We start from the raw sequence: 139,408 nt of genomic DNA, 5'->3' as shown, positions 1-139,408 counted from the left end.
GTCGCCTCGGCATGGCCAGCAGCCCGGAATATCTCGCCACCCGAGGCCAGCACGTCGCCACGACACGGCCAGCGGCCCGGAACATCTCACCAGCCGGGACCGGCACATCGCCACGGCAGGGCCAGTGGACCGGAACATCTGACCAACCGGGGCCGGCACCTCGCCACGGCACGGCCAGCGGCCCGGTATATCTCAGCCCCCTGGGGCGACACGTTGACACGGCACGGCCAGCGGCCCGGAATATCTCACCACCCGGGGCCGGCATGTCGCCACGGCATGGCCAGCGGACCGGAACATCTCACCACCTGGGGCCGGCACGTCGCCACGGCACGGCCAGCGGCCCGGAACATCTCACCACCCTGCGCCGGCACGTCGCCACGGCACGGCCAGCGGACCAGAACATCTCACTACCCGGGACCGGCACGTCGCCACGGCACGGCCAGCGGACAAGAACATCTCACCACCCGGGGCCGGCACGTCGCCACGGCACGGCCAGCGGACCGGAACATCTCACCACCAGGGGCTGGGCGTCGCCACGGCACGGCCAGCGGACCGGACCATCTCACCAGCCGGGGCCGGCACGTCGCCACGGCACGGCCAGCAGACCAGTACATGTCACCACCCGGGGCCGGCACGTCGCCATGGCACGGCCAGCGGAACGGAACATCTCACCACCCGGGGCCGGCACGTCGCCACGGCACGGCCAGCGGCCCGGAACATCTCACCGGCCGGGGCCGGCACGTCGCAACGGCACGGCCAGCGGCCCGGAACATCTCACCCCCCTGGCTGTCACGTCGCCACGCCACAGCCAGCGGCCCGGAACATCTCACCGCCTGGGACCGGCACGTCGCCACGGCACGGCCAGCGGCCCCGAATATCTCAGTAAACTGCGCCGGCACGTCGCCACGCCACGGCCAGCGGACAAGAACATCTCACCAGCCGGGTCCGGCACGTCGCCACGGCACGGCCAGCGAACCGGAACATCTCACCACCTGGGGCCGGCACGTCGCCACGGCAAGGCCAGCAGACCGGAACATCTCACCACCCGGGACCGGCACGTCGCCACGGCACGGCCAGCGGACCGGAACATCCACCACCCGGGGCCAGCACGTCGCCACGGCACGGCCAGCGTCCCGGAACATCTCGCCACCCGGGGCCGGCACGTCGACACGGCACAGCCAGCGTCCCGGAACATCTCACCAACCGGGATCGGCACGTCGCCAAGGCACGGCCAGCGGACCGGAACATCTCACCACCCGGGATCGGCACGTCGCCACGGCACGGCCGGCGGATCGGAACATCTCACCACCCTGGGCCGGCATGTCGCCACGGCACGGCCGGCGGACTGGAACATCTGACCACCTGGGGCCAGCACGTCGCCATGGCACGGCCAGCGGACCGGAACATCTCACCACCCGGGGCCGGCACGTCGCCACGGCACGGCCAGCGGCCTGGAACATCTCACCGCCCAAGGCCGGCACGTCGCCACGGCACGGCCAGCGGCCCGGAACATCTCACAACCCTGCGCCGGCACGTCGCCACGGCACGGCCAGCGGACCGGAACATCTCACTACCCGGGACCGGCACGTCGCCACGGCACGGCCAGCGGCCCGGAACATCTCACCACCCGGGGCCGGCACGTCGCCACGGCACGGCCAGCGGACCGGAGCGTCTCACCACCCTGGGGCGACAAGTCGCCACGGTACGGCCAGCGGCCCGGAACATCTCACCACCCGGGACCGGCACGTCGCCACGGCACGGGCAGCGGCCCGGAACATCTCACCACCCTGCGCCGGCACGTCGCCACGGCACGGCCAGCGGCCTGGAACATCTCACCGCCCGGGGCCGGCACGTCGACACGGCACGGCCGGCGGCCCGGAACATCTCACCACCCTGCGCCGGCACGTCGCCACGGCACGGCCGGCGGCCCAGAACATCTCACCACCCTGCGCCGGCACGTCGCCACGGCACGGCCAGCGGACCAGAACATATCACCACCCGGGGCCGGCACGTTGCCACGGCACGGCCATCGGACCGGAAGATCTCACCACCCGGGGCCTGCACGTCGCCACGTCAAGGCCAGCGGCCCGGAATATCTCAGCCCCCTCGTGCGACACGTCGCCACGGCACGTCCAGCGGACTGGAACATCTGACCACCCGGGACCGGCACATCGCCATGGCACGGCCAGCGGCCCGGAATATCTCAGCCCCCTGGGGCGAGACGTTGACACGGCACGGCCAGCGGCCCGGAAGATCTCACCACCTGGGGCCGGCACGTCGCGACGGCACGGCCAGCGAACCGGAACATCTCACCACCCGGGGCCGGCACGTCTCCACGGCAACGCCAGTGGCCCGGAATATCTCACCACCCGGGACCGGCACGTCGCCACGGCACGGCCAGCGGCCCGGAACATCTCGCCACCCGGGGCCGGAACGTCGCCACGGCACGGCCAGCGGACCAGTACATGTCACCACCCGGGGTTGGCACGTCGCCACGGCACGGCCAGCGGACCGGAACATCTCACCACCCGGGGCCGGCACGTCGCCACGGCACGGCCAGCGGCCCGGAACATCTCACCGCCCGGGGCCGGCACGTCGCCACGGCACGGCCGGCGGATCGGCACATCTCACCACCCTGGGCCGGCATGTCGCCACGGCACGGCCGGCGGACTGGAACATCTGACCACCTGGGGCCAGCACGTCGCCATGGCACGGCCAGCGGACCGGAACATCTCACCACCCGGGGCCGGCACGTCGCCACGGCACGGCCAGCGGCCTGGAACATCTCACCGCCCAAGGCCGGCACGTCGCCACGGCACGGCCAGCGGCCCGGAACATCTCACAACCCTGCGCCGGCACGTCGCCACGGCACGGCCAGCGGACCGGAACATCTCACTACCCGGGACCGGCACGTCGCCACGGCACGGCCAGCGGCCCGGAACATCTCACCACCCGGGGCCGGCACGTCGCCACGGCACGGCCAGCGGACCGGAGCGTCTCACCACCCTGGGGCGACAAGTCGCCACGGTACGGCCAGCGGCCCGGAACATCTCACCACCCGGGACCGGCACGTCGCCACGGCACGGGCAGCGGCCCGGAACATCTCACCACCCTGCGCCGGCACGTCGCCACGGCACGGCCAGCGGCCTGGAACATCTCACCGCCCGGGGCCGGCACGTCGACACGGCACGGCCGGCGGCCCGGAACATCTCACCACCCTGCGCCGGCACGTCGCCACGGCACGGCCGGCGGCCCAGAACATCTCACCACCCTGCGCCGGCACGTCGCCACGGCACGGCCAGCGGACCAGAACATATCACCACCCGGGGCCGGCACGTTGCCACGGCACGGCCATCGGACCGGAAGATCTCACTACCCGGGGCCTGCACGTCGCCACGTCAAGGCCAGCGGCCCGGAATATCTCAGCCCCCTCGTGCGACACGTCGCCACGGCACGTCCAGCGGACTGGAACATCTGACCACCCGGGACCGGCACATCGCCATGGCACGGCCAGCGGCCCGGAATATCTCAGCCCCCTGGGGCGAGACGTTGACACGGCACGGCCAGCGGCCCGGAAGATCTTACCACCTGGGGCCGGCACGTCGCGACGGCACGGCCAGCGAACCGGAACATCTCACCACCCGGGGCCGGCACGTCTCCACGGCAACGCCAGTGGCCCGGAATATCTCACCACCCGGGACCGGCACGTCGCCACGGCACGGCCAGCGGCCCGGAACATCTCGCCACCCGGGGCCGGAACGTCGCCACGGCACGGCCAGCGGACCAGTACATGTCACCACCCGGGGTTGGCACGTCGCCACGGCACGGCCAGCGGACCGGAACATCTCACCACCCGGGGCCGGCACGTCGCCACGGCACGGCCAGCGGCCCGGAACATCTCACCGCCCGGGGCCGGCACGTCGCCACGGCACGGCCAGCGGCCCGGAACATCTCACCGCCTGGGACCGGCACGTTGCGACGGCACGGCCAGCGGCCCCGAACATATCAGTATAACTGCGCCGGCACGTCGCCACGGCACGGCCAGCGGACCGGAATATCTCACCAGCCGGGTCCGGCACGTCGCCACGGCACGGCCAGCGAACCGGAACATCTCACCACCTGGGGCCGACACGTCGCCACGTCACGGCCAGCGTCCCAGAACATCTCGCCACCCGAGGCCAGCACGTCGCCACGACATGGCCAGCGGCACGGAACATCTCACCACCCGGGACCGGCCCGTCTCCACGGCACGGCCAGCGGCCCGGAACATCTCAACACCTGGGACCGGCACGTCGCCACGGCACGGCCAGCGGCCTTAAACATCTCAACCCCCTGGCCCGTCACGTCGCCACAGCACGGCCAGCGGCCCGGAACATCTCACCACCCGGGACCGGCACGTCGCCAAGGCACGGCCAGCGGCCCGGAACATCTCACCACCCGGGACCGGCACGTCGCCACGGCACGGCCAGCGGAAAATAACATCTCACCCCCCTGGGCCGGCACGTCGCCACGTCACGGCCGGCGAACCGGAACATCTCACCACCCGGGGCCGGCATGTTGCCACGGCAAGGCCAGCGGCCCAGAACATCTCACCACCCGGGACCGGCACGTCACCACGGCATGGCCAGCCGACCGGAAAATCTCAGCACCCGGGGCCGGCACGTCGCCACGGCACGGCAAGCGGATCGGAATATCTCGCCACCCGGGGCCGGCACGTCGCCACGGCACGGCCAGCGGCCCGGAACATCTCACCGCCCGGGACCGGTACGTCGCCACGGCACGGCCAGCGGACCGGAACATCTCACTACCCGGAACCGGCACGTCGCCTCGGCACGGCCAGCGGCCCGGAACATCTCACCACCCGCGGCAGGCACGTCGCCACGGCACGGCCGGCGAAACGGAACATCTCAACACCCGGGGCCGGCACGTCGCCACGGCACGGCCAGCGAACCGGAACATCTCACCACCCTGGCCCGTCATGTCGCCACGGCACGGCCAGCGGCCCGGAACATCTCACCACCCGGGACCGGCACGTCGCCACGGCACGGCCAGCGGCCCGGAACATCTCACCACCCGGGGCCGGCACGTCGCCACGTCAACGCCAGCGGCCCGGAACATCTCACCACCGGGGCCGGCACGTCGCCACGGCAGGGCCAGAGGACCGGAACATCTCACCAGCCGGGGCCGGCACGTCGCCACGGCAGGGCCAGAGGACCGGAACATCTCACCAGCCGGGGCCGGCACGTCGCCACGGCACGGCCAGCGGACCGGAACATGTCACCACCCGGGGCCGAAACTTCGCCACGGCACGGCCAGCGGACCGGAACATCTCAGCACCCGGGGCCGGCACGTCGCCATGGCACGGCCAGCGGCCCGTAACATCTCACCGTCCGGGACCGGCACGTCGCCACGGCACGGCCAGCGGCCCGGAACATCTCACAATCCTGCGCCGGCACGTCGCCACGGCACGGCCAGCGGACCGGAACATCTCACCCCCCTGGGCCAGCACGTCGCCACGGCATGGCCAGCGGACAGGAACATCTCACCACCCGAGGCCGGCACGACGCCACGGCACGGCCAGCGGCCCGGAACATCTCACCACCCGGGGCCGGTACGTCGCCACGGCACGGCAAGCAGACCGGAACATCTCACCACCCGGGGCCGGCACGACGCCACGGCACGGCCAGCGGCCCGGAACATCTCACCACCCGGGACCGGCACGTCGCCACGGCACGGCCAGCGTCCCGGAACATCTCAACACCCTCGTTGGCACATCGCCATGGCACGGCCAGCGGACCGGAACATCTCACCCCCCTGGGCCGGCACGTCGCCACGGCACGGCCAGCGGACAGGAACATCTCACCCCCCTGGGCCGGCACGTCACCACGGCACGGCCAGCGGCCCCGAACATCTCACCACCCGGGACCGGCACGTCGCCACGGCACGGCCAGCGGCCCGGAATATCTCACCAGCCGCGACCGGCACGTCGCCACGGCACGGCCAGCGGACCGGAACATCTCACCCCCCTGGGCCGGCACGTCGCCACAGCACGGCCAGCGGACCGGAACATCTCAGCACCCGGGGCCGGCACGTCGCCACGGCACGGCCAGCGGACCGGAGCATCTCACCACCCCAGGCCGGCACGTCGCCACGGCACGGCCAGTGGCGCGGAACATCTCACCACCCGGGGCCGGCACGTCGCCACCGCACGGCCAGCAGACCGGAACATTTCAGCCCCCTGCGGCGACACATCGCCACGACACGGCCAGCGGACCGGAACATCCCACCTCCCGGGGCCAGCACGTCGCCACGGCACGGCCAGCGGCCCGGAACTTCTCACCACCCGGGGCCGGCACGTCGCCACGGCACGGCCAGCGGACCGGAACATCTCACCACCCGGGGCCGGCACGTCGCCACGGCACGGCCAGCGGACCGGAACATCTCACCAGCCGGGGCCGGCACGTCGCCACGGCACGGCCAGCGGACCGGAACATCTCACCCCCCGGGGCCGGCACGTCGCCACGGCACGGCCAGCGGACCGGAACATCTCACCACCCGGGGCCGGCACGTCGCCACGGCATGGCCAGCAGACCGGAATATCTCACCACCCGGGGCCGGCACGTCGCCACGGCACGGCCAGCGGACCGGAACATCTCACCACCCGGGGCCACCACATCCCCATGATACGGCCGCCAGCCCTGGTCACCTTCCCCCCCCCCCCCCAAGCCACTGTGTACCAATGACAGGTCCACCACCCCAGGCTACCACGTCCCCGGCCATATCCCTACAGCCTGGCTACAGAGCCGTGACGGCTTCACCACCACCCTGGGGCAGCAGCACCCTATGGATGGGGACAACACCCCCAGGTGACCCTGGCTGGAGGCCCCAAGGCGGTCCCTGTCCCTGTCCCCAACCCCAGTAGAGGGAGGGGGTGCAGCGCAGCCCCCCAAGCCGGCTCTGAGCCAGCTCTGTCCACCTGGGGACAGACAACTGATGGCAAATCTGCAAAGGGCCACATTTGTGATAGCAGGAGGGGGACAAGGGACACAGCTTGGAGGTGACAGCAGTGGCTGCAGTGGCAGCGGGGACTGCAGTGGCTGCGGCTGCGGCGGCGGCTCTGCTCGACGCCAGCCGCTTTTGTTCCTCTGCAAAGGTTGAGCAAACAGCAGCTCTCACAGAATCGATGCGCAGCCGAGCCCCCGGCTGTTTGCTCTGGCAGTGTGACGTGGGGAGGTGAGTGGGCGATGCCGGGGGGCCCTGATCGATGCTGCAGGGCACAGGTTCAGCCTGGGGGGTGGATGTTCCCCCCCTCCCTGCCTGCTGCTCACTGGGGAGCTCATTAAGGGGATTTGGGAAAGGGTGAGCGCAGCCAGGCCAGGCCAGGGGCTTTTGTAGGGCTCAGCGCTGCTCTGTGCCTCAGTTTCCCATCCCAACACTGTGGCAGGGCGGGACCTGCTCTGCAGCTGCGCCACAGATGCTGCCCGTAGGACCACGCATCGCTGGGGGGGACATGGTGTCTTGGGGACACTGTGCCCGGGTGGCACCCTGGCACCTGCTGCCCAGCCCCTGCTGAGCAACAGTAATTAGGACTCAGAGCCTGAAATAACTAACAAACCCGATGTTGGCCCACACGGACGAGCTTAGGGAGGGAGCTGGTGTTGGCAAGCTGTCCCTGATGATTTTGGGTGCTGTCCTGCAAAATCATGCCGTGTCCTCAGGGTGGGGCCCAGGAGGGGCTGTGGGAGGGAGACACCCAGCTGTGGGCAGTGAGGGCAGGGCTGGGCCCTCAGCCCCTGGCCGGGGTGGGCAGGACCCCCCAGGGCAATGGGAGCCTGGGCTGCACAGGCTGGGGCATTGCTGGGAAGGCGGCCAGGTCCGCTGAGCTCCCACCTGGGGCTTCCCCTGCTGGTTCCCACTGCCTTGATGGCATCCACCCATCATTCCATCCATCCATCCTTCCATCCATCCATCCATCCATCCATCCATCCATCCATCCTTCCATCCATCCTTCCATCCATCCATCCATCCATCCATCCATCCTTCCATCCATCCATCCATCCATCCTTCCATCCATCCATCCATCCATCCATCCATTCCTGCATCCAGTAGCCCCCCCCGGCAGGACCCGGTGGCCCCTCCTGTGCAGGCTGTGCCCCGCTCTCAAGGGAGGACACCAGCCCCTCCAGCCACACAGCCTCCAGCCCCGCGTCCCCTCCATCCCTGAGACAGGGCACCACGGCCGCCTCGCCAGGAGGCAGATCATTAAAAGGAGGCATTCCCAAGGAGTTTTCCAGGCTGTTTGTGCCCGGGGAGAGGTGGCGCCAGCACAGGTCAGCGCGGCCCCATGGACCCATCCTGAGGTGGAGATGGTCCCGGCAGGAGCCAACACCTGCCTCTTGGTGCCAGGCTGGGGAGAAAAGGGGTCAAACCCTCCAGGGCTGGAGGTGCCTCTGGCCAGGGCTGGGCTGGGAGGTGTCCGGTGCCCCGCTTGCTGTGATGAGTGTGTCAGGGCTCAGCGGGGTGGCAGGGACGTGCCACTCAACACCCAGCCCAGGAGATGAGGGACACCTGGGGACAGGGCTGCAGGACAGAGGCAAGGGCGAGGCGGGTCCCAGCACCCGCCACGACAGGGGCAGATGGTGCTCCTGGTTGGCTGCCTGCCCACTGGCTGGTTGGCTGGCTGGCTCTTTGGGTAGCTGGCTGGTGGCCAGATGGCTAGCTGGCTGGTTGGACGCATGGATAGCTCATTGGCCAGTCGGCCAGTTGCCTGCCTGGCTAGCCACATAGCTAGATGGCTAGTTGGATGCTTGGGCAGCTCCTCGGCCAGTTGCCTGCCTGGCTAGCTGCACAGCTAGATGGCTGGTTGGCTGGCTGGCAGGTAGATGACTGGTCAGCTGCTTGGCTGACTGGCTGGCCAACCAGCTGGCTGGCTGGTTGGTAGAAGGCTAGGTGGTGGGTTGACTGACTGGCTGGCTGGTTGGTTGGCTAGCTGGCCAGCTGTCTGGTTGATTGCCTGGCTGGCTTGTTAGCTAGATGGCTGGCTGGCTGGCCAGTTGACCAACAGGCTGTTTGGCTAGCTGGTTGATTGGCTGGCCAGTTGACCAGTTGGCTGGTGGAGGGCCAGTTGACCCAGGGGGGTTGCTGGCTGGCCAGCAGCAGGCTGATTGGCTAGCTGGCCAGCTGGGTTAGACCTGGCCTCGGGGACAGGGACATGCCAGCACCCCCAGCCCAACGGCAGGCACCATCCCTTGCCCAGTGAGGGGAGCCCAGCTGCAGGCAGGGGGACAAGGTGGAGGCGGCACATCCCCCCCGTCCCTGTCCCCATCACGCTGCCTCTCATTACGGACACGGCAGGGCCGCCACCCTCCCGCAGTGCAGCAATTAAGGGCTGCCAACACGGCTACTTAATTACAGCTGGGCTGATGGGGTGGGCTGGTGAGTGATGGGAAGTGGCTGCTCGCCTGGCAGCCGGGTCCAGCCATGGGGCCACTGGACAGAGGGGACAGGCTCGGGGACGTGGGGTGGGGATTAGCGGGCACTTGGGCTGCTGGGACCTGCGGGGCTGTCCCCAGGGCGCCCCACGGCTGGCAGGGATGGCGTGTGACACAGCTGGGGGATGCGCAGTGACACTGGGTGACAACCCACGGGATGTGCAGGGGGTGGCACTGGGGTGTACCCTGTGCAGTGACAGTGTGTGACACCCCAGGCCATGCCGTGACAATAACACCCGGTGACACCCCGTGGGCCACGCGGCGACAGCGACACCCCGTGGGCCATGCAGTGACACAGCGCTGTGTGACATCCCGTGCACCAGGCACTGATGGTGACTCTGTGTGACAACCCACGGGAGCTGCAGTGACACTGTGTGGCACCCAGCGGCCCCGCGGTGACAATGACACCCTGTGCACTGCGCGGTGACAGTGACACCGTGTGACACCCCAGGGAGCAACAGTGACACTGTGTGATACCGCAGGGCTGTGCAGCAGCACCAGGTGACACGAATGGGACTGTGCAGCCATGATGACACGGTGTGACACCCCAGGGGCCGTGCAGTGACAGTGACACCGTGCCACACCCCAGGGACCGTGCAGGGACAGGAACACCTGTGACACCAGGGGCCATGCAGGTCCCTGCTGGGGGTCCCTCCCTCGTGGGTATTGGGGCCCCCACCCAGCCCATACCTGGGGACAATCCCCACTGCGGATGTCACCCTGTGCCTGCGGAGGGAGGACCTGCCAGGTCCAGGACACCTGCACCCCCCCACCTGCCCGGTGGGTGCCCCGTGATGGGTGCTGGGGAGGGGGTGCACCAGGAAAGGGGTGCTCTGGGGAGGGGGTGCCCAGGAGAAGGTGTACACTGAGGAGGGGGTGCTCCAGGGAAGGGGTGCACAGGAAAAGGGGTGCACTGGAGAAGAGGGTGCTCTGGGGTGGGGGGGTGCTCCGGGAAGGGGGTGCACCAGAAAAGGGGTGCTCCAGGGAGGGGGTGCACTGGGGAGAGGGTGCACCAGGAGGGAGTGCTCTGTGGAAGGGGGGCTCCAGGAAGGGGGTGCACCGGTGAAGGGGTTATTCTGGGGAGGGGGGGCACCAGGAAAGGGGGGCTCTGAGGAAGGGTGTGCTTCAAGGAAGGAGGTGCTCTGGGAAGGGGGTGCTGCAGGGTCGGGGTGCAGCAGGACAGGGTGCTCCAGGAGTGGGGTGCTCCATGGAAGGGGTGTTCCAGGGAGGGGCTTCACTGGGGAAGGGATGCCCTAGGGAAGGGGTGCTCCAGGAACGGGGTGCGCAGGAGAAAGGGTGCGCTGGGGAGGGGATGCACAGGAGAGGAGCAGCCGTCTGTCACGAGCCCCCAGCAGCCGCAGCGGAATTGATCCGGCCGCCAATTTGCAGCAGTTAAATATTTGGGTTGCGCGCGGCCGGGCCGGCTCCTGCTCAAACAGCCCTCGGTGAGAGGAGACGGATGGGCCACGGCGAGCCGCTGCTCCAGACACGGCCCGATCGATGGCGGGAGGCGCAGCGAGAAGGGGCGGCCTCAGCACATGGGGCTGGGGGGATGCAGCGGCGATAGGGGATGCGGCACAGAGCCCTCGGGCCTCCGCTGGCACCCGCGGGCCACTTGGAGCCCATGTGGCGGCAGCATCCGTGTCACAAGTGCAGGGGTCTCAGCCAGGGGGTCCCTGCTGGGGCCGGACAGGCGCTGCCCTTCAGGCCCCCTCCACGGCCATCGATTGAGCTATCGAGGCCACCCAGCAGCCTGCGGAGCAGAGCCATCAGGCACCGGCCGGGTACAGCTGCGGGCTGAGCCAGGTGGCCACCGGCATGGACACAGCGGGTCCTGCCAGCGGGTCCCCAAGGGGGGTTGGCTGGGGACTGCCCGGGAGCGGGACCCAGGCAGGTCTGCAGGTGCCATGGCCAGGTACCAGGGGGCACCCACGGGAGGCACTTGGTGGCCAAGCACCAGGCTGAGGAGCCTTTCCCGGGTGGGTGCCAACACCCAGGCACGCAGCCCACCCATGGGCTCACCCCCAGCTCAGCCCAGGACACTGGGCACCCCCAAACCAGGCACCCCAAGGCCACACCGGCCCCACGGCCAGAGCTGTGGGGAGCCCTGCGCCTCGCCACCCCCCTGAAATCACTCACCCCCCGGGCCCTGCTAAACTCGTTAGTGGCCGGCAAACGTCAGCAGGGCAGGAGCAAAGCGCCAAACGTGATTACAGCGCCCGTCTCACTTTCTCCTTCCCCCCCCCGGCCTCATCGCAGCCCCATTTATCGCGGTGGCGAGCCAGGAGGGAGGAAGGCAATCAGCGCTTATCTCGGGCTGAGGCTGTCCTGCTCCAGCCCTGATTTATGGCTGGCTGCGAGGGGCTCCCGGCACCACCACCGCAATTAAGGGAGCATTAAAAAGCAGGGGAGGGAACCGGCAGAGGGCCGACACTCTGGCCTCCAGCCTCAGCTGGGACTCGGTCCCAAAAAACCTGCTATTTCTGTCCCTCTGGTACATACCTCTGCAGGCAGGCAGCTTGCTGGGAGAATTACGGCAGGGGTAAAAGTGCACTTGGAAGAGTTACTCTAGAAACCACATCCAAACGGGGTTTGAAAACACTTGTGCTGTCACAGGGCCTGTACAGATATAAGATCCACAGTTCAAGGTATAAATATTTAACAAGCTTGGGTTTGAACTGTACACAAGTGTAGAGAGTCCAGCCTGTTCCTGCAGATGTTACAGGCAGGAGCCAGAACCAGTTTTTCCCCAAATACACCATTTGTTGGTGTATTTGGTCTGTGCCAACTAAATCAAGCAGGGGGGAAAGCTGAAACATGAGCCACAGAGGCTAGTCAGGCTGGAAAACTCCAGTTATTCCTGCTGTGAGGAACGGTGCCCTGGGAGATGTAACCCAGAGCCATGAGGAAGTGGCTTTTAAAGACTGAGGTGCCCAAATTTTCCCTGTATCTTGACTCCTTCGGTTTCTGGGCACAGCACAAGTCAGTCGCCTCAAGCCACCCACCCAGCGTGCCACGGGCCAAAAGGCATCCTCCAGCGCCATGCTACACACCCAGTCCTGCTCCTTGCTCCCATCCTTGACTCTGACGGGGCCTGGCACACTGACAGACTGGTGTTTGGCTTGAGGGGGCTGCAATGAGAAAAAAAAATAATCATAAAATACATCGCTAGCCTGGTGGGGAAAAACCCGCGAGCACAACTGCCACCATGCCCCAGCCCCCGGGCCCTTTGGCTGGTACCGGCTGTGCTGACAGTCCCTGCCGGGCTGGGCCCTGGCTGAGTAACGGCGCTTTCCTGGCGGTCCCGAGCCCAGGCCCGGCCGTGGCCACCCCGCGGCCTCCCCAAACCCGGCGGGTCCCCGTAGCTCCTGCCCAGGGCCTGGGACACGGTCAGGCCGGGCGGGTCAGGCCGGGCCACGCCGGGCGGCGGACCAGGGCCGGGCGGCGGACCAGGGCCGGGCAGGCCCCGGAGGGACCCCCCGCACCGGGCCGGGCCTGGCCGCCGCCCGCGGGGTGCGAGGGCCGGAGCGGGTCCCCTCACGGGGCCCTCACCCACTCACCCGCCGACCGGCTTCAGCGCGGCGCAGGGTCCCGCGCGCCTATTGGCTGGTGGGAAGACGGGTCCCTCTCCCAGCCAACCGGCGCCGCCCTCCTTGGGCTCGCCCCGCCCCCTCGGGCAGGAAGCGGGTGGAGGCGCCGACACCGCGGTCCTGCAGGGGAACGGGCGACGGGGGAGACGGGCCGCGGCTCTCCGGCGCGGCGGGTGGCCCCGCGCGGCTGCCGCGGTGCGGCCGAGCCCTCCGGCCCCCGGAGCCCCGCCCCGGGGCGCCCCCAGAGCCCGACGGGAACTGTAGTCCCGGCCGCGGCGCGGCCCGGCCCCCGCCTGCCCGCGCAGACTACCGGTCCCGGCATGCCCCGCGGCCCGCCGCCCAATCGCGGCGCGCTTTGGTGCGGGGGCGCGGCAGGCGCCGAGGCCCCGTTTCAAGATGGCGGACGACAGTGAGACAGCAGTGAGGCGGCCACCGGCGAGGCCTCCGCGGCCGCCGGCGGAGGAGAACGACCACGAGCACTGCAGCGACTGCGAGAACGAGGCGGAGCGCGGCTCCAGCCGGGGGTGAGCGGCGGCCGGGGCGGCCCGTCGCGGCGGCGGCCGGGCCCATTGAGGAGGGCAGCGGCCGGGAAGTGAGCGGTGCCCCGCCCCGCGTGCGCGCTGATTGGCCGGCAGGCGGCGCCCCGCGCGACGATTGGTCGAGCCGGCCGTCAGTCTGCCGGGGGGCGGTCCGCTGGCTGCCTTTCTCGGCAGTTGTGGGAGCGTGTCCTGGAGCGGAGCGGGGTCGGGCCCGTCCGTGGCGCGGATGGGGAGCGGCCTCCGCGGTGTGTGCGGGGCCGCCAGAAAGGGGCCGCCAGGGCCTTTCCCCCCCCCCCGAAATGAGCCCGATCCGCAGCTTTTATTGTCCCCGTGTTACGCTGTGTCTCCCCGCGTTCCCCCCGTGCTCCAGCGCCAGCCCCGTCCTTGTGCCATCTCCGGCACCGCGGTGGCGTCCGGGGCGGTGGCTCGGTTGGGCGCCTTACCCTGCTCCCCAGAGCCTGTGGCCTCCGGTGGCCGTCCCTGCGCCCTGGGAGAAGCCCGGGGTTCCTCACACCCGTCCCGTTGTTTCCCTAAACACGGCCCCGGGTTTGGTGAAGCTCAGCTGGCGCTGTCTTGTGGTTTGAGGAGAGTGGCGTCCAGAGGTGTGAGATGCTGAAATGGCCACAGTTGTGCTGGGAGCGAGCGCACGCGGGGAGGCAGGTCCCTGTCTAGGTGGGGAAGCTCTGAAGTCCCTAACGTAGTACCCGCGTTACTCACGGCCTTAATTAATAAGGCGCAGAGCTGCCTCGCCATGCCTGTGGGTTGCAGGAGAGGCTTTGTCCTCGTTCCCGCTGGCTTTGCATGCAGTAGGGCACGTCAGCGTGTGGCTCGTGCCACGTCGTGTCTTTCCAGAGGTTTCCAGCAGTTTTGCACCTTGTGCTTCACACACCGGAGCCTCGCTGGGCTCCTCTTCCCCCTCACCCTGCATTCCCAGCCCTGCAAGGCTGTTGGCTTGAAGAGCTTTTCTCCGTCCGTCGGCAGCTCTCTGTAGGCAATCCCGCCTGTCCAGTAATTGAAGTGAATAAAAGGTCATGCAAGAAATATCACAGAGGGTTTTTTTATGACAGCACAGATGCCTGTTTATATTTTATTTGCCTCCTGGGTGTGGCACCGTGTCTCACTTTAATAGGTTTAGCCGTGCTTGGGGAGATTTTTCTTTTCTTTCCCTCTGACATGATTAGGTTTGTGGAAAGCAGAGCAAAGCAGACGGGAGATGTGGTGCTTAATCACCGTTATTTCCCAGCCCATGGGTTCAGCCTGCCCTTTGCCAGGAAAAGGTGTGTCCTTGAGGCCTCTTCAGATCCTAGTGCGGGCATTGCATCTCCTGCAACCCTGAGGAGCTAAAAGTCACCTGCCCTGACTAGGGCGAGCGTTGAAGTGCAACAGGATAACCAGGCAACCTGGGAAATGACCAGGAACAAATATACTTAGAGAGTTCAGATCACTTGGGAAATAACATTAAAAGTGTGGAAGATGGGCACAGCGATAATGAGCACAAACCAGGGAGGGTTTGGGGCTCTCTGGCAAACCTCCTGCACCACCCCCCGCAAACCTAGTGGGGGATCAAACTAGGAGAGAAAAGACCCAGCAGTAGGAAAAGTGGTGGTTTTTTTTCCTGATGCGCATCGGTTCCCTTGATTTTGTACCGTCACCTTACACTGGGATGTGGGAGTGTTTCTGGTTACCCCAGCAGAACTGTCCCCCAAAATTAGGCAGGGGAAGTGCTTTGAGCGGCCAGGGTTTGCAGAGATACATCTGGTGTTTCCCAGCCTCCAGGGGGGCTGAGCTGGTGGAGGACAGTCAGTCTGAGCGGGCCTCACCTTGAACAAGCCCATCTGGTTTATTTAGGTACTTCCAAAAGTCTGTTTTTGAGATTGCTCAGGTTATGGGTATTTCTAGTGTTGGTTCCTTTCCATCGCACTCGAGGAGCTGTCCGGTAGCGGGGCAGGGGGATTGCAGCAATAGGTAATGGCCGCGACGGACAACGATGCCTTTCCCGGGAGAAGAGAAAAGCATTTTCCTTCGTCAGAAAACGGACCATTGTGATCCTGAGGGTAATTGGAAGATGTTTCGAATAGCACAGCCAACGCGCCCTCTTCCACCCTCTTTATCTCTCAAAGCAGCTCGGGCTGGAAAGGAGATAGGGGAGGAAAAATGCATAAAGCATTTAGCTGGGAAGGCTGCGGGCTGTCGGGCAGGAGCTGGCCTGGCGGTTAACCCTTCCTGTGGGGTGAAACCGGCTTCAGCCCTTGCAGCTTCATGGGTCGCATCGACTCTGCTAGCTGGGATTTCGGTCTTTTAGCCTTGATCTTTTGCCACCTGGCACCTACTTCTTCACCTAGCACGTCCTCATGCGCGGCGGCGACAGCACAGGCATGTGGGCCGACCTCTGCAAGAACGGCCAGGTAAGGGCTGGCCATCCCAGCTACCAGCCCCCCCGCGGGGACGGGAGATGTCACTGCCCCCCCAGCACCGGAGAAGGGCGCTGGGTGCTTCCTCAGGGTGCCCCGTCCTTTTCCCAGCCCCAGGGATGCACCCCCTGGGTGCTCCATCCTTCTCCTGGCCCCAGAGGTGAACCCTCAGTATGCCACATCCTTCTCCCAGTGCTGATGATGAGCTCTGGGTGCTTCCCCCGGGGAGCCCCGTCCTTTTCCCAGCCCCAGGGATGCACCCCAGGATGCCACATCCTTCTCCAGTGGCAGTGATGGGCGCTGGGTGCATCCCCAGGGTGCCCTGTCCTGCTCCCAGCTCCAGAGATGCATCCACGGCATGGCCCATCCTTCTGCCAGCCCTGGAGATTTGCCCCCAAGAGGCTCTGTGTTTTTCCCAGTAGCGATGATGGGCCCTGAGTGTGTTCCTGGGGTGCCCCATCCAACTCCCAGCCCCAAAGATGCACCCCAGGGGTGCCCCATCCTTTCTCCAGTAGCAGTTTTGGGCTCTGGGTGCACCCCCGGGGTGCCCCATCCTGCTCCCATGCCCAGAGATGCTCCCCCGGGTACCCCGTCCCTCTCCCAGCACTGGGGGCACACGCTGCCACCACAGCCAGGCTGCCCTGCCATGTCCCCAAGGGTCCCCTTGGTCCTTTCCTTGGCCCCACAGACGTGCCCTGTCATGCCTCTGGGGTGCCTTGGGGTGTCCCCACAGTGTCCCCAGGGTGTCCTGCCCTCCCCGGCGGGGACAAGGCTCCTCCACGGGGGACAGTCCCTGGAGGGGGCAGCTTCTGCCCCAATTGTGGGGTGCAGCCCCCCCGGCCCAGAGCCAGTCCTGCTGCCGCTGGGTGAGGAGACATGTCCTCATCCCGTCCGGGCTGCGAGGGGACACCATGGGGGGACACCCCGAGGCTGGCTCCGTCCCTGTCCCCCGCCCCACTCCGGCATCCCCCCCAGACCCCGTCCATCTGAAAATCCTCCCAATCCCGAGACCCTCCATCCCCGCTGTTTTTGGGTGATGTCCATAGCGCTGCCCCTTTCTCACACTGTGTCCCCCCCAGCCATGACCTGAGGCCCAAGACGTGGTCGTGACCCCCAAAACGTCACCTGAGCTCAGTTCCCTTGGGTGTCACCACAACCGGCATCCTCACCGGGATTCATCCCACCCCGCTCCCACTTCCCGTCTTCTCCCAGCATCCAGCCCTGTGGTGCATCCTTATCCTGAGGATGTACGACACCAAATGAACCCAAACTTGCGTTATCAACCCCCAAAAACAGCTGGGGGGGGGCGGGAATTGGGAGTCCTGTCACGGCCACAGCACTTCACCCCTCGGCTCTTAAAACCCCTGAGCTGGGAGGGCAGCAGAGGCAGAAGCCGCTCAGCTTTTTTTCTCCATCCAAACAGTTTAATTTTATTTTTTTTTTTGTGTGTGTCCCCCCCACTCCAGTCCCAAATTTTGGAGGGTCCTGGCGACGCTTGGCACCCCTGGCTCTTTCTCCCAAGCAGCATCTGTGTAACTCCAGACTGAGCATCCCCAAAAAACCACTTCAACCCCTTATTCCTCCACAAAAGTATTTTTGGGGACCCCCCCCAAACCTTCCTGCCTTCTCCTGCCCTCCACTGAGCTCTGACCCCCCCAGCCTGGTGGGGGATTGATGCACCCGGACGCTCCTGGATGAATTTCCAGAAGCTACGGAGCCCCTCGACAAGAGGAACTGCACTTGGTCGGGCACGCGATGCAGCTTAATTAACTGGTTGTTAATTACTAACGAGGTATCGCCGCTCCAATATTTATAAAGAAGCGGCTCGGGAGGCAGGGGAGCGTTTCAGCGGGCTGGCTCCAGCGGGAGAGTTTCAAAAAGGTACCCCAAAAATACCCCCAAAAATGAGAAAATTGGGTTAATTAGGGATTTGTTACCAAAAATGCTCCATCCCTGGCAAAGCTGGGGGGTCGGGGGTTGCCGGGGTGTTTCCTGGTAGACAGGGGTCGATGCCAGCCTCCTCCTAGGGAATTATAACTCGGGGGTGTCCGTCTGACCCCCCCACTTTCCTCTGGGCGCTGCTGGTTCTGGGCACAGCCCCTCACCCTGCATCGGGGCTGGAGTTAATGAGAGCCAGGGGAGCCCCGGCGCTGGGAGGGAGCTGCTCCTGGTGGTTAATTAGCATTAATTATTCTTATTTGTATTAGCCCATAGACAGGCGAGTGGGGCAGCGGGGTGGGGGCGGGTGCTGGACGGTTGGACGGACGGACGGACGGGGTCGGAACGGGGCGGTTCTGGGGTCCCCGTGGTGGGGGTGACTGTGGCCCCGGCTGCCTCGTGTAGCCAAAGGCCTGGGGAGGGGCACAGCCCCGGGGGGGTCCCTGTGGTTGGGGGCCTGGGGACAGTCCCCAGGGGGGACCCCCTTGCTTTGGGGGGATTCTGGGGGCACCCAGTGTTGTGCCTGGGGGCCCAGGGGGCCACCTGCTACTGCCCCCAAGGGTGCTGGGGGGCACCCACCGCCATGCCCAGAGGGGTCCGAAGGGGGGCACCCACTGCTGCGCCTGGGGGTGCTGGGAGGGCACCCGGCATATGTCTGGGGGTGCTGGGGGGCGCCCGCCACTACACTTGGGGGTGCTGGGGAGCGCCCACAGCCACACATTGGGGTCCTGGGCCACGGTGGCCGTGGCACGTGGGGCACATGGTGTCCCCGAGGCACCGAGCGTCACCGCGAGCAGCTCAGCCCCGCTGCCCCCCGTCCCCCTGCCAGCCCAGGGCCCTGGGGCGCAGCCGGCCACGTCGGGGACCATCCCAGTGACCCCAGGGCTGGTGACACCCCCCAGCAGTGTCACCGGGGTCAGTGACAGCGGCTGCAGCAGAGCCAGCTGCGGGGGCTGGGGGCCATGTCCCCCCCATGGTTCCCACCCCCCGGGGCTGCGCCAGGCTGTGGCACGGAGAAACTGAGGCACAGAGCAGCACGAGGGGGATGAGACCATCCGAGGGGGGGACTTGGTGGCAGCCCCCACTTCCTCTGCCACCGTGGTGCCGGGAGCGGCTCAGGCCAGCCTGGCGCTGCCATTTGTCTTCCCTGGTTAGCGCGAAGGGCTGGCGGGCACGTGGTGACGAGGCAGCTCCTTAACGAGGGAAGATGGATGGCACTGGGCGGCTCTGGCTGCAGGGGGAGGGACACGATGGCAGCAGAGCCCGGCACCAAAAAGCTTCCCCTCGTTCTCCCTCCCCCCTGCTTCTTCCTCCCTCCTCTTCCTCAGCATGACCCTCTGTGAGGCAACACCCCCTGGAGATTGGGACACTGTGACCCCCTGAGATTCACCGTGTGTCCTCCCCCAGGGATGGGGACCCTCGTGGTGGCGGGTTATACACAGGGCAAATATTAACAGGGTGATAGTGTTGGTGATGGCACGAGGGATACGGCTGCGTGGGTGAGAGCACGGGACCACCTGCTGGGACATCGGTAGGTTCCAGAGTTAACAGTGTCTGAGCACGCCATCGCAGGCTGCCTGTCGGCTCGGGGAGATGAGGAGAGGACCCTCCCCACCCAGCGTGAGCCAATTAAGAGCCCATTGTTGTCGGTTGTAATTAGGAGCATCTTCTCCCCAGCGAGTCGCTTTTGCATTTATTTCATTTGGGATTTTACCTGCCGGCTTGTCGCTGTCACCCAGCGCTGCGCGATCTCCCGGCAAGGCGCCGGCGGAGATTTGATTACCCAAATAATTCTGCAGTGGCAGCAGGCTCCAGCCACGGAGCTTCTTTGCCAGGCAGTTACGGCACCTCCGGCTCTGCCGGCACCTCCCGGCCTTGTCCTCTGGCACGGAGGAAATATTTCTCGGGGGGAGCATCCCGCCCCCCAGCAGGCTGCGATCAGGGTGAAGAGCGAGGCTTGTTTTGGGGGGATTTGAGCTCAGCCTCGCTACACGCTCATGGCCCACAGGGAGCTCATGGGAAGATGTGCAGGAGAATCAGGTTGGTTGGGGCCGGGCTGGGCTTGGAGACGCAGTCCTGTGTCCGAGCCGGGGTCCCACATCTGAGCCACGGTCCTGTGTCCGAGTCCAGAGTCGGGGTCCCAGCTCTGAGCCACGGTCCCGCAGCTGCACTAGGTCAGGGTCCCGTGTCCGAGCCGGGGTCCCACATCCAAACCCGGAGATGGGGTCCCGTGTCTCAGCCGTGGTGCTGCATCCGAACCCAGGGTCGGGGTCCCGTGTCAGAGCTGTGGTCTCACATCCAAACCCGAGACGGGGTCCCGTGTCTGAGCTGTGGGCCCGTGGCTGAATCTGAAACCGCGGCTCCATGTCTGAGCTGGGTCCCACATCCCCATCGGGAGACGGGATCCCGTGCCTGAGCTGTGGTGCTGCACCCCAGTCCGGAGCCGTGGTTCCGTGTCCGTGCCGGGGTCCCCCCCGTGCAGACCCAGAGCTGGGGCCCCGCCTCCGAGTCGTGGTGCCACACCCGAGCCTGGGCCTGTGGCCCCAAACCCAGCGCCAGGGCCCCAGCTCGGAGCCTGCCCGGTCAGGGAGAGGCTCCGGGCGGTGCTGGGGGCAGCCCCCTCCATCCGGGGTGCGTCACCCGTGGGGGGGGTCAGGGCACCACACGCTGCCCCGGAGCTGGCGGGCGCTCTCCCTGGCTGCGGCTGAGCCGGGACCCCGGGTGTCCCGTGGGACCCGGGGCAGAGCCGTGCCCTGAGCCGGGTAACGCGGGTGTCCCCTGCGCAGGTGCGGGCCAGCGCCATCGCGCAGGACGCCGACCAGAACTACGACTCTGCCAGCAACAGCGTCATCCTGCACCTGGACGCGGGGGACGAGGTCTTCATCAAGCTGGATGGGGGCAAAGCCCACGGCGGCAACAACAACAAGTACAGCACCTTCTGCGTCGCCCCACGGCCCCCCGGCCCCACGGCATCGCCCCATAGACCTCCAGCCCCACGGTATCCCCCAAAGACCGCCCAGCCCCACAGCGTCCCCCCACTGCCGCCCAGCCCTAGAGCCTCCCCTTTGCTACTGTCCAGCCCCACGGCATCCCCCCACAGCGATCCAGGCCATGTGCGGTGCCCCAAACCCCCCCTTTCCCATTAGCTCACCCCACAGCTGCTAATTCAAGGCTGGGGGCCCGCAGGGGGCTGGGGACCAGCAAGAGGCTGGGGGACCCCTCTGCGCTGCCCCACTGCGCCCCCATCCCCTGGCTGTGCTCCCCGCTTGGCCCCGTGGTGCCCCACTCCTCGCTGCCTCCCCACGCTCGGGGCAGTGCCGGGGCCGGGGGTCCCTGCTGGCGTGTATATATGTACAGGACGCGCAGATGTCCATACGGGTGCCCCCCTGTCCAGCCCCGTGCTGGGGGGCTGCGCTGGGGCAGGGGGGAGATGCCTTGCTGCCTGACCCCAGGGCTACCCCATGGTAAAGCAGAGCTGTGACCTCTCCCCGTCTGCTGTCTGTGTCCCCGCGTGGGGCAGAGCCAACATCCCCCAGCCCAGGGACAGGGTCCACCTGCCACCCCCCCAGTCGACCCCGCTTGACTTCCTGAACTGGCCCGGCCGGGGGTGCCAGGAGAGGCTCCCCTGTCCCCAAGCGCTGGCGTCTTCTCTGCCACCTCCAGTGCAGACAGTGGGGGTGCCACCGCCACCATGTCCCTGACCCAGAGCCCAGGTGGCCCCATGAGGTGTGTCCCCTCAGGTACATGCGTCCAGACTGCAGGGGGGGGGGACATGGTCCAGCCCTGCAGAGCCATGAGGACCCTCTGACACGGTCACCTGTCACCGCTGCTTCGGTGCAGGCAGCGATTCATAGAAACAGACTCTACAACTGGAGTAGAGTTACACAGCAGGTATGTTTGTATGTTTACTCCGGCCGGGGTGCAAGGGGATTTCTCTGCAAAGCTTGCACCCCAACAGCACATTTTACCAAAAACTTACCAAGTGTGGATATCCATATTCATTGGATTACACAATACAAATATCCATGTGCATGAGTGAGGCTGGGTTGGCTCTAGATGCTGGTGTCAGCAGTTGATGTTCTCTGCCCATTGCCTCCTGGTGGGTGTCTCTGGGGTCTGTTGGAGGAAGGCTCACAGTCCTCCTCACCTTGTACTTTTCCTTGGAGCATATGCAGATTCTCTCAGGCAATATCTTGAACAACAAGAGTGGTTTTCAGCTGGTTTACCAACTCTATCTTACCTAAAAGCACCAGTAGATCAGTTTCTACTGCCGATACGTGGCTGTCTACCCACTACAAAGACTCAACTTGTCAGAACCCATCTGCTTTCCAAGGACATGGCTCCTATTTTTGCCAAACATAGTAGTTCTTGGTAAGTTTCCACAGAAAATGCTTTGTTTAGATGCACACAGTAGCCCTTGGTAAGCTTCAACAGAACAGTCAGGGCAAGCAGGATTCTTAAGCAATATTCAGAAATTATTTTAAGTTGCTCTAAGCTGTTATAAGTAAATCAGTTTCAAAGCACGGGATCATTTCCTTGTATCAGCAGGACGCCGCCCAATTCGATGAGCCCCTGCGGTGGGGTCAGAGGACAGGAGCCGCTGGGGCCCCCTGGGTGGCCCTGGGGACAGGGTGCACGGGTGGGTGGGTGTCCCCCGGCGGTACCGGGGCTCGTTTCTCAGCACCAATTCCCCGGGAGCAGCAGCGGCCGGGCAGCGGGAGCTGCTCAGGGCCGGGGCTGTCAGCTCGGAGCTGGGAGGAGAAGGCTGCCGCTGCGGCTCGCTGTGGCAGGCAGCAGGCGGCGACCCCGCACCCCTCAGCCCTGCCGGGCCCTTGGCTGGGCTCTCTCCGCTGGACAGCGCTCGGGCCGCCGGTTCTCCCGGCCGCAGGGGGCCGCCACGGCCGGGACGGCGACGGGGAGGGGGGAAAGATGGCGGCCAGGTCGGGGCCGCGGGACTACCGCTCCCATGGTGCAGCGCGCCGGGCGGACAGCCAATGGGAGGGCGAGGCGGGAAGAGCGGCCAATGAGGAGCGAGGGCGGGAAGATCGGCCAATGAGGAGCGAGGGCGTGAAGAGCGGCCAATGAGGAGCGAGGGCGGGGCCTGCGCGGCCGTTGGCAGCGGAGCGGCGGGAGGGTCCGTTGAGGCGTTGGGTGCGCGGGGGGGAGGAGCGGGAGCGCGGGGGGCAGGTCTGGGGCCCTGGGGGCAGGTCGGGGGCCCTGGGGGCAGGTCTGGGGCCCTGGGGGCGGGTCTGGGGCCCTGGGGTGGGCGGGCCGGGGCTCGGAGGGGTGGGGAGGGCTGGGAGTGCCTGCGGGGCCGGGGGAGGCGGTGTGGGGGGCCGGGGGCCTTAGGAAGGGCCTTGGGTGGGCAGAACGAGGGGCCCGAGGGAGGCTGGGGGGGCTCGAAGGTGGCAGCGTGGAGGGGGGGGCGGGCTACAGAGGCCCGAAGGGGAGGGGGTGGGACGGCGTCCCTGGAGGGGGCGGGCAGGGCTGTGGGAGGGGGTTGTGGGGGCCTGAAGGGGGTGTGGGGCCGTGAGAGGGGCTGCAGGGACCAGAGGGGGGTGTAGGCCGGGGGGGACGGGGCTGAAGGGGTCGGGCCGTGGGCGGGTGTTAACGGCAGCTCTGGGGGCACCAGCGGGGGTCAGGACAGGGAGGGGGTGCGAGGCCTTGCCCAGCTGTGGGCTCTCCTCCACCCCCTCAGCCTCAGCTGACCCATTCCCCCCCCACCCCCCACAGTGCGTGAGGCCCTTGGGACGTTGGAGCCCGGTGCCGTTGTTCTCCAGGCAGTGCCGCGCCCCCATCGCAGCACCCCCCTGTCACCATGATGCTGGGGCCCCCGCCCCAGGAGGGCTCTGTGGCTGTTGTGGTGCGTGTGCGGCCCCGCGCTTCCTGTGAGCGAGAGCGGGCCGCACGCCCCGTCCTGCATGTCGTTGACCAGCACATCCTCGTCTTCAACCCTGAAGAGCACAGTGGCCCCCCCAGCAGTGTGCTGCCCACTCACGGGCCCAAGCACCACAGCAAGGACCTGAAGTTTGTCTTTGACCGAGTTTTTGGGGAGGGGGCCACGCAGGAGGAGGTGTTCCAGCACACCACCCACGCGTTGTTGGACAGCGTCCTCAATGGCTACAACTGCTCCGGTAAGACCCGGAGGGTCCTCCTTTGATCAGAAACCCAGAATAATCCAGGATAATAAAGATCTTGAAGCTCCTCCTGTCCAACCACAAACTTCACACTGACCATTCCCGACTCCACCAGATCCCTCAGTGCTGGCTCAGCCCGACTCTTCAACCCCTCTAGGGATAGGGACTCCCCCCCTGCCCTGGGCAGCCCATTCCAACGCCCAACAGCCCCTTCTGCAAAGAAAAACTTCTAAAATCCTTGCAGGAGCTCCTGTCCCATCTGCTCCCAGGCAGGGTGGACTCAGTGGAGCTGTTCATTTATTGTGGAAGCCCTAAGCAGCTGGGGATATGAGGGTACACAACAGCAACACGCAAACATGCAGCCTGAAACTTGGTGCTGGCACCAAGCTGGTGTGACTGTGAGTGTGATCGGGACAGGGACGATCCTGACATGGAAATGTCGAATCTCCCCCTGGGGAGCAATGAGGAGAAGCAAAACCTGAATAAGAGCAACTTCCGGAGTCACAGGATGGTTTGGGTTGGAAGGAACCTTGAAAGATAATCCAGTCCAACCCTCCTGCGATGGGCAGGGACATGTGTCACTAAATCTGGTTGTCCAAAGCCCCGTCCAACCTGGCCTTGAACCCTGCCGGGGGGGGGCAGCCACAGCTTCTCTGGGCAGCCTGTGCCAGGGCCTCACCCCCCTCACAGGGAAGAATTCCTGCCTTACGTCCAGTCTAAACCTGCCCTCTGTCAGTTAAAAGCCGTTGCCCCTTGTCCTGTCACTGCAGGCCCTGGTAAAAAGTCTTTCTCCGACTTTCCTACAAGCCTCTTTCTATACATTGAGAGGCCTCAGTAAGGTCTCCCCGAGCCTCCTCCTCTCCAGGCTGAGCACCCCCAGCTCTCAGCCTCTCCCCGCAGCAGCGCTGTCCCAGCCCTCAGACCGTTCCCGTGGCCTCTGGCCCCGCTCCCACAGGTCCATGTCTGTCCTGTGCTGGGGACCCCAGAGCTGGACGCAGGGCTCCAGGGGGAAAAGGATTTGTGGGGAGGAAATGGTGAGGAGGGACCTGGCTGGGCTGGAAAAGCAGGAACAGTGGGAGGATGAAGACAGAGGAGTGCAAAGTCTCCCAAGTTGGGTCTGGGGCTGCATCTGCAGGGACATTTCTAGCTCAGACAGAGATGTAGGTAGACTGGATGCAGGTAGAGTTGAGGATTTCCAAAGGAGGGCCCCAGAGATGAGCCAAGGGCTGGACAGAGAGGGGAGACTGAAGGAGATGGGTCTCTTCTCCCTGGAGAGGAGAAGAGTCCGGGGCGAACCTCATCCGTTTTTGAGGACTTAAAGGGCAGCTTTGGAGAGGATGGGGGCTCTCTGGTCACAAGTTGAAGACAAGGGGCAGCAGGGACATGTTGAACCAGGAGAGGTTTCATCTCAGTAGAAGACATTTTTTACAGTGAGGACATTCACTGGCACAGCCTCCCCAGGGGCATAGTGGAGTCCCAAGGGCTGGGGGTGTTCAAGATGCCATTGGACAGGGTGCACGATGATCTCATCTGGGCTCCCCTTCCCACAAAAGCTCAGACCAGACGATCTCTCCAGGTTCCTCACAGCCTGGGTGTGCTGTGGTTCTGTGATGCTGGGGGCCACAGCGGTGCTGGAGGGGATGGAGGTGGGCGTTGGGGCAGAAATGAGGCTGGGCAGGTGCTTTCCAGGCATTCTGAGGGACAAGGATGACATGCTCTCCGCTCTGCTAGGGTGGGAAGGATGGCGAGAAATCAGGTGGATCTGTGGCGCAAAGAGCCCCTTGCTTTTGCCATCCCTTCGCAGCCCGAATCGCGGTGAGGGGCAGAGCTTTGGGAGGATGCTGGGTTTGGGAGCGGGATCTGGGGTGAAGCAGACACATCTTGGGGTGCTTTGGGGTTTGCCGTGCCCCTTGTGAGCATGCCGCAGGCTGGCAGCTCTGTAAAGCCAGGTCTGAAAGCTCCTTGCTGGGTCTGAAAGCTCCTCGCCTGCCGCCGCAGCCCCCCGTGCTGTTGGCAGGCTGTCAGCAGACGAGCGGCTTAACGAGCACATCACTTGTGTGAGGCAGCACCGTGCGGGAGAGGCTGCTCTCCTGTCTAATCATGTGCCGGGCCGGGCACTGGGACCGGAGGATGCTATTCCTGGCTCTCCGGCATGCTCTGCGAGCTGCTGAAGGCTGCCTCTGTCACTGTGCCCACCTGGCAGGCACGTCTCGTGTCTCTATCTGCATAAAATAACTCCAGGATCCTCAAACGAGAGTTGCCAAGCCCCGAGTGCTGCTATTGGGGGGACGGGCTGAGGCTCTCTGGGTTAGTGTGTCCTGCTCTGATGGTGACGCTTCAAAGAGTGTTGAAAGGGGGGGTGGGGGGGTGAGATGAATTACCAGGTCTGGAAGAAGAAACGCCTTCTGGGGAGAGGTGGGGGAATGGGGCTGCTCGGCTTGTTAAAAAGAAGGTTCAGGGGTGACTGGAGCATCCAAGCACGTGATGGTTTGGGGACTCGTTCTGTCTCTGCTAAATGAGAGAGGCTGCAGTGAGAAAAAAAACTGCACTGAGGGGTCGAGTGGCAAACGCGGAGGGGAATTGGCTTTGGCTTCTCTCTGCAAAGGCTGTGAGCAGCCCCCGCCGCAGGGGTTGCTGCGGGAAGCTCTCCTCTCCGGCAAGGAGTGCACTTTCCGCCGCTCCTGTTAATTAACGATCGTTGCAACCCTCCACCCTTTCTCTTCCCAGTGTTTGCCTACGGTGCGACAGGAGCAGGGAAAACCTACACCATGCTGGGCTCGGAGGAAAGCCCTGGCATCATGTACCTCACCATGGTGGAGCTGTACAAGAGGATCGAGGCCAGGCAAGAGGAGAAGAGCTGTGAGGTGCTCGTCTCCTACCAGGAGGTACGCCGCGTCCGAGCCGGGTCCCCTCCTGCCTCCGGGTCACCGTGACTGGGACCTGGGGTTGATCCAGACCCTGCAGTGCCACACTCAGGGTACCCGCTGCACTGACAGCTGTGCCCGGTGTCCCCAGGGCAGCCTTAGAGCCTGGCTGGAAGCAGGCTCACCCACCCAGTTTGGAGAACTGGTGCTGCTGGTTTCTCCCACCTGGACCCTGGGGCATTTTCTGCTCCTTGCCGTGGTCCCCGAGCGACGAGGGCTTCCTGGCTTTGGAGGAGTGGTGGCGCGGTGACTTGCCAGTGAAGCCCTCCCAAGCTCTCCTCTGCATTGAGAGCCCCCTCAGCTGCTCTTGGTGTAACGAGGCCCCAGAGGTGGCATCGGGGGGACACCAGGTTGTGCGTGACACTGGGGCACAAAGTTCCTCTCCCTGCTCCCCGTTGGGTAACCAAACCTCAGCCTTCCGTGGCGTTCCCTGCTCCAGGTGTACAACGAACAGATTCATGACCTGCTGGAGCCCAAGGGCCCTCTGGCCATCCGGGAGGATCCTGAGAAAGGAGTCGTGGTTCAGGGTCTCTCCTTCCACCAGGTGGGTAGAGAAATGGGCACAAGGTCTGGGCACCGCTGCGCCTGCACCAGTTCTGACAGCGGATGCGTGTCCCGGGGCCGTGGGGGGTGTGAGGGCGCGGGGGTGCCATCTGCGCGGCTCCTGGCGGACAGCAAACGCCACCCTGAGCTGAGACGAGCCCCGCGGAGCTGCAGGATGCCTCAGCCTACGCCGCCGTGGCTGCTGGGTGCTGGGTTGTCTCGGTGCTTGCGTACGGGCTGCGCTGACGCCCGCCCTCTGCCCGTTCTCTCCCAGCCCGCGTCGGCAGAGCAGCTGCTGGAGATGTTGGCCAACGGCAACAGGAACCGGACGCACCATCCCACCGACGCCAACAGCACCTCCTCCCGCTCGCACGCCATCTTCCAGGTGAGGGCTGCGGGTTGCAGTGTCGCTCGGGATTTGTGCTGAGAAGGGGGCGAGGGAGCCAGCCTGTGCCAGGACCCGGGGTTCCTGCCCCTGCTCCTGCTGTGCCACAGGAAAAATCGGTGGGTCCTGGCCCTGAGAAGAGAGGTGTGGGTCTGGGCAGGCCAGTAGCCAGCACTGCAGCAGGACAGCACACACTGGTCACGCTGGTGGCCACGTCTCCCAGACAGCCCCAGACTCCCAGCTTGGTGTTAGGGGTCCCAAGGGCTGAAATTTCCCTTTGTGCTTTTGTCTCTTGTCAACTCAGCGTGTGGGAGCTGCACCTAAAACCTTCCTCAGAGCAAAGGGGCCGCGTATCGCTGGCTCCTGCTTGTGCCTCCCCCCAGGTGCCGCAGGCAGGCAGTCTGCTCCGTCGTGTCTCCCCCGGCTCTGAGCCGGGAATTCCGCTCCCCGGGGCTCTGTGAATTTGCTCCCCGGTTTCTCGGTGCTCTCCTACACAAACCTGCCAGTTGATTTCAATTCCAGCCAGGCCCTTCCCCAAATTAGCAGGGCCGTCACGGCTGCGTGGGGAGACAGAGGGCTCTGACTGCAATTTCATTCTGAACCTGGTGCCTTGCCTGTTGCTGCTTGCAGGGGGAAGTCCAGGTGTCTGGATGCTTTCCCAGCCGGGCTTGTCACTGGGTGCTGGATTCCCGCCTGCCGTGAATCCATGAGCTGTGCTGGAACTCTGCCCTGCCCGGCAGGCAAACCACAGTCTGGTGAGGATGCAGGATCGGTTACCAGCCTCCAGCATCTATCTCTGTGGCACCTCCAGGCCATGCAGGAGCCGCTCCTGGGGGGCTGAGGGGGTTCCAGGGCGGTGGGGGAAGTGTTTGCTCCTCCTGGGAGATCTTGAGAGATGCTGAAGGGGAAGTTACGGAGCAGTGCTGTGGGTGACTCTCAGTGGCTGTGTCCCTCCTCGCCTGCACCAGCTGGGAACTGGGCTGGGCACCGCCAGCCCTGCTTGGATGCCTCCCTGGGGCACTGCGAGGCTGTGTCTGGGGGCTTGCAGCCCCCACTGGCATCTGAGATTTCTGGAAAAACCCACAGTCGGAGTCAGGGCTGGGGCTGCCACCGTGCATGAGCACATCCTGGATGATGCCAGGGCTTTGGGTTGGGGTGTTGCCCTTCGGGGACACGACCAGATTATTTTCCGCAGCTCTGTCCCGTCTTGCGAGATCCCTTCCGTGGCTTTGCTGCTCAAGTCATCGCCGAGTTTTTGCTTGTCTTCTCAGCATGCTGGGCCCCTCCTTTCCTGCCGCTCGATCTCACGCCTGCGTGATCCGCTCCGCCATCGTTTCACAAACATTGAAACCGGTGATGCTGGCTCCAACCAGCAGCCCCACGAGCCTGGTGGAGCTGCAGCCTCACCCACCTCTGTCCTCGCAGATCTACGTGAAGCAGCAGGACTGCACTGGCGGCCTCGCTGGCGACCTGCGAGTGGCCAAGATGAGCCTGATCGACCTGGCAGGCTCGGAGCGAGCTTCGGTCGCCAACACCAAGGGAGAGCGGCTCCGGGAGGGCGCCAACATCAACCGCTCGCTGCTGGCCCTCATCAACGTCATCAACGCCTTGGCTGAGGCAAAGGTAACGCTGCTCCTCGCGTGGCCCCGCCGGGGTGGGCGGGTGAGCGCGGTGTCCTCCGGGGATGGTTCTGCCCGCGCGGTGAGGGTGGGAGCCTGGGCTGGGCTCCGAGAGGTGCCGTGGGATGAGGGTGGCCGCGCCCTTGCGGCACAGATTTGGAGCTGAGCAGAGCCTTGATCTCTCGGTACAGAGCAGGAAAAGCCACATCCCGTACCGGGACAGCAAGCTCACACGCCTGCTGAAGGACTCCATCGGCGGCCACTGCCGCACCATCATGATCGCCGCCGTGAGTCCCTCCGTCCTGGCCTACGAGGACACCTACAACACCCTCAAGTACGCCGGCCGGGCCAAGGAGATCAAGGTGTCGGTGAGGATCTGGCGTTGCGGCGGTGATCTGCTCTGTGTTTGGGAGCGGCTGGGGATGGCTGGGAAGGAGCCTGGTTTGTGGGGCGGAGGTTAGTGGGTGCCTCCCTTATCCAGCTTGAGTTTTCCAGCCCTGGGGGTGCCGCTCTGGGCAGACAGCAGCGGATGAAGCTGCAGACAGTGTGTGCCCTGTCTTCGTGTAAAGCTCCTCAGCCCAGCACCCAGAAAGGCTTGTGACTGCGGCAGCAGGTCCCTGAGCGCAGCTCCTGTCCACTGCAGCCACCCTGGGGCTCCCTGGGGAGCCTGGAGGAGGCTGAGCAGCTCCAGCAGTGGGAGAGAGGTACGTGCAGCCCCAGTGCTGCTTTAACCTCTGCCTTGGCCCTGTCTCTGCAGCTGAAGAGCAACGTGACCAGCTCTGACGGCCACGTTAGTAAATACGCCGTCACCTGCGAGCGGCTGAGAGCGGAGGTGAGATGCTGGCGGGGAGGGGAGGGCTCTCGCTTTAGCTGTGGTTTGCTGGGGACGTGGAGCTCTGAGCTCCTGGGCTCGTGAAACCATCTGAGCAAGAGCTGATCCTTCCTCGCAGGTGGCAGATCTGCGGGCGAAGCTCCAGGTCTATGAGGACGCTGCCCGGGAGTCACAGAACCAGGCTCTGGCGCCGCTGGCTCCCTCCGGCTTCCCAGAGGGGCTGCCCAGGTGAGGCTGGTGGGGAGCAGGGACAGAGCTTGGTGGGACCTCCTGGTGTGCCCCGAGCCTGTGGGGTTTTAGTGCTGGTCAGAGCCCAGGTGTCCATTAGAAAGCAGAGGAGCTTCTTTACTGGTGTGCACGTCACCTCGACTGGGCTCGGGGGCAGTTATGAGCGTGGCAGAGCACAGTGCACAAAGCTGGGCTGCAAAGGCCTAATCCTCTTCTCCTTGATCCATCCCAAAACTTCTTGGGCAAAGTGACAGCTTCCCCAGAGGATCTTCTCTGGCTCAGTGGCTGCTTCTCTGCCTTCTGCAGGTTGGAGGAAGCTGTCCCACAGACCAGCGTGGCTCAGAGGAGTGATGGAGAGCAGCAGGAGCTGGGAGCTGGACAGTCTGTTGGGATGCCAATGGAGCTGGAGGAGGAGGTGAGAGAAGGGGTGCTGTGATGAGTGGGGCCTGGTGGGGGGCTCACATACCCTCGTGGGGTACCCTGGGCACGCTGGGAGAGGGCAGGAACTCACCCGGTCCACGGGCTCCTGGCTCAGCGTGTGGGGGGCTGTGGACTGCTGGCAAAACCCCTTAACTTCCCAGCTAACGGGGAATTTGGGGAACAAACTCATCTCAGAGATGGGCTAATGCTGCGCTTTTGGGTGATTGCTCCAGGCTCCAGAGGAAAGGCCTCCCAGCAGCCCCAGAGCAGCCCACCAGACAGACGTCCAGCTGGAAGGGAAGACACCAAGGTGCCTTCTGCAGGGGTTGTCTGGCAGCCGGGCAGAGACGTGAGTGTCCTCGTGTCGTTCCCACATGTTGCTTCCTCATGTTTGCCTGCGGAGGACGGGCTGCCCACCCTCCTGTTGCATCCTGTAGCCATCCTAAGGGCTGTCCAGAAGGACGTGGGACCAGGTCTTTGTCTGCAGATGACAGCCGGCCCTGTAAAATAAGGGATTTGGCTCCTGGAGATCTAATCCCATGGGATAGTCTCTCCTGGAAATGCAGCAGTGAAGGTTTCCAGGCACAGCCACCGTGTGAGCCGTCAGTGCGCGTTGTTAGTCCTGAAATTACCTCTGCGAAGTCTTTCCTCTTGCCGCTGCTCCCCCGGGCCCTGCCCTGGCAGGGCTCCCGTGGCACCATCTGCTGATGTCTCTGCCCCAAGCATCTTGGCAGAATGAACCTCTTTGGAAAGGCCTCTTGAGGGAGGCTGGCCTTAACGTGTGCCTGGATCTGTCTGCCTCTGCCGGAGCTGACAAGTGTCTGAAGCCCGGCAGAGCCTGCAGGTGCCGTTTTGTCCCTGTAACTAACAGGTAAACACACAACTCACAGCTCGGGTTGTCCAGGAAGAGATTTACAACTTGGGTATCTCTCGACTTCTGTTTGCCTCTCTTGCCCCAAAACTCTGCTAACAGGCTCTGCCCCGCCCAAGGAGGTGTCTCAGAGGTGATGCTGGTGCTGCTGGGCCTCTGTTACTGGTGACGCTGGCTCACGCTCGCCTGCTAACTGGTTCTTGGGTCTGTCTCTCTCTGTCCCAGGCTCCTGGCTGCCGTCCTGAACGTTGCCCGAAAGCAATACGCCCTCCTGAAGGCTGCCGCCCTCCTCACTCCTGCCATGGTCTCCGAATTTGAGGACCTGGAGCGCCTGGTCAGTCAGGAGGCTGGTGTAAGCGGGGAGCAAGCCACGTCTGCAAAGGGAGCCGCAGAGATCGGCGGGGCCAGCCCTGCCCAGAGGATGCAGCAGGGCTGTGAGGGTGAGAAGCTGGGGCCGTCGGTGCTGCCCCCTCTCTTTTGTCTCGGTGTGCGCTGGAGGAGCCGGTGGCGGGGGGGCAGCTCCCAGCTGTGGGCACAGGGCAGGGAGATGAGTTTCTCCTGACTCCTCCTGACGTGGCACCCAGCGGGTTCTGCCCAGAGCGGCTGCAGCCTCGCTTTGTAGAGCGACTGGGGCTGGCCAGCACCGCCGGGAGCCCGGGGCACGGCCGGAGCCAGGAGCAGCCCTTGTCTCCGGGGAGCTCAGCATGTGTGTGCGAGTCAGCATAAACGTGAGGGATATTTCTGCTCCTGGAGACCAAAACAGCAGTTCTGATCCTCATTTGTCCTCCTCTTGTTTACTCCTCCATGGAACATTTGTCCCAGCCAGCCTGGCTGTAGCCTCCCAGCCGGCAGCCTGCATCTGACCAGGGCTGAGCTCTCCCTCCTCATCCTCAGGGCCGATGCACGATGCCCATAGCGAAGCCGTGGGCGCTGCAGACCCTGTGTTCCGGGCACAGACCGGGCGTTGCCGCAGGGCACTTGCTTTGGGCCCAGCCTGATGCCTTTAGGATTAGTTGTGCTGGCTCTTTTCCTCTCGGTTTAAGGTGGTTGGATGGAAACACCCGCTGGCAAACGGCTGCTGTAGGGCTCGCTGGGCTGACCTCCGCCGAGCTGTGACGGGGGGCTGTGAGGGGGATGCCCCGGGCTTTGCGGGTGCCTGGGAACTGCAGACAAGGAGGTGACTCTGTTTCTTCTCTGCTCCTTCAGCCCAGGTGTCTGTCGCCGTGCCCAGCACCCCCGGGATGAGTGGCACCGTGCAGCGCTTGCAGGACCTCGCTGCCCCCTGCAGCCCCACGTCGGTGGCTCCTGGCCCGATTAAGAAGAGGGGGACTACAACAAGTCACATGTCCCCGGTGTCATCGGCTGCCCAAAACCGCCGCACGCTGCCTGCTGTGCCCGTTCACAACCTGAACGAGACTTTTGAGGTCTCCAACAGCAGTGGTTCACCCAGCGTGGCCGAGGCAGCTGCCTCCAGCCTGCCAGAATTCTCCATCTGGGAGAGCGTCCAGAGCCACCTAAACAAGCAGGACGGCCCCGTCGTGCCCCAGTAAGTGCTGGCCTGGGGGGGTTAACTGTGGTTTTGGGGCTCCCCCCTCCACGATCTTGCTGTCTGGGTGAATCCTCCGTGGATCGCTGCAGCTCTGCTAAGGGGGGAGACTGGGCAGAAAACACTCAGCCTGCAGACAGGCAGCCAGCGGTCCGAGCTCGTGTGTGAATCGCTGTCAAAGATATAAAAAACATTCCAAGGAAATCTATTTCTCCCTTTGGGGCCCTTCTGGAGCCCCGCGTGCTGGCTGGGAAGCAGGTGGGGCCTCAACTCTGCTCCCAGAGAGGTTGGAGCGAGGGTTGGGACTGCACACTCTGGGGTTTTGCGTTTTATTGTTTAGTTGGTAGTTTGGGTTTTTTTATTGCCGGTGCTTCAAAGGGGCTCTGGATTTTCCAAAGCTCTGTGAATCTGTGAGAGCATCCAAAGGCAGAGATGGGCATGGCCTTGGTAACGCAGGACACCCCGAGGTCTCCCCGTCTCCTCCTGCAGCTCTAGGAAATGGTTCCTACCGAGGGAACTGGGGACACTGAGGTCCAGGGGAACAGCCCGAGCACCTCAGGGAGCAGCAGTAGCCAGGCGGCTGACGCCTCCTGTGCCGCTCTCCTGAGGATTTACCCCTCTTGGAACGGTTTTCCCCTACAAAACCGGGCAGGTTTCCTGTGACTCCTGTTCCCTGCGGGCGGATGGTGTTGGCCTGGCTGCCTCGCAGCCTCACGAGAGCGGGCACTAACTCCCTTCTCCTTGGCCGCAGAGCCTGTGCCCCGGTGTCTGCCGTGAAGGGTTCCTCCATCCCCAGGCCCTCCGTGGTCTCCAAAGCCCCTGCGCAGAAGCGGAGGCGAGTGGAGAGGTGAGGCAGCCGCCGGCCCCCCGTGCCCCAGAGCGCCCCGCGCAGGCAGCAAGGGCTGGCAGCTGCCTGGGGCTCGAGCCCCCGTCCCTGCCTGCGTCGGCCCCACCTCACCTGTGACACGTGGGGACGCGGGGGGGCTCCGCCCTGAGCCTCGCGGGTTTAAAACGGCCCCTTTCTCTTCACAGCGCTGCTCCCCCCACCCTGGGTGGGCTCCAGAGCTGCAGCACCCCGAGATCTGCGCAGCCCTCCCGCGCCCCTCCGCTCCCGGGCAGGCGCCTGGGGAAACCCTCTGCCCGCAGCACCACGGGCTGCAAGAGCGTTCCCTGCGGCAGGGCAGGCACCAAGCGGGCGCTGGACCAGCCCCCTTCCGGGTCAGGTGAGGAAAATACCTCGAACTGGGAGGTTTGCTGCTGGTGGAAGATGCTCTTTGGGGTTTGCTGCTTCCTGGCTGTAGCCAGAGCCTCGGGGAAGGCTGGTGGGTGCTTGGGGAGGGGCAGAAAGGAGGAGGGGGCTGGCAGCACCTGGATCTCTGTCGGGGCGGGGGGGGACGGGACCTGGGTTTGCTGCTTTTACCCAGCAGCTGCCTAATGCACTTCCCTCCTCTTTCCATCCTCAGAGCATCCTGCGGGCCCTCTCTCCTGGAAGGGCAGCAGAAGGACCACCAAAGAGCTCGTGGCCCTGGGCAGTGCCCCCCCTGCTCCCACCCCCCAGCCAATGAAGCTCTTATGCTGATGGCTCCTGCACCCAGGATCCCCGGCAGTGTCCCAACCCAGGTGCCAAACTTCTTCCTTTCTCTCGTAGCCCTGTCCCACCCTTCCTGCAGCCACACAACAATTCCTGCAGCCCTTCTTGTACCCCTGCAGTCACCCCCAGCCCCCTCCTGTTCACCGTCCCAGTTACGTCCCCTGTCGTATCATACTAAGAAATAACATGTATTTTTAATAAACCTTTTTCGTTTCCAACCAGAGGGGAGAGGGGAGACGTGCGGCTGTTTCTTCTCGCCTCCCCCTCGCCCAGGGAGCTGGGATGGGGAAGCAGCTCCCGTCTGAGCGGGCCTGGAAAAGGCCCTTGCTCGTGGGGGTGGGCTCTGTCGGGGCTTCCCCCATCTCCCATCATCCCCGGGACCCCGTGGGTGCCTTCTGCCCCCTCTGCTGTGCCCGGGGGGCTCTGGGGCGCTCGCTCCGTGTCCCAGAGTGCCGGCAAGCACCGGCTGCTGCTGCTTTGCGGGGCGAAAAGTGTTTCTGCTACAACCCCATGGCCACCATCCCTGTCTCCGTGTGACGCTGGGGGCTCCTGGCTCCAGCCGCCTGCACAGCAGAGAGCTCCCCGCATCCCTGCCTGGGGACCACACCTGTCCCCCGACACCCCTGCGACCCCCTTTCCTGCCGTGCCAGGGCACGTCTGGCCACGGGCACATCTGCTTGCCTGCCCCAGCTCCTCGTAGCCACCCCCAGAGGTGACCAAGCGTGGTGGGAGCAGGACGGGGAGGGAGGACCCAGCTGCGGGTGTGCTGCTGTCCCACAGGGACCGGGGTCACCGGCTCCTTCTGCACTACTTCCCTGCCTGGCAGCGGCTGATCTCGCCTTTGTCTTCTCAGAGCGTGGAAGCTTCTAATTAACACTTGCAGCCCGCTCCCAGTTCGTTTGTCTCATTAAGGGGGGCCGGGGAGGAGGAGGGGGAGAGCCCAGCTCTGCCTGCCGGCAGGGACAGCTTTCTGTGCTTTGATCCCGGCCGGCAGGAGCTGGGAGAAAATCAACCTCTGGGGAGCGGCGCGGGGGCTGGCGAGGACCCCGCCGCGCCCCCAGCCCCGTCCTGCCCCGCCAGGACTGTGCACGCCAGGGGACTTCAGAGAATCCCGGGGGACGGAGGAGCCCTGTCACCAGGGGCTGTCACCCAGCACACGTTCCCAGGGCTGCCACTCTTCCGGGAGGCCAAGTGTCACTTGCGGGGTACATCGGGGCCCCAAGCCGGGCGTTTCTGTGGGCAAACCCCTGCCCGCCGCTGGTGACAGCGGCCCAGGACAGCTGGGGGACACGGGCCTGCCTGGGGGCGAGGAGCTTCTGGGGATTCGAGGGGGATGTGGCAGCAAGCGGTTGTCTCGGAGCGCCGCCCGAGTGCCCCCAGTCGCACCAGTATGAGCCCGCCCTGGCCCTGGGTGCCCACAGGTCACACCCGTGGGGCCACGGCTGTTGCCACGACACTTTCCAAGTGGCCGCGGTCGGTGGCCCGGCGACGGTGGCCGCGGTCCAGCGGGGCCTGGCGGCGTGTCCCCGTCCCCGAGCGGGCGGGGAGCCTTTCCCGGCCATCGGCTGCCATCTAGCTGCCAGCCGGCGGGAGCTGTCCCCCGCCCTGGCCCCGCTCCAGCCCCTCCTGGGACCCCCCCGGCTTCATCCAGCCGCCTCTTGGGGCCCCCACCCCGATGCCCCCACGAGTCCCTCGCGGTCCCCAAGCCCCCCGGCCCCCGCCGGCGCTGTCCCCGAGGCCTGGCCATGTCCCGCTGTGTGGCTCAGGGCTGGCGGTGGCCCCGTGCCCCTGGCTCTGTCCCCCCGCGTTTCCCGGCAGCGCCGGGCCCCGGCACAAAGAGACCCCGCGGGGGGGCCGGGCCCGCCGGCTCCGGCCCCGCACGAAGCCCCTTTCAGCCGCCCGGGGAGGGGTCCCGGCCCTCCCTCCTCCCCCCGCCGCCCCCGGCGGGCAAAAGCCCCCCCAAACTCAGCGCACAGGTGACGGGGACGCGGCCGCGCACCCACAGCAGCGGCTGGGGCAGGATCCGGCCCCCCCGAGCTGGGAAGGGGGGACCCGGCGCCCTGAGCCCCGGCCGGGCTCCGGCAGGACCAGGCGGCGCTTGACAGAGCCAGCGGGGGGGAAGGACTTGGGAGGCGTCAGGCTCTAATTAGCAGCCGGCCTTAATGAGCAGCCGGCCTTAATGAGCCGCCTGCCCGCGCTGCCAGACGGCCCGCACAGAGCCTCCGCCCAGGGGAGCCGGGGCCGGGCGGCGGGTGCGGAGCCGCTTGTGCCGGGGCTGGGCCCGGGGGGGCGACACGGGGAGCGCGCGGGGTGTGAGTCGTGAGAGAGACAGTGAGTGTGTGTGCGTGTGTGTGTGTGTGTGCGTGCGTGTGTGTGTCTGTGTGTGTGTGTGTGTGCACATGGGCATGGGGGGATGGAGACGTGTGTGCGTGTGGACGTGTGTGTGCACCCAGCACCCACAGCGCCCTGGGCCCCCGCACCCAGCACCCCTGGGCCCCCACGGCCGTGCCCCCAGCACCCACGCCGCCCCAGGGGAATGTATCCCGCGCCCACGGAGCCCTGCAGCGCTGCCCCCAGCTCCCGCGGTGCCCACGGCCTCGCACCCCGCCTCGCACCCAGCACCCACCCGCCGGCTGCCCCACGGGTGCCCACGGCCACGGCTCTGCCTCCCAGCCTGGCGTGTGCCCCAGCCCCCCCAGTGCCCGCCGCGGGGGCAGGGGGCCGTGCTGCGGTGCCCGGGCTGGCTGCCAGGGCACAGCCCCCCCCTGCTGCTGTGCCGGGACTTGGGCTCCCTGCCCGGTGGCCAGTGACGGGGGGGCCCCCGGGCTGCACAAAACCCCCGGGCCGGGCCCATCACGCCCCCCCCTCCGGCATGGAGAGCCAGCGGCTCTCCTCCTACGGCCGCCGCATCGGCCCCGCCGCCCCGGGCTACCGGGGGCTTCCCGCCAGCCCCCCCGCCCGGCTCCGGGCTCCCCGCAGCGCCCAGCCTGGTCCCCGCACGGGTGCCCGCCTGGGGCTGGGCAGGATGGACTTCTCGCTGGCCGCAGCGCTCAACTCGGAGTTCAGGGAGACGCGCACCAACGAGAAGGTGGAGATGATGGAGCTCAACGACCGCTTTGCCAGCTACATCGAGAAGGTCCGGCTGCTGGAGCAGCAGAACAAGGTGCTGGTGGTGGAGCTGCACCAGGCGCGGGAGCAGGAGCCCTCGCGTCTGCCCGACGTCTACCAGGGGGAGCTGCGTGACCTGCGGCGCCACGTGGAGCAGTTGGCCACCGCCAAGGCCCGTCTGGAGATCGAGAAGGAGAACCTCGCCGAGGACCTCGGCAGCCTCCAGCAGAAGTAAGGCTCTGCCCCGCTTGGGGTAGCCCTGGGGCCCAAGGTGGCGACCATGACCAGGGTGGGGATGGGGAGCGGGGTGGGGATGGGGAGCAAGGGGGCCACCAGCAGCACGATGGCCTCAGGGACCAAGGTGGCCCCCAGGATGGTGATCACAGTCATCTGGGGACCAGGGCGGTGGCAAGGACCAGGGTGACAGCAGGTATCCCCAGGTTGGCCACTGAGACAGAGACCAGGGTGGCCACCAGGACCAGGGTAGCCCTGGGGACCGGGCAGTGGTGGGCACCAGGGTGGTGACGGGGCCGCGGGTGGCAACAGGGACCAGGGTGACCCCGGGAACAGCGCAGGACGGTGGCGGGGGGTGTGGGATGGGCACGTGCTCCGACACAGGGTGTGGGTGCTGGGAGCGCAGGGCCGTGTCGGCCCGGGGGGTCCATCCCTGGGGCTCAGGGTGACGAGGAGCAGCGCCTAATGAGTAGCAGCAATACCGAGTAGCAGCGCCCAACGAGTACTGCGCCTAACGAGGAGCGATGCTGAGGGGAACGGTGCTGAGTGAGTAACGGTGCCTCTGCTCCGGCGCAGGCTGCAGGACGAGGCGACCCTGCGGCTGGAGGCCGAGAGCGACCTGGCTGCCTACAGGCAGGTGAGGGCAGGGGCTGGACCCTGCGTCCCCCGTCCTGCAGCCCAGGGGCTCAGCCCCCAGCTCAGCCTCCCGCGGGGACAGGCAGGGGTGGGCAGGAGCGGGCAGTGGGGGGCTGGGGTGCCTTGGGGTGGGCAGAACGGGGCAGCACGGGGCAGGGCCGGGCAGCTCGGGAGGGAGCAGGCCCTGGGGACGGTCCCTCCTCTCCCCCCGCGGCGGCAGGACGTGGACGCCGCTGCCTTGGCTCGCCTGGCCCTGGAGCGGCGGGTGGGGACGCTGCAGGACGAGATCGCCTTCCTCCGCAAGGCCCACGAGGAGGTAACCCCGCGCGGGGGGCTGGGGGGGAGTCCCGGGGCTCGCCGGGGCCGGGCTGAGCCCCGCTGTCCCCCCAGGAGCTGCGGGAGCTGCAGGAGCAGCTGGCCCGGCAGCGGGTGCATGTCGAGGTGGACGCGAGCAAGCCGGACCTGACGGCCGCCCTGCGCGACATTCGCAGCCGCTACGAGGCCGCGGCCGCCAGCAACGTCCGGGAGGCCGAGGAGTGGTACAAGTCCAAGGTGCGGCGGAGCCGGTCGCCCGGCGGGGGGGCCTGGCTGTCCCCTCCCGAGCGTCACCTCCTCGGGGCTGGGCGGCGCCGCCTGGGGGTGGCGCGTGGGGTTTGGGATCCCCGCTGCCCCCGCCCGTGTCCCGTGTCCGGGCCTGGTCCCCGCGGGGAGCGGGGACGTGTCCCCCTGCGGAGTGACACGGGCACGGTCCCTGAGGCGTGTTCCCAGTGACGGGGCCCACAGGCACTGTCCCGCAGGAGCAGGGACACGTTCCCGGTGGCTTCCACAGGCACCATCCCTCCCACCTGCACGGCGGGGACGTGTCCCCAGCAGCACCTGCCGTCAGGGACGTGTCCCATGTCCGCTGTCCCGTCGCCTCAAGGGAGCAGGGACACGTCTCCACGACACGTGCCATCAGCCACGTGCCCCACGTGCGCCGTCCCTTCCACCCAACACCGCGTGCCACCGGGGGCACGTCCCGTGTGAGCTGTCCCTTCCTCCCATGGCAGCAGGGATGTGTCCCCACCACAGGCGCTGCTGGGGCCACGGCCTCCCGGGAGCTGGGATGTCCCTGGGACACGCGCCTTTGGGGATGTCCCGCCTGTCCCCAACGGCTGCAGGAACAGGGACATGTCCCCAGGCCCACACCAAGGGCGTGTCCCGTGTGCACTGTCTCCTCCTGCCCCAGCAGCAGGGACACGTCCCCAGTGACACGGGGCTCTGGGGACACATCCCGTGAGCACCGTCCCACCACCCTGCCGGGTCGGGGATGTGTCTGTGTGCCACGTGCTGGTGGGGCCACGTCCCTGCAGTGGAGCAGAGCAGGGCTGTGTCCCCACGCCATGTGCCACCGGGACACATCCCACGGCACGTGTCCCCCCCCAGTTCACAGACCTGACGGCCGCGGCCGCCCGGCACGCAGAGGCCCTGCGCGCCGCCAAGCAGGAGGCCAACGAGTACCGGCGCCAGCTCCAGGCCCTCACCTGCGACCTGGAGGCTCTGCGGGGTGCGGTAGGTGACAGCTGCGGGGAGCGGGCGGGGGACACGGCATCGGGGGGCTGCCACCGCCACCGGGCTCCCTGGCACGGCGCTGGGGACCCCCACCCGCTGCTGGGGGAACGGCTGGTCCCCAGGGGTGGGAGGTGGATGGGCACCGCGGAGAGCCACCAGCTCCCGGGAGAAGGCGGCGGTGGAGGGTGTCCTGTCCCCTCGGGGTCCCCCAGAACGAGTCCCTGGAGAGGCAGCTGCGGGAGCTGGAGGAGCGCTACGCCCTGGAGACGGCCGGCTACCAGGACACGGTGGCACGGCTGGAGGAGGACACCCGCAGCCTCAAGGAGGAGATGGCCCGGCACCTGCAGGACTACCAGGAGCTGCTCAGCGTCAAGCTGGCCCTCGACATCGAGATCGCCACGTACCGCAAACTGCTGGAGGGCGAGGAGAGCAGGTGATGGCAGAGCGGGGGCTTCGTCCTGCCCCTGCCCCTTCCCCGGCCGTGTCCCAAACCATCCCCAAAGCCTCGTGGTCCCCTCGGGGGTGTCGGACTGTCCCCAGCCCTCCTGCCCCAGCCCCAGGCGGGGCCGAGCTGGTGTGCAGGGCGGCAGCAGGACCCCGATGCTCTTCCCAACACCCCGCATCGCTCCTGCAGGATCACCATCCCCGTGCAGAGCTTCTCCAACCTGCAGATCCGAGGTGAGGCCGTGGCCACGCGTGGGGTGGGGGTGGGATGGTGGCACAAGCAGGGGTGGCTTCTAGGGGTCAGCGGGAGGAGACGCTGTCTCAACCATCCCTGCCCCATCCGGAGGGACCGGGAGCTTTTCCTCCAAACCTCAAGGAATGAGGACTCCTGGGTTCTCCCAAGATGGGGGGAGGAGTGAGCCATGGCCACATCCCAGAGCCGAGCATGTCCCCAGGCCAGTGATGTCCCTAAGGCTGAATGACCACCATGTCCCCAAGGACAGCCCTGTCCCCAAGGCCAATCACACCCTAAAGCCACCCGTGTCCCCACGGCCAACCACATTCCCAAGGCCAATCATGTCCACGGTGCCGTGTCCCCAAGGCTAATCACTCCCCAAAGCCGGCCACATCCCCGGTGCCAGCCACATGCCAAGGCCAAGAATGTCACCAGTCACGTCCCCAAGGCCAATCGCATCCCCGAGGCCCACAGTGTCCCTGAGGCTGGTCACATCCCTGGGGCCAGCGTCCCCTGGCTCAGGGTTCTCCAGGCCAACCTGTTCCCTTTGGGCCCCCCCACCTTGAGTGGGGCTGGAGGAGCCATTCCTGGGCACTGGGTCACCCCCGTGTCCTGCCCCTTTCCCCTAGAGACCAGCCTGGACCCTAAATCCGTGTCTGAAGCCCGCGTGAAGAGGAGCATTGTGGTCAAAACTGTGGAGACCAAGGATGGAGAGGTGCGAAGTCCTCATCCGTGACACCCACGCTGCCTCCCCTCCACCCCCCCTCCCCACGGGGTGTCCCCAAGGGGGTCACTCATCATGCACGTGGGGCCACCACCCTTCAGCCCAGGAGCAGCCCAGGCAGGGAACCAGTGACCCCAGTGCCCTGAGAGCACGGCACGAACCGGCTCTGGGCCACGGTGGGGCTGAGCCTGGCAGCTCGTAGAGAAAACCATCCCCCGTCCCTGTCCCCAAGGTCGTTCAGAGCCCAGACAGGCTCAGCCCGGGAGGAGAGCCCAAGCCCGGGGTGATGGTCGCTCTCCCTCTGCCTCCAGGTGATCAAGGAGTCCAAGCAGGAGCACAAGGAGGAGCCGTAGGGCGGAGGAGCCGCAGCAGCCACACGCTTGTAGCTGTAGCCCCGTAGGTCCTGTCCGATGCTGCAAGGGAGCCCACGGCCGGGCACCGGTCACGGGAGGAGCCGGCGGTGCCTCGGGGGGTCACCTCCCCGCACCCACCCCGCTGACACCCTGTTGGGGGCTGGCTGCCAGCAGAGCGCCCGTTCAGGCGGGCACAGCGCGGGGAGGGGATGGGCAATACCCGGGGCAGGCGAGCGGCGCCGGGCAGAGCCGAGCTCCCTCGCCAGGACGCTGCCACGGCCCCACAGCACGGAGGAGCCGGCGGTTTCGGGGCCGTGCCCGCGCTCATCCTGGGTCTCCAGTGCCCAGGAGAGAGGCCCTCCTGTTGCCATCTCTGTGTGCCAGTCGGACAAGACAACGGTGCCAAGAGCACCTCTCCCTGCACCCCACCTTGCTGCCCTCTCCCCGGTCTGGGAGGCCACCCCAGATCTCCCCAGTGTACCCAGGCCCTGAGCACCCTTGGGGTGGGGGGCCTGCAGGGTGCAAGGAACCGGCAGCTGAGGGACATTTCCCCGTCACCAAGCATCACGTGGGCTTAGCCCAGAGGCAGGGGCAGGAGGAAGGAGGATGGGGAGGCAGGTGCTGTCAGGACGGCATCCAAGAGTGATGAGATGGGGATAACGAGGGGTTCCTGGGGACACTGGGGTGTCCAGGGTGGTTTGTGGGGCCGGAGCAGTGGTGGGCACAGGAGGCTGGGTGGCCTCGAGGACTTCTCCTGGCACAGAGCCATGGGCCTGTCCTGGCCCCCCCGAGTGTCCGCCACCAAGGTGTCCCCATCACCGTGTGGGGACAAAGAGTCCCGAGGGGCTTGTGGCGAGGGGTGACCCACGGTCGGGTGCCTGGGCCCTCGCCTGGGGGGGTCCCACGCAGGTGAAAATGGAGAGGAGGGGAGTGCAGAGGAGACGGAGGAGGGTGTCAGGGCACCCACGGGTGCTCTCACAGTGAGAGGTGCCTCCCGCCACCCAGGAGCGATGGGGGAGGACGGACGGAGCCATCCCCGACCTGCTTGTCCCGCCAGGGGGACCGGGGCTGCCCTGGTGACAGTCGCTGCCATGCGAGGAGCCCAAGCTCCCCCCAGCACGGGCATTCGAGATGGGGCTGGAAGAAATCCCTTGTCCCTGGGCTCCACGTGGCCCTGTCCCCCTGCCCCCCTCTGTCCTCCGGTGCTCCCCCCGCACCAGCACGTGCCACCGGCCCACCCAGGGCCGTGGCCCAGCCCGGTGCTCACCCGCAGCCCCCGTCCCCTCCTTCGATTTAGCTACAGACCATGAGCGGAACCTGCCCTGATGCCACCTCACGTAGGAGCAACAGCCCAGCAGCACTCCTTGTACCCCGCAAGCCCCTTGGGACGAGCACAGGGGGTGCCACTGGGCTGCCACCCCCCTTGTCCCCTCTGTCCCCCCGTGCTTTGCAGCTCCTGACTCCAGAAGGGCCGTTCCCAGGGGCAGGAGATGTTACAGGAGAGCCGGGTGCTGCCCGGGTTTGGCATCCAGGGTGGGATGGCAGCGGCCCGGGGGACTCGGTCCCCCTCGAGCAGCCTCAGGCTGGTGCTTTGCAGCCCACGTTGCTACTGAATTAATGCACTAACACCTGCGGCAGCTTGAGGTGAGAAATAAAGCTAAAACGCGAGTGTGGTGCTTCCAAGGTCGCGCCTGCAACCTGCCTCTCCGCAGGCAGTGCCGGGGGTCTTCTTTACTGCATTTCTCCTGAGTCTTCTCACTAAACCACAGTTATTTTGCCTTTCCCCAAGTGATGGGGATGCTGCGGGCTGCTCCCATCCTTGACATAGGACGTGAGTGCAAGCGCTGGGCCTGGGCACTGCTGAAAGCGCCGGGCCTGTTCCCACCAGAGCTGGAACCGTTGTGTCAGGGCTGCTCCTGCATCAGCATCCTCCATCCTGACCCCGGGTAACTCCAGCACCTTCTTGTTTCATTTAAGCCTTCAACTCTTGGCTTTCTGCAAGTCCTCGGCTTTGCAAGTGTTACCCAAAGGCAAGAGGAATCGCACCCACAACAGGCTGCAGGGACACAGGTGTCCCCAAGACAGAAGCCACAAAGCCCAACATTCCAGTACCAGGCCCAGAGGTGAATCTGAAGCCTGCAATCAGGTGCCCAGTGGTTTCCACAGAGAAGGTGGGAGAGGGATGGGAATAGTCTGCCAGGGCGAGGGGGTGCCCTTTTGCTCCACTAGACGGGTTTGGAACAAAATGGACCCGACCGTTGTTGCTGAGATGATTTCAAGGCAATCTTGTGGCAGGCGCATCCGCCAGTGCAAGTGGAGCTTCGTGGCTGCTGAAGTGTGGCAGCTTCTGGCTGGCTTTGTTTTCAAGGTCTCACGGTAGGTGAGACCTTTGGCCAATGGGAGCCGCTACTGACTACAGGTCAGATTCTGTCTGGGTGTCAATGGAGATCCCTGGGGGAGCCATCTGGAGCTCGTCCCCTGAAGCAGCACCTTGCGGTCGAGGACTCTCCCCTTGGGCCAGGACGCTGCCCAAGGAAACTCCTCGAGGGCCCTTGGGTCGGGACGCTGCCCTGAGCAGGTCCTCGAGGGTGAGAGCCCTCACTTGTCAGGTGAGTGACAGAGCGTTTGGGGTTGCCGTTAAACCCCAGGGAGTGAGGCTTTGTAAAGTGTTTTGGGCTGCTATTAAACCCCAGAACGTTGTTCTGTTCTCCTCCCGCAGACATTCGAATCGGTAATTTACAGAGAGACGGTTGGCTGTTACTAATAATAAAATTTTTATTTTTTATATTGGTGGCCGGTTGCTTGTTTGGGAGCCTCCGTAACAAGTCTGAGCAACGTAACACACACGGGGCTGCTCAGCACCCTTGGGAGAAGCTTGAGAACCCTCCCAGAGTAGAACTGCAAGGGAGCTCGGGGGGCAGGTGCTGAGCTGTGCCATCCGAGGGCCTCTCTGGGCTCCAGCCAAAACAGAAGTGCAACTCCATTTAGACACACTATTAGGCAGCTCTGCAGAGTTTCTTTGTTGGACTGATGCCTGTCAGTTCCTTCTGCATTTCAATTTGTGTGGAATTTTGGCAAACCAGATAGAGTTTGAGATCACTGGACCATGAGGTGACAGGATCTCTGAGGTTGAGCCCGTGCCCTGCTGTTTGAGGTAAAATAATAATAAAATACCTGGTTCGATCAGTCCCAGATACACCACCCTGCACAGCACCTCCACCTCCATCAGCCCATTCTACCTCCAATGCAAACGACTCCTGACAGCACGGGTCCGGGGCACTTTGGTGGTCCCAAGTGGCTGGATTACACCCACGTACAATTGCAGGCACTGCAAGAAGTGCACCGGACCTCACCCTTTGCTTGGCAAAAAGTGATGTTTCAGGAGAGTTTGTGTTTTTCCTGGACTCGCAGGAGTTGCTGGCAGTCACTAAATTACTAAGTCAACAAGTCTGCGTGTTAAAATTCACGGCAAACTCTCCACCAGTGATTAGATTTCACAGCTTAGAAGAATTTTGCCCTTGAATCTTGCCTTTGTCATCTATAAAACCATACAAAGCCAGAAAAGACCTTTTAAGATAAAGGTTCACCTAAGCAACGCAATTCCCAAACCTATTACCTTCTGAACCACAGAAAATTCTTTACAAAAGCTGTGCCTACAATTAAAACTCTTCAGTATGTACTAAAATCTTTGTCCGAAAACCTTTGCTAAATTCTTAAAATCGGTCTCAACTTCTCTAGCACCTGATCGTTGCCTTGCTACACCTTTGTCCTCACAAACTGTGAACAAGTTTTCTTTTAACCTTCCCCCTGTTAAGAGAGGGACAGGACCACTGGAAGTCCTCGCTGTCGGGCATTTTCCAACCCTTCTGGGGCTCTTTAACTCGTTCAGAGCGAGCCGCCGTGCTCTCAGTCTGTGACCCTGATTTTTCATTTATTTACTGATATTTGCATCACTTGGATGTTTGCTGTGAATAACCGGAAAAAAAAAATCACTAATGAAGGGCTCAGAATAGGTACCAGGGGAACCCATCTAGAAAACAGGTATTCCATGACAATTCCTCACTTACAGTCATGCATTCAGAACTGTGAGTTGCTTTAAAAAACTCAAAAATCTTGATGTTGTTGCATCAATTAAGAAACCTGAGTTTTTAGAATTAAAATATTGTCTATTAGCAATAATTCAATAGTCCGCTGCATCAGTGGTTAACACAAACTTGCGATTCTGGTCTTAAAATTACTAAAGGTAGCCCCTCTGACAAGGGTACGGCCAGTCATTAAGATTTTTTTAATACTTTTCTCGATTTAAACTGATCTAAAACTTGATAAATCCAGTTTTAAAAGCCAATGCCAGGATGAGAAACTGGGTGATGAACTCACGCAGCCTCAGCAAACAGCAGCTGAACACGTTTTCAACACAGTTGAAAAAACAGAGACAAGTTTCGTGTGATGTAAACGCAAACCCTCGACCTACGTGTCACACGTACGAAATGACGCTCCTTGCTCGGTTTTGCCCCATCCTTGGCCATTCCAACCCAGAAACGTCAGCCAAGGTACCGCTTCTCAAGAGATACACGGCAAAGGGATCGTTTGCTTACAAGGAGCCACAGAAACACTCCCAGGGCAGAGCCCCCCGCCGGCAGAGCCGGCCCGGAGCAGCAGCCTGCTCGCAGCACAGCACCCACCCCAGCTCACCTGGGCTTCTGCTCCGCGCCCTCAGCCCCTCACCTCGCCGCCTCCTCGGCCGCAGCCTGGTCGGAAGCCCCGGGCCACGGCGGGTCCCAGCTGCACCGACACACGGGAAATCCCTGCAGCCAGACCTCTCCGCCTCAGCGTTAATCCTCAGGACCGCACTCGTGAGGAGCTTTTGCCGCCGACCGGAGGGAGGAGGACGGACGCGGAGCAGCCTGCGCATTCGCTCCGCGCCGCCAGGGGCCCGTCTCTCCCCAGCCCGCCGCGGCCCGGTCCGCTCAGCGCCCGCGGCCGCCTCGGCCCCGCTCCCGCTCGGGGCCGCCCCCTCCCCACACGCGCCGCCGCGGCGGGGCCGCCGGGCCCGGGCGGGGGGCGCATGCGCAAAGGCGGGCGGCCCGTGCCGGCGGGGACGGGGGCTGGGGCGGGCGGTTACACGGGCGGGGTCACGCGTGGGGCCCTGGAATTGGGGGGGGAACGGCCCGGGGAGCCCCCGTGCGGAGGGGGCTGGGCCAGAGGGACACGTGCGGTGACACCTGCGATGGCCGCGGGGAGCGGCGGAGCTGGGTCCCCTCCGGAACAGGACGGGGACGGAGACTGAGAGCGGGGGGGGACACACGGACAGTGGGAGCAGGACAGGGACAGGGGCGGGGACAGGGACACGGAAAGCAGAGTGGGGTGGGGACATCAGGACGGGGGCCCGGGGAGCGGGATGGGGACAGGGACAGTGGGAAGGGGGTGGGAATACGGGGAGCAGGACAAGTCTGAGGGCCCGGGGAGCAGAACGGGGGATGGGGACGCCGGGAGCGCGATGGGGACAGGGACACGGGGAGCCCGTGCCCAGTCCCGGGGGCTGGGGAGAGACGGGGACGACGGAGGGGTCAGCACAGCCCCACTCACTGCTGGTGCCCCCTCGGCACGTCCCGGTGCTGAGCCCCGATGAACTCGTGCCAAGGACGGAGACCCCAGCACCCGCTGCCCTCGGGAGCGGTTCCGCGTGCCGGCGGGCCTCAGTTTACCCGCTCCACAGCCCGGGTGGGCGCGGCCCCTGGGCACCCCGCACCCGACAAAGGGCCACTGCTGGCAGCGGGGGAAATTCCAGCCGCTCGGAAGGGGCTGGGGGTCAGGGTCCGGCCGCGCACAGCCCCCGTTCCCAGGGAAGAGCCGCTGCCGCGGAAAATTCCCAGCCCGCGCAGGCAGGGCCGGGGCTCCCGCTGCGAGAGCTGGCTGCCCAGCGTGGATGGTCCCGCTGAGCACTCTGCCAAAGGCGTGGAACTGAACGCCGTCGTCCGTGCTGTACATTTTCATGGTGTGACACATCAGCGGCCCCTTTCCAGGAAAGGGAAATAAGCCTCTTTCAAAATACAGTCGAGAAACACCGACCTGGCAGGACTCGTGGATAGAAAGGGATTAACAGGCTGGAATTTAGAAATACTTCTGTTGACTTGCCAAGCCCTTCATTTCCTTTCCCTGAAAGCCTTACATCTCCCTGCCCTGTACGGAGACCCCTGGAACGACTTTGCTGGACTCTTCTGGAGCTTCTCTCCCTCCTCTTGGGGAGCAGTAAATCGTGGCTGGGACAAGACCAGGAGAGGAAATGTCACCTGCTGGCCTGCAAAGCAGCTCAGGGCAGAGGACCCGAGCCTCCAGGGATCACAGCTCTCACGTCACTCCACAACTGGTGAGCTGGTGACAGTCACCACTGTATAGTTTCAGGTGGGTAATCACAACCCGTTACCAGAAGAGATTCGTTTTCTCTCCAGACATCAGAGCAAAAGTCACAGGCAAATTCCTCACTAGCTGCTGGCTGGCGTTGGTGGCTCTAGACAGCTCTGAATGACAGCTCAGTACAAGCTGTTGGAGGAGGAAGGTTTTTGCAAGGCTTTGATAGGAAAGGTGCTGACTAACTAACGTGGGGTTATTTTTATCAGCACAGTTCAGATCAGCTTTCTCAGACTTTGGAGAGAGAAACAAACTTCAAGGGAAAGGGACAAAAAGGCAGCAAAAGGACACAAAATCACCCTGCAGTTCCCACGTGCTCTGAAGTCCTGACCTAGTCCTGTTCCTCCCCGAACACTGTCAAACAATTCTCTCTCTCAAGGGCTGCCCTGGCAGGCAGCTCAAGTTTCTCCAAGTGAAGAGATTTGTTTCAGTATCGGATGAGAGCTTTCAAAATGCTAGAAGTCAAATCTGTGCAGATGGCTGTCTAGGAGGCAGCTGCCCTGTCAAGGCAGCGAGAGGAGCGTATTTGCCCGCTTCTGGACACTCAGAGCCAAGCAGAAGAGTTTCCTTACGTCAGGGTCACATTCACTCATGGCCTCCCCGAGGTCAGAGTCGACGCCACCAGTGTAGGTGTGCTCGATTTTCGTCTTGGCTCCCACCTTTGGGGAGGGGATATGCTGCACACACATGTCCACAAAGCCTGGAAGAGTAATACTTCATGAGAACAGGATTAAGCAGTGCAGAGGAAAGAAACAGGCTCCAATAAACACGGGGCAAAGCCATTCCTACTGCAGCACCCCCACAGCAATGGGGAAGATGCGAGCCATGTCTCCAGCTGTCCATTGGGCAAAAGGTTTAGTATTTTATATCTGGAAAGCTGAGAAGGGAGCTGTGCAAGTGAGCACTCCATGGCTCTAATACAGCCCTTAACTCTGCTCATGTCAGACCGGGGTACTGCGAAAACCACGGAGGGGAAGACAAACAACATTTACCTGTGAATTCCCCAAAGAACTTCTTGCAGACAAGCCGCAGGAGAGGCCGAATGTTCAGTTTCAATTCCTCTTCGGTCAGGTGGATGCCAAGTTCATCCAGTGTCCTGGGCAGGGTCGTGTCCACGTCCCCCACCACCTGCAAGACAAGCAGCACCACTCTCAGCTTTGCTGTGGGGTCCAGGCCAGTAACTCCCAGGTGCAGCTCCACACACCAGCCATCGCCCTCAGGGCTCTTGACCTGCTCTGGTTTAGAGCTCAAAGGAGAACTGGCGGCTGCTTCACATTATCCCTTGGCTGATGTTAGAGCACACTAGAAAGAGCAAAGGCAGTTCTATTAACTGTGCAAACAGAGGGCTAGATTTGCAAGGAGCAGCTGTTAAGCAGTGGCTCACCGTCTGTGGAGATCCCACCGCAGGATGGGACAGGTGAGTCCCACAGGCACCAGACACCACCGGGTAGTGTTCAGCCCTTGGCTGCTCCTACCTGCAACTGTGGGAAGGAGAATGAACCCCCACATACCTGAGCCAAGATCTTGTACAGGGGCTCCAGAATGAACTCCACGAAACTGCGCTGGGAACTGCTCGTTGGGGCCTTTTTGGTGAACTTGCGGCTATGGGAGACCAAAGAAGAGACATGAAGAGCATCTGCAGCCTGCAAGCACCCCGACGGCAAACACAGCCTCTGCTCTTCCCAGGTTATCTCCTTCTCCCTCCCAAGCCTCCGGGAAGCTGTCACACAGGAGTCGTGCCGACTCCACGCGAAGGCCAGAGGAGGCTCTGTCCCTGCTGTGGGATTCGGGATGGACCACACGAATTCACACCAAGCAGGAGGCCTGACCCAACCCCTCCCAGATACGAGCCCATCACAGGATCACGGGACAACTCAGGTTGGAAGGGACCTCGGGTGGTCGCCCAGTCCACATTTTACAGCAAAAAGAGAGAACAACCTAAACAGATGTTTAAACAGGCTTCTTACGTCTTCGGGTTGAAGTAGATGTCACCCCACAGCCGCTTCGCAGACTCCTGATAACTGATATCTCCTACAGGGAAAAAGCAAAATGACAAAAGTCTCTCAGAGTCACTGCATTTATCTCACCTTGAAAATCTTTAGGTTTTGGCTTTAAAACAACCCTGAAGATTTAATAGATCGATGCTTGGTCCCAATTTGGAATGGTTAAGCCCTGACCTGGGGAGAACAGGCATAGAGGGGGCAGGAAACAGTCCGCTGAGGACGACACCAGCAGCCCAGGTACACTGTGGGGTCACAGACTTGCTTCTCAGGGACATTTCAACTCCCTCAATTACACACAAGGTTAAAGCGGAGAAGAGCTGCCCTGCCAGACGCCACGCTGCAGGAACTCAGTTACATCTGCTGCCTTCTCCAAACGTTAACGCTGCAACCTGACGCTGTAGTGCCAAGGTACTGGGATGGCTCACACCCCGCAGGCTGATCGCAAGCATTTTCTGCCTTGCTGAACATCTCCAAGTTCTTTTCTCTTTTTCAGCTGATGCACTAAGAGCACAGCCACACACCCAAGTGCCGAAAGAACGGTGGAGTGCTTGGCTGTCACGGTGAATTTACAAATAATAAGGCAGCGGTGATAATTTACAGTAGTTTCCAAACAAGCTTTTGCTGTGGGCAGATGTGCAAGCATAAGAAATTTCACGGTGGCTGCGGTTTTGACAGTTAAACTACTATAACTCATGTTAGTTGAAGTACGGTGGCTGCACATAAAATCCCTGGTGGCCACAATCGAGTATTACCGACTCCAAGTACCGCTCAGCTCGTGTCTGCCTCACGTGGATGACATCTCCCACCACCCCTGCCTGCATCTGCAGCGCTCCCCCGAAGAAGGGGGATCAGCCTAGAGGCACAGAGTTAACGCTGGGACGCCCAGGCAGCTCATTTATTTCTCCAAACTCACCAGGACGCACGACAGTCTGACACCTCAGTCCCTGACCTCTACAACTTCACCCTCCCTCTGGCTAACTTCTCTGCAAGAGCTGGGCCAGCTGCTTTACAACATCCTTCCTCCCCTGCTCACGGCTCCTACAGATCACCCCCAACTCCCCAGCGTGAGACTTCAAAAGCCTTGGCTGTACAGCTGGCTAATGCCAGCAAAAGGCCCGCTTGTACAAGTGGCAGATTGCCTTGAGCGGGCACCTGGGGAACAGAAAATTAAATCAAAGGCAGGAAAAGGCACTTTCTTAAAAAAGAAAGAGGGCAAGAGTGCAAAACCTTGTGGGCCAAGCTCGTGCCTGGCTGCAGCTGAGTCTCAGACTCTGGAGACTCGCAAAAAGCCAGGCAGAACTTAACTGCTTCGCTCCTGAGCTGTTGTGATAAGGAGGCAAAGCACAACACATACACTTGCCTTCAACTGCCACAGCAGGACTTGGTTTTTCTGATTAAGCGTACGTATCACATGTTGGCTTCTGGCTCAATAAACATTTATCAGGAGAGACTATCTAGCTAAAAACAAGTCAGAACTATTTTTGCTCTTTACGACCCAGGGCCCAGGGCTGCAGCACCTCTCAACGCTCTGAAATTCAAGAACACGCACACTGCCCATACATGTGCAGTGAAAGGCAAAGCTGAACGGCTCAGAAAGCCTCAACAAAAAAGGTTAGGAAATGAGATGTTAAAGTGTACAAGGTTTCTGGATAATCCTCACCATATGTGTCTGCATAAATCTTTGCAAAAGATCCCAGCGTGAAGCAGATGCTGTACTGTGAACTGGAGAAACACACGTTCCCCAGAAGGGGAGACAGAACGAGGTTCTCATCGGTGGAATACATGCTGAGAGGAGACAGTTTGTAGAGACAAGAAAAAAAAATAAAATCAGTGCTATGAACCACAGAAGACACTTAAATCTACTTCCCACACCAAACAGCAGTATGTGATAGGCAAGTGATTGCCAAATAGCATCTTAAAACGGGCTGCAGCGTGCTTGCCATCAACGTTTCAGGGTCAGAATCATTTTATGACTACTAACTGTAAAGCATCAGTCTGCAAAGAAATATTTCAAGATGTAGAACTAAAGTTAATCAGCACAAGTGCTTTGTATTTTTTGTCAGGTGGAGTTTTTCCTCCCCTAAAAAAAGGCAGCAAAGTTGGTCAACTAAGCAAAGGGAAAAGATAATACAAGGCAAATAATGTAGGAGGGATAGAACTGAACTGAAACAGTTCTAACGGACTCACAAGCATGCTGGACAGGAGAAACTACCCTGCTCCAAGCTGCCTGCAGCAACTGAACAGAGACAGGCAGGGGAGCTTGTGTGCAAATTCACACCCACTCCAAGGGCAGAATGCTGTTAAGAAGATCACCTGGATGCAGAAGAACCCACAGAAACAATGCACTGCTGCTGTGAAAGCTGGAGAAGATGTCCCTCCCTTCTCTGAGCAGGGTCTTGCAGGGAGATTTGACCCCACCAGCACCAGAGTCTCTGCTCAGGGGTTGGGACGAGTTCCCATTGGTTTTTTAACAGGTGTTTTAGAGCTTTGAGACATCTCAACCTGTAATTTGGGATACAGCCCGGACAATTTCAGCACATTTGAGACATCTGGGAGCACAGAAGTTCCCTGCTCTGGTCATACAGCCACTTTCCCCACTTTTTAATGGGGAAAAAAAGAGCTGATCCCATGAAACGTGTCAGGAAGAGTCAAGCCTGCCTAACTCAATATATTACTGAGATGAATTCCCAGCAGTTCTTCCCACCCCATTTTCTATCAAGAAACAAACTCATTAGTTTTTAGGCATCCACAGGGCTCACAGAGGGAAGCACCCGAAATAGAGCAGGGACAGCGAGCACCAACGACACATCGCCCCAATACCTGATCAGACCGTTAACTTCATCCACGATATGTCTGAGTTTGTAATAAGCATCTGTAGGGGGCAGTTTCAGCTCCAGGATCAGTCGGTCTATCTTGTTGATGCACACAGTCACTGCCAGCCTTTCCTGCACCGCGTGCTTGATCAGCCTCTCCGTGTTCAGCATCACCTGCAGGGAATCACGAGCACAAACACCCCCGGTGAAAGCCCTCCACAAAATGCTCTCTGGGGTGTGACAGACAAACCAACGACCCTTACGCACAGGGCTGCAACTCTGTAGGAGCTCAGCCATCAGCTAATCCTCCTGAAATTTAGAAGTAGGTGCTGACCCAACTGAATTCCTAAATCCTACCCCAGGGACATCTCGGATATACATAACCTGCTCAATTTTAGGTACCATGAGGATGGAGAGGCAAACAAGTTAGATAATCAGCCCACAGGGCACACGCATCACGTCAGCCCTGGACACACAAGCCAGAGGCCTGACTCCCTGTTTTGCCTGGAAAACACTCTCACTTCCCCACCTGTCCTTCAAAAATCCTTCACCCCGCAAAGCTGAGGGCCAGGCCTTCACTTCAGGCAGGATCAAACCCTCCAGAGGAAGAGGTTTTGAAGTTAACCCCTAGGAGAGAGAACGTGGCACTCACCCCCTCGGCTGCATCAATGAAAAGTACAACGCCATCCGAAATACGAAGGCCAGCTGTCACCTCGTCAGAAAAACTGACAACACAAAATGGTGCTGAGAACCAGAGTCAGCCCTGACACCAGCAGCACAGAGGGTGGAAAGCCGTCCCCTGCTCCGCAGCAGCGAGGCAGAACACAGACGGCTTCCTCCTCAGACAGGGACCCGGGAGCAGCTGCCAGAGCTCCGCAGAGGGATCTGCTTCAGCTTTAATGCTATTTTTTGAGAATAAACACAACAACTCATTTAACAGGCACTTTTCCTCACATTTGTTACTGTTTTTCTCACAGCTCTGTGCAAGTACTTCAGGAAAAGGAGGAAGATTACTTCTCACCAAAGAACAACAGATGCCTCTCCCTCCAGCCTCCTCCTGCGCTCTAACCTCCCTCATCTCGCGCTGTAACTCAACAGATGTGTCCCAAGACCCTCGTTCCTAAAGTTTGGCCTTAGTTTCTTACAACAAGTTGATCTGTGATTATGTTCCCCTCACAGAAGCTTGTCAGAGGCTTGAGGGAACTTGCTTAGAGTCTCACGGTGGGACAACAGCATTTGAGAAAAGCACGGCCCCCACTGGGCAAGGTGTTACCTGGAAAATCCAATTCTACATGTGCTCCTCATACACCTGAGTGAAACACATCTGCAGCCCCATTAGCCCGTAATTAGGCCTCCTAATCAGAAACACAAGCCTGACTAGAAGCCAGCTGCAGAGTTGTTACTTCTGGAAGTGATTTCAGAAGAAAGAATTTAGCTAAAGGCTCAGGACTAGGCTGGAATCGTCTACAAAACCCACAAAACAAAACATGCGTTTTTGCACAAGAAAACTTCCCAGGGCTGCATGCACCTGGGTGCCATTTCCAGATGAATCAGTGCGGTTTCAGGGGGTAGATTCTTTGTTTTTCTGAGAGCCAATGCTACCCAATCCCCTGCAATCCAACACCAAAGCTCTCTGAATGCCCTCATTAACCATCACTGCATGTGCTTGTACTGCTCTGCTCCTGTCAGCAGCACCAGCCAGAGAACACAGAGGTTGGTTAATGAGAGAAATCTTGGTTCACACGGTCACAGATCTGCCCCACACATCACCCTGCCTTCAGCTAAGTGCATCCCAAAACAGGATTTTCAGGATTACACAATCACCTGGAGTGTCAATGATGTTGAACAGAAAAGACTTTCCTTTGGTGTCGGGCAGAACAATAGTCACTGGTGTGCTCTTGATGCCTACTCCCCTCTGAAAGACAGGAAACCAGCATTATCAGTTACAACAAAAATACTTCAGCAAGGTGACCAAAGAAAAATGAGGAAGACGGAAAGAAGTAAACATCCACTCAGGACATCCTGTTACTCCCAGGGAGGGAGTAACAACCTCAGATTGCTGCAGTATCCAGCTCAGCTCCTCCATCCATACTGGCTCAGACTGGTGAGCTCCCACTGCACAATCCACGCCTCGTCTCACCTGAGGAACTGCAACACCCGAGACAGAAGACACGTGTTCTTCTGTGCCTTTGCCCTTCTGCTACTCTCAAGTTATACCTCAAAGCAGAAGGTTTGATCACCCAGAGTATAGAGTAGAGCATTAAGATGAAGAGAAAGAAACACTTCACAGGACTGTTCTGGTCACGACAATATTTAACGAGTAGGACAAAATCAGATTCCCATTCCCACCCAACCACAAGGAGTCAGAGCTCCCAGCTAAGAGTTCCCATCAAAGGAAACAGAGGACAAATATGTTCATTCTGAAATCAGTTTTTCTCCCCATCCATCATTACTGCAAAACCCTTCCACTTCTTTCCCTCAAAGAAAACAGGAGTTACTCATATGCTGGAATAACTGTGGTGCAGATTTTCATCATGACGCAGGTTATCATCTCAGCTAAATAAAATCAAACATGGACATGAGGGTTGCAGGAAATGGAAGAACGTTGGACCAAGGATCTTACTGAGGGAAACAAGAGGAGCAGATCATTTTATTGATAAAAAAACTATCACAGAATCACAGAATAGTTTGGGTTGGAAGGGACCTTAAAGCCCATCCAGTGCCACCCTGTGCCCCAGGCAGGGACACCTTCCACTAGCCCAGGTTGCCCAAAGCCCCGTCCAACCTGGCCTTGAACCCTGCCAGGGAGGGGGCAGCCACAGCTGCTCTGGGCAGCCTGTGCCAGGGCCTCACCCCCCTCCCAGGGGAGAATTTCTTCCTTAGATCTCATCTGAATCTGCCCTCTGTCAGTTTAAAACTTACCCCTCATCCTATCCTTACACCTCTGGATCAAGAGTCCCTCCCCCCTTTCCCGCAGCCCCTTTCAGCCCTGCGAGGCCGCTCTAAGGTCTCCCCGGAGCCTTCTCTTCTCCAGCTGAACCCCCCAACTCTCTCAGCCCCTCCTCACAGGAGAGGTGCTCCGGCCCCCTGACCATCTTTGTGGCCTCCTTTGAACCCGCTCCAACAGGTCAAAATGCAGAAGGCACAAAAAGATGTTAAAATGGAACAGGAAACTGCCTACAGTAAGTAACTGTGAGTAAAGCATGAGATAGCTGGATAAAAATCACTGCGTGTTCTACAAGACTCACTCACCTCTTGCTCAGTGAACAATATATCAGTGTAACAAAGCTGAAAGACAAAACAAGAGTCAGAATGTCACATTTGGTATCAAATATTAAGTTTGAAGCAGGACACCATAACTCTTTACAGATGGTTCAGGTGGCAGGTGAATGACAGAGACAGAATCAGGACTGAGCTCTGGATTTCCAATCCTACGTTCTAATCACTAAAACTGCATTTTCCACACGTACAGTCACGCTCCAAGTGTAAAATCCAACCCACGTTCCCCAGGGCAGAATACTCCAAAAGCTCACTTACGTCCTGGTCGTAGCGCTTCCGGATTTCTGGGTGTGTCTGTTCTATCAGGCAGTCAACAAAACAAGTCTGAAAAACATCAGAGCACAAGAGAAAGGAAGGGACTACGTTCAGACAGAGAAAGACAAATACAATCCCATCCCTCCAGTAGCAGTACAGAGAACGTTGGGCACGTTATTCTTTCCACGTGGCTGAAAGAAAACCCACAAATAAGCATTAGCAAGAGGAGCAGAAAGAGACTGCTGCTGGAGAGGTCGAGGGCTCAGGAGCAACGGTAAAAGGAGGCAACAAACAGATCATTACTACTACCCGATAGATGTGGGATATTCACACTACCTTGCCGTGGTGAAGGTGCCCACACAGAGTCACATTTCGAATTAGCTCCGAGTTGTCCATCAGATCTGCCAGGAAACTGCAGGAATGAAACACAAAAGACTGTTGGAGGCTTCTGCTGTGCCTAAGAAAAGTAGGTGCCGTTTCAGCTACACTGTCTATCCAAGGTGCCCCCTGAATCCTCTCCAAACTCTCATTCTGCCAATGCCCTGCGGAGGAAGAATCCCACTTTCCAGATGGGGAGGACAAGAGAGTTGGAGTCCTAGACAGATGGCAGTGGGTGGGAGAATACGGAGCTGGTAAAACTGCCAGCGATGGAATATTATTGAATATTTTTCTTCTCTTCTAGTCAGTATTAGAGCAAAAGTCACATCCATGTACTCAGACGATGAAATCCTTCCACTCAAATAGTGGCAGGCACTCAAGTAAATCACAGAGCTGGATAACACACACCCCACACAGTTTGAAGAGGCGGCCATGGGGACCCGCAGACCATTAATTCTGATTTTCAGGTCTTAAAACAGTGATGTTCCCAGGGCCTCAAGGAAACAGCAATGGAATTTACATGGTTTTAGAATCAGCAACTGAGCTGGGTAATGATGGCCCGATCCCTTCTGCATGGAACCTGGCCAGAATATAACTGAGGTCCTAAATTACCAACTTCCCTAAACAGTAATGGGAGGCTATAAAACACGTATCCATTGCTACGGGCCTGCAGAAGATAAGTGCTGTCAAATAATCTCCTGTTTAAAAAGATTTAATTTTCACTGATGCAGTAGACTTCTTAACATACAACATTTTGATTAAGAGCTAAAAAATACAAAAATCAATAATAATACTGATTAAAAGCTTGCTTATCGGTCTTAAAATAAGGTTTAATGGGAAATCAATACCAAGCTTGCAGGTTTCTGGCTGAGTCCCACAAGGAATTTCTCTCAGCCCCATCCAAACCATTTATATCAACAAGCAGGACAAAGAGCAATTCATTACAGACAGAAGGAGCAGAGAGATCCGGGATCACGGGGATCAGGGAGGCGGTAGATCATGAAGAGTACAGGGCATGGACTAAGAGCAACACGGACTGCCTAGAAAAATAAGACCCAGCAGGCTCTTTGGGTTGTACCGAGCTCGATCAAAAATCTGTCCAACCAGGGTGCTTACCACTACCACTGCGTAGGCTGTGCTTTTGCCAGGAAAGGTTGGACCACATGGTCCTTGAGGTCCCTTCCAAGCTGGAATTCAATGATCCCATGAATGGACACGGCACACACAGTACCAGGGGACAGCCTCGAGAAGCTGCCATTCCAAAAAGGTCCTGGGCATCCAAGTAACCAACGAATACAAACCCCAGGGAAATTCTGTTGCTGGAAAATAACAAGATCCTTGATGATACCCAGAGGGACTGCTCACATGGGGGTCTGGCACACAGGGAATGCATCTGGCTCTGGGATCTACACTTGAGGACTACTATTAAAACTAGCCACGAAACGGCGTATGGAAAGATGAGCCTAACAGGACACTCACGCAGCTCAATCTGTTCATCCTCAAATAGAAGACAACATGCAAAAACACTACACACGCAGGGATAAAGAGCCCTTCCACCATCAACAAAATGTAGACGTCGATGCTAAGATTATGTATTTTTAACAGAGACAGTACACAACGGGTTTTATGCCTCACTAAAGTTCCATGAGATACTATAACCCGACTTTTAAATTCGTTTGGATTTTTTTCCAGGTTTTCCCCAACTCTGGTGTCCCAGGGGCTGCTCTGCAGGACACAGCCAGAGACACCATCAAGAGCAGCAGAGTGCAGCTCAGCTGCAGCGTTACGCTGACCTACATACACCAGCAGCACAGAAATTCCCTCTGAAAACTCTTCCAGCATAGATGGGAATTAACTTGGGACAGCAGTAAGGCAACGGTCACTGGGATCAACCCAAAATGCCCCAACATGAGGTGTGCCACACACTGGCCATATGAATATTTCTTGAGCCAGTTAGAAAAACTTGCCTTCAGCAAATCTGCCCCACAAGGGATCCCAATTACCAAGCTTTATATCAGCTGTTGGGGTAAGATTTACATCCCGTTTCAGAAAAACTATGCACTGTGCTGCATACTGTGGAGGGAAAATACTTGTAAAGTGGTTAGCGTTGTATTTTCCTCCTCTTGTTTTTGGTTCAAAATCTGGGAAACGGCTGCACTCAGTTCCGTTGCTGGTGTCAGTAAGAAACAAAGCTAATGCCCCCCAGAAGCTGCCTCCCCCACACAGCACACACCACACTGCCTCCCCACCTTTGCCTGTACACAACAAAAAGGGAGGGGGTTACAGCACAGATGGCTTGGGCCAGCGTATACGCTCAAAACCCCTACACAGGACTTACTCCATCTCATAGACAGTGACCGGTAACGTCTGTTCCATCAGAGAGAATTTCTTGGTTTTCACAGGTTTAATAATAGGCTCTGAAAACAAGAGAGAGAACAATAAAACACTGTTACCAGAGACCCTGAACCCCGCAGGCTCAGAAACGGTCAGAGGAAACAGGGACTTGTGCAGACAAAACCACAGCTTTCAAGCTGACAGATTCCCTTCACTCTTTATAAAAGCAGTTGTACCAGATGATCGTTGTAGGTCCCTTCCAACTGAACTGTTCTACTCTAGTACAGAAGGATCAGATGAGAGGACTTACATGCATTTTCATTTCTCCTTAAATATCTTTCCAGTATCTGCTGATATCTGTTTTTCAGAAGCTAGTTTGGCAGTTGTAATAACCCCGAGTGCCAGAATCTGCACTCCACTAAACGAACAAGAGTCTACACGTTCCTGGGGCTGAGAGGGAACTCGAAAGGGACATCAAAAACAACGGGGAGAACAGAGGAGAATGTTATTTTCCCTTTTCCAAGGATCTATTAAGAGCCTTCCCCTCCCTCCATACCCAACTTCATCACCACTTACCAGTGAGAGGCTGCGTGTCTTCCTCTTGCACTATCGTCTCCACTTCAGGCCCGTAGACTTCCTCGGCGGTGGGATAGTATTTCTTATCCTCATGCAGCACCACCTCCATCCCAGGGTGGTCCTCGTCGTGGTCCCCCATATCGTCATCATCGTCATCATCCTCAAGCTGCAACCAACTCTCACATTTAGCTGCTGCCAGCACCAAAGTGCTTTGCAAACACCAGTCACACCACAAAGTACAGGCCTGGCATCGAACGTGGAACAAGAGCTACGGACCCAGCCAGGGAACCACCAGCGCGGTCCTGGAACCTCACACCCAGCTGCAGAGCAGCTGCCAGAGGTGCTCTCTGTAAGCAACACACCTCTTCCTGCTGAGAATGAACAGCAAGAGGATTTGCAGAGACACCTCAACAGGCAGCAACTCCCGACCCTTGCTCCTATCCACAACGGAACCACACTCGTGCACAACACAACCCGGGCACACACAGACAAACTGCAGGAAGTAGAAGGGGCTCCCCCGGCCCTACGATGCTTTCTCCACCGTGGTACAGCAGCCTCTGCTGCCCGCCCTGCCCCCACCACTCCCCTCTGGTGTCTGTGGAGTCTTGCTCTGCCCCCACCACCGAGGAATCGAGCTCCTGGCAATACTGCTGCAGCACCAGCACATGTTACTCAAGGCCTGACGACCTCACTGACTGGCTGCGGATCCTCCATCTGACTGAACACAGAAAAAGCCAAATACAGCCTGAGCTACAGAAGCTCCCAGTTCTAACCATGATTCAAGGAGGAACTTTCCCTTTATCACAGACACAGAATCCTCTAAAAACCAAATCCGCTCTGATCCTCAGGAGTCAAATTGCACCAGCAAAGCAGAACCCAGCAGGGAAGAGCCATCACCGGCAGCTTGTGACGACCACAGTGCTCAGCCCCTGCTCCCGTGGGGGTTACGGGGCAGGACGAGGCCCGTGCCAGCTCCTCAGGATGCTGCCCCTCCACCCATCCGCACCTCTCACCTCATCCAGATCTTTAGACTCTCTGCCCAACTCGTCGTCGTCATCGTCCGAGTCCAGCTCCGGCCCGATGTAGTTCCCAAACTCGTCGTACAGGTCGGTGTCCATGCTGGGGGCGGGGAGGGGGTCGCAGGAGGCTGTAGACTCCGCCCCACGCACTCAGGGATCTGCCCGAGCCACCCCCCGCACCCAGCACTGCGCCGCACCGGGACTCCCGGCCCCGATCCCGGCCTGCACCGTGCGCGACGCCCCAGGCCCGCCCGCCGCCCCCCGGAGCCCTGCACCGCCCCGAGGGCCCCGCCCTGCCCGCCGAGCACCCCCCGTCTTCACCGCCCCCTCCCCGGCACCCCCGGGCCTGCCCCCCGGCCCCGGCCCCGCTCTCACCCGCCGCGCTGCCCTCGCCGCCGGCGCCGCCGACACCGCCGCGGAAGGCCCCCGGGCTGCCCGCGCCGCCTGTCGCGACAGAATCCCCCGTGCCCGCTGTCAGCGCCGCGCCCGCGGGGGAAGGGCCGGGCGGGCCGGGCGAAGCCGCCGACGCTCTCGGCGAGGTTTCGGTGGCCGCGGGGCCGGCGGGGCCGCGCGGGGCGGCGGGGCCGGTTCTGTCAGGCGCGGCCGGGGCAGCCGCGCTGGGGCCTCGCGGGCCGTGCCCGGTCGCTATGGCGACGGGAGGAGCGGCCGCGCGCGGCGGCGGGAGCTCGGCGGGGGGCGGCGGGGCTGTCGCGACAGAGAGAGCGGCCCCGGGGGCCGGCGGCGTGTCGGGGCCCGGCGGGGCTGTCGCGATCGGCGTGAGGTTCCCGGCTGCCATCCACGTGCGCGGCCCGGCAGGGCTCTCACGATAGCAGTGGAGTCCCCAAGGCCAGCCCTGGCGGGCCTGTCACGATACGAGTGGGGGTGTCGCGACGGGAGCGGGTCCCCGGGGCCAGTCCTGGCAGGACTGTTGTGACAGGAGGGGGGTCTCTGAGGCCAGCCCCGGCAGGGCTGTCACGACAGGAGCGGGGTCCCCTGAGGGTCCCCAGAGCCGCCCGCCCGCTCTCCTGCCTGGCGGCGGGGCCGGGATGGAGGCGGACGGAGCCCTCGACCCCGCGGCGCTGGAGCGGGAGCTGCGGGCGGCGGTGGCGGCCGACGAGAGGCGGGAGAGGGAGAACGAGGCCAAGCTGCGGGCCGTGCGCCAGCGCGTCCCCTCCTACGAGGAGTTCAGGTCCGACGGGGGATGCCCGGGGCGGGGCGGCGGCTTCAGGTGCTTCCCCACCCCAAAGGGCTTCGTCCACAGCGAAGCCTTGCTTGGTGCTGGGGGCTCCAGCCTCACAGCGGGGGGTTGGAGCTCTTTATTTTGGAGCTCCGGTTCTGGGACCCTGGTGGGTTTTGAGCTCAGACTTTGCTCTGAGAGGGGGTTGAGCTGATTATCTGTGCTTTCTGCTCGGGGTCACCACGAGCTTGGCTTGGCGGGGCAGCAAACCCAGCTTTAGGATTCCCAAAAAGGCCACAGCCCCGTGACACAGGGTCCGGGTGGGACAGAAACTCAGCCTTGTTTAGGATTTTCCCCCCTAAAATCATCAGGCTGACGTGTGTGGGGTGAGATCTCAGCTGTTCTGCCCCGAACAGCCAGCTCCAGGGGAGGTCCTCACGGGGGCCAAGCTGTGGAGCAGCAGTGGGACCCGCGCTGTCCCCTTCCCGCCACTCTGTCGTCCTCTCTCCCCGTTCCCGGGCACAACACCCACCCCCCAAGCCCCGCCGGCCTGCCCGGCGCTCCCTCTCCTCCCCGCACGCCCTGTGCCATGGTGGAGGCGCAGCAGAGGGTGACGCCTGTCCCCGCACACCCCGCCCGGCATGTTCGTGCTCCCAAACCCGTCAGTGCTTTGTCCAAGTGGTTTGGGAGCTGGTGTGTGGCCCAGGGATGGCAGGGATGCCTCGCAGAAGCAGCGCAGGGCACTCCCAACACCCACCCAAGTCCCGGATCCACCTCTAGATCCGTCTGGGGAAGTCCCTGTCCCTCAACATCCACAGACAGGTTTGTGGGTGGATCCTACAAAGGACTTTGACCGCCCCTTGGTAAACACATACGGGATCAGATTCCATCCACGGCTTCATCTCTGTCTGCACTCAGTCATATCGTCTGATCCCTGAAAGGCAGAAAAACACCTTAAAATGCTTTTTTCTCCCCCAACTTTCTTGCCAGTCCCTATAAAGGGATCTTTGAGGGATTTTAAGCTGTTTTATCGGTGTATTGGTAACAGCAGAAGTAATCTGAGGGAGGGAACGGAGCAGCTTCTCTCTGTGGGGCAGTGTCTTCGCTCGTGTAGCCCACACTAGCACAGGAGCAGAGAGCTGGACCCCTTCAGAGATCTCCTGCCCGTTACTGGGATGACCAACTGCAGGAATTCATCCCATGGGATGAGAGGAACCACCAGAGCCACCGACTCTGGGCTGCTGTAGTTCGTTGCAGATGTCAGTGTAATAAGATGCCAAATTCAAGTGAATCCACAGAACGTACCTGCCCGGCACGCTGCAAGCTGCCAAACGGTCCCTGGCTGCTGTAAGAATTTAGGGTCTTTCCTCTGGAAGTCCCAAAGCCACAGAAAATTCAGTGTACCGTAAGAAAAAGGCAGGAGGACCCAAGATCCTGCCAGTTCTCGAGGCTCTGGCTCTAGAGGAACTGTTGGTGGAAATGCCCAGCTCCTGGGAAGCGAGCCAGTCCCCATGCTGGGGAGGAACCATGGTGCTTGCAGCCTACAGGGAAATTCCTGCCCCGTTGGTCCTGACGACTGGATTAACACTGAGTTTGTGAGGAGGATGTGCCTGTCAAGTGCCCCCTGCTTGAAAAATCTTCTGTTTTCCTCTGACCCATCTCTGATGCTTCATGATCTCATTTGAATCCCCATCTTGTTTGATAGAATCGCAGAATCACAGGATGGTTTGGGTTGGAAGGGACCTTAAAGCCCATCCAGTGCCACCCCCTGCCCCGGGCAGGGACACCTTCCACTAGCCCAGGTTGCCCAAAGCCCCGTCCAACCTGGCCTTGAACCCTGCCAGGGAGGGGGCAGCCACAGCTGCTCTGGGCAGCCTGTGCCAGGGCCTCACCCCCCTCATAGGGAAGAATTCCTGCCTTACGTCCAGTCTAAACCTGCCCTCTGTCAGTTAAAAGCCGTTGCCCCTTGTCCTGTCACTGCAGGCCCTGGTAAAAAGTCTTTCTCCAACTTTCCTACAAGCCTCTTTCTATACATTGAGAGGCCTCAGTAAGGTCTCCCCGAGCCTCCTCCTCTCCAGGCTGAGCACCCCCAGCTCTCAGCCTCTCCCCGCAGCAGCGCTGTCCCAGCCCTCAGACCGTTCCCGTGGCCTCTGGCCCCGCTCCCACAGGTCCATGTCTGTCCTGTGCTGGGGACCCCAGAGCTGGACGCAGGGCTCCAGGGGGGTCTCACAAGAGCGGAGCAGAGGGGCAGCATCCCCTCGCCTGACCTGCTGGCCACACTGCTGCTCTGGGTGAAGCCCAGGACACGGTTGGCTTTCTGGGCTGCAGGCACACATTGCCAGGTCATGGTCAATCTTTCAGCCACCAGTACCCCCAAGTCCTTCTCTGCAGCGCTGCTCCCGGTCCCTCCATCCCTGAGTCTGTTCTGGTAGTGGGGATTGCCCCAGCCCAGGCCCAGGACGTTGCGCTTGGCCCTGTTGAAGTTGATGAGGTTCACATAGGTCCACTCCTTCAGCCTGTCCAGGTCCCTCTGGATGATACATACGGCCTAAACTCAGAAATTGCCTCAGAGAAGCAGCTCAAAGCCCCACATTATTTGATGTTGCCAAGTATCCCATCCCCTTGTTGCCTGCAGGAACATCGTGCTGGCATCACACCTGAAGCCTCTAGAGAAAAAGGACAAGATGGGTAAGAGGAGGAATGTGCTGTGGAATCCCTGTGCAGTCCGTGCCAAGGCCCCGCAAGCCAGCGACGTGGAAATACCCCAGGTGAGGGACACACTTCCTGTGACTTTGTCCACGTATCAAAATTGCTCCGGAGTAATTTGGGGATTATTTTAAAAGGCGAGAGTTCTTCCTAAATATCTCTACATGTGAGCAAGCCCTCAAAGGCCCCAAGCACGTGGGTGTTTAGATAACCACAGGGGTCACTCCTGGCCCCTACTTTCTGACAAGAGCTTGCATCAGCTGCTCCAAGAAGAATCTGCTTCAGCCCTGGGGAATCTAAGACCAGCTGCACAGTGTCAGACCAGAGCTCCCAGTACCCCACCTCTGCTGGTGGCCAGTACCACATTCTTGGGGAAGAGTGCCCTCCCTCGACCGCACTCTTCCAGCTGGCTGCAGTTAGAGACAGAGAGCCCGGGCCGTGCATCTGGGTCATCACATTTAATCGCCACAGACCGCAGAGCTGTGAGCGTGGCCAGTTCTCTCTCACCCCATGGTTTAGTTCTGCATCATATGGAAAAGTGCTGATTTGTTTTAAACCTGCTGCCTGATGAGTTCCCTGGATGTTCCTTAGTTCTTCAGCTGTGGGAAACAGTTACTAAACATTTTCTACCCAGGTCATTCGTGGTTTGAGTGGCATCGGTCCTGCCCCCTCCCGTGGACTCTGCCCACGCTGCTGAGTCCTGGCCACTGGACGTGGAACTGGGGATGTTTCCCAGGGATGTTTCTCGTGGGTTTTTTTGACACCGAATTTCACTGGCCTGTTTATTATGAGATCTTTCTGCAGCTCTTCCAGGCAGCTTTGTGTTTTCGTGGACTGAGCAGTGATCTGCCCAGAGCAAATTCTGTTCCGAATCCCATTAGTACTTGGGCTCTGATCTGCGGAGCTGCTCCGGTTTGTGTTTAGGCCCAGCCTGATGTTGCTGTGCCTTGTCCTCGCTCTCTGTGGAAAAGCCCAAACATTTTAACCCTCCTTCAAGTCTGTGCGTCAGTTAAGGCAGCGGTGATGAGTTCAGCAGTTCAATTCCATCGTGTATAAAACAGGATTTCCCTTTATCTGGAGGTGCCACGCGGAGCTTTGTGCCCCCTTTCAGTGCCAGCTCTGCCACAGATCCCCGCCAATGCAGCCTGTTACGAGACGGTGTGTCAGGGCCATCTGCATCTTGTCTGGGGTTTACATCTCCTGTCTTTTTTCTCCTCACTCCTTTGATTTGCCACACAGTGCTCGAGGTGGAGCAGAGGTTTTCACTGAACTACGCCGATCTCCAGGAGACCCCTTCCCGAGCAGTGATGGTGGGTCCAGGCTGGGCAGCATGTCTGGTTCTGGTCAGGGTTGGGGTTACTCCACTACTGCTCTGTGTTCATCTGCACCAGGTTTCATGTCTCATCCATTCTTCCCTTATTTTCCCCCAAAGTTCTCTGGTTTCTAGGGGGCTTGAGGAACCTGGAATTTCTTGTCTTCATGTTTTGCCACCTCACAAGCTTTCTGCAGTCCTTTGTGACATCCACAGGTTGTTTGGGGCTGGGGGAGGATACGAATTTTCAAGTGGGAACAAACCAAAATGAACTGGATTCCTATTTTTTCTTTCAGTAACTGGATCAACTGCCCAGAACCTCTGCCGAATTTTACAGAGATTGGCGCAGATGCTTAAAAAGCGGAAGAGAAAAATACCAGTTTTTGCTTGAACTCGGAGGGGAGGCCTTGGGCAGAATTTTTCAGGCTGATTTGGGCTTTGGCCTCCTGGGTGAATTCCTTACGGTGCTGGCAGAGAACATCTGTCACGAAGACAGAGATGCCGTCCTTCAGATCTTACAGAGCCTTTCGGGCACCAAGCGCTTCGGGTTAAACGTGGATCTTCTGAGCGAGTCCGAGAAGGAGAGCAGCAGGGATTTGTTGAGGAAGCTGCGGAACATGAGTGGGGGTTACGGCACCGCTGGCCATCCCAGCAGCCCAGCTGGCTGTGGAGCAGAGAGGGAAGCCCCCCTCATGGACAGCAGCTTGCAAAGGGAAGTCGAGGAGGACAGGAGAGTGATGGAGCTGAGGAAATGTTACCGGGTCAACTGAAGGAGCAGAAGCACCAGGGTGGTGCAGAGACAGAGTGGAAAAGAGGCTCGACGCTTGGCTTTGGCATCATTGTGTGAAACGGAGCAATGGGCTATTTCTGGAGCATTGCTGTACATTTCCCTGCTCCTGGGAGCCACCCAGAGCAATAGTTCTGCACAAATAAAGGTCAGTTACCGAGAGGACTGTGCTGTGGTCTCTGGGGCAGGGTGTCCTCACAGAACTCTGTGACAATCTCTTAGATGAGGAGAACAACCAAGGGAAAGAAAAAACTGGCTGGTATTTTGGAGGAGAAACCAGACCCCAAATTATCCCTTCCCTTTGTCATCACTGACCATTGTCACTGAGGGGATTTAAGAAATGTAACCAGTGACACTTCGTGTTTATCCGTGCAGCCGCTGGAGGTAGAATGGGCTGATGGAGGTGGAGGTGCTGTGCAGGGTGGTGAATCTGGGACTGATCGAACCAGGTATTTTATTATTATTTTACCTCAAACAGCAGGGCACGGGCTCAACCTCAGAGATCCTGTCACCTCATGGTCCAGTGATCTCAAACTCTATCTGGTTTGCCAAAATTCCACACAAATTGAAATGCAGAAGGAACTGACAGGCATCAGTCCAACAAAGAAACTCTGCAGAGCTGCCTAATAGTGTGTCTAAATGGAGTTGCACTTCTGTTTTGGCTGGAGCCCAGAGAGGCCCTCGGATGGCACAGCTCAGCACCTGCCCCCCGAGCTCCCTTGCAGTTCTACTCTGGGAGGGTTCTCAAGCTTCTCCCAAGGGTGCTGAGCAGCCCCGTGTGTGTTACGTTGCTCAGACTTGTTACGGAGGCTCCCAAACAAGCAACCGGCCACCAATATAAAAAATAAAAATTTTATTATTAGTAACAGCCAACCGTCTCTCTGTAAATTACCGATTCGAATGTCTGCGGGAGGAGAACAGAACAACGTTCTGGGGTTTAATAGCAGCCCAAAACACTTTACAAAGCCTCACTCCCTGGGGTTTAACGGCAACCCCAAACGCTCTGTCACTCACCTGACAAGTGAGGGCTCTCACCCTCGAGGACCTGCTCAGGGCAGCGTCCCGACCCAAGGGCCCTCGAGGAGTTTCCTTGGGCAGCGTCCTGGCCCAAGGGGAGAGTCCTCGACCGCAAGGTGCTGCTTCAGGGGACGAGCTCCAGATGGCTCCCCCAGGGATCTCCATTGACACCCAGACAGAATCTGACCTGTAGTCAGTAGCGGCTCCCATTGGCCAAAGGTCTCACCTACCGTGAGACCTTGAAAACAAAGCCAGCCAGAAGCTGCCACACTTCAGCAGCCACGAAGCTCCACTTGCACTGGCGGATGCGCCTGCCACAAGATTGCCTTGAAATCATCTCAGCAACAACGGTCGGGTCCATTTTGTTCCAAACCCGTCTAGTGGAGCAAAAGGGCACCCCCTCGCCCTGGCAGACTATTCCCATCCCTCTCCCACCTTCTCTGTGGAAACCACTGGGCACCTGATTGCAGGCTTCAGATTCACCTCTGGGCCTGGTACTGGAATGTTGGGCTTTGTGGCTTCTGTCTTGGGGACACCTGTGTCCCTGCAGCCTGTTGTGGGTGCGATTCCTCTTGCCTTTGGGTAACACTTGCAAAGCCGAGGACTTGCAGAAAGCCAAGAGTTGAAGGCTTAAATGAAACAAGAAGGTGCTGGAGTTACCCGGGGTCAGGATGGAGGATGCTGATGCAGGAGCAGCCCTGACACAACGGTTCCAGCTCTGGTGGGAACAGGCCCGGCGCTTTCAGCAGTGCCCAGGCCCAGCGCTTGCACTCACGTCCTATGTCAAGGATGGGAGCAGCCCGCAGCATCCCCATCACTTGGGGAAAGGCAAAATAACTGTGGTTTAGTGAGAAGACTCAGGAGAAATGCAGTAAAGAAGACCCCCGGCACTGCCTGCGGAGAGGCAGGTTGCAGGCGCGACCTTGGAAGCACCACACTCGCGTTTTAGCTTTATTTCTCACCTCAAGCTGCCGCAGGTGTTAGTGCATTAATTCAGTAGCAACGTGGGCTGCAAAGCACCAGCCTGAGGCTGCTCGAGGGGGACCGAGTCCCCCGGGCCGCTGCCATCCCACCCTGGATGCCAAACCCGGGCAGCACCCGGCTCTCCTGTAACATCTCCTGCCCCTGGGAACGGCCCTTCTGGAGTCAGGAGCTGCAAAGCACGGGGGGACAGAGGGGACAAGGGGGGTGGCAGCCCAGTGGCACCCCCTGTGCTCGTCCCAAGGGGCTTGCGGGGTACAAGGAGTGCTGCTGGGCTGTTGCTCCTACGTGAGGTGGCATCAGGGCAGGTTCCGCTCATGGTCTGTAGCTAAATCGAAGGAGGGGACGGGGGCTGCGGGTGAGCACCGGGCTGGGCCACGGCCCTGGGTGGGCCGGTGGCACGTGCTGGTGCGGGGGGAGCACCGGAGGACAGAGGGGGGCAGGGGGACAGGGCCACGTGGAGCCCAGGGACAAGGGATTTCTTCCAGCCCCATCTCGAATGCCCGTGCTGGGGGGAGCTTGGGCTCCTCGCATGGCAGCGACTGTCACCAGGGCAGCCCCGGTCCCCCTGGCGGGACAAGCAGGTCGGGGATGGCTCCGTCCGTCCTCCCCCATCGCTCCTGGGTGGCGGGAGGCACCTCTCACTGTGAGAGCACCCGTGGGTGCCCTGACACCCTCCTCCGTCTCCTCTGCACTCCCCTCCTCTCCATTTTCACCTGCGTGGGACCCCCCCAGGCGAGGGCCCAGGCACCCGACCGTGGGTCACCCCTCGCCACAAGCCCCTCGGGACTCTTTGTCCCCACACGGTGATGGGGACACCTTGGTGGCGGACACTCGGGGGGGCCAGGACAGGCCCATGGCTCTGTGCCAGGAGAAGTCCTCGAGGCCACCCAGCCTCCTGTGCCCACCACTGCTCCGGCCCCACAAACCACCCTGGACACCCCAGTGTCCCCAGGAACCCCTCGTTATCCCCATCTCATCACTCTTGGATGCCGTCCTGACAGCACCTGCCTCCCCATCCTCCTTCCTCCTGCCCCTGCCTCTGGGCTAAGCCCACGTGATGCTTGGTGACGGGGAAATGTCCCTCAGCTGCCGGTTCCTTGCACCCTGCAGGCCCCCCACCCCAAGGGTGCTCAGGGCCTGGGTACACTGGGGAGATCTGGGGTGGCCTCCCAGACCGGGGAGAGGGCAGCAAGGTGGGGTGCAGGGAGAGGTGCTCTTGGCACCGTTGTCTTGTCCGACTGGCACACAGAGATGGCAACAGGAGGGCCTCTCTCCTGGGCACTGGAGACCCAGGATGAGCGCGGGCACGGCCCCGAAACCGCCGGCTCCTCCGTGCTGTGGGGCCGTGGCAGCGTCCTGGCGAGGGAGCTCGGCTCTGCCCGGCGCCGCTCGCCTGCCCCGGGTATTGCCCATCCCCTCCCCGCGCTGTGCCCGCCTGAACGGGCGCTCTGCTGGCAGCCAGCCCCCAACAGGGTGTCAGCGGGGTGGGTGCGGGGAGGTGACCCCCCGAGGCACCGCCGGCTCCTCCCGTGACCGGTGCCCGGCCGTGGGCTCCCTTGCAGCATCGGACAGGACCTACGGGGCTACAGCTACAAGCGTGTGGCTGCTGCGGCTCCTCCGCCCTACGGCTCCTCCTTGTGCTCCTGCTTGGACTCCTTGATCACCTGGAGGCAGAGGGAGAGCGACCATCACCCCGGGCTTGGGCTCTCCTCCCGGGCTGAGCCTGTCTGGGCTCTGAACGACCTTGGGGACAGGGACGGGGGATGGTTTTCTCTACGAGCTGCCAGGCTCAGCCCCACCGTGGCCCAGAGCCGGTTCGTGCCGTGCTCTCAGGGCACTGGGGTCACTGGTTCCCTGCCTGGGCTGCTCCTGGGCTGAAGGGTGGTGGCCCCACGTGCATGATGAGTGACCCCCTTGGGGACACCCCGTGGGGAGGGGGGGTGGAGGGGAGGCAGCGTGGGTGTCACGGATGAGGACTTCGCACCTCTCCATCCTTGGTCTCCACAGTTTTGACCACAATGCTCCTCTTCACGCGGGCTTCAGACACGGATTTAGGGTCCAGGCTGGTCTCTAGGGGAAAGGGGCAGGACACGGGGGTGACCCAGTGCCCAGGAATGGCTCCTCCAGCCCCACTCAAGGTGGGGGGGCCCAAAGGGAACAGGTTGGCCTGGAGAACCCTGAGCCAGGGGACGCTGGCCCCAGGGATGTGACCAGCCTCAGGGACACTGTGGGCCTCGGGGATGCGATTGGCCTTGGGGACGTGACTGGTGACATTCTTGGCCTTGGCATGTGGCTGGCACCGGGGATGTGGCCGGCTTTGGGGAGTGATTAGCCTTGGGGACACGGCACCGTGGACATGATTGGCCTTGGGAATGTGGTTGGCCGTGGGGACACGGGTGGCTTTAGGGTGTGATTGGCCTTGGGGACAGGGCTGTCCTTGGGGACATGGTGGTCATTCAGCCTTAGGGACATCACTGGCCTGGGGACATGCTCGGCTCTGGGATGTGGCCATGGCTCACTCCTCCCCCCATCTTGGGAGAACCCAGGAGTCCTCATTCCTTGAGGTTTGGAGGAAAAGCTCCCGGTCCCTCCGGATGGGGCAGGGATGGTTGAGACAGCGTCTCCTCCCGCTGACCCCTAGAAGCCACCCCTGCTTGTGCCACCATCCCACCCCCACCCCACGCGTGGCCACGGCCTCACCTCGGATCTGCAGGTTGGAGAAGCTCTGCACGGGGATGGTGATCCTGCAGGAGCGATGCGGGGTGTTGGGAAGAGCATCGGGGTCCTGCTGCCGCCCTGCACACCAGCTCGGCCCCGCCTGGGGCTGGGGCAGGAGGGCTGGGGACAGTCCGACACCCCCGAGGGGACCACGAGGCTTTGGGGATGGTTTGGGACACGGCCGGGGAAGGGGCAGGGGCAGGACGAAGCCCCCGCTCTGCCATCACCTGCTCTCCTCGCCCTCCAGCAGTTTGCGGTACGTGGCGATCTCGATGTCGAGGGCCAGCTTGACGCTGAGCAGCTCCTGGTAGTCCTGCAGGTGCCGGGCCATCTCCTCCTTGAGGCTGCGGGTGTCCTCCTCCAGCCGTGCCACCGTGTCCTGGTAGCCGGCCGTCTCCAGGGCGTAGCGCTCCTCCAGCTCCCGCAGCTGCCTCTCCAGGGACTCGTTCTGGGGGACCCCGAGGGGACAGGACACCCTCCACCGCCGCCTTCTCCCGGGAGCTGGTGGCTCTCCGCGGTGCCCATCCACCTCCCACCCCTGGGGACCAGCCGTTCCCCCAGCAGCGGGTGGGGGTCCCCAGCGCCGTGCCAGGGAGCCCGGTGGCGGTGGCAGCCCCCCGATGCCGTGTCCCCCGCCCGCTCCCCGCAGCTGTCACCTACCGCACCCCGCAGAGCCTCCAGGTCGCAGGTGAGGGCCTGGAGCTGGCGCCGGTACTCGTTGGCCTCCTGCTTGGCGGCGCGCAGGGCCTCTGCGTGCCGGGCGGCCGCGGCCGTCAGGTCTGTGAACTGGGGGGGGACACGTGCCGTGGGATGTGTCCCGGTGGCACATGGCGTGGGGACACAGCCCTGCTCTGCTCCACTGCAGGGACGTGGCCCCACCAGCACGTGGCACACAGACACATCCCCGACCCGGCAGGGTGGTGGGACGGTGCTCACGGGATGTGTCCCCAGAGCCCCGTGTCACTGGGGACGTGTCCCTGCTGCTGGGGCAGGAGGAGACAGTGCACACGGGACACGCCCTTGGTGTGGGCCTGGGGACATGTCCCTGTTCCTGCAGCCGTTGGGGACAGGCGGGACATCCCCAAAGGCGCGTGTCCCAGGGACATCCCAGCTCCCGGGAGGCCGTGGCCCCAGCAGCGCCTGTGGTGGGGACACATCCCTGCTGCCATGGGAGGAAGGGACAGCTCACACGGGACGTGCCCCCGGTGGCACGCGGTGTTGGGTGGAAGGGACGGCGCACGTGGGGCACGTGGCTGATGGCACGTGTCGTGGAGACGTGTCCCTGCTCCCTTGAGGCGACGGGACAGCGGACATGGGACACGTCCCTGACGGCAGGTGCTGCTGGGGACACGTCCCCGCCGTGCAGGTGGGAGGGATGGTGCCTGTGGAAGCCACCGGGAACGTGTCCCTGCTCCTGCGGGACAGTGCCTGTGGGCCCCGTCACTGGGAACACGCCTCAGGGACCGTGCCCGTGTCACTCCGCAGGGGGACACGTCCCCGCTCCCCGCGGGGACCAGGCCCGGACACGGGACACGGGCGGGGGCAGCGGGGATCCCAAACCCCACGCGCCACCCCCAGGCGGCGCCGCCCAGCCCCGAGGAGGTGACGCTCGGGAGGGGACAGCCAGGCCCCCCCGCCGGGCGACCGGCTCCGCCGCACCTTGGACTTGTACCACTCCTCGGCCTCCCGGACGTTGCTGGCGGCCGCGGCCTCGTAGCGGCTGCGAATGTCGCGCAGGGCGGCCGTCAGGTCCGGCTTGCTCGCGTCCACCTCGACATGCACCCGCTGCCGGGCCAGCTGCTCCTGCAGCTCCCGCAGCTCCTGGGGGGACAGCGGGGCTCAGCCCGGCCCCGGCGAGCCCCGGGACTCCCCCCCAGCCCCCCGCGCGGGGTTACCTCCTCGTGGGCCTTGCGGAGGAAGGCGATCTCGTCCTGCAGCGTCCCCACCCGCCGCTCCAGGGCCAGGCGAGCCAAGGCAGCGGCGTCCACGTCCTGCCGCCGCGGGGGGAGAGGAGGGACCGTCCCCAGGGCCTGCTCCCTCCCGAGCTGCCCGGCCCTGCCCCGTGCTGCCCCGTTCTGCCCACCCCAAGGCACCCCAGCCCCCCACTGCCCGCTCCTGCCCACCCCTGCCTGTCCCCGCGGGAGGCTGAGCTGGGGGCTGAGCCCCTGGGCTGCAGGACGGGGGACGCAGGGTCCAGCCCCTGCCCTCACCTGCCTGTAGGCAGCCAGGTCGCTCTCGGCCTCCAGCCGCAGGGTCGCCTCGTCCTGCAGCCTGCGCCGGAGCAGAGGCACCGTTACTCACTCAGCACCGTTCCCCTCAGCATCGCTCCTCGTTAGGCGCAGTACTCGTTGGGCGCTGCTACTCGGTATTGCTGCTACTCATTAGGCGCTGCTCCTCGTCACCCTGAGCCCCAGGGATGGACCCCCCGGGCCGACACGGCCCTGCGCTCCCAGCACCCACACCCTGTGTCGGAGCACGTGCCCATCCCACACCCCCCGCCACCGTCCTGCGCTGTTCCCGGGGTCACCCTGGTCCCTGTTGCCACCCGCGGCCCCGTCACCACCCTGGTGCCCACCACTGCCCGGTCCCCAGGGCTACCCTGGTCCTGGTGGCCACCCTGGTCTCTGTCTCAGTGGCCAACCTGGGGATACCTGCTGTCACCCTGGTCCTTGCCACCGCCCTGGTCCCCAGATGACTGTGATCACCATCCTGGGGGCCACCTTGGTCCCTGAGGCCATCGTGCTGCTGGTGGCCCCCTTGCTCCCCATCCCCACCCCGCTCCCCATCCCCACCCTGGTCATGGTCGCCACCTTGGGCCCCAGGGCTACCCCAAGCGGGGCAGAGCCTTACTTCTGCTGGAGGCTGCCGAGGTCCTCGGCGAGGTTCTCCTTCTCGATCTCCAGACGGGCCTTGGCGGTGGCCAACTGCTCCACGTGGCGCCGCAGGTCACGCAGCTCCCCCTGGTAGACGTCGGGCAGACGCGAGGGCTCCTGCTCCCGCGCCTGGTGCAGCTCCACCACCAGCACCTTGTTCTGCTGCTCCAGCAGCCGGACCTTCTCGATGTAGCTGGCAAAGCGGTCGTTGAGCTCCATCATCTCCACCTTCTCGTTGGTGCGCGTCTCCCTGAACTCCGAGTTGAGCGCTGCGGCCAGCGAGAAGTCCATCCTGCCCAGCCCCAGGCGGGCACCCGTGCGGGGACCAGGCTGGGCGCTGCGGGGAGCCCGGAGCCGGGCGGGGGGGCTGGCGGGAAGCCCCCGGTAGCCCGGGGCGGCGGGGCCGATGCGGCGGCCGTAGGAGGAGAGCCGCTGGCTCTCCATGCCGGAGGGGGGGGCGTGATGGGCCCGGCCCGGGGGTTTTGTGCAGCCCGGGGGCCCCCCCGTCACTGGCCACCGGGCAGGGAGCCCAAGTCCCGGCACAGCAGCAGGGGGGGGCTGTGCCCTGGCAGCCAGCCCGGGCACCGCAGCACGGCCCCCTGCCCCCCCGGCGGGCACTGGGGGGGCTGGGGCACACGCCAGGCTGGGAGGCAGAGCCGTGGCCGTGGGCACCCGTGGGGCAGCCGGCGGGTGGGTGCTGGGTGCGAGGCGGGGTGCGAGGCCGTGGGCACCGCGGGAGCTGGGGGCAGCGCTGCAGGGCTCCGTGGGCGCGGGATACATTCCCCTGGGGCGGCGTGGGTGCTGGGGGCACGGCCGTGGGGGCCCAGGGGTGCTGGGTGCGGGGGCCCAGGGCGCTGTGGGTGCTGGGTGCACACACACGTCCACACGCACACACGTCTCCATCCCCCCATGCCCATGTGCACACACACACACACACAGACACACACACGCACGCACACACACACACACACGCACACACACTCACTGTCTCTCTCACGACTCACACCCCGCGCGCTCCCCGTGTCGCCCCCCCGGGCCCAGCCCCGGCACAAGCGGCTCCGCACCCGCCGCCCGGCCCCGGCTCCCCTGGGCGGAGGCTCTGTGCGGGCCGTCTGGCAGCGCGGGCAGGCGGCTCATTAAGGCCGGCTGCTCATTAAGGCCGGCTGCTAATTAGAGCCTGACGCCTCCCAAGTCCTTCCCCCCCGCTGGCTCTGTCAAGCGCCGCCTGGTCCTGCCGGAGCCCGGCCGGGGCTCAGGGCGCCGGGTCCCCCCTTCCCAGCTCGGGGGGGCCGGATCCTGCCCCAGCCGCTGCTGTGGGTGCGCGGCCGCGTCCCCGTCACCTGTGCGCTGAGTTTGGGGGGGCTTTTGCCCGCCGGGGGCGGCGGGGGGAGGAGGGAGGGCCGGGACCCCTCCCCGGGCGGCTGAAAGGGGCTTCGTGCGGGGCCGGAGCCGGCGGGCCCGGCCCCCCCGCGGGGTCTCTTTGTGCCGGGGCCCGGCGCTGCCGGGAAACGCGGGGGGACAGAGCCAGGGGCACGGGGCCACCGCCAGCCCTGAGCCACACAGCGGGACATGGCCAGGCCTCGGGGACAGCGCCGGCGGGGGCCGGGGGGCTTGGGGACCGCGAGGGACTCGTGGGGGCATCGGGGTGGGGGCCCCAAGAGGCGGCTGGATGAAGCTGGGGGGGTCCCAGGAGGGGCTGGAGCGGGGCCAGGGCGGGGGACAGCTCCCGCCGGCTGGCAGCTAGATGGCAGCCGATGGCCGGGAAAGGCTCCCCGCCCGCTCAGGGACGGGGACACGCCGCCAGGCCCCGCTGGACCGCGGCCACCGTCGCCGGGCCACCGACCGCGGCCACTTGGAAAGTGTCGTGGCAACAGCCGTGGCCCCACGGGTGTGACCTGTGGGCACCCAGGGCCAGGGCGGGCTCATACTGGTGCGACTGGGGGCACTCGGGCGGCGCTCCGAGACAACCGCTTGCTGCCACATCCCCCTCGAATCCCCAGAAGCTCCTCGCCCCCAGGCAGGCCCGTGTCCCCCAGCTGTCCTGGGCCGCTGTCACCAGCGGCGGGCAGGGGTTTGCCCACAGAAACGCCCGGCTTGGGGCCCCGATGTACCCCGCAAGTGACACTTGGCCTCCCGGAAGAGTGGCAGCCCTGGGAACGTGTGCTGGGTGACAGCCCCTGGTGACAGGGCTCCTCCGTCCCCCGGGATTCTCTGAAGTCCCCTGGCGTGCACAGTCCTGGCGGGGCAGGACGGGGCTGGGGGCGCGGCGGGGTCCTCGCCAGCCCCCGCGCCGCTCCCCAGAGGTTGATTTTCTCCCAGCTCCTGCCGGCCGGGATCAAAGCACAGAAAGCTGTCCCTGCCGGCAGGCAGAGCTGGGCTCTCCCCCTCCTCCTCCCCGGCCCCCCTTAATGAGACAAACGAACTGGGAGCGGGCTGCAAGTGTTAATTAGAAGCTTCCACGCTCTGAGAAGACAAAGGCGAGATCAGCCGCTGCCAGGCAGGGAAGTAGTGCAGAAGGAGCCGGTGACCCCGGTCCCTGTGGGACAGCAGCACACCCGCAGCTGGGTCCTCCCTCCCCGTCCTGCTCCCACCACGCTTGGTCACCTCTGGGGGTGGCTACGAGGAGCTGGGGCAGGCAAGCAGATGTGCCCGTGGCCAGACGTGCCCTGGCACGGCAGGAAAGGGGGTCGCAGGGGTGTCGGGGGACAGGTGTGGTCCCCAGGCAGGGATGCAGGGAGCTCTCTGCTGTGCAGGCGGCTGGAGCCAGGAGCCCCCAGCGTCACACGGAGACAGGGATGGTGGCCATGGGGTTGTAGCAGAAACACTTTTCGCCCCGCAAAGCAGCAGCAGCCGGTGCTTGCCGGCACTCTGGGACACGGAGCGAGCGCCCCAGAGCCCCCCGGGCACAGCAGAGGGGGCAGAAGGCACCCACGGGGTCCCGGGGATGATGGGAGATGGGGGAAGCCCCGACAGAGCCCACCCCCACGAGCAAGGGCCTTTTCCAGGCCCGCTCAGACGGGAGCTGCTTCCCCATCCCAGCTCCCTGGGCGAGGGGGAGGCGAGAAGAAACAGCCGCACGTCTCCCCTCTCCCCTCTGGTTGGAAACGAAAAAGGTTTATTAAAAATACATGTTATTTCTTAGTATGATACGACAGGGGACGTAACTGGGACGGTGAACAGGAGGGGGCTGGGGGTGACTGCAGGGGTACAAGAAGGGCTGCAGGAATTGTTGTGTGGCTGCAGGAAGGGTGGGACAGGGCTACGAGAGAAAGGAAGAAGTTTGGCACCTGGCTTGGGACACTGCCGGGGATCCTGGGTGCAGGAGCCATCAGCATAAGAGCTTCATTGGCTGGGGGGTGGGAGCAGGGGGGGCACTGCCCAGGGCCACGAGCTCTTTGGTGGTCCTTCTGCTGCCCTTCCAGGAGAGAGGGCCCGCAGGATGCTCTGAGGATGGAAAGAGGAGGGAAGTGCATTAGGCAGCTGCTGGGTAAAAGCAGCAAACCCAGGTCCCGTCCCCCCCCGCCCCGACAGAGATCCAGGTGCTGCCAGCCCCCTCCTCCTTTCTGCCCCTCCCCAAGCACCCACCAGCCTTCCCCGAGGCTCTGGCTACAGCCAGGAAGCAGCAAACCCCAAAGAGCATCTTCCACCAGCAGCAAACCTCCCAGTTCGAGGTATTTTCCTCACCTGACCCGGAAGGGGGCTGGTCCAGCGCCCGCTTGGTGCCTGCCCTGCCGCAGGGAACGCTCTTGCAGCCCGTGGTGCTGCGGGCAGAGGGTTTCCCCAGGCGCCTGCCCGGGAGCGGAGGGGCGCGGGAGGGCTGCGCAGATCTCGGGGTGCTGCAGCTCTGGAGCCCACCCAGGGTGGGGGGAGCAGCGCTGTGAAGAGAAAGGGGCCGTTTTAAACCCGCGAGGCTCAGGGCGGAGCCCCCCCGCGTCCCCACGTGTCACAGGTGAGGTGGGGCCGACGCAGGCAGGGACGGGGGCTCGAGCCCCAGGCAGCTGCCAGCCCTTGCTGCCTGCGCGGGGCGCTCTGGGGCACGGGGGGCCGGCGGCTGCCTCACCTCTCCACTCGCCTCCGCTTCTGCGCAGGGGCTTTGGAGACCACGGAGGGCCTGGGGATGGAGGAACCCTTCACGGCAGACACCGGGGCACAGGCTCTGCGGCCAAGGAGAAGGGAGTTAGTGCCCGCTCTCGTGAGGCTGCGAGGCAGCCAGGCCAACACCATCCGCCCGCAGGGAACAGGAGTCACAGGAAACCTGCCCGGTTTTGTAGGGGAAAACCGTTCCAAGAGGGGTAAATCCTCAGGAGAGCGGCACAGGAGGCGTCAGCCGCCTGGCTACTGCTGCTCCCTGAGGTGCTCGGGCTGTTCCCCTGGACCTCAGTGTCCCCAGTTCCCTCGGTAGGAACCATTTCCTAGAGCTGCAGGAGGAGACGGGGAGACCTCGGGGTGTCCTGCGTTACCAAGGCCATGCCCATCTCTGCCTTTGGATGCTCTCACAGATTCACAGAGCTTTGGAAAATCCAGAGCCCCTTTGAAGCACCGGCAATAAAAAAACCCAAACTACCAACTAAACAATAAAACGCAAAACCCCAGAGTGTGCAGTCCCAACCCTCGCTCCAACCTCTCTGGGAGCAGAGTTGAGGCCCCACCTGCTTCCCAGCCAGCACGCGGGGCTCCAGAAGGGCCCCAAAGGGAGAAATAGATTTCCTTGGAATGTTTTTTATATCTTTGACAGCGATTCACACACGAGCTCGGACCGCTGGCTGCCTGTCTGCAGGCTGAGTGTTTTCTGCCCAGTCTCCCCCCTTAGCAGAGCTGCAGCGATCCACGGAGGATTCACCCAGACAGCAAGATCGTGGAGGGGGGAGCCCCAAAACCACAGTTAACCCCCCCAGGCCAGCACTTACTGGGGCACGACGGGGCCGTCCTGCTTGTTTAGGTGGCTCTGGACGCTCTCCCAGATGGAGAATTCTGGCAGGCTGGAGGCAGCTGCCTCGGCCACGCTGGGTGAACCACTGCTGTTGGAGACCTCAAAAGTCTCGTTCAGGTTGTGAACGGGCACAGCAGGCAGCGTGCGGCGGTTTTGGGCAGCCGATGACACCGGGGACATGTGACTTGTTGTAGTCCCCCTCTTCTTAATCGGGCCAGGAGCCACCGACGTGGGGCTGCAGGGGGCAGCGAGGTCCTGCAAGCGCTGCACGGTGCCACTCATCCCGGGGGTGCTGGGCACGGCGACAGACACCTGGGCTGAAGGAGCAGAGAAGAAACAGAGTCACCTCCTTGTCTGCAGTTCCCAGGCACCCGCAAAGCCCGGGGCATCCCCCTCACAGCCCCCCGTCACAGCTCGGCGGAGGTCAGCCCAGCGAGCCCTACAGCAGCCGTTTGCCAGCGGGTGTTTCCATCCAACCACCTTAAACCGAGAGGAAAAGAGCCAGCACAACTAATCCTAAAGGCATCAGGCTGGGCCCAAAGCAAGTGCCCTGCGGCAACGCCCGGTCTGTGCCCGGAACACAGGGTCTGCAGCGCCCACGGCTTCGCTATGGGCATCGTGCATCGGCCCTGAGGATGAGGAGGGAGAGCTCAGCCCTGGTCAGATGCAGGCTGCCGGCTGGGAGGCTACAGCCAGGCTGGCTGGGACAAATGTTCCATGGAGGAGTAAACAAGAGGAGGACAAATGAGGATCAGAACTGCTGTTTTGGTCTCCAGGAGCAGAAATATCCCTCACGTTTATGCTGACTCGCACACACATGCTGAGCTCCCCGGAGACAAGGGCTGCTCCTGGCTCCGGCCGTGCCCCGGGCTCCCGGCGGTGCTGGCCAGCCCCAGTCGCTCTACAAAGCGAGGCTGCAGCCGCTCTGGGCAGAACCCGCTGGGTGCCACGTCAGGAGGAGTCAGGAGAAACTCATCTCCCTGCCCTGTGCCCACAGCTGGGAGCTGCCCCCCCGCCACCGGCTCCTCCAGCGCACACCGAGACAAAAGAGAGGGGGCAGCACCGACGGCCCCAGCTTCTCACCCTCACAGCCCTGCTGCATCCTCTGGGCAGGGCTGGCCCCGCCGATCTCTGCGGCTCCCTTTGCAGACGTGGCTTGCTCCCCGCTTACACCAGCCTCCTGACTGACCAGGCGCTCCAGGTCCTCAAATTCGGAGACCATGGCAGGAGTGAGGAGGGCGGCAGCCTTCAGGAGGGCGTATTGCTTTCGGGCAACGTTCAGGACGGCAGCCAGGAGCCTGGGACAGAGAGAGACAGACCCAAGAACCAGTTAGCAGGCGAGCGTGAGCCAGCGTCACCAGTAACAGAGGCCCAGCAGCACCAGCATCACCTCTGAGACACCTCCTTGGGCGGGGCAGAGCCTGTTAGCAGAGTTTTGGGGCAAGAGAGGCAAACAGAAGTCGAGAGATACCCAAGTTGTAAATCTCTTCCTGGACAACCCGAGCTGTGAGTTGTGTGTTTACCTGTTAGTTACAGGGACAAAACGGCACCTGCAGGCTCTGCCGGGCTTCAGACACTTGTCAGCTCCGGCAGAGGCAGACAGATCCAGGCACACGTTAAGGCCAGCCTCCCTCAAGAGGCCTTTCCAAAGAGGTTCATTCTGCCAAGATGCTTGGGGCAGAGACATCAGCAGATGGTGCCACGGGAGCCCTGCCAGGGCAGGGCCCGGGGGAGCAGCGGCAAGAGGAAAGACTTCGCAGAGGTAATTTCAGGACTAACAACGCGCACTGACGGCTCACACGGTGGCTGTGCCTGGAAACCTTCACTGCTGCATTTCCAGGAGAGACTATCCCATGGGATTAGATCTCCAGGAGCCAAATCCCTTATTTTACAGGGCCGGCTGTCATCTGCAGACAAAGACCTGGTCCCACGTCCTTCTGGACAGCCCTTAGGATGGCTACAGGATGCAACAGGAGGGTGGGCAGCCCGTCCTCCGCAGGCAAACATGAGGAAGCAACATGTGGGAACGACACGAGGACACTCACGTCTCTGCCCGGCTGCCAGACAACCCCTGCAGAAGGCACCTTGGTGTCTTCCCTTCCAGCTGGACGTCTGTCTGGTGGGCTGCTCTGGGGCTGCTGGGAGGCCTTTCCTCTGGAGCCTGGAGCAATCACCCAAAAGCGCAGCATTAGTCCATCTCTGAGCTGAGTTTGTTCCCCAAATTCCCCGTTAGCTGGGAAGGGGTTTTGCCAGCAGTCCACAGCCCCCCACACGCTGAGCCAGGAGCCCGTGGACCGGGTGAGTTCCCGCCCTCTCCCAGCGTGCCCAGGGTACCCCACGAGGGTATGTGAGCCCCCCACCAGGCCCCACTCATCACAGCACCCCTTCTCTCACCTCCTCCTCCAGCTCCATTGGCATCCCAACAGACTGTCCAGCTCCCAGCTCCTGCTGCTCTCCATCACTCCTCTGAGCCACGCTGGTCTGTGGGACAGCTTCCTCCAACCTGCAGAAGGCAGAGAAGCAGCCACTGAGCCAGAGAAGATCCTCTGGGGAAGCTGTCACTTTGCCCAAGAAGTTTTGGGATGGATCAAGGAGAAGAGGATTAGGCCTTTGCAGCCCAGCTTTGTGCACTGTGCTCTGCCACGCTCATAACTGCCCCCGAGCCCAGTCGAGGTGACGTGCACACCAGTAAAGAAGCTCCTCTGCTTTCTAATGGACACCTGGGCTCTGACCAGCACTAAAACCCCACAGGCTCGGGGCACACCAGGAGGTCCCACCAAGCTCTGTCCCTGCTCCCCACCAGCCTCACCTGGGCAGCCCCTCTGGGAAGCCGGAGGGAGCCAGCGGCGCCAGAGCCTGGTTCTGTGACTCCCGGGCAGCGTCCTCATAGACCCGGAGCTTCGCCCGCAGATCTGCCACCTGCGAGGAAGGATCAGCTCTTGCTCAGATGGTTTCACGAGCCCAGGAGCTCAGAGCTCCACGTCCCCAGCAAACCACAGCTAAAGCGAGAGCCCTCCCCTCCCCGCCAGCATCTCACCTCCGCTCTCAGCCGCTCGCAGGTGACGGCGTATTTACTAACGTGGCCGTCAGAGCTGGTCACGTTGCTCTTCAGCTGCAGAGACAGGGCCAAGGCAGAGGTTAAAGCAGCACTGGGGCTGCACGTACCTCTCTCCCAGTGCTGGAGCTGCTCAGCCTCCTCCAGGCTCCCCAGGGAGCCCCAGGGTGGCTGCAGTGGACAGGAGCTGCGCTCAGGGACCTGCTGCCGCAGTCACAAGCCTTTCTGGGTGCTGGGCTGAGGAGCTTTACACGAAGACAGGGCACACACTGTCTGCAGCTTCATCCGCTGCTGTCTGCCCAGAGCGGCACCCCCAGGGCTGGAAAACTCAAGCTGGATAAGGGAGGCACCCACTATCCTCCCCCACCACAAACCAGGCTCCTTCCCAGCCATCCCCAGCTGCTCCCAAACACAGAGCAGATCACCGCCGCAACGCCAGATCCTCACCGACACCTTGATCTCCTTGGCCCGGCCGGCGTACTTGAGGGTGTTGTAGGTGTCCTCGTAGGCCAGGACGGAGGGACTCACGGCGGCGATCATGATGGTGCGGCAGTGGCCGCCGATGGAGTCCTTCAGCAGGCGTGTGAGCTTGCTGTCCCGGTACGGGATGTGGCTTTTCCTGCTCTGTACCGAGATCAAGGCTCTGCTCAGCTCCAAATCTGTGCCGCAAGGGCGCGGCCACCCTCATCCCACGGCACCTCTCGGAGCCCAGCCCAGGCTGCCACCCTCACCGCGCGGGCAGAACCATCCCCGGAGGACACCGCGCTCACCCGCCCACCCCGGCGGGGCCACGCGAGGAGCAGCGTTACCTTTGCCTCAGCCAAGGCGTTGATGACGTTGATGAGGGCCAGCAGCGAGCGGTTGATGTTGGCGCCCTCCCGGAGCCGCTCTCCCTTGGTGTTGGCGACCGAAGCTCGCTCCGAGCCTGCCAGGTCGATCAGGCTCATCTTGGCCACTCGCAGGTCGCCAGCGAGGCCGCCAGTGCAGTCCTGCTGCTTCACGTAGATCTGCGAGGACAGAGGTGGGTGAGGCTGCAGCTCCACCAGGCTCGTGGGGCTGCTGGTTGGAGCCAGCATCACCGGTTTCAATGTTTGTGAAACGATGGCGGAGCGGATCACGCAGGCATGAGATCGAGCGGCAGGAAAGGAGGGGCCCGGCATGCTGAGAAGACAAGCAAAAACTCGGCGATGACTTGAGCAGCAAAGCCACGGAAGGGATCTCGCAAGACGGGACAGAGCTGCGGAAAATAATCTGGTCGTGTCCCCGAAGGGCAACACCCCAACCCAAAGCCCTGGCATCATCCAGGATGTGCTCATGCACGGTGGCAGCCCCAGCCCTGACTCCGACTGTGGGTTTTTCCAGAAATCTCAGATGCCAGTGGGGGCTGCAAGCCCCCAGACACAGCCTCGCAGTGCCCCAGGGAGGCATCCAAGCAGGGCTGGCGGTGCCCAGCCCAGTTCCCAGCTGGTGCAGGCGAGGAGGGACACAGCCACTGAGAGTCACCCACAGCACTGCTCCGTAACTTCCCCTTCAGCATCTCTCAAGATCTCCCAGGAGGAGCAAACACTTCCCCCACCGCCCTGGAACCCCCTCAGCCCCCCAGGAGCGGCTCCTGCATGGCCTGGAGGTGCCACAGAGATAGATGCTGGAGGCTGGTAACCGATCCTGCATCCTCACCAGACTGTGGTTTGCCTGCCGGGCAGGGCAGAGTTCCAGCACAGCTCATGGATTCACGGCAGGCGGGAATCCAGCACCCAGTGACAAGCCCGGCTGGGAAAGCATCCAGACACCTGGACTTCCCCCTGCAAGCAGCAACGGGCAAGGCACCAGGTTCAGAATGAAATTGCAGTCAGAGCCCTCTGTCTCCCCACGCAGCCGTGACGGCCCTGCTAATTCGGGGAAGGGCCTGGCTGGAATTGAAATCAACTGGCAGGTTTGTGTAGGAGAGCACCGAGAAACCGGGGAGCAAATTCACAGAGCCCCGGGGGAGCGGAATTCCCGGCTCAGAGCCGGGGGAGACACGACGGAGCAGACTGCCTGCCTGCGGCACCTGGGGGGAGGCACAAGCAGGAGCCAGCGATACGCGGCCCCTTTGCTCTGAGGAAGGTTTTAGGTGCAGCTTCCACACGCTGAGTTGACAAGAGACAAAAGCACAAAGGGAAATTTCAGCCCTTGGGACCCCTAACACCAAGCTGGGAGTCTGGGGCTGTCTGGGAGACGTGGCCACCAGCGTGACCAGTGTGTGCTGTCCTGCTGCAGCGCTGGCTACTGGCCTGCCCAGACCCACACCTCTCTTCTCAGGGCCAGGACCCACCGATTTTTCCTGTGGCACAGCAGGAGCAGGGGCAGGAACCCCGGGTCCTGGCACAGGCTGGCTCCCTCGCCCCCTTCTCAGCACAAATCCCGAGCAACACTGCAACCCGCAGCCCTCACCTGGAAGATGGCGTGCGAGCGGGAGGAGGTGCTGTTGGCGTCGGTGGGATGGTGCGTCCGGTTCCTGTTGCCGTTGGCCAACATCTCCAGCAGCTGCTCTGCCGACGCGGGCTGGGAGAGAACGGGCAGAGGGCGGGCGTCAGCGCAGCCCGTACGCAAGCACCGAGACAACCCAGCACCCAGCAGCCACGGCGGCGTAGGCTGAGGCATCCTGCAGCTCCGCGGGGCTCGTCTCAGCTCAGGGTGGCGTTTGCTGTCCGCCAGGAGCCGCGCAGATGGCACCCCCGCGCCCTCACACCCCCCACGGCCCCGGGACACGCATCCGCTGTCAGAACTGGTGCAGGCGCAGCGGTGCCCAGACCTTGTGCCCATTTCTCTACCCACCTGGTGGAAGGAGAGACCCTGAACCACGACTCCTTTCTCAGGATCCTCCCGGATGGCCAGAGGGCCCTTGGGCTCCAGCAGGTCATGAATCTGTTCGTTGTACACCTGGAGCAGGGAACGCCACGGAAGGCTGAGGTTTGGTTACCCAACGGGGAGCAGGGAGAGGAACTTTGTGCCCCAGTGTCACGCACAACCTGGTGTCCCCCCGATGCCACCTCTGGGGCCTCGTTACACCAAGAGCAGCTGAGGGGGCTCTCAATGCAGAGGAGAGCTTGGGAGGGCTTCACTGGCAAGTCACCGCGCCACCACTCCTCCAAAGCCAGGAAGCCCTCGTCGCTCGGGGACCACGGCAAGGAGCAGAAAATGCCCCAGGGTCCAGGTGGGAGAAACCAGCAGCACCAGTTCTCCAAACTGGGTGGGTGAGCCTGCTTCCAGCCAGGCTCTAAGGCTGCCCTGGGGACACCGGGCACAGCTGTCAGTGCAGCGGGTACCCTGAGTGTGGCACTGCAGGGTCTGGATCAACCCCAGGTCCCAGTCACGGTGACCCGGAGGCAGGAGGGGACCCGGCTCGGACGCGGCGTACCTCCTGGTAGGAGACGAGCACCTCACAGCTCTTCTCCTCTTGCCTGGCCTCGATCCTCTTGTACAGCTCCACCATGGTGAGGTACATGATGCCAGGGCTTTCCTCCGAGCCCAGCATGGTGTAGGTTTTCCCTGCTCCTGTCGCACCGTAGGCAAACACTGGGAAGAGAAAGGGTGGAGGGTTGCAACGATCGTTAATTAACAGGAGCGGCGGAAAGTGCACTCCTTGCCGGAGAGGAGAGCTTCCCGCAGCAACCCCTGCGGCGGGGGCTGCTCACAGCCTTTGCAGAGAGAAGCCAAAGCCAATTCCCCTCCGCGTTTGCCACTCGACCCCTCAGTGCAGTTTTTTTTCTCACTGCAGCCTCTCTCATTTAGCAGAGACAGAACGAGTCCCCAAACCATCACGTGCTTGGATGCTCCAGTCACCCCTGAACCTTCTTTTTAACAAGCCGAGCAGCCCCATTCCCCCACCTCTCCCCAGAAGGCGTTTCTTCTTCCAGACCTGGTAATTCATCTCACCCCCCCACCCCCCCTTTCAACACTCTTTGAAGCGTCACCATCAGAGCAGGACACACTAACCCAGAGAGCCTCAGCCCGTCCCCCCAATAGCAGCACTCGGGGCTTGGCAACTCTCGTTTGAGGATCCTGGAGTTATTTTATGCAGATAGAGACACGAGACGTGCCTGCCAGGTGGGCACAGTGACAGAGGCAGCCTTCAGCAGCTCGCAGAGCATGCCGGAGAGCCAGGAATAGCATCCTCCGGTCCCAGTGCCCGGCCCGGCACATGATTAGACAGGAGAGCAGCCTCTCCCGCACGGTGCTGCCTCACACAAGTGATGTGCTCGTTAAGCCGCTCGTCTGCTGACAGCCTGCCAACAGCACGGGGGGCTGCGGCGGCAGGCGAGGAGCTTTCAGACCCAGCAAGGAGCTTTCAGACCTGGCTTTACAGAGCTGCCAGCCTGCGGCATGCTCACAAGGGGCACGGCAAACCCCAAAGCACCCCAAGATGTGTCTGCTTCACCCCAGATCCCGCTCCCAAACCCAGCATCCTCCCAAAGCTCTGCCCCTCACCGCGATTCGGGCTGCGAAGGGATGGCAAAAGCAAGGGGCTCTTTGCGCCACAGATCCACCTGATTTCTCGCCATCCTTCCCACCCTAGCAGAGCGGAGAGCATGTCATCCTTGTCCCTCAGAATGCCTGGAAAGCACCTGCCCAGCCTCATTTCTGCCCCAACGCCCACCTCCATCCCCTCCAGCACCGCTGTGGCCCCCAGCATCACAGAACCACAGCACACCCAGGCTGTGAGGAACCTGGAGAGATCATCTGGTCTGAGCTTTTGTGGGAAGGGGAGCCCAGATGAGATCATCGTGCACCCTGTCCAATGGCATCTTGAACACCCCCAGCCCTTGGGACTCCACTATGCCCCTGGGGAGGCTGTGCCAGTGAATGTCCTCACTGTAAAAAATGTCTTCTACTGAGATGAAACCTCTCCTGGTTCAACATGTCCCTGCTGCCCCTTGTCTTCAACTTGTGACCAGAGAGCCCCCATCCTCTCCAAAGCTGCCCTTTAAGTCCTCAAAAACGGATGAGGTTCGCCCCGGACTCTTCTCCTCTCCAGGGAGAAGAGACCCATCTCCTTCAGTCTCCCCTCTCTGTCCAGCCCTTGGCTCATCTCTGGAGCCCTCCTTTGGAAATCCTCAACTCTACCTGCATCCAGTCTACCTACATCTCTGTCTGAGCTAGAAATGTCCCTGCAGATGCAGCCCCAGACCCAACTTGGGAGACTTTGCACTCCTCTGTCTTCATCCTCCCACTGTTCCTGCTTTTCCAGCCCAGCCAGGTCCCTCCTCACCATTTCCTCCCCACAAATCCTTTTCCCCCTGGAGCCCTGCGTCCAGCTCTGGGGTCCCCAGCACAGGACAGACATGGACCTGTGGGAGCGGGGCCAGAGGCCACGGGAACGGTCTGAGGGCTGGGACAGCGCTGCTGCGGGGAGAGGCTGAGAGCTGGGGGTGCTCAGCCTGGAGAGGAGGAGGCTCGGGGAGACCTTACTGAGGCCTCTCAATGTATAGAAAGAGGCTTGTAGGAAAGTCGGAGAAAGACTTTTTACCAGGGCCTGCAGTGACAGGACAAGGGGCAACGGCTTTTAACTGACAGAGGGCAGGTTTAGACTGGACGTAAGGCAGGAATTCTTCCCTGTGAGGGGGGTGAGGCCCTGGCACAGGTTGCCCAGAGAAGCTGTGGCTGCCCCCCCCCGGCAGGGTTCAAGGCCAGGTTGGACGGGGCTTTGGGCAACCAGATTTAGTGACACATGTCCCTGCCCATCGCAGGAGGGTTGGACTGGATTACCTTTCAAGGTTCCTTCCAACCCAAACCATCCTGTGACTCCGGAAGTTGCTCTTATTCAGGTTTTGCTTCTCCTCATTGCTCCCCAGGGGGAGATTCGACATTTCCATGTCAGGATCGTCCCTGTCCCGATCACACTCACAGTCACACCAGCTTGGTGCCAGCACCAAGTTTCAGGCTGCATGTTTGCGTGTTGCTGTTGTGTACCCTCATATCCCCAGCTGCTTAGGGCTTCCACAATAAATGAACAGCTCCACTGAGTCCACCCTGCCTGGGAGCAGATGGGACAGGAGCTCCTGCAAGGATTTTAGAAGTTTTTCTTTGCAGAAGGGGCTGTTGGGCGTTGGAATGGGCTGCCCAGGGCAGGGGGGGAGTCCCTATCCCTAGAGGGGTTGAAGAGTCGGGCTGAGCCAGCACTGAGGGATCTGGTGGAGTCGGGAACGGTCAGTGTGAAGTTTGTGGTTGGACAGGAGGAGCTTCAAGATCTTTATTATCCTGGATTATTCTGGGTTTCTGATCAAAGGAGGACCCTCCGGGTCTTACCGGAGCAGTTGTAGCCATTGAGGACGCTGTCCAACAACGCGTGGGTGGTGTGCTGGAACACCTCCTCCTGCGTGGCCCCCTCCCCAAAAACTCGGTCAAAGACAAACTTCAGGTCCTTGCTGTGGTGCTTGGGCCCGTGAGTGGGCAGCACACTGCTGGGGGGGCCACTGTGCTCTTCAGGGTTGAAGACGAGGATGTGCTGGTCAACGACATGCAGGACGGGGCGTGCGGCCCGCTCTCGCTCACAGGAAGCGCGGGGCCGCACACGCACCACAACAGCCACAGAGCCCTCCTGGGGCGGGGGCCCCAGCATCATGGTGACAGGGGGGTGCTGCGATGGGGGCGCGGCACTGCCTGGAGAACAACGGCACCGGGCTCCAACGTCCCAAGGGCCTCACGCACTGTGGGGGGTGGGGGGGAATGGGTCAGCTGAGGCTGAGGGGGTGGAGGGGAGCCCACAGCTGGGCAAGGCCTCGCACCCCCTCCCTGTCCTGATCCCCGCTGGTGCCCCCAGAGCTGCCGTTAACACCCGCCCACGGCCCGACCCCTTCAGCCCCGTCCCCCCCGGCCTACACCCCCCTCTGGTCCCTGCAGCCCCTCTCACGGCCCCACACCCCCTTCAGGCCCCCACAACCCCCTCCCACAGCCCTGCCCGCCCCCTCCAGGGACGCCGTCCCACCCCCTCCCCTTCGGGCCTCTGTAGCCCGCCCCCCCCTCCACGCTGCCACCTTCGAGCCCCCCCAGCCTCCCTCGGGCCCCTCGTTCTGCCCACCCAAGGCCCTTCCTAAGGCCCCCGGCCCCCCACACCGCCTCCCCCGGCCCCGCAGGCACTCCCAGCCCTCCCCACCCCTCCGAGCCCCGGCCCGCCCACCCCAGGGCCCCAGACCTGCCCCCAGGGCCCCCGACCTGCCCCCAGGGCCCCAGACCTGCCCCCCGCGCTCCCGCTCCTCGCCCCCCGCGCACCCAACGCCTCAACGGACCCTCCCGCCGCTCCGCTGCCAACGGCCGCGCAGGCCCCGCCCTCGCTCCTCATTGGCCGCTCTTCACGCCCTCGCTCCTCATTGGCCGATCTTCCCGCCCTCGCTCCTCATTGGCCGCTCTTCCCGCCTCGCCCTCCCATTGGCTGTCCGCCCGGCGCCCTGCACCATGGGAGCGGTAGTCCCGCGGCCCCGACCTGGCCGCCATCTTTCCCCCTTCCCCGTCGCCGTCCCGGCCGTGGCGGCCCCCTGCGGCCGGGAGAACCGGCGGCCCGAGCGCTGTCCAGCGGAGAGAGCCCAGCCAAGGGCCCGGCAGGGCTGAGGGGCGCGGGGTCGCCGCCTGCTGCCTGCCACAGCGAGCCGCAGCGGCAGCCTTCTCCTCCCAGCTCCGAGCTGACAGCCCCGGCCCTGAGCAGCTCCCGCTGCCCGGCCGCTGCTGCTCCCGGGGAATTGGTGCTGAGAAACGAGCCCCGGTACCGCCGGGGGACACCCACCCACCCGTGCACCCTGTCCCCAGGGCCACCCAGGGGGCCCCAGCGGCTCCTGTCCTCTGATCCCACCGCAGGGGCTCATCGAATTGGGCGGCGTCCTGCTGATACAAGGAAATGATCCCGTGCTTTGAAACTGATTTACTTATAACAGCTTAGAGCAACTTAAAATAATTTCTGAATATTGCTTAAGAATCCTGCTTGCCCTGACTGTTCTGTTGAAGCTTACCAGGGGCTACTGTGTGCATCTAAACAAAGCATTTTCTGTGGAAACTTACCAAGAACTACTATGTTTGGCAAAAATAGGAGCCATGTCCTTGGAAAGCAGATGGGTTCTGACAAGTTGAGTCTTTGTAGTGGGTAGACAGCCACGTATCGGCAGTAGAAACTGATCTACTGGTGCTTTTAGGTAAGATAGAGTTGGTAAACCAGCTGAAAACCACTCTTGTTGTTCAAGATATTGTCTGAGAGAATCTGCATATGCTCCAAGGAAAAGTACAAGGTGAGGAGGACTGTGAGCCTTCCTCCAACAGACCCCAGAGACACCCACCAGGAGGCAATGGGCAGAGAACATCAACTGCTGACACCAGCATCTAGAGCCAACCCAGCCTCACTCATGCACATGGATATTTGTATTGTGTAATCCAATGAATATGGATATCCACACTTGGTAAGTTTTTGGTAAAATGTGCTGTTGGGGTGCAAGCTTTGCAGAGAAATCCCCTTGCACCCCGGCCGGAGTAAACATACAAACATACCTGCTGTGTAACTCTACTCCAGTTGTAGAGTCTGTTTCTATGAATCGCTGCCTGCACCGAAGCAGCGGTGACAGGTGACCGTGTCAGAGGGTCCTCATGGCTCTGCAGGGCTGGACCACGTCCTCCCCCCTGCAGTGAGGACGCATGTACCTGAGGGGACACCCCTCATGGGGCCACCTGGGCTCTGGGTCAGGGACATGGTGGCGGTGGCACCCCCACTGTCTGCACTGGAGGTGGCAGAGAAGACGCCAGCGCTTGGGGACAGGGGAGCCTCTCCCGGCACCCCCGGCCGGGCCAGTTCAGGAAGCCAAGCGGGGTCGACTGGGGGGGTGGCAGGTGGACCCTGTCCCTGGGCTGGGGGATGTTGGCTCTGCCCCACGCGGGGACACAGACAGCAGACGGGGAGAGGTCACAGCTCTGCTTTACCATGGGGTAGCCCTGGGGTCAGGCAGCAAGGCATCTCCCCCCTGCCCCAGCGCAGCCCCCCAGCACGGGGCTGGACAGGGGGGCACCCGTATGGACATCTGCGCGTCCTGTACATATATACACGCCAGCAGGGACCCCCGGCCCCGGCACTGCCCCGAGCGTGGGGGGGCAGCGAGGAGTGGGGCACCACGGGGCCAAGCGGGGAGCACAGCCAGGGGATGGGGGCACAGTGGGGCAGTGCAGGGGGGTCCCCCAGCCTCTTGCTGGTCCCCAGCCCCCTGCGGGCCCCCAGCCTTGAATTAGCAGCTGTGGGGTGAGCTAATGGGAAAGGGGGGGTTTGGGGCACCGCACATGGCCTGGATCGCTGTGGGGGGATGCCGTGGGGCTGGACAGTAGCAAAGGGGAGGCTCTAGGGCTGGGCGGCAGTGGGGGGACGCTGTGGGGCTGGGCGGTCTTTGGGGGATACCGTGGGGCTGGAGGTCTATGGGGCGATGCCGTGGGGCCGGGGGGCCGTGGGGCGACGCTGTGGGTGCGGGTTCAGTCCGAGTAGATGATGAAGCCGGAGAAGGTGCTGTACTTGTTGTTGTTGCCGCCGTGGGCTTTGCCCCCGTCCAGCTTGATGAAGACCTCGTCCCCCGCGTCCAGGTGCAGGATGACGCTGTTGCTGGCGTAGTCGTAGTTCTGGTCGGCGTCCTGCGCGATGGCGCTGGCCCGCACCTGCGCAGGGGACACCCGCGTTACCCGGCTCAGGGCACGGCTCTGCCCCGGGTCCCACGGGACACCCGGGGTCCCGGCTCAGCCGCAGCCAGGGAGAGCGCCCGCCAGCTCCGGGGCAGCGTGGGGTGCCCTGACCCCCCCCACGGGTGACGCACCCCGGATGGAGGGGGCTGCCCCCAGCACCGCCCGGAGCCTCTCCCTGACCGGGCAGGCTCCGAGCTGGGGCCCTGGCGCTGGGTTTGGGGCCACAGGCCCAGGCTCGGGTGTAGCACCAGGACTCGGAGGCGGGGCCCCAGCCCTGGGTCTGCACGGGGGGGACCCCGGCACGGACACGGAACCACGGCTCCGGACTGGGGTGCAGCACCACAGCTCAGGCACGGGATCCCGTCTCCCGATGGGGATGTGGGACCCAGCTCAGACATGGAGCCGCGGTTTCAGATTCAGCCACGGGCCCACAGCTCAGACACGGGACCCCGTCTCGGGTTTGGATGTGAGTCCACAGCTCTGACACGGGACCCCGACCCTGGGTTCGGATGCAGCACCACGGCTGAGACACGGGACCCCATCTCCGGGTTTGGATGTGGGACCCCGGCTCGGACACGGGACCCTGACCTAGTGCAGCTGCGGGACCATGGCTCAGAGCTGGGACCCCGACTCTGGACTCGGACACAGGACCGTGGCTCAGATGTGGGACCCCGGCTCGGACACAGGACTGCGTCTCCAAGCCCAGCCCGGCCCCAACCAACCTGATTCTCCTGCACATCTTCCCATGAGCTCCCTGTGGGCCATGAGCGTGTAGCGAGGCTGAGCTCAAATCCCCCCAAAACAAGCCTCGCTCTTCACCCTGATCGCAGCCTGCTGGGGGGCGGGATGCTCCCCCCGAGAAATATTTCCTCCGTGCCAGAGGACAAGGCCGGGAGGTGCCGGCAGAGCCGGAGGTGCCGTAACTGCCTGGCAAAGAAGTTCCGTGGCTGGAGCCTGCTGCCACTGCAGAATTATTTGGGTAATCAAATCTCGGCCGGCGCCTTGCCGGGAGATCGCGCAGCGCTGGGTGACAGCGACAAGCCGGCAGGTAAAATCCCAAATGAAATAAATGCAAAAGCGACTCGCTGGGGAGAAGATGCTCCTAATTACAACCGACAACAATGGGCTCTTAATTGGCTCACGCTGGGTGGGGAGGGTCCTCTCCTCATCTCCCCGAGCCGACAGGCAGCCTGCGATGGCGTGCTCAGACACTGTTAACTCTGGAACCTACCGATGTCCCAGCAGGTGGTCCCATGCTCTCACCCACGCAGCCGTATCCCTCGTGCCATCACCAACACTATCACCCTGTTAATATTCACCCTGTGTATAACCCGCCACCACGAGGGTCCCCATCCCTGGGGGAGGACACCCGGTGAATCTCAGGGGGTCACAGTGTCCCAATCTCCAGGGGGTGTTGCCTCACAGAGGGTCATGCTGAGGAAGAGGAGGGAGGAAGAAGCAGGGGGGAGGGAGAACGAGGGGAAGCTTTTTGGTGCCGGGCTCTGCTGCCATCGTGTCCCTCCCCCTGCAGCCAGAGCCGCCCAGTGCCATCCATCTTCCCTCGTTAAGGAGCTGCCTCGTCACCACGTGCCCGCCAGCCCTTCGCGCTAACCAGGGAAGACAAATGGCAGCGCCAGGCTGGCCTGAGCCGCTCCCGGCACCACGGTGGCAGAGGAAGTGGGGGCTGCCACCAAGTCCCCCCCTCGGATGGTCTCATCCCCCTCGTGCTGCTCTGTGCCTCAGTTTCTCTGTGCCACAGCCCGGCGCAGCCCCGGGGGGTGGGAACCATGGGGGGGACATGGCCCCCAGCCCCCGCAGCTGGCTCTGCTGCAGCCGCTGTCACTGACCCCGGTGACACTGCTGGGGGGTGTCACCAGCCCTGGGGTCACTGGGATGGTCCCCGACGTGGCCGGCTGCGCCCCAGGGCCCTGGGCTGGCAGGGGGACGGGGGGCAGCGGGGCTGAGCTGCTCGCGGTGACGCTCGGTGCCTCGGGGACACCATGTGCCCCACGTGCCACGGCCACCGTGGCCCAGGACCCCAATGTGTGGCTGTGGGCGCTCCCCAGCACCCCCAAGTGTAGTGGCGGGCGCCCCCCAGCACCCCCAGACATATGCCGGGTGCCCTCCCAGCACCCCCAGGCGCAGCAGTGGGTGCCCCCCTTCGGACCCCTCTGGGCATGGCGGTGGGTGCCCCCCAGCACCCTTGGGGGCAGTAGCAGGTGGCCCCCTGGGCCCCCAGGCACAACACTGGGTGCCCCCAGAATCCCCCCAAAGCAAGTGGGTCCCCCCTGGGGACTGTCCCCAGGCCCCCAACCACAGGGACCCCCCCGGGGCTGTGCCCCTCCCCAGGCCTTTGGCTACACGAGGCAGCCGGGGCCACAGTCACCCCCACCACGGGGACCCCAGAACTGCCCCGTTCCGACCCCGTCCGTCCGTCCGTCCAACCGTCCAGCACCCGCCCCCACCCCGCTGCCCCACTCGCCTGTCTATGGGCTAATACAAATAAGAATAATTAATGCTAATTAACCACCAGGAGCAGCTCCCTCCCAGCGCCGGGGCTCCCCTGGCTCTCATTAACTCCAGCCCCGATGCAGGGTGAGGGGCTGTGCCCAGAACCAGCAGCGCCCAGAGGAAAGTGGGGGGGTCAGACGGACACCCCCGAGTTATAATTCCCTAGGAGGAGGCTGGCATCGACCCCTGTCTACCAGGAAACACCCCGGCAACCCCCGACCCCCCAGCTTTGCCAGGGATGGAGCATTTTTGGTAACAAATCCCTAATTAACCCAATTTTCTCATTTTTGGGGGTATTTTTGGGGTACCTTTTTGAAACTCTCCCGCTGGAGCCAGCCCGCTGAAACGCTCCCCTGCCTCCCGAGCCGCTTCTTTATAAATATTGGAGCGGCGATACCTCGTTAGTAATTAACAACCAGTTAATTAAGCTGCATCGCGTGCCCGACCAAGTGCAGTTCCTCTTGTCGAGGGGCTCCGTAGCTTCTGGAAATTCATCCAGGAGCGTCCGGGTGCATCAATCCCCCACCAGGCTGGGGGGGTCAGAGCTCAGTGGAGGGCAGGAGAAGGCAGGAAGGTTTGGGGGGGGTCCCCAAAAATACTTTTGTGGAGGAATAAGGGGTTGAGGTGTTTTTTTGGGGATGCTCAGTCCGGAGTTACACAGATGCTGCTTGGGAGAAAGAGCCAGGGGTGCCAAGCGTCGCCAGGACCCTCCAAAATTTGGGACTGGAGTGGGGGGGACACAAAAAAAAAAAAAAAAATTAAACTGTTTGGATGGAGAAAAAAAGCTGAGCGGCTTCTGCCTCTGCTGCCCTCCCGGCTCAGGGGTTTTAAGAGCCGAGGGGTGAAGTGCTGTGGCCGTGACAGGACTCCCAATTCCCGCCCCCCCCAGCTGTTTTTGGGGGTTGATAACGCAAGTTTGGGTTCATTTGGTGTCGTACATCCTCAGGATAAGGATGCACCACAGGGCTGGATGCCGGGAGAAGACGGGAAGTGGGAGCGGGGTGGGATGAATCCCGGTGAGGATGCCGGTTGTGGTGACACCCAAGGGAACTGAGCTCAGGTGACGTTTTGGGGGTCACGACCACGTCTTGGGCCTCAGGTCATGGCTGGGGGGGACACAGTGTGAGAAAGGGGCAGCGCTATGGACATCACCCAAAAACAGCGGGGATGGAGGGTCTCGGGATTGGGAGGATTTTCAGATGGACGGGGTCTGGGGGGGATGCCGGAGTGGGGCGGGGGACAGGGACGGAGCCAGCCTCGGGGTGTCCCCCCATGGTGTCCCCTCGCAGCCCGGACGGGATGAGGACATGTCTCCTCACCCAGCGGCAGCAGGACTGGCTCTGGGCCGGGGGGGCTGCACCCCACAATTGGGGCAGAAGCTGCCCCCTCCAGGGACTGTCCCCCGTGGAGGAGCCTTGTCCCCGCCGGGGAGGGCAGGACACCCTGGGGACACTGTGGGGACACCCCAAGGCACCCCAGAGGCATGACAGGGCACGTCTGTGGGGCCAAGGAAAGGACCAAGGGGACCCTTGGGGACATGGCAGGGCAGCCTGGCTGTGGTGGCAGCGTGTGCCCCCAGTGCTGGGAGAGGGACGGGGTACCCGGGGGAGCATCTCTGGGCATGGGAGCAGGATGGGGCACCCCGGGGGTGCACCCGGAGCCCAAAACTGCTACTGGAGGAAGGATGGGGCACCCCTGGGGTGCATCTTTGGGGCTGGGAGTTGGATGGGGCACCCCAGGAACACACTCAGGGCCCATCATCGCTACTGGGAAAAACACAGAGCCTCTTGGGGGCAAATCTCCAGGGCTGGCAGAAGGATGGGCCATGCCGTGGATGCATCTCTGGAGCTGGGAGCAGGACAGGGCACCCTGGGGATGCACCCAGCGCCCATCACTGCCACTGGAGAAGGATGTGGCACCCTGGGGTGCATCTCCATGGCCAGGAGAAGGATATGGCGCCCTGGGGATGCACCCAGAGCTCATCATTGGCACTGGGAGAGGGACAGAGCATCCTGGGGTACATCTCTGGGGCCGGGAAAAGGATGGGGCACACCAGTGGAAGCTCCCAGAGCCCATCCTTGTCACTGAGAGAAGGATGGAGCACCCCAGGGATGTATCTATGGGGCCAGGAGAAGGACAGGGCACGCCGCAGGTGCATCTCTGCAGCTGGGAGAAGGACGTGGCACCCCAGAGATGCACCCGGAGCCCATCACTGCCACTGGAGAAGGATGTGGCATCCTGGGGTGCATCCCTGGGGCTGGGAAAAGGACGGGGCTCCCCGGGGGAAGCACCCAGAGCTCATCATCAGCACTGGGAGAAGGATGTGGCATACTGAGGGTTCACCTCTGGGGCCAGGAGAAGGATGGAGCACCCAGGGGGTGCATCCCTGGGGCTGGGAAAAGGACGGGGCACCCTGAGGAAGCACCCAGCGCCCTTCTCCGGTGCTGGGGGGGCAGTGACATCTCCCGTCCCCGCGGGGGGGCTGGTAGCTGGGATGGCCAGCCCTTACCTGGCCGTTCTTGCAGAGGTCGGCCCACATGCTGGTGCCGTCGCCACCGCGCATGAGGACGTGCTAGGTGAAGAAGCAGGTGCCGGGGATGGCGCAGGTGAACTTGCCGGAGGCAGCGTCGTAGCTGTTGCCCAGGTTGGTGACCACGTCGTCGAACTTGAGGACCTCGTAGCCCTCGTGGGGGTTCTTGAGGCCGGCGTAGAATGCGACGCGCGGCACCGTGCTGTAGGTTGCCGCACTCACGGCACCCGTAGCCCCTGGTCCCGGTAATCCCGGTGGTCCTGGTCGTCCCACTTCACCCCGTGCCCCCACCGGTCCCGGTGGTCCCGGTTCTCCCGGTGGTCCCGGCGGCCCCGGTTTTCCCGGTCGCCCCGGCTTGCCCTGGGGACCCTGCACCAGGGTGGAAGGCGGCGGGAGGGGTCCGCGTTCGGCCGGTTGCGGAGCGGGTGCGGCGGCGGGGCCGTAGGGCTCGCAGACCATCCGGCATGTCCCCAGCATCTCGTAGCGTCCGTCGGTACCGGCGGAGCTCACCAGCACCGGGATGAGCACCACCAGCACCAGCACCATCACCACCCCCGCCGCGGCCGCCAGTAAAGTTTTGCGGCCCAGGCTGAGCCGCCGCCCGGCCGGGGCGCGTTGTCGGCCGGGGGCGGGAATGGTGGCGGTGGGGGGGAGCAGGGCGGCGGCGGCGCGGGGGGGCTCGGGGGTGGCGGCGGCGGTGGCCGCTCCGCTGCGCTCCGCTGGCTCCGGTGCGCCCCGCGCCCGCCCAGGCCACGCCCACTGTCACCGGGCCACGCCCCCTCCCGCCCCGACCGCGCCCTCCGACACGCCCCGTCCCGCCCCGGACACGCCCACGCCCCGCGCGGGGACACGCCCCCTCTGCCGCGCCCCCCGCCCCCCCGCAGCCACTCGCGCCCGCACCCGCCCATGACCCGGGGTCTCCGTGGGGCCCCGGTCCCCCCGCCCCCGGCTGCCCCCCTGAACCCCCCCACCGCTGGGGACCCCTCCGTGGCCCCGTCCCGTCCCCCCCCCCGACCCGCGTGGGCCGTCCCCGCGCGGTCACCCCGAGCCACGCCCTGTCCCCACGGGCCCAAGCGGTGCCACCCCCGGCCCCGAGCAGCCGCCGGCCCCGCACCCACGGGGGCCGGAGCTCCGTCACCTCCGAGCCTGGCAGCCGGCGGCTGGGGACACCCTTGGGACCCGTCACCTGTGTCCCCACGGGGGACAGTCCCCAGAGCACACCCAGGGCCCTTCCCTCCCACCCGCCTCAGTTTCCCCGCCCGGAGGGTCGGGCTCTGCGGGCGCCCACGCCTCGGGACAGCCCGGGTGACACTCGCGTGGCCAAGCACCCACCCCCCAGGAGCACCCATCGGGGTCAACCGCGGGGTTGCAGGACAGGATGTCACCGCCGGTGGCAAAGGCCATGGTGACAATGGGGCACCCACGGGTGCCACCGCGGGGACGGCCGGGCCACGCTAAGGGGTGACAGCCACACAAAAGAGCCGTCCCCGGGGGGCTGAGCACCGGCGGGCTCGTGACACGGGGACACACGGCTGCGCCCGCTCCGCCGCCTGCCATCTCCATCAGCCTCGGCGGGGACAGCAGGACGCGATGGCAAGTGACAGCCGCCGCCAGCGCCGGGGGTGAGCGAAGGACACAGGGACGGGAGGGGGACACGTGGGGGGACAGGGTGGGACACACACACACACACACACACACACACACGCAGCCGGGGCTTTGGTGGCCCCAGGTGACAACACCAAGGTGGTGTCAACCCTGGTGGCACTTATGGGGTCCATGAGGTCATCGCCCAACCCCCCAATCCCACCCTGGGGGCATGTCCCCTTCCTGTGTCACACCCGCGCGGTGTCTCCAGACTCCAGGGGACAAGCGGGGGACAGACCCCAGCCCGCCAACCCAAAAGGGGGGGGACCAAGGGGACACTTGGCAGCCCATCGATCACCCCTGCATCCCACCCCAGCTCCCGCAGAGCCTTTAATTTAATCAGTGTGCAAAAATCAATTAGCCAGCTTTAAGGAGGCAATTATTCCCGGGCCTTAACGAGGCTTGGGGGGGGGGAGAGTATTTTGGGGTGGGAGTGCTGTCAGCCCCGTGACCCCCCCCAAGCTGTCCTGTCATGTCATTGGCTCCTTCCTGGTTCTTCTCTCCATCGTGTGCGTGTCCCCCCCCGACTCCTCATTATCTTTCTTTTTTAACGAGAGCCTAAAAATACGCCACGCCGAGGTCACGGGCTGCGTGAGTCACCCGCCAGCGCTGCGCTGCGGTGCCCGGGGTGGGCAAGGGGCTCTGCGTGGGGACGGGGTGGCTGTGGCAGGACACAGGGGGGACACAGACACGCCCCGGTTGCATCAGGGCACTCGTGTCACAGGGAGGGTGAGGGGACATCCTCGGCGCTGGTCACAGTGTCCTCAAGTGATGGGACCACAGCCCCAGGCGACCCCATTGCCACAGGTCATTGTGTCCCCACGGTACGGCCAGCGGATCGGAACATCTCACCACCCAGGGCAGGCACGTCGCCACGGCACGGCCAGCAGCCCGGAATATCTCAACCCCCGGGGCCACCACGTCGCCACGGCACGGGCAGCGGACCGTAACATCTCACCACCCTGGACCGGCACGTTGCCACGGCACGGCCAGCGGCCCGGAACATCTCACCACCATGGGCAAGCACGTCGACAAGGCAAGGCCAGCGGACCGGAACATCTCACCACCCGGGGCCGGCACGTCGACACGGCACGGCCAGCGGCCCGGAACATCTCACCCCCCTGGCCCGTCACGTCGCCACGGCACGGCCAGCGGCCCGGAACTTCTCACCACCCGGGGCTGGCACGTCGCCAAGGCACGGCCAGCGGCCCGCAACATCTCGCCACCCGGGGCCGGCACGTCGCCATGGCATGGCCAGCGGCCCGGAACATCTCAACGCCCGGGGCCGGCACGTCGCCACGGCACGGCCAGCGTCCCGGAACATCTCACCGCCCGGGACCGGCATGTCGCCACGGCACGGCCAGCGGACCGGAACATATCACCACCACCCGGGACCGGCACGTCGCCACGGCACGGCCAGCGGACCGGAACATCTCAGCACTTGGGACCGGTACGTCGCCACGGCACGGCCAGCGGACCGGAACATCTCAGCACCTGGGGCCGGCACGTCGCCACGGCAACGCCAGCGGCCCGGAACATCTCACCACCCGGGACCGGCACGTCGCCACGGCACGGCCAGCGGACCGGAACATCTCACCACCCGGGGCCGGCACGTCGCCACGGCACGGCCAGCGGACCGGAACATCTCACCACCCGGGGCCGGCACGTCGCCACGGCAACGCCATCGGCCCGGAACATCTCACCACCCGGGACCGGCACGTCGCCACGGCACGGACAGCGGACCGGAACATCTCACCACCCGGGGCCGGTACGTCGCCACGGCACGCCTAGCGGACCGGAACATCTCACCACCCGGGACCGGCACGTCGCCACGGCATGGCCACCGGACTGGAACATCTCACCACCCGGGGCCGGCACGTCGCCGTGGCAACGCCAGCGGCCCGGAACATCTCACCAGCCAGGACCGGCACGTCGCAACGGCACGGCCAGCGGACCGGAACATCTCACCAACCGGGGCCGGCACGTCGCCACGGCACGGCCAGCGAACTGGAATATCTCACCACCCGGGACCGGCAAGTCGCCACGGCACGGCCAGCGGCCTGGAACATCTCACCACCCGGGACCGGCACGTCGCCACGGCACGGCCATCGGAGCGGAACATCTCACCGCCCGGGACCGGCACGTCGCCACGGCACGGCCAGCGGCCCGGAACATCTCACCGCCCGGGACCGGCACGTCGCCACGGCACGGCCAGCGGACCGGAACATCTCACTACCCGGAACCGGCACGTCGCCTAGGCACGGCCAGCGGCCCGGAATATCTCACCACTCGGGGCCGGCACGTCGCCACGGCACGGCCAGCGGACCGGAACATCTCACCACCCGGGGCCGGCACATCGCCACGGCACGGCCAGCGGCCCGGAACATCTCACCACCCGGGGCCGGCACGTCGCCACGGCACGGCCAGCGGACCGGAACATCCACCACCCGGGGCCGGCACGTCGCCACGGCACGGCCAGCGGCCCGGAACATCTCGCCACCCGAGGCGTGCACGTCGCCACGGCACGGCCAGTGGCCCAGAACATCTCAACACCATGGGCCAGCACGTCGCCACGGCACGGCCAGCGAACCGGAACATCCCACCTCCCGGGGCCAGCACGTCGCCACGGCACGGCCAGCGGCCCGGAACATCTCACCACCGGGGCCGGTACATCGCCACGGCACGGCCAGCGGACCGGAACATCTCACCACCTGGGTCCGGCACGTCGCCACGGCAACGCCAGCGGACCGGAACATCTCATACCCTGGGCCATCACCTCGCCACGGCACGGCCAGCGGCCCGGAACATCTCCCCACCCGGGACCGGCACGTCGCCACGGCACGGCCTGCGGCCCGGAACATCTCACCGCCCGGGACCGGCACGTCGCCTCGGCACGGCCAGCGGCCCGGAACATCTCACCACCCGGGGCCGGCACGTCGCCACGGCAAGGCCAGCGGCCCGGAACATCTCACCACCCAGGACCGGCACGTCGCCACGGCACGGCCAGCGGACCGGAATATCTCACCACCACCCCGGACCGGCACGTCGCCACGGCACGGCCAGCGAACCGGAATATCTCACAACCCGGGACCGGCACGTCGCCACGGCACGGCCAGCGGACCGGAACATCTCAATACCCGGGGCCGGCACGTCGCCACGGCAATGCCAGCGGCCCGGAACATCTCACCACCCGGGACCGGCACGTCGCCACGTCATGGCCACCGGACCGGAACATCTCAGCACCCGGGGCCGGCACGTCGCCATGGCACGGCCAGCGGCCCGGAACATATCACCCCCCTGGCCTGTCACGTCGCCACAGCACGGCCAGCGGCCCCGAACATCTCACCACCCTGGGCCGGCACGTCGCCATGGCACGGCCAGCGGCCCGGAATATCTCAGTCCCCTGGGGCGACACGTCGCCACGGCACGGCCAGCGGCCTGGAACATCTCACCACCCGGGACCAGCACGTCGCCTCGGCACGGCCAGCGGCCCAGAACATCTCACTATCCGGGACCGGCACGTCGCCACGGCACGGCCAGCGGACCGGAACATCTCAATACCCGTGACCGGCACGTCGCCACGGCACGGCCAGCGGACCGGAACATCTCACCACCCGGTACCGGCACGTCGCCACGGCAACGCCAGCGGCCCGGAACATCTCATACCCAGGGCCATCACGTCGCCACGGCACGGCCAGCGGCCCGGAACATCTCAGCACCCGGGGCCGGCACGTCGCCACGGCACGGCCAGCGGCCCGGAACATCTCACCGCCCGGGACCGGCACGTCGCCACGGCACGGCCAGCGGCCCGGAACATCTCACCGCCCGGGACCGGCACGTCGCTTCGGCACGGCCAGCGGTCCGGAACATCTCACCACCCGGGGCCGGCACGTCGTCACGGCAAGGCCAGCGGCCCTGAACATCTCACCACCTTGGACCGGCACGTCGCAACGGCACAGCCAGCGCACCGGAATATCTCACCACCACCCAGGACCGGCACGTCGCCACGGCACGGCCAGCGAACCGGAATATCTTACCACCCGGGACCGGCACGTCGCCACGGCACGGCCAGCGGACCGGAACATCTCACCACCCGAGGCCGGCACGTCGCCACGGCAACGCCAGCAGCCCGGAACATCTCACCAACCGGGACTGGCACGTCGCCACGGCATGGCCACCAGACCGGAACATCTCAGCACCCGGGGCCGGCACGTCGCCACGGCACGGCCAGCGGCCCGGAACATCTCACCCCCCTGGCCCGTCACGTCGCCACAGCACGGCCAGCGGCCCGGAACATCTCACCACCCGGGACCGGCACGACGCCACGGCACGGCCAGCGAACCGGAATATCTCACCACCCGGGGCCGGCACGTCGCCACGGCACGGCCAGCGGACCGGAACATCACACCAACCGGGGCCGGCACGTCGCCACGGCACGGCCGGCGAACCGGAACAACTCACCACCGGGGGCCGGCACGTCGCCACGGCAAGGCCAGCGGCCCTGAACATCTCACCACCCAGGACCGACACGTAGCCACGGCACGGCCAGCGGACCGGAATATCTCACCACCACCCGGGACCGGCACGTCGCCACGGCACGGCCAGCGGACCGGAACATCTCACCAACCGGGGCCGGCACGTCGCCACAGCACGGTCAGCGGAGCGGAACATTTCACCGCCCGGGACCGGCACGTCGCCACGGCACGGCCAGCGGCCCGGAACATCTCACCACCCGGAACCGGCACGTCGCCTCGGCATGGCCAGCGGCCCGGAACATCTCACCACCCGGGGCCGGCACGTCGCCACGGCACGGCCAGCGGACCGGAACATCTCACCACCCGGGGCCGGCACATCGCCACGGCACGGACAGCGGCCCGGAACATCTCACCACCCGGGACCGGCACGTCGCCACGGCACGGCCAGTGGCCCAGAACATCTCAACACCCTGGGCCGGCACGTCGCCACAGCACGGCCAGCGGACCGGAACATCCCACCTCCCGGGGCCAGCACGTCGCCACGGGACGGCCAGCGGACCGGAATATCTCACCACCACCTGGGACCGGCACGTCGCCACGGCAACGCCAGCGGCCCGGAACATCTCATACCCTGGGCCATCACGTCGCCACGGCACGGCCAGCGGCCCGGAACATCTCACCACCCGGGACCGGCACGTCGCCACGGCACGGCCAGCGGCCCGGAACATCTCACCGCCCGGGACCGGCACGTCGCCACGGCACGGCCAGCGGCCCGGAACATCTCACCGCCCGGGACCGGCACGTCGCCACGGCACGGCCAGCGGCCTGGAACATCTCATACCCTGGGCCATCACGTCGCCACGGCACGGCCAGCGGACCGGAACATCTCAGCACCCGGGGCCGGCACGTCGCCACGGCAACGCCAGCGGCCCGGAACATCTCACCCCCGGGGGCCGGCACGTCGCCACGGCACGGCCAGCGGCCCGGAACATCTCAACACCCAGGGACGGCACGTCGCCACGGCACGGCCAGCGGACCGGAATATCTCACCACCAGGGGTAGGCACGTCGCCACGGCACGGCCAGCGAACCGGAACATCTCACCACCCGGGGCCGGCACGTCGCCACGGCAACGCCAGCGGCCCGGAACATCTTACCACCCGGGACAGGCACGACGCCACGGCACGGCCAGCGAACCGGAATATCTCACCACCCGGGGCCGGCACGTCGCCTCGGCACGGCCAGCGGACCGGAACATCTCACCACCCGGGGCCGGCACGTCGCCACGGCAACGCCATCGGCCCGGAACATCTCACCACCCGGGACCGGCACGTCGCCACGGCATGGCCACCGGACCGGAACATCTCAGCACACGGGGCCGGCACGTCGCACGTCACGGCCAGCGGCCCGGAACATCTCACCCCCCTGGCACATCACGTCGCCACGGCACGGCCAGCGGCCCGGAACATCTCACTACCCGGAACCAGCACGTCGCCTCGGCACGGCCAGCGGCCCGGAACATCTCACCACCCGGGGCCGGCACGTCGCCACGGCACGGCCAGCGGACCGGAACATCTCAGCACCCGGGGCCGGCACGTCGCCACAGCAACGCCAGCGGCCCGGAACATCTCACCACCCGGGACCGGCACGTCGCCACGGCACGGCCAGCGGACAGGAACATCTCAGCACCCGGGGCCGGCACGTCGCCACGGCAACGCCAGCGGCCCGGAACATCTCACCACCCGGGGCCGGCACGTCGCCACGGCACGGCCAGCGGACCGGAACATCTCACCACCCGGGACCGGCACGTCGCCACGGCATGGCCACCGGACCGGAACATCTCAGCACACGGGGCCGGCACGTCGCCACGGCACGGCCAGCGGCCCGGAACATCTCACCCCCCTGGCACATCACGTCGCCACGGCACGGCCAGCGGCCCGGAACATCTCACTACCCGGAACCGGCACGTCGCCTCGGCACGGCCAGCGGCCCAGAACATCTCACCACCCGGGGCTGGCACGTCGCCACGGCACGGCCAGCGGACCGGAACATCTCAGCACCCGGGGCCGGCACGTCGCCACGGCAACGCCAGTGGCCCGGAACATCTCACCACCCGGGACCGGCACGTCGCCACGGCACGGCCAGCGGACAGGAACATCTCAGCACCCGGGGCCGGCACGTCGCCACGGCAACGCCAGCGGCCCGGAACATCTCACCACCCGGGGCCGGCACGTCGCCACGGCACGGCCAGCGGACCGGAACATCTCACCACCCGGGGCCGGCACGTCGCCATGGCAACGCCAGCGGCCCGGAACATCTCACCAGCCAGGACCGGCACGTCGCCACGGCACGGCCAGCGGACCGGAACATCTCACCAACCGGGGCCGGCACGTCGCCACGGCACGGCCAGCGGACCGGAACATCTCACCAACCGGGACCGGCAAGTCGCCACGGTACGGCCAGCGGCCCGGAACATCTCACCACCCGGGACCGGCACGTCGCCACAGCACGGCCAGCGGAGCGGAACATCTCACTGCCCGGGACCGGCACGTCGCCACGGCACGGCCAGCGGCCCGGAACATCTCACCGCCCGGAACCGGCACGTCGCCTCGGCACGGCCAGCGGCCCGGAACATCTCACCGCCGGGGACCGGCACGTCGCCACGGCACGGCCAGCGGACCGGAACATCTCACCACCCGGGGCCGGCACGTCGCCACGGCAAGGCCAGCGGCCCTGAACATCTCACCACCCAGGACCGGCACGTCGCCACGGCACGGCCAGCGGACCGGAATATCTCACCACCACCCGGGACCGGCACGTCGCCACGGCACGGCCAGCGAACCGGAATATCTCACCACCCGGGACCGGCACGTCGCCACGGCACGGCCAGCGGACCGGAACATCTCACCACCCGGGTCCGGCACGTTGCCACGGCAACGCCAGCGGCCCGGAACATCTCACCACCCGGGACCGGCACGTAGCCACAGCACGGCCAGCGGCCCGGAACATCTCACCAACCGGGACCGGCACGACGCCACGGCACGGCCAGCGAACCGGATTATCTCACCACCCGGGGCCGGCACGTCGCCACGGCAACGCCAGCGGCCCGGAACATCTCACCACCCTGGTCCGGTACGTCGCCATGGCACGGCCAGCGGCCCGGAATATCTCACCACCCGGGACCAGCACGTCGCCACGGCACGGCCAGCGGCCCGGAACATCTCAATACCCGGGACCGGCACGTCGCCACGGCACGGCCAGCGGCCCGGAACATCTCACCACCGGGGCCGGTACATCGCCACGGCACGGCCAGCGGACCGGAACATCTCACCACCCGGGGCCGGCACGTCTCCACGGCAACGCCAGCGGACCGGAACATCTCACCACCCGGGGCCGGCACGTCGCCATTGCAATGCCAGCCGCCCGGAACATCTCACCACCCGGGACCGGCACGTCGCCACGGCACAGCCAGCGGACCGGAACATCTCACCACCCGGGGCCGGCACGTCGCCACGTCACGGCCAACGAACCGGAACATCTCACCACCCGGGGCCGGCACGTCGCCACGGCAACGCCAGCGGCCCGGAACATCTCATCACCCGGGACCGGCACGTCGCCACGGCACGTCCAGCGGACCGGAACCTCTCAAAACCCGGGACCGGCACGTCGCCACGGCACGGCCAGCGGCCCGGAACATCTCACTACCCGGTACCGGCACGTCGCCTCGGCAAGGCCAGCGGCCCGGAACATCTCACCACCCGGGGCCGGCATGTCGCCACGGCACGGCCAGCGGACCGGAACATCTCATCACCCGGGACCGGCACGTCGCCACGGCACGTCCAGCGGCCCGGAACATCTCACCACCCAGGACCGGCACGTCACCACGGCACGGCCAGCGGACCGGAATATCTCAGCACCCTGGGCCGGCACGTCGCCATGGCAGGGCCAGCGGCCCGGAATATCTCAGCCCCCTGGGGCGACACGTTGCCACGGCACGGCCAGCGGCCCGGAACATCTCATACCCTGGGCCATCACGTCGCCACGGCACGGCCAGCGGCCCTGAACATCTCACCACCCAGGACCGACACGTAGCCACAGCACGGCCAGCGGCCCGGAACATCTCACCACCTGGGACCGGCACGTCGCCACGGCACGGCCAGCGGCCCGGAACATCTCACCGCCCGGGACCGGCACGTCGCCACGGCACGGCCAGCGGCCCGGAACATCTCACTACCCGGAACCGGCACGTCTCCTCGGCACGGCCAGCGGCTCGGAACATCTCACCACCCAGGTCCGGCACGTCGCCACGGCAACGCCAGCGGCCCGGAACATCTCACCACCCGGGACCGGCACGTCGCCACGGCATGGCCACCGGACCGGAACATCTCACCCCCCTGGCCCCTCACGTCGCCACAGCACGGCCAGCGGCCCGGAACATCTCACCACCCGGGGCCGGAACGTCGCCACGGCACGGCCAGCGAACCGGAAAATCTCACCACCCGGGACCGGCACGTCGCCACGGCACGGCCAGCGGACCGGAACATCTCACCACCCGGGGCCGGCACGTCGCCACGTAACGGCCAACGAACCGGAACATCTCACCACCCGGGGCCGGCACGTCGCCACGGCAACACCAGCGGCCCGGAACATCTCAGCCCCCTGGGACGACACGTCGCCACGGCACGTCCAGCGGACCGGAACATCTCAAAACCCGGGACCGGCAAGTCGCCACGGCAACGCCAGCGGCCCGGAACATCTCACTATCCGGGACCGGCACGTCGCCACGGCACGGCCAGCGGCCCGGAACATCTCACTACCCGGGACCGGCACGTCGCCTCGGCAAGGCCAGCAGCCCGGAACATCTCACCACCCGGGGCCGGCATGTCGCCACGGCACGGCAAGCGGACCGGAACATCACACCAACCGGGGCCGGCACGTCGCCACGGCACGGCCGGCGAACCGGAACATCTCACCACCGGGGGCTGGCACGTCGCCACGGCAAGGCCAGCGGCCCTGAACATCTCACCACCCAGGACCGACACGTAGCCACGGCACGGCCAGCGGACCGGAATATCTCACCACCACCCGGGACAGGCACGTCGCCACGGCACGGCCAGCGGACCGGAACATCTCACTACCCGGGACCGGCACGTCGCCACGGCACGGCCAGCGGCCCGGAACATCTCACCACCGGGGCCGGTACATCGCCACGGCACGGCCAGCGGACCGGAACATCTCACCACCCGGGGCCGGCACGTCGCCACGGCAACGCAAGCGGCCCGGAACATCTCACCACCCGGGACCTGCACGTCGCCACGGCATGGCCACCGGAACGGAACATCTCAGCACCCGGGGACGGCACGTCGCCACGGCACGGCCAGCGGCCCGGAACATCTCACCCCCCTGGCCCGTCACGTCGCCACAGCACGGCCAGCGGCCCGGAACATCTCACCACCCGGGACCGGCACGTCGCCACGGCACGGCCAGCGGCCCGGAACATCTCACCGCCCGGTACCGGCACGTCGCCACGGCACGGCCAGCGGCCCGGAACATCTCACTACCCGGAACCGGCACGTCGCCTCGGCACGGCCAGCGGCCCGGAACATCTCACCACCCGGGGCCGGAACGTCGCCACAGCACGGCCAGCGGACCGGAACATCTCAGCACCCGGGGCCGGCACGTCGCCACGGCACGGCCAGCGGACCGGAACATCTCACCACCCGGGGCCGGCACGTCGCCACGTCACGGCCAACGAACCGGAACATCTCACCACCCAGGGCCGGCACGTCGCCACGGCAACGCCAGCGGCCCCGAACATCTCAGCCCCCTGGGATGACACGTCGCCACGGCACGGCCAGCGGCCCGGAACATCTTACCACCCGGGGCCGGCACGTCACCACGTCACGGCCAGCGGACCGGAATATCTCACCACCACCCGGGACCGGCACGTCGCCACGGCACGTCCAGCGGACCGGAACATCTCAAAACCCGGGACCGGCACGTCGCCACGGCAAGGCCAGCGGTCCGGAACATCTCACTATCCGGGACCGGCACGTCGCCACGGCACGGCCAACGGACCGGAACATCCACCACCCGGGGCCGGCACGTCGCCACGGCACGGCCAGCGGCCCGGAACATCTCGCCACCCGAGGCGAGCACGTCGCCACGGCACGGCCAGTGGCCCAGAACATCTCAACACCCTGGGCCAGCACGTCGCCACGGCACGGCCAGCGGACCGGAACATCCCACCTCCCGGGGCCAGCACGTCGCCACGGCACGGCCAGCGGACCGGAATATCTCACCACCACCTGGGACCGGCACGTCGCCACGGCAACGCCAGCGGCCCGGAACATCTCATAGCCTGGGCCATCACGTCGCCACGGCATGGCCAGCGGCCCGGAACATCTCACCACCCGGGACCGGCACGTCGCCAAGGCACGGCCAGCGGCCCGGAACATCTCACCGCCCGGGACCGGCACGTCGCCACGGCACGGCCAGCGGCCCGGAACATCTCACCACCCGGGACCGACACGTCGCCACGGCACGGCCAGCGGCCCGGAACATCTCACCACCCTGGACCGGCACGTCGCCACGGCACGGCCAGCGGCCCTGAACATCTCACCACCCAGGACCGGCACGTCGCCACGGCACGGCCAGCGGACCGGAATATCTCACCACCACCCGGGACCGGCACGTCGCCACGGCACGGCCAGCGAACCGGAATATCTCACCACCCGGGACCGGCACGTCGCCACGGCACGGCTAGCGGACCGGAACATCTCACCACCCGGGGCCGGCACGTCGCCACGGCAACGCCAGCGGCCCGGAACATCTCACCACCCGGGACCGGCACGTCGCCACGGTATGGCCACCGGACCGGAACATCTCACCACCCGGGACCGGCACGACGCCACGGCACGGCCAGCGAACCGGAATATCTCAGCACCCGGGGCCGGCACGTCGCCACGGCAACGCCAGCGGCCCGGAACATCTCACCACCCAGGACCGGCACGTCACCACGGCACGGCCAGCGGACCGGAATATCTCAGCACCCGGGGCCGGCACGTCGCAACGGCACAGCCAGCGGACCGGAGCATCTCACCACCCTGGGCCGGCACGTCGCCATGGCACGGCCAGCGGCCCGGAATATCTCAGCCCCCTGGGGCGACACGTTGCCACGGCACGGCCAGCGGCCCGGAACATCTCATACCCTGGGCCATCACGTCGCCACGGCACGGCCAGCGGCCCTGAACATCTCACCACCCAGGACCGACACGTAGCCACGCCACGGCCAGCGGACGGGAATATCTCACCACCACCCGGGACCGGCACGTCGCCACGGCACGGCCAGCGGACCGGAACATCTCACCACCCGGGACCGGCACGTCGCCACGGCACGGCCAGCTGCCCGGAACATCTCACCACCGGGGCCGGTACATCGCCACGGCACGGCCAGCGGACCGGAACATCTCACCACCCGGGGCCGGCACGTAGCCACGGCAACGCCAGCGGCCCGGAACATCTCACCACCTGGGACCGGCACGTCGCCACGGCATGGCCACCGGACCGGAACATCTCAGCACCCGGGGCCAGCATGTCGCCACGGCACGGCCAGCGGCCCGGAACATCTCACCCCCCTGGCCCGTCACTTCGCCACAGCACGGCCAGCGGCCCGGAACATCTCACCTCCCGGGACCGGCACGTCGCCACGGCACGGCCAGCGGCCCGGAACATCTCACCGCCCGGGACCGGCACGTCGCCACGGCACGGCCAGCGGCCCGGAACATCTCACTACCCGGAACCGGCACGTCGCCTCGGCACGGCCAGCGGCCCGGAACATCTCACCACCCAGGGCCAGCACGTCGCCACGGCACGGCCAGCGGACCGGAACATCTCAGCACCCGGGGCCGGCACGTCGCCACGGCAACGCCAGCGGCCCGGAACATCTCACCACCCGGGACCGGCACGTCGCCACGGCACGGCCAGCGGACCGGAACATCTCACCACCCGGGGCCGGCACGTCGCCACGTCACGGCCAACGAACCGGAACATCTCACCACCCGGGGCCGGCACGTCGCCACGGCAACGCCAGCGGCCCGGAACATCTCAGCCCCCTGGGACGACACGTCGCCACGGCACATCCAGCGGACCGGAACATCTCAAAACCCGGGACTGGCACGTCGCCACGGCACGGCCAGCGGTCCGGAACATCTCACTATCCGGGACCGGCACGTCGCCACGGCACGGCCAGCGGACCGGAACATCCACCACCCGGGGCAGGCACGTCGCCACGTCACGGCCAGCGGCCCGGAACATCTCACCGCCCGGGACCGGCACGTCGCCACGGCACGGCCAGCGGCCCGGAACATCTCACCGCCCGGGACCGGCACGTCGCCACGGCACGGCCAGCGGCCCGGAACATCTCACCGCCCGGGACCGGCACGTCGCCACGGCACGGCCAGCGGCCCGGAACATCTCAACACCCTGGGCCAGCATGTCGCCACGGCACGGCCAGCGGACCGGAATATCTCACCACCACCTGGGACCGGCACGTCGCCACGGCGACGCCAGCGGCCCGGAACATCTCATACCCTGGGCCATCACGTCGCCACGGCACGGCCAGCGGCCCGGAACATCTCACCACCCGGGACCGGCACGTCGCCACGGCACGGCCAGCGGCCCGGAACATCTCACCGCCCGGGACCGGCACGTCGCCACGGCACGGCCAGCGGCCCTGAACATCTCACCGCCCGGGACCGGCACGTCGCCTCGGCACGGCCAGCGGCCCGGAACATCTCACCACCCGGGGCCGGCACGTCGCCACGGCACGGCCAGCGGACCGGAATATCTCACCACCACCCGGGACCGGCACGTCGCCACGGCACGGCCAGCGAACCGGAATATCTCACCACCCGGGACCGGCACGTCGCCACGGCACGGCCGGCGAACCGGAACATCTCACCACCGGGGGCCGGCACGTCTCCACGGCAAGGCCAGCGGCCCTGAACATCTCACCACCCAGGACCGACACGTCGCCACGGTACGGCCAGCGGACCGGAATATCTCACCACCACCCGGGACCGGCACGTCGCCATGGCAATGCCAGCGGCCCGGAACATCTGACCACCGGGGCCGGTACATCGCCACGGCACGGCCAGCGGACCGGAACATCTCACCACCCGGGGCCGGCACATCGCCACAGCACGGCCAGCGGCCCGGAACATCTCACCACCCAGGGCCGGCACGTCGCCACGGCACAGCCAGCGAATCGGAACATCCTAGCACCCGGGGCCGGCACGTCGCCATGGCACGGCCAGAGGACCGGAACATCCACCACCCGGGGCCGGCACGTCGCCACGGCACGGCCAGCGGCCCGGAACATCTCGCCACCCGAGGCGAGCACGTCGCCACGGCACGGCCAGCGGCCCGGAACATCTCACCACGCGGGACCAGCACGTCGCCACGGCACGGCCAGCGGCCCGGAACATCTCACTACCCGGTACCGGCACGTCGCCTCGGCAAGGCCAGCGGCCCGGAACATCTCACCACCCGGGGCCGGCATGTCGCCACGGCACGGCCAGCGGACCGGAACATCTCATCACCCGGGACCGGCACGTCGCCACGGCACGTCCAGCGGCCCGGAACATCTCACCACCCAGGACCGGCACGTCACCACGGCACGGCCAGCGGACCGGAATATCTCAGCACCCTGGGCCGGCACGTCGCCATGGCAGGGCCAGCGGCCCGGAATATCTCAGCCCCCTGGGGCGACACGTTGCCACGGCACGGCCAGCGGCCCGGAACATCTCATACCCTGGGCCATCACGTCGCCACGGCACGGCCAGCGGCCCTGAACATCTCACCACCCAGGACCGACACGTAGCCACAGCACGGCCAGCGGCACGGAACATCTCACCACCTGGGACCGGCACGTCGCCACGGCACGGCCAGCGGCCCGGAACATCTCACCGCCCGGGACCGGCACGTCGCCACGGCACGGCCAGCGGCCCGGAACATCTCACTACCCGGAACCGGCACGTCTCCTCGGCACGGCCAGCGGCCCGGAACATCTCACCACCCAGGTCCGGCACGTCGCCACGGCAACGCCAGCGGCCCGGAACATCTCACCACCCGGGACCGGCACGTCGCCACGGCATGGCCACCGGACCGGAACATCTCACCCCCCTGGCCCCTCACGTCGCCACAGCACGGCCAGCGGCCCGGAACATCTCACCACCCGGGGCCGGAACGTCGCCACGGCACGGCCAGCGAACCGGAAAATCTCACCACCCGGGACCGGCACGTCGCCACGGCACGGCCAGCGGACCGGAACATCTCACCACCCGGGGCCGGCACGTCGCCACGTAACGGCCAACGAACCGGAACATCTCACCACCCGGGGCCGGCACGTCGCCACGGCAACACCAGCGGCCCGGAACATCTCAGCCCCCTGGGACGACACGTCGCCACGGCACGTCCAGCGGACCGGAACATCTCAAAACCCGGGACCGGCAAGTCGCCACGGCAACGCCAGCGGCCCGGAACATCTCACTATCCGGGACCGGCACGTCGCCACGGCACGGCCAGCGGCCCGGAACATCTCACTACCCGGGACCGGCACGTCGCCTCGGCAAGGCCAGCAGCCCGGAACATCTCACCACCCGGGGCCGGCATGTCGCCACGGCACGGCAAGCGGACCGGAACATCACACCAACCGGGGCCGGCACGTCGCCACGGCACGGCCGGCGAACCGGAACATCTCACCACCGGGGGCTGGCACGTCGCCACGGCAAGGCCAGCGGCCCTGAACATCTCACCACCCAGGACCGACACGTAGCCACGGCACGGCCAGCGGACCGGAATATCTCACCACCACCCGGGACAGGCACGTCGCCACGGCACGGCCAGCGGACCGGAACATCTCACTACCCGGGACCGGCACGTCGCCACGGCACGGCCAGCAGCCCGGAACATCTCACCACCGGGGCCGGTACATCGCCACGGCACGGCCAGCGGACCGGAACATCTCACCACCCGGGGCCGGCACGTCGCCACGGCAACGCAAGCGGCCCGGAACATCTCACCACCCGGGACCTGCACGTCGCCACGGCATGGCCACCGGAACGGAACATCTCAGCACCCGGGGACGGCACGTCGCCACGGCACGGCCAGCGGCCCGGAACATCTCACCCCCCTGGACCGTCACGTCGCCACAGCACGGCCAGCGGCCCGGAACATCTCACCACCCGGGACCGGCACGTCGCCACGGCACGGCCAGCGGCCCGGAACATCTCACCGCCCGGTACCGGCACGTCGCCACGGCACGGCCAGCGGCCCGGAACATCTCACTACCCGGAACCGGCACGTCGCCTCGGCACGGCCAGCGGCCCGGAACATCTCACCACCCGGGGCCGGAACGTCGCCACAGCACGGCCAGCGGACCGGAACATCTCAGCACCCGGGGCCGGCACGTCGCCACGGCACGGCCAGCGGACCGGAACATCTCACCACCCGGGGCCGGCACGTCGCCACGTCACGGCCAACGAACCGGAACATCTCACCACCCAGGGCCGGCACGTCGCCACGGCAACGCCAGCGGCCCCGAACATCTCAGCCCCCTGGGATGACACGTCGCCACGGCACGGCCAGCGGCCCGGAACATCTCACCACCCGGGGCCGGCACGTCACCACGTCACGGCCAGCGGACCGGAATATCTCACCACCACCCGGGACCGGCACGTCGCCACGGCACGTCCAGCGGACCGGAACATCTCAAAACCCGGGACCGGCACGTCGCCACGGCAAGGCCAGCGGTCCGGAACATCTCACTATCCGGGACCGGCACGTCGCCACGGCACGGCCAACGGACCGGAACATCCACCACCCGGGGCCGGCACGTCGCCACGGCACGGCCAGCGGCCCGGAACATCTCGCCACCCGAGGCGAGCACGTCGCCACGGCACGGCCAGTGGCCCAGAACATCTCAACACCCTGGGCCAGCACGTCGCCACGGCACGGCCAGCGGACCGGAACATCCCACCTCCCGGGGCCAGCACGTCGCCACGGCACGGCCAGCGGACCGGAATATCTCACCACCACCTGGGACCGGCACGTCGCCACGGCAACGCCAGCGGCCCGGAACATCTCATAGCCTGGGCCATCACGTCGCCACGGCATGGCCAGCGGCCCGGAACATCTCACCACCCGGGACCGGCACGTCGCCAAGGCACGGCCAGCGGCCCGGAACATCTCACCGCCCGGGACCGGCACGTCGCCACGGCACGGCCAGCGGCCCGGAACATCTCACCACCCGGGACCGACACGTCGCCACGGCACGGCCAGCGGCCCGGAACATCTCACCACCCTGGACCGGCACGTCGCCACGGCACGGCCAGCGGCCCTGAACATCTCACCACCCAGGACCGGCACGTCGCCACGGCACGGCCAGCGGACCGGAATATCTCACCACCACCCGGGACCGGCACGTCGCCACGGCACGGCCAGCGAACCGGAATATCTCACCACCCGGGACCGGCACGTCGCCACGGCACGGCCAGCGGACCGGAACATCTCACCACCCGGGGCCGGCACGTCGCCACGGAAACGCCAGCGGCCCGGAACATCTCACCACCCGGGACCGGCACGTCGCCACGGTATGGCCACCGGACCGGAACATCTCACCACCCGGGACCGGCACGACGCCACGGCACGGCCAGCGAACCGGAATATCTCAGCACCCGGGGCCGGCACGTCGCCACGGCAACGCCAGCGGCCCGGAACATCTCACCACCCAGGACCGGCACGTCACCACGGCACGGCCAGCGGACCGGAATATCTCAGCACCCGGGGCCGGCACGTCGCAACGGCACAGCCAGCGGACCGGAGCATCTCACCACCCTGGGCCGGCACGTCGCCATGGCACGGCCAGCGGCCCGGAATATCTCAGCCCCCTGGGGCGACACGTTGCCACGGCACGGCCAGCGGCCCGGAACATCTCATACCCTGGGCCATCACGTCGCCACGGCACGGCCAGCGGCCCTGAACATCTCACCACCCAGGACCGACACGTAGCCACGCCACGGCCAGCGGACGGGAATATCTCACCACCACCCGGGACCGGCACGTCGCCACGGCACGGCCAGCGGACCGGAACATCTCACCACCCGGGACCGGCACGTCGCCACGGCACGGCCAGCTGCCCGGAACATCTCACCACCGGGGCCGGTACATCGCCACGGCACGGCCAGCGGACCGGAACATCTCACCACCCGGGGCCGGCACGTAGCCACGGCAACGCCAGCGGCCCGGAACATCTCACCACCTGGGACCGGCACGTCGCCACGGCATGGCCACCGGACCGGAACATCTCAGCACCCGGGGCCGGCATGTCGCCACGGCACGGCCAGCGGCCCGGAACATCTCACCCCCCTGGCCCGTCACTTCGCCACAGCACGGCCAGCGGCCCGGAACATCTCACCTCCCGGGACCGGCACGTCGCCACGGCACGGCCAGCGGCCCGGAACATCTCACCGCCCGGGACCGGCACGTCGCCACGGCACGGCCAGCGGCCCGGAACATCTCACTACCCGGAACCGGCACGTCGCCTCGGCACGGCCAGCGGCCCGGAACATCTCACCACCCAGGGCCAGCACGTCGCCACGGCACGGCCAGCGGACCGGAACATCTCAGCACCCGGGGCCGGCACGTCGCCACGGCAACGCCAGCGGCCCGGAACATCTCACCACCCGGGACCGGCACGTCGCCACGGCACGGCCAGCGGACCGGAACATCTCACCACCCGGGGCCGGCACGTCGCCACGTCACGGCCAACGAACCAAAACATCTCACCACCCGGGGCCGGCACGTCGCCACGGCAACGCCAGCGGCCCGGAACATCTCAGCCCCCTGGGACGACACGTCGCCACGGCACATCCAGCGGACCGGAACATCTCAAAACCCGGGACTGGCACGTCGCCACGGCACGGCCAGCGGTCCGGAACATCTCACTATCCGGGACCGGCACGTCGCCACGGCACGGCCAGCGGACCGGAACATCCACCACCCGGGGCAGGCACGTCGCCACGGCACGGCCAGCGGCCCGGAACATCTCACCGCCCGGGACCGGCACGTCGCCACGGCACGGCCAGCGGCCCGGAACATCTCACCGCCCGGGACCGGCACGTCGCCACGGCACGGCCAGCGGCCCGGAACATCTCACCGCCCGGGACCGGCACGTCGCCACGGCACGGCCAGCGGCCCGGAACATCTCAACACCCTGGGCCAGCACGTCGCCACGGCACGGCCAGCGGACCGGAATATCTCACCACCACCTGGGACCGGCACGTCGCCACGGCGAAGCCAGCGGCCCGGAACATCTCATACCCTGGGCCATCACGTCGCCACGGCACGGCCAGCGGCCCGGAACATCTCACCACCCGGGGCCGGCACGTCTCCACGGCAACGCCAGCGGACCGGAACATCTCACCACCCGGGGCCGGCACGTCGCCATTGCAATGCCAGCCGCCCGGAACATCTCACCACCCGGGACCGGCACGTCGCCACGGCACAGCCAGCGGACCGGAACATCTCACCACCCGGGGCCGGCACGTCGCCACGTCACGGCCAACGAACCGGAACATCTCACCACCCGGGGCCGGCACGTCGCCACGGCAACGCCAGCGGCCCGGAACATCTCATCACCCGGGACCGGCACGTCGCCACGGCACGTCCAGCGGACCAGAACCTCTCAAAACCCGGGACCGGCACGTCGCCACGGCACGGCCAGCGGCCCGGAACATCTCACTACCCGGTACCGGCACGTCGCCTCGGCAAGGCCAGCGGCCCGGAACATCTCACCACCCGGGGCCGGCATGTCGCCACGGCACGGCCAGCGGACCGGAACATCTCATCACCCGGGACCGGCACGTCGCCACGGCACGTCCAGCGGCCCGGAACATCTCACCACCCAGGACCGGCACGTCACCACGGCACGGCCAGCGGACCGGAATATCTCAGCACCCTGGGCCGGCACGTCGCCATGGCAGGGCCAGCGGCCCGGAATATCTCAGCCCCCTGGGGCGACACGTTGCCACGGCACGGCCAGCGGCCCGGAACATCTCATACCCTGGGCCATCACGTCACCACGGCACGGCCAGCGGCCCTGAACATCTAACCACCCAGGACCGACACGTAGCCACAGCACGGCCAGCGGCCCGGAACATCTCACCACCTGGGACCGGCACGTCGCCACGGCACGGCCAGCGGCCCGGAACATCTCACCGCCCGGGACCGGCACGTCGCCACGGCACGGCCAGCGGACCGGAACATCTCACTACCCGGAACCGGCACGTCTCCTCGGCACGGCCAGCGGCCCGGAACATCTCACCACCCAGGTCCGGCACGTCGCCACGGCAACGCCAGCGGCCCGGAACATCTCACCACCCGGGACCGGCACGTCGCCACGGCATGGCCACCGGACCGGAACATCTCACCCCCCTGGCCCCTCACGTCGCCACAGCACGGCCAGCGGCCCGGAACATCTCACCACCCGGGGCCGGAACGTCGCCACGGCACGGCCAGCGAACCGGAAAATCTCACCACCCGGGACCGGCACGTCGCCACGGCACGGCCAGCGGACCGGAACATCTCACCACCCGGGGCCGGCACGTCGCCACGTAACGGCCAACGAACCGGAACATCTCACCACCCGGGGCCGGCACGTCGCCACGGCAACACCAGCGGCCCGGAACATCTCAGCCCCCTGGGACGACACGTCGCCACGGCACGTCCAGCGGACCGGAACATCTCAAAACCCGGGACCGGCAAGTCGCCACGGCAACGCCAGCGGCCCGGAACATCTCACTATCCGGGACCGGCACGTCGCCACGGCACGGCCAGCGGCCCGGAACATCTCACTACCCGGGACCGGCACGTCGCCTCGGCAAGGCCAGCAGCCCGGAACATCTCACCACCCGGGGCCGGCATGTCGCCACGGCACGGCAAGCGGACCGGAACATCACACCAACCGGGGCCGGCACGTCGCCACGGCACGGCCGGCGAACCGGAACATCTCACCACCGGGGGCTGGCACGTCGCCACGGCAAGGCCAGCGGCCCTGAACATCTCACCACCCAGGACCGACACGTAGCCACGGCACGGACAGCGGACCGGAATATCTCACCACCACCCGGGACAGGCACGTCGCCACGGCACGGCCAGCGGACCGGAACATCTCACTACCCGGGACCGGCACGTCGCCACGGCACGGCCAGCGGCCCGGAACATCTCACCACCGGGGCCGGTACATCGCCACGGCACGGCCAGCGGACCGGAACATCTCACCACCCGGGGCCGGCACGTCGCCACGGCAACGCAAGCGGCCCGGAACATCTCACCACCCGGGACCTGCACGTCGCCACGGCATGGCCACCGGAACGGAACATCTCAGCACCCGGGGACGGCACGTCGCCACGGCACGGCCAGCGGCCCGGAACATCTCACCCCCCTGGCCCGTCACGTCGCCACAGCACGGCCAGCGGCCCGGAACATCTCACCACCCGGGACCGGCACGTCGCCACGGCACGGCCAGCGGCCCGGAACATCTCACCGCCCGGTACCGGCACGTCGCCACGGCACGGCCAGCGGCCCGGAACATCTCACTACCCGGAACCGGCACGTCGCCTCGGCACGGCCAGCGGCCCGGAACATCTCACCACCCGGGGCCGGAACGTCGCCACAGCACGGCCAGCGGACCGGAACATCTCAGCACCCGGGGCCGGCACGTCGCCACGGCACGGCCAGCGGACCGGAACATCTCACCACCCGGTGCCGGCACGTCGCCACGTCACGGCCAACGAACCGGAACATCTCACCACCCAGGGCCGGCACGTCGCCACGGCAACGCCAGCGGCCCCGAACATCTCAGCCCCCTGGGATGACACGTCGCCACGGCACGGCCAGCGGCCCGGAACATCTCACCACCCGGGGCCGGCACGTCACCACGTCACGGCCAGCGGACCGGAATATCTCACCACCACCCGGGACCGGCACGTCGCCACGGCACGTCCAGCGGACCGGAACATCTCAAAACCCGGGACCGGCACGTCGCCACGGCAAGGCCAGCGGTCCGGAACATCTCACTATCCGGGACCGGCACGTCGCCACGGCACGGCCAACGGACCGGAACATCCACCACCCGGGGCCGGCACGTCGCCACGGCACGGCCAGCGGCCCGGAACATCTCGCCACCCGAGGCGAGCACGTCGCCACGGCACGGCCAGTGGCCCAGAACATCTCAACACCCTGGGCCAGCACGTCGCCACGGCACGGCCAGCGGACCGGAACATCCCACCTCCCGGGGCCAGCACGTCGCCACGGCACGGCCAGCGGACCGGAATATCTCACCACCACCTGGGACCGGCACGTCGCCACGGCAACGCCAGCGGCCCGGAACATCTCATAGCCTGGGCCATCACGTCGCCATGGCATGGCCAGCGGCCCGGAACATCTCACCACCCGGGACCGGCACGTCGCCAAGGCACGGCCAGCGGCCCGGAACATCTCACCGCCCGGGACCGGCACGTCGCCACGGCACGGCCAGCGGCCCGGAACATCTCACCACCCGGGACCGACACGTCGCCACGGCACGGCCAGCGGCCCGGAACATCTCACCACCCTGGACCGGCACGTCGCCACGGCACGGCCAGCGGCCCTGAACATCTCACCACCCAGGACCGGCACGTCGCCACGGCACGGCCAGCGGACCGGAATATCTCACCACCACCCGGGACCGGCACGTCGCCACGGCACGGCCAGCGAACCGGAATATCTCACCACCCGGGACCGGCACGTCGCCACGGCACGGCTAGCGGACCGGAACATCTCACCACCCGGGGCCGGCACGTCGCCACGGCAACGCCAGCGGCCCGGAACATCTCACCACCCGGGACCGGCACGTCGCCACGGTATGGCCACCGGACCGGAACATCTCACCACCCGGGACCGGCACGACGCCACGGCACGGCCAGCGAACCGGAATATCTCAGCACCCGGGGCCGGCACGTCGCCACGGCAACGCCAGCGGCCCGGAACATCTCACCACCCAGGACCGGCACGTCACCACGGCACGGCCAGCGGACCGGAATATCTCAGCACCCGGGGCCGGCACGTCGCAACGGCACAGCCAGCGGACCGGAGCATCTCACCACCCGGGACCGGCACGTCGCCATGGCACGGCCAGCGGCCCGGAATATCTCAGCCCCCGGGGGCGACACGTTGCCACGGCACGGCCAGCGGCCCGGAACATCTCATACCCTGGGCCATCACGTCGCCACGGCACGGCCAGCGGCCCTGAACATCTCACCACCCAGGACCGACACGTAGCCACGCCACGGCCAGCGGACGGGAATATCTCACCACCACCCGGGACCGGCACGTCGCCACGGCACGGCCAGCGGACCGGAACATCTCACCACCCGGGACCGGCACGTCGCCACGGCACGGCCAGCTGCCCGGAACATCTCACCACCGGGGCCGGTACATCGCCACGGCACGGCCAGCGGACCGGAACATCTCACCACCCGGGGCCGGCACGTAGCCACGGCAACGCCAGCGGCCCGGAACATCTCACCACCTGGGACCGGCACGTCGCCACGGCATGGCCACCGGACCGGAACATCTCAGCACCCGGGGCCGGCATGTCGCCACGGCACGGCCAGCGGCCCGGAACATCTCACCCCCCTGGCCCGTCACTTCGCCACAGCACGGCCAGCGGCCCGGAACATCTCACCTCCCGGGACCGGCACGTCGCCACGGCACGGCCAGCGGCCCGGAACATCTCACCACCCGGGGCCGGCACGTCGCCACGGCACGGCCAGCGGACCGGAACATCCACCAACCGGGGCCGGCACGTCGCCACGGCACGGCCAGCGGCCCGGAACATCTCGCCACCCGAGGCGTGCACGTCGCCACGGCACGGCCAGTGGCCCAGAACATCTCAACACCATGGGCCAGCACGTCGCCACGGCACGGCCAGCGAACCGGAACATCCCACCTCCCGGGGCCAGCACGTCGCCACGGCACGGCCAGCGGCCCGGAACATCTCACCACCGGGGCCGGTACATCGCCACGGCACGGCCAGCGGACCGGAACATCTCACCACCTGGGTCCGGCACGTCGCCACGGCAACGCCAGCGGACCGGAACATCTCATACCCTGGGCCATCACCTCGCCACGGCACGGCCAGCGGCCCGGAACATCTCCCCACCCGGGACCGGCACGTCGCCACGGCACGGCCTGCGGCCCGGAACATCTCACCGCCCGGGACCGGCACGTCGCCTCGGCACGGCCAGCGGCCCGGAACATCTCACCACCCGGGGCCGGCACGTCGCCACGGCAAGGCCAGCGGCCCGGAACATCTCACCACCCAGGACCGGCACGTCGCCACGGCACGGCCAGCGGACCGGAATATCTCACCACCACCCCGGACCGGCACGTCGCCACGGCACGGCCAGCGAACCGGAATATCTCAGAACCCGGGACCGGCACGTCGCCACGGCACGGCCAGCGGACCGGAACATCTCAATACCCGGGGCCGGCACGTCGCCACGGCAATGCCAGCGGCCCGGAACATCTCACCACCCGGGACCGGCACGTCGCCACGTCATGGCCACCGGACCGGAACATCTCAGCACCCGGGGCCGGCACGTCGCCATGGCACGGCCAGCGGCCCGGAACATATCACCCCCCTGGCCTGTCACGTCGCCACAGCACGGCCAGCGGCCCCGAACATCTCACCACCCTGGGCCGGCACGTCGCCATGGCACGGCCAGCTGCCCGGAATATCTCAGTCCCCTGGGGCGACACGTCGCCACGGCACGGCCAGCGGCCTGGAACATCTCACCACCCGGGACCAGCACGTCGCCTCGGCACGGCCAGCGGCCCAGAACATCTCACTATCCGGGACCGGCACGTCGCCACGGCACGGCCAGCGGACCGGAACATCTCAATACCCGTGACCGGCACGTCGCCACGGCACGGCCAGCGGACCGGAACATCTCACCACCCGGTACCGGCACGTCGCCACGTCAACGCCAGCGGCCCGGAACATCTCATACCCAGGGCCATCACGTCGCCACGGCACGGCCAGCGGCCCGGAACATCTCAGCACCCGGGGCCGGCACGTCGCCACGGCACGGCCAGCGGCCCGGAACATCTCACCGCCCGGGACCGGCACGTCGCCACGGCACGGCCAGCGGCCCGGAACATCTCACCGCCCGGGACCGGCACGTCGCTTCGGCACGGCCAGCGGTCCGGAACATCTCACCACCCGGGGCCGGCACGTCGTCACGGCAAGGCCAGCGGCCCTGAACATCTCACCACCTTGGACCGGCACGTCGCAACGGCACAGCCAGCGCACCGGAATATCTCACCACCACCCAGGACCGGCACGTCGCCACGGCACGGCCAGCGAACCGGAATATCTTACCACCCGGGACCGGCACGTCGCCACGGCACGGCCAGCGGACCGGAACATCTCACCACCCGAGGCCGGCACGTCGCCACGGCAACGCCAGCAGCCCGGAACATCTCACCAACCGGGACTGGCACGTCGCCACGGCATGGCCACCAGACCGGAACATCTCAGCACCCGGGGCCGGCACGTCGCCACGGCACGGCCAGCGGCCCGGAACATCTCACCCCCCTGGCCCGTCACGTCGCCACAGCACGGCCAGCGGCCCGGAACATCTCACCACCCGGGACCGGCACGACGCCACGGCACGGCCAGCGAACCGGAATATCTCACCACCCGGGGCCGGCACGTCGCCACGGCACGGCCAGCGGACCGGAACATCACACCAACCGGGGCCGGCACGTCGCCACGGCACGGCCGGCGAACCGGAACAACTCACCACCGGGGGCCGGCACGTCGCCACGGCAAGGCCAGCGGCCCTGAACATCTCACCACCCAGGACCGACACGTAGCCACGGCACGGCCAGCGGACAGGAATATCTCACCACCACCCGGGACCGGCACGTCGCCACGGCACGGCCAGCGGACCGGAACATCTCACCAACCGGGGCCGGCACGTCGCCACAGCACGGTCAGCGGAGCGGAACATTTCACCGCCCGGGACCGGCACGTCGCCACGGCACGGCCAGCGGCCCGGAACATCTCACCACCCGGAACCGGCACGTCGCCTCGGCATGGCCAGCGGCCCGGAACATCTCACCACCCGGGGCCGGCACGTCGCCACGGCACGGCCAGCGGACCGGAACATCTCACCACCCGGGGCCGGCACATCGCCACGGCACGGACAGCGGCCCCGAACATCTCACCACCCGGGACCGGCACGTCGCCACGGCACGGCCAGTGGCCCAGAACATCTCAACACCCTGGGCCGGCACGTCGCCACAGCACGGCCAGCGGACCGGAACATCCCACCTCCCGGGGCCAGCACGTCGCCACGGGACGGCCAGCGGACCGGAATATCTCACCACCACCTGGGACCGGCACGTCGCCACGGCAACGCCAGCGGCCCGGAACATCTCATACCCTGGGCCATCACGTCGCCACGGCACGGCCAGCGGCCCGGAACATCTCACCACCCGGGACCGGCACGTCGCCACGGCACGGCCAGCGGCCCGGAACATCTCACCGCCCGGGACCGGCACGTCGCCACGGCACGGCCAGCGGCCCGGAACATCTCACCGCCCGGGACCGGCACGTCGCCACGGCACGGCCAGCGGCCTGGAACATCTCATACCCTGGGCCATCACGTCGCCACGGCACGGCCAGCGGACCGGAACATCTCAGCACCCGGGGCCGGCACGTCGCCACGGCAACGCCAGCGGCCTGGAACATCTCACCCCCGGGGGCCGGCACGTCGCCACGGCACGGCCAGCGGCCCGGAACATCTCAACACCCAGGGACGGCACGTCGCCACGGCACGGCCAGCGGACCGGAATATCTCACCACCAGGGGTAGGCACGTCGCCACGGCACGGCCAGCGAACCGGAACATCTCACCACCCGGGGCCGGCACGTCGCCACGGCAACGCCAGCGGCCCGGAACATCTTACCACCCGGGACAGGCACGACGCCACGGCACGGCCAGCGAACCGGAATATCTCACCACCCGGGGCCGGCACGTCGCCTCGGCACGGCCAGCGGACCGGAACATCTCACCACCCGGGGCCGGCACGTCGCCACGGCAACGCCATCGGCCCGGAACATCTCACCACCCGGGACCGGCACGTCGCCACGGCATGGCCACCGGACCGGAACATCTCAGCACACGGGGCCGGCACGTCGCACGTCACGGCCAGCGGCCCGGAACATCTCACCCCCCTGGCACATCACGTCGCCACGGCACGGCCAGCGGCCCGGAACATCTCACTACCCGGAACCAGCACGTCGCCTCGGCACGGCCAGCGGCCCGGAACATCTCACCACCCGGGGCCGGCACGTCGCCACGGCACGGCCAGCGGACCGGAACATCTCAGCACCCGGGGCCGGCACGTCGCCACAGCAACGCCAGTGGCCCGGAACATCTCACCACCCGGGACCGGCACGTCGCCACGGCACGGCCAGCGGACAGGAACATCTCAGCACCCGGGGCCGGCACGTCGCCACGGCAACGCCAGCGGCCCGGAACATCTCACCACCCGGGGCCGGCACGTCGCCACGGCACGGCCAGCGGACCGGAACATCTCACCACCCGGGACCGGCACGTCGCCACGGCATGGCCACCGGACCGGAACATCTCAGCACACGGGGCCGGCACGTCGCCACGGCACGGCCAGCGGCCCGGAACATCTCACCCCCCTGGCACATCACGTCGCCACGGCACGGCCAGCGGCCCGGAACATCTCACTACCCGGAACCGGCACGTCGCCTCGGCACGGCCAGCGGCCCAGAACATCTCACCACCCGGGGCTGGCACGTCGCCACGGCACGGCCAGCGGACCGGAACATCTCAGCACCCGGGGCCGGCACGTCGCCACGGCAACGCCAGTGGCCCGGAACATCTCACCACCCGGGACCGGCACGTCGCCACGGCACGGCCAGCGGACAGGAACATCTCAGCACCCGGGGCCGGCACGTCGCCACGGCAACGCCAGCGGCCCGGAACATCTCACCACCCGGGGCCGGCACGTCGCCACGGCACGGCCAGCGGACCGGAACATCTCACCACCCGGGGCCGGCACGTCGCCATGGCAACGCCAGAGGCCCGGAACATCTCACCAGCCAGGACCGGCACGTCGCCACGGCACGGCCAGCGGACCGGAACATCTCACCAACCGGGGCCGGCACGTCGCCACGGCACGGCCAGCGGACCGGAACATCTCACCAACCGGGACCGGCAAGTCGCCACGGTACGGCCAGCGGCCCGGAACATCTCACCACCCGGGACCGGCACGTCGCCACAGCACGGCCAGCGGAGCGGAACATCTCACTGCCCGGGACCGGCACGTCGCCACGGCACGGCCAGCGGCCCGGAACATCTCACCGCCCGGAACCGGCACGTCGCCTCGGCACGGCCAGCGGCCCGGAACATCTCACCGCCGGGGACCGGCACGTCGCCACGGCACGGCCAGCGGACCGGAACATCTCACCACCCGGGGCCGGCACGTCGCCACGGCAAGGCCAGCGGCCCTGAACATCTCACCACCCAGGACCGGCACGTCGCCACGGCACGGCCAGCGGACCGGAATATCTCACCACCACCCGGGACCGGCACGTCGCCACGGCACGGCCAGCGAACCGGAATATCTCACCACCCGGGACCGGCACGTCGCCACGGCACGGCCAGCGGACCGGAACATCTCACCACCCGGGTCCGGCACGTTGCCACGGCAACGCCAGCGGCCCGGAACATCTCACCACCCGGGACCGGCACGTAGCCACAGCACGGCCAGCGGCCCGGAACATCTCACCAACCGGGACCGGCACGACGCCACGGCACGGCCAGCGAACCGGATTATCTCACCACCCGGGGCCGGCACGTCGCCACGGCAACGCCAGCGGCCCGGAACATCTCACCACCCTGGTCCGGTACGTCGCCATGGCACGGCCAGCGGCCCGGAATATCTCACCACCCGGGACCAGCACGTCGCCACGGCACGGCCAGCGGCCCGGAACATCTCAATACCCGGGACCGGCACGTCGCCACGGCACGGCCAGCGGCCCGGAACATCTCACCACCGGGGCCGGTACATCGCCACGGCACGGCCAGCGGACCGGAACATCTCACCACCCGGGGCCGGCACGTCTCCACGGCAACGCCAGCGGACCGGAACATCTCACCACCCGGGGCCGGCACGTCGCCATTGCAATGCCAGCCGCCCGGAACATCTCACCACCCGGGACCGGCACGTCGCCACGGCACAGCCAGCGGACCGGAACATCTCACCACCCGGGGCCGGCACGTCGCCACGTCACGGCCAACGAACCGGAACATCTCACCACCCGGGGCCGGCACGTCGCCACGGCAACGCCAGCGGCCCGGAACATCTCATCACCCGGGACCGGCACGTCGCCACGGCACGTCCAGCGGACCGGAACCTCTCAAAACCCGGGACCGGCACGTCGCCACGGCACGGCCAGCGGCCCGGAACATCTCACTACCCGGTACCGGCACGTCGCCTCGGCAAGGCCAGCGGCCCGGAACATCTCACCACCCGGGGCCGGCATGTCGCCACGGCACGGCCAGCGGACCGGAACATCTCATCACCCGGGACCGGCACGTCGCCACGGCACGTCCAGCGGCCCGGAACATCTCACCACCCAGGACCGGCACGTCACCACGGCACGGCCAGCGGACCGGAATATCTCAGCACCCTGGGCCGGCACGTCGCCATGGCAGGGCCAGCGGCCCGGAATATCTCAGCCCCCTGGGGCGACACGTTGCCACGGCACGGCCAGCGGCCCGGAACATCTCATACCCTGGGCCATCACGTCGCCACGGCACGGCCAGCGGCCCTGAACATCTCACCACCCAGGACCGACACGTAGCCACAGCACGGCCAGCGGCCCGGAACATCTCACCACCTGGGACCGGCACGTCGCCACGGCACGGCCAGCGGCCCGGAACATCTCACTACCCGGAACCGGCACGTCTCCTCGGCACGGCCAGCGGCCCGGAACATCTCACCACCCAGGTCCGGCACGTCGCCACGGCAACGCCAGCGGCCCGGAACATCTCACCACCCGGGACCGGCACGTCGCCACGGCATGGCCACCGGACCGGAACATCTCACCCCCCTGGCCCCTCACGTCGCCACAGCACGGCCAGCGGCCCGGAACATCTCACCACCCGGGGCCGGAACGTCGCCACGGCACGGCCAGCGAACCGGAAAATCTCACCACCCGGGACCGGCACGTCGCCACGGCACGGCCAGCGGACCGGAACATCTCACCACCCGGGGCCGGCACGTCGCCACGTAACGGCCAACGAACCGGAACATCTCACCACCCGGGGCCGGCACGTCGCCACGGCAACACCAGCGGCCCGGAACATCTCAGCCCCCTGGGACGACACGTCGCCACGGCACGTCCAGCGGACCGGAACATCTCAAAACCCGGGACCGGCAAGTCGCCACGGCAACGCCAGCGGCCCGGAACATCTCACTATCCGGGACCGGCACGTCGCCACGGCACGGCCAGCGGCCCGGAACATCTCACTACCCGGGACCGGCACGTCGCCTCGGCAAGGCCAGCAGCCCGGAACATCTCACCACCCGGGGCCGGCATGTCGCCACGGCACGGCAAGCGGACCGGAACATCACAACAACCGGGGCCGGCACGTCGCCACGGCACGGCCGGCGAACCGGAACATCTCACCACCGGGGGCTGGCACGTCGCCACGGCAAGGCCAGCGGCCCTGAACATCTCACCACCCAGGACCGACACGTAGCCACGGCACGGCCAGCGGACCGGAATATCTCACCACCACCCGGGACAGGCACGTCGCCACGGCACGGCCAGCGGACCGGAACATCTCACTAGCCGGGACCGGCACGTCGCCACGGCACGGCCAGCGGCCCGGAACATCTCACCACCGGGGCCGGTACATCGCCACGGCACGGCCAGCGGACCGGAACATCTCACCACCCGGGGCCGGCACGTCGCCACGGCAACGCAAGCGGCCCGGAACATCTCACCACCCGGGACCTGCACGTCGCCACGGCATGGCCACCGGAACGGAACATCTCAGCACCCGGGGACGGCACGTCGCCACGGCACGGCCAGCGGCCCGGAACATCTCACCCCCCTGGCCCGTCACGTCGCCACAGCACGGCCAGCGGCCCGGAACATCTCACCACCCGGGACCGGCACGTCGCCACGGCACGGCCAGCGGCCCGGAACATCTCACCGCCCGGTACCGGCACGTCGCCACGGCACGGCCAGCGGCCCGGAACATCTCACCACCCGGGGCCGGAACGTCGCCACAGCACGGCCAGCGGACCGGAACATCTCAGCACCCGGGGCCGGCACGTCGCCACGGCACGGCCAGCGGACCGGAACATCTCACCACCCGGGGCCGGCACGTCGCCACGTCACGGCCAACGAACCGGAACATCTCACCACCCAGGGCCGGCACGTCGCCACGGCAACGCCAGCGGCCCCGAACATCTCAGCCCCCTGGGATGACACGTCGCCACGGCATGGCCAGCGGCCCGGAACATCTTACCACCCGGGGCCGGCACGTCACCACGTCACGGCCAGCGGACCGGAATATCTCACCACCACCCGGGACCGGCACGTCGCCACGGCACGTCCAGCGGACCGGAACATCTCAAAACCCGGGACCGGCACGTCGCCACGGCAAGGCCAGCGGTCCGGAACATCTCACTATCCGGGACCGGCACGTCGCCACGGCACGGCCAACGGACCGGAACATCCACCACCCGGGGCCGGCACGTCGCCACGGCACGGCCAGCGGCCCGGAACATCTCGCCACCCGAGGCGAGCACGTCGCCACGGCACGGCCAGTGGCCCAGAACATCTCAACACCCTGGGCCAGCACGTCGCCACGGCACGGCCAGCGGACCGGAACATCCCACCTCCCGGGGCCAGCACGTCGCCACGGCACGGTCAGCGGACCGGAATATCTCACCACCACCTGGGACCGGCACGTCGCCACGGCAACGCCAGCGGCCCGGAACATCTCATAGCCTGGGCCATCACGTCGCCACGGCATGGCCAGCGGCCCGGAACATCTCACCACCCGGGACCGGCACGTCGCCAAGGCACGGCCAGCGGCCCGGAACATCTCACCGCCCGGGACCGGCACGTCGCCACGGCACGGCCAGCGGCCCGGAACATCTCACCACCCGGGACCGACACGTCGCCACGGCACGGCCAGCGGCCCGGAACATCTCACCACCCTGGACCGGCACGTCGCCACGGCACGGCCAGCGGCCCTGAACATCTCACCACCCAGGACCGGCACGTCGCCACGGCACGGCCAGCGGACCGGAATATCTCACCACCACCCGGGACCGGCACGTCGCCACGGCACGGCCAGCGAACCGGAATATCTCACCACCCGGGACCGGCACGTCGCCACGGCACGGCTAGCGGACCGGAACATCTCACCACCCGGGGCCGGCACGTCGCCACGGCAACGCAAGCGGCCCGGAACATCTCACCACCCGGGACCGGCACGTCGCCACGGTATGGCCACCGGACCGGAACATCTCACCACCCGGGACCGGCACGACGCCACGGCACGGCCAGCGAACCGGAATATCTCAGCACCCGGGGCCGGCACGTCGCCACGGCAACGCCAGCGGCCCGGAACATCTCACCACCCAGGACCGGCACGTCACCACGGCACGGCCAGCGGACCGGAATATCTCAGCACCCGGGGCCGGCACGTCGCAACGGCACAGCCAGCGGACCGGAGCATCTCACCACCCTGGGCCGGCACGTCGCCATGGCACGGCCAGCGGCCCGGAATATCTCAGCCCCCTGGGGCGACACGTTGCCACGGCACGGCCAGCGGCCCGGAACATCTCATACCCTGGGCCATCACGTCGCCACGGCACGGCCAGCGGCCCTGAACATCTCACCACCCAGGACCGACACGTAGCCACGCCACGGCCAGCGGACGGGAATATCTCACCACCACCCGGGACCGGCACGTCGCCACGGCACGGCCAGCGGACCGGAACATCTCACCACCCGGGACCGGCACGTCGCCACGGCACGGCCAGCTGCCCGGAACATCTCACCACCGGGGCCGGTACATCGCCACGGCACGGCCAGCGGACCGGAACATCTCACCACCCGGGGCCGGCACGTAGCCACGGCAACGCCAGCGGCCCGGAACATCTCACCTCCCGGGACCGGCACGTCGCCACGGCACGGCCAGCGGCCCGGAACATCTCACCGCCCGGGACCGGCACGTCGCCACGGCACGGCCAGCGGCCCGGAACATCTCACTACCCGGAACCGGCACGTCGCCTCGGCACGGCCAGCGGCCCGGAACATCTCACCACCCAGGGCCAGCACGTCGCCACGGCACGGCCAGCGGACCGGAACATCTCAGCACCCGGGGCCGGCACGTCGCCACGGCAACGCCAGCGGCCCGGAACATCTCACCACCCGGGACCGGCACGTCGCCACGGCACGGCCAGCGGACCGGAACATCTCACCACCCGGGGCCGGCACGTCGCCACGTCACGGCCAACGAACCGGAACATCTCACCACCCGGGGCCGGCACGTCGCCACGGCAACGCCAGCGGCCCGGAACATCTCAGCCCCCTGGGACGACACGTCGCCACGGCACATCCAGCGGACCGGAACATCTCAAAACCCGGGACTGGCACGTCGCCACGGCACGGCCAGCGGTCCGGAACATCTCACTATCCGGGACCGGCACGTCGCCACGGCACGGCCAGCGGACCGGAACATCCACCACCCGGGGCAGGCACGTCGCCACGTCACGGCCAGCGGCCCGGAACATCTCACCGCCCGGGACCGGCACGTCGCCACGGCACGGCCAGCGGCCCGGAACATCTCACCGCCCGGGACCGGCACGTCGCCACGGCACGGCCAGCGGCCCGGAACATCTCACCGCCCGGGACCGGCACGTCGCCACGGCACGGCCAGCGGCCCGGAACATCTCAACACCCTGGGCCAGCACGTCGCCACGGCACGGCCAGCGGACCGGAATATCTCACCACCACCTGGGACCGGCACGTCGCCACGGCGACGCCAGCGGCCCGGAACATCTCATACCCTGGGCCATCACGTCGCCACGGCACGGCCAGCGGCCCGGAACATCTCACCACCCGGGACCGGCACGTCGCCACGGCACGGCCAGCGGCCCGGAACATCTCACCGCCCGGGACCGGCACGTCGCCACGGCACGGCCAGCGGCCCTGAACATCTCACCGCCCGGGACCGGCACGTCGCCTCGGCACGGCCAGCGGCCCGGAACATCTCACCACCCGGGGCCGGCACGTCGCCACGGCACGGCCAGCGGACCGGAATATCTCACCACCACCCGGGACCGGCACGTCGCCACGGCACGGCCAGCGAACCGGAATATCTCACCACCCGGGACCGGCACGTCGCCACGGCACGGCCGGCGAACCGGAACATCTCACCACCGGGGGCCGGCACGTCTCCACGGCAAGGCCAGCGGCCCTGAACATCTCACCACCCAGGACCGACACGTCGCCACGGTACGGCCAGCGGACCGGAATATCTCACCACCACCCGGGACCGGCACGTCGCCATGGCAATGCCAGCGGCCCGGAACATCTGACCACCGGGGCCGGTACATCGCCACGGCACGGCCAGCGGACCGGAACATCTCACCACCCGGGGCCGGCACATCGCCACAGCACGGCCAGCGGCCCGGAACATCTCACCACCCAGGGCCGGCACGTCGCCACGGCACAGCCAGCGAATCGGAACATCCTAGCACCCGGGGCCGGCACGTCGCCATGGCACGGCCAGAGGACCGGAACATCCACCACCCGGGGCCGGCACGTCACCACGTCACGGCCAGCGGACCGGAATATCTCACCACCACCCGGGACCGGCACGTCGCCACGGCACGTCCAGCGGACCGGAACATCTCAAAACCCGGGACCGGCACGTCGCCACGGCAAGGCCAGCGGTCCGGAACATCTCACTATCCGGGACCGGCACGTCGCCACGGCACGGCCAACGGACCGGAACATCCACCACCCGGGGCCGGCACGTCGCCACGGCACGGCCAGCGGCCCGGAACATCTCGCCACCCGAGGCGAGCACGTCGCCACGGCACGGCCAGTGGCCCAGAACATCTCAACACCCTGGGCCAGCACGTCGCCACGGCACGGCCAGCGGACCGGAACATCCCACCTCCCGGGGCCAGCACGTCGCCACGGCACGGCCAGCGGACCGGAATATCTCACCACCACCTGGGACCGGCACGTCGCCACGGCAACGCCAGCGGCCCGGAACATCTCATAGCCTGGGCCATCACGTCGCCACGGCATGGCCAGCGGCCCGGAACATCTCACCACCCGGGACCGGCACGTCGCCAAGGCACGGCCAGCGGCCCGGAACATCTCACCGCCCGGGACCGGCACGTCGCCACGGCACGGCCAGCGGCCCGGAACATCTCACCACCCGGGACCGACACGTCGCCACGGCACGGCCAGCGGCCCGGAACATCTCACCACCCTGGACCGGCACGTTGCCACGGCACGGCCAGCGGCCCTGAACATCTCACCACCCAGGACCGGCACGTCGCCACGGCACGGCCAGCGGACCGGAATATCTCACCAGCACCCGGGACCGGCACGTCGCCACGGCACGGCCAGCGAACCGGAATATCTCACCACCCGGGACCGGCACGTCGCCACGGCACGGCCAGCGGACCGGAACATCTCACCACCCGGGGCCGGCACGTCGCCACGGCAACGCCAGCGGCCCGGAACATCTCACCACCCGGGACCGGCACGTCGCCACGGTATGGCCACCGGACCGGAACATCTCACCACCCGGGACCGGCACGACACCACGGCACGGCCAGCGAACCGGAATATCTCAGCACCCGGGGCCGGCACGTCGCCACGGCAACGCCAGCGGCCCGGAACATCTCACCACCCAGGACCGGCACGTCACCACGGCACGGCCAGCGGACCGGAATATCTCAGCACCCGGGGCCGGCACGTCGCAACGGCACAGCCAGCGGACCGGAGCATCTCACCACCCTGGGCCGGCACGTCGCCATGGCACGGCCAGCGGCCCGGAATATCTCAGCCCCCTGGGGCGACACGTTGCCACGGCACGGCCAGCTGCCTGGAACATCTCATACCCTGGGCCATCACGTCGCCACGGCACGGCCAGCGGCCCTGAACATCTCACCACCCAGGACCGACACGTAGCCACGCCACGGCCAGCGGACGGGAATATCTCACCACCACCCGGGACCGGCACGTCGCCACGGCACGGCCAGCGGACCGGAACATCTCACCACCCGGGACCGGCACGTCGCCACGGCACGGCCAGCTGCCCGGAACATCTCACCACCGGGGCCGGTACATCGCCACGGCACGGCCAGCGGACCGGAACATCTCACCACCCGGGGCCGGCACGTAGCCACGGCAACGCCAGCGGCCCGGAACATCTCACCCCCCTGGCACATCACGTCGCCACGGCACGGCCAGCGGCCCGGAACATCTCACCACGCGGGACCAGCACGTCGCCACGGCACGGCCAGTGGCCCAGAATATCTCAACACCCTGGGCCGGCACGTCGCACGGCACGGCCAGCGGACCGGAACATCCCACCTACCGGGGCCAGCACGTCGCCACGGCACGGCCAGCGGACCGGAACATCTCACCACCCGGGGCCGGCACGTCGCCACGGCAACGCCAGTGGCCCGGAACATCTCACCACCCGGGACCGGCACGTCGCCACGGCACGGCCAGCGGACAGGAACATCTCAGCACCCGGGGCCGGCACGTTGCCACGTCAACGCCAGCGGCCCGGAACATCTCACCACCCGGGGCCGGCACGTCGCCACGGCACGGCCAGCGGACCGGAACATCTCACCACCCGGGGCCGGCACGTCGCCATGGCAACGCCAGCGGCCCGGAACATCTCACCAGCCAGGACCGGCACGTCGCCACGGCACGGCCAGCGGACCGGAACATCTCACCAACCGGGGCCGGCACGTCGCCACGGCACGGCCAGCAAACCGGAATATCTCACCACCCGGGACCGGCAAGTCGCCACGGCACGGCCAGCGGCCCGGAACATCTCACCACCCGGGACCGGCACGTCGCCACAGCACGGCCAGCGGAGCGGAACATCTCACCGCCCGGGACCGGCACGTCGCCACGGCACGGCCAGCGGCCCGGAACATCTCACCGCCCGGAACCGGCACGTCGCATCGGCACGGCCAGCGGCCCGGAACATCTCACCACCCGGGGCCGGCACGTCGCCACGGCACGGCCAGCGGACCGGAACATCTCACCACCCGGGGCCGGCACATCGCCACGGCACGGCCAGCGTCCCGGAACATCTCACCACCACCTGGGACCGGCACGTCGCCACGGCAACGCTAGCGGCCCGGAACATCTCACCGCCCGGGACCGGCACGTCGCCACGGCACGGCCAGCGGCCCGGAACATCTCACCACCCGGGGCCGGCACGTCGCCACGGCAAGGCCAGCGGCCCTGAACATCTCAACACCCAGGACCGGCACGTCGCCACGGCACGGCCAGCGGACCGGAATATCTCACCACCACCCGGGACCGGCACGTCGCCACGGCACGGCCAGCGAACCGGAATATCTCACCACCCGGGTCCGGCACGTTGCCACGGCAACGCCAGCGGCCCGGAACATCTCACCACCCGGGACCGGCACGTCGCCACAGCACGGCCAGCGGCCCGGAACATCTCACCAACCGGGACCGGCACGACGCCACGGCACGGCCAGCGAACCGGATTATCTCTGCACCCGGGGCCGGCACGTCGCCACGGCAACGCCAGCGGCCCGGAACATCTCACCACCCAGGACTGGCACGTCACCACGGCACGGCCAGGGGACCGGAATATCTCAATACCCGGGACCGGCACGTCGCCACGGCACGGCCAGCGGACCGGAACATCTCACCACCCGGGGCCGGCACGTCGCCATGGCAACGCCAGCCGCCCGGAACATCTCACCACCCGGGACCGGCACGTCGCCACGGCACAGCCAGCAGACCGGAACATCTCACCACCCGGGGCCGGCACGTCGCCACGTCACGGCCAGCGGACCGGAATATCTCACCACCCGGGGTAGGCACGTCGCCACGGCACGGCCAGCGAACCGGAACATCTCACCACCCGGGGCCGGCACGTCGCCACGGCAACGCCAGCGGCCCGGAACATCTTACCACCCGGGACCGGCACGTCGCCACGGCACGGCCAGCGAACCGGAATATCTCACCACCCGGGGCCGGCACGTCGCCACGGCACGGCCAGCGGACCGGAACATCACACCAACCGGGGCCGGCACGTCGCCTCGGCAAGGCCGGCGAACCGGAACAACTCACCACCGGGGGCCAGCACGTCGCCACGGCAAGGCCAGCGGCCCTGAACATCTCACCACCCAGGACCGACACGTAGCCATGGCACGGCCAGCGGACCGGAACATCTCACCACCCGGAACCGGCACGTCGCCTCGGCAAGACCAGCGGCCCGGAACATCTCACCACCCGGGGCCGGCACGTCGCCACGGCACGGCCAGCGGACCGGAACATCTCACCACCCGGGGCCGGCACATCGCCACGGCACGGCCAGCGGCCCGGAACATCTCACCACCCGGGGCCGGCACGTCGCCACGGCACAGCCAGCGGACCGGAACATCCTAGCACCCGGGGCCGGCACGTCGCCACGGCACGGCCAGAGGACCGGAACATCCACCACCCGGGGCCGGCACGTCGCCACGGCACGGCCAGCGGCCCGGAACATCTCACCACGCGGGACCAGCACGTCGCCACGGCACGGCCAGTGGCCCAGAACATCTCAACACCCTGGGCCGGCACGTCGCCACGGCACGGCCAGCGGACCGGAACATCCCACCTCCCGGGGCCAGCACGTCGCCACGGGACGGCCAGCGGACCGGAATATCTCACCACCACCTGGGACCGGCACGTCGCCACGGCAACGCCAGCGGCCCGGAACATCTCATACCCTGGGCCATCACGTCGCCACGGCACGGCCAGCGGCCCGGAACATCTCACCACCCGGGACCGGCACGTCGCCACGGCACGGCCAGTGGCCCGGAACATCTCACCGCCCGGGACCGGCACGTCACCACGGCACGGCCAGCGGCCCGGAATATCTCACCGCCCGGGACCGGCACGTCGCCACGGCACGGCCAGCGGCCCGGAACATCTCACCGCCGGGGACCGGCACGTCGCCACGGCACGGCCAGCGGACCCGAACATCTCACCACCCGGGACCGGCACGTCGCCACGGCACGGCCAGCGGCCCGGAACATCTCATACCCTGGGCCATCACGTCGCCACGGCACGGCCAGCGGACCGGAACATCTCAGCACCCGGGGCCGGCACGTCGCCACGGCTACGCCAGCGGCCCGGAACATCTCACCCCCCGGGGCCGGCACGTCGCCACGGCACGGCCAGCGGCCCGGAACATCTCACCCCCCGGGGCCGGCACGTCGCCACGGCACGGCCAGCGGACCGGAATATCTCACCACCCGGGGTAGGCACGTCGCCACGGCACGGCCAGCGAACCGGAACATCTCACCACCCGGGGCCGGCACGTCGCCACGGCAACGCCAGCGGCCCGGAACATCTTACCACCCGGGACCGGCACGACGCCACGGCACGGCCAGCGAACCGGAATATCTCACCACCCGGGGCCGGCACGTCGCCACGGCACGGCCAGCGGACCGGAACATCTCACCACCCGGGGCCGGCACGTCGCCACGGCAACGCCATCGGCCCGGAATATCTCACCACCCGGGACCGGCACGTCGCAACGGCAGGGCCACCGGACCGGAACATCTCAGCACACGGGGCCGGCACGTCGCCACGGCACGGCCAGCGGCCCGGAACATCTCACCCCCCTGGCACATCACGTCGCCACGGCACGGCCAGCGGCCCGGAACATCTCACCACCCGGGGCCGGCACGTCGCCACGGCACGGCCAGCGGACCGGAACATCTCAGCACCCGGGGCCGGCACGTCGCCACGGCAACGCCAGCGGCCCGGAACATCTCACCACCCGGGACCGGCACGTCGCCACGGCACGGCCAGCGGACAGGAACATCTCAGCACCCGGGGCTGGCACGTCGCCACGGCAACGCCAGCGGCCCGGAATATCTCACCACCCGGGGCCGGCACGTCGCCACGGCACGGCCAGCGGACCGGAACATCTCACCACCCGGGGCCGGCACGTCGCCATGGCAACGCCAGCGGCCCGGAACATCTCACCAGCCAGGACCGGCACGTCGCCACGGCACGGCCAGCGGACCGGAACATCTCACCAACCGGGGCCGGCACGTCGCCACGGCACGGCCAGCGGACAGGAACATCTCAGCACCCGGGGCCGGCACGTCGCCACGGCA

At 65.3% G+C, this 139,408-nt stretch overlaps 5 protein-coding genes, 1 long non-coding RNA gene and 2 pseudogenes across 8 annotated transcripts; 3 read left to right on the top strand and 5 right to left on the bottom strand.

Annotated features, from left to right (window-relative positions):
• Window positions 1-10,639: 10,639 nt before the first annotated feature.
• Window positions 10,640-13,182, bottom strand: LOC141955061 (uncharacterized). Its single transcript, XR_012632338.1, has 3 exons — window positions 13,052-13,182; window positions 12,545-12,622; window positions 10,640-12,110 (listed from the first exon to the last, which is right to left on the bottom strand). It is a non-coding gene; the product is annotated as an uncharacterized LOC141955061 (long non-coding RNA).
• A 9,606-nt stretch (window positions 13,183-22,788) lies between these two features.
• LOC141955063 (kinesin-like protein KIF18B) lies at window positions 22,789-35,278 on the top strand. The gene is made up of 16 exons (XM_074895130.1): window positions 22,789-23,103; window positions 23,703-24,103; window positions 26,834-26,991; window positions 27,470-27,574; window positions 27,848-27,958; window positions 29,384-29,581; window positions 29,769-29,945; window positions 30,335-30,409; window positions 30,528-30,637; window positions 30,944-31,052; window positions 31,291-31,406; window positions 32,154-32,368; window positions 33,135-33,474; window positions 34,226-34,321; window positions 34,507-34,697; window positions 34,938-35,278. Exons 2-16 carry the CDS (start codon window positions 23,788-23,790, stop codon window positions 35,051-35,053), a joined length of 2,433 nt encoding a protein of 810 aa, XP_074751231.1. The 5' UTR covers window positions 22,789-23,103; window positions 23,703-23,787; the 3' UTR covers window positions 35,054-35,278.
• A 2,659-nt stretch (window positions 35,279-37,937) lies between these two features.
• LOC141955065 (glial fibrillary acidic protein-like) lies at window positions 37,938-43,865 on the top strand. Its single transcript, XM_074895132.1, has 10 exons — window positions 37,938-38,404; window positions 38,984-39,044; window positions 39,264-39,359; window positions 39,434-39,595; window positions 40,469-40,594; window positions 40,807-41,027; window positions 41,229-41,272; window positions 41,903-41,988; window positions 42,309-42,393; window positions 43,356-43,865. Exons 1-9 carry the CDS (start codon window positions 37,938-37,940, stop codon window positions 42,348-42,350), a joined length of 1,305 nt encoding a protein of 434 aa, XP_074751233.1. The 3' UTR covers window positions 42,351-42,393; window positions 43,356-43,865.
• A 3,606-nt stretch (window positions 43,866-47,471) lies between these two features.
• Window positions 47,472-61,839, bottom strand: LOC141955064 (116 kDa U5 small nuclear ribonucleoprotein component-like). The gene is made up of 16 exons (XM_074895131.1): window positions 61,791-61,839; window positions 61,410-61,515; window positions 60,397-60,562; window positions 59,825-59,903; window positions 57,445-57,520; window positions 57,112-57,177; window positions 56,827-56,862; window positions 55,393-55,489; window positions 54,227-54,318; window positions 53,582-53,748; window positions 52,422-52,546; window positions 50,726-50,789; window positions 50,270-50,360; window positions 49,751-49,886; window positions 49,331-49,458; window positions 47,472-48,365 (listed from the first exon to the last, which is right to left on the bottom strand). Exons 2-16 carry the CDS (start codon window positions 61,512-61,514, stop codon window positions 47,724-47,726), a joined length of 2,070 nt encoding a protein of 689 aa, XP_074751232.1. The 5' UTR covers window position 61,515; window positions 61,791-61,839; the 3' UTR covers window positions 47,472-47,723.
• A 220-nt stretch (window positions 61,840-62,059) lies between these two features.
• LOC141955060 (dynein axonemal assembly factor 19-like) lies at window positions 62,060-67,572 on the top strand (annotated as a pseudogene).
• Window positions 67,573-69,505: 1,933 nt separating this feature from the next.
• On the bottom strand, window positions 69,506-75,433 carry LOC141955059 (glial fibrillary acidic protein-like). Its single transcript, XM_074895124.1, has 10 exons — window positions 74,967-75,433; window positions 74,327-74,387; window positions 74,012-74,107; window positions 73,776-73,937; window positions 72,777-72,902; window positions 72,344-72,564; window positions 72,099-72,142; window positions 71,383-71,468; window positions 70,978-71,062; window positions 69,506-70,015 (listed from the first exon to the last, which is right to left on the bottom strand). The coding sequence occupies exons 1-9, from the start codon at window positions 75,431-75,433 to the stop codon at window positions 71,021-71,023; spliced, it is 1,305 nt and encodes a 434-aa protein (XP_074751225.1). The 3' UTR covers window positions 69,506-70,015; window positions 70,978-71,020.
• Window positions 75,434-77,996: 2,563 nt separating this feature from the next.
• Window positions 77,997-90,378, bottom strand: LOC141955062 (kinesin-like protein KIF18B). Of its 3 annotated transcripts, XM_074895125.1 has the most exons (16): window positions 90,243-90,378; window positions 89,263-89,663; window positions 86,375-86,532; window positions 85,792-85,896; window positions 85,408-85,518; window positions 83,784-83,981; window positions 83,422-83,598; window positions 82,957-83,031; window positions 82,729-82,838; window positions 82,314-82,422; window positions 81,965-82,080; window positions 81,003-81,217; window positions 79,897-80,236; window positions 79,050-79,145; window positions 78,674-78,864; window positions 78,002-78,433 (listed from the first exon to the last, which is right to left on the bottom strand). In XM_074895125.1, exons 2-16 carry the CDS (start codon window positions 89,576-89,578, stop codon window positions 78,318-78,320), a joined length of 2,433 nt encoding a protein of 810 aa, XP_074751226.1. In that variant the 5' UTR covers window positions 89,579-89,663; window positions 90,243-90,378; the 3' UTR covers window positions 78,002-78,317. The 3 variants fall into 3 exon arrangements, with proteins under 3 accessions (XP_074751227.1, XP_074751230.1, XP_074751226.1); XM_074895126.1 differs by lacking the exons at window positions 89,263-89,663; window positions 90,243-90,378 and adding an exon at window positions 86,953-87,627 and having other exon boundaries at window positions 77,997-78,433; XM_074895129.1 differs by lacking the exon at window positions 90,243-90,378 and having other exon boundaries at window positions 78,001-78,433; window positions 89,263-89,654.
• An 820-nt stretch (window positions 90,379-91,198) lies between these two features.
• LOC141955058 (C1q-related factor-like) lies at window positions 91,199-98,453 on the bottom strand (annotated as a pseudogene).
• Between the last annotated feature and the right edge of the window lie 40,955 nt (window positions 98,454-139,408).

This window comes from Athene noctua, unplaced genomic scaffold, assembly GCF_965140245.1.
Source record: "Athene noctua unplaced genomic scaffold, bAthNoc1.hap1.1 HAP1_HAP1_scaffold_121, whole genome shotgun sequence".
In the NCBI taxonomy this organism is placed as follows: Eukaryota; Metazoa; Chordata; class Aves; order Strigiformes; family Strigidae; genus Athene; species Athene noctua.
Note: the sequence above shows the minus strand (reverse complement) of the source record. Positions and strands in the feature narration are given on the sequence as shown.

Excerpts from the sequence above, each read along its gene's own strand:
- LOC141955063 (XM_074895130.1), top strand. The coding sequence starts at position 23,788 with ATGATGCTGGGGCCCCCGCCCCAGGAGGGCTCTGTGGCTGTTGTGGTG. Across the intron at positions 31,407-32,153 it reads TCTGGCAGCCGGGCAGAGAC|GCTCCTGGCTGCCGTCCTGA; the intron begins GTGAGTGTCCTC and ends TCTCTGTCCCAG. Across the intron at positions 33,475-34,225 it reads GACGGCCCCGTCGTGCCCCA|AGCCTGTGCCCCGGTGTCTG; the intron begins GTAAGTGCTGGC and ends CCTTGGCCGCAG.
- LOC141955065 (XM_074895132.1), top strand. The coding sequence starts at position 37,938 with ATGGAGAGCCAGCGGCTCTCCTCCTACGGCCGCCGCATCGGCCCCGCC. Across the intron at positions 40,595-40,806 it reads TGGAGGCTCTGCGGGGTGCG|AACGAGTCCCTGGAGAGGCA; the intron begins GTAGGTGACAGC and ends GGGGTCCCCCAG. Across the intron at positions 41,989-42,308 it reads TGGAGACCAAGGATGGAGAG|GTGATCAAGGAGTCCAAGCA; the intron begins GTGCGAAGTCCT and ends CTCTGCCTCCAG.
- LOC141955064 (XM_074895131.1), bottom strand. The coding sequence starts at position 61,514 with ATGGACACCGACCTGTACGACGAGTTTGGGAACTACATCGGGCCGGAG. Across the intron at positions 53,749-54,226 it reads TCATTGATGCAGCCGAGGGG|GTGATGCTGAACACGGAGAG; the intron begins GTGAGTGCCACG and ends GATTCCCTGCAG. Across the intron at positions 49,459-49,750 it reads GTTCTTTGGGGAATTCACAG|GCTTTGTGGACATGTGTGTG; the intron begins GTAAATGTTGTT and ends TTACTCTTCCAG.
- LOC141955059 (XM_074895124.1), bottom strand. The coding sequence starts at position 75,433 with ATGGAGAGCCAGCGGCTCTCCTCCTACGGCCGCCGCATCGGCCCCGCC. Across the intron at positions 74,108-74,326 it reads ACCTGGCTGCCTACAGGCAG|GACGTGGACGCCGCTGCCTT; the intron begins GTGAGGGCAGGG and ends CCGCGGCGGCAG. Across the intron at positions 72,143-72,343 it reads CTGGAGGGCGAGGAGAGCAG|GATCACCATCCCCGTGCAGA; the intron begins GTGATGGCAGAG and ends TCGCTCCTGCAG.
- LOC141955062 (XM_074895125.1), bottom strand. The coding sequence starts at position 89,578 with ATGATGCTGGGGCCCCCGCCCCAGGAGGGCTCTGTGGCTGTTGTGGTG. Across the intron at positions 82,423-82,728 it reads TTCCCAGAGGGGCTGCCCAG|GTTGGAGGAAGCTGTCCCAC; the intron begins GTGAGGCTGGTG and ends TGCCTTCTGCAG. Across the intron at positions 81,218-81,964 it reads TCTGGCAGCCGGGCAGAGAC|GCTCCTGGCTGCCGTCCTGA; the intron begins GTGAGTGTCCTC and ends TCTCTGTCCCAG.